The sequence below is a fragment of the Mesoplodon bidens genome (genome assembly GCF_964165515.1).
Source record: "Mesoplodon bidens genome assembly, chromosome: 6".
Taxonomy (NCBI): domain Eukaryota; kingdom Metazoa; phylum Chordata; class Mammalia; order Artiodactyla; family Ziphiidae; genus Mesoplodon; species Mesoplodon bidens.
In genome coordinates this window covers 111,739,588-111,859,129 of record NC_138162.1, presented here as the reverse complement: position 1 = coordinate 111,859,129, position 119,542 = coordinate 111,739,588, and the positions used below count along the sequence as shown (strand labels likewise).

General features: G+C 48.8%; 2 protein-coding genes across 3 annotated transcripts; one reads left to right on the top strand and one right to left on the bottom strand.

The window, feature by feature from the left end:
• Window positions 1-24,670: 24,670 nt before the first annotated feature.
• On the top strand, window positions 24,671-58,424 carry FAM167A (family with sequence similarity 167 member A). The gene is made up of 4 exons (XM_081237729.1): window positions 24,671-25,280; window positions 31,386-31,485; window positions 41,681-42,461; window positions 58,127-58,424. The coding sequence occupies exons 3-4, from the start codon at window positions 42,102-42,104 to the stop codon at window positions 58,388-58,390; spliced, it is 624 nt and encodes a 207-aa protein (XP_081093855.1). The 5' UTR covers window positions 24,671-25,280; window positions 31,386-31,485; window positions 41,681-42,101; the 3' UTR covers window positions 58,391-58,424.
• A 35,224-nt stretch (window positions 58,425-93,648) lies between these two features.
• LOC308619433 (L-threonine 3-dehydrogenase, mitochondrial) lies at window positions 93,649-113,738 on the bottom strand. Of its 2 annotated transcripts, XM_081238191.1 has the most exons (10): window positions 113,659-113,719; window positions 105,482-105,632; window positions 103,939-104,136; window positions 102,309-102,351; window positions 101,372-101,442; window positions 99,447-99,596; window positions 99,186-99,358; window positions 97,622-97,712; window positions 94,959-95,228; window positions 93,649-94,153 (listed from the first exon to the last, which is right to left on the bottom strand). In XM_081238191.1, the coding sequence occupies exons 3-10, from the start codon at window positions 104,120-104,122 to the stop codon at window positions 94,014-94,016; spliced, it is 1,122 nt and encodes a 373-aa protein (XP_081094317.1). In that variant the 5' UTR covers window positions 104,123-104,136; window positions 105,482-105,632; window positions 113,659-113,719; the 3' UTR covers window positions 93,649-94,013. The 2 variants fall into 2 exon arrangements, with proteins under 2 accessions (XP_081094317.1, XP_081094316.1); XM_081238190.1 differs by lacking the exon at window positions 105,482-105,632 and having other exon boundaries at window positions 113,659-113,738.
• Window positions 113,739-119,542: the final 5,804 nt, after the last annotated feature.

Sequence of the window (119,542 nt, the reverse complement as noted above, 5' to 3'; positions counted from 1 at the left end):
CTATTTCACTCAGCTATGAAAACTCAGAGGAGAATGATGCAGGTGATGGGGAAGGACCCTCACACCTAGAGTGGTGAGGTGCTGTCCTGTGCCACACCGGCGGAGGGACCGATGGGACCGAGAAGACTGCTGAGATGACCTCTGGAGACCTGCTGGTCCAGCCAGACATGGGGAGCCACTGGTCACCTGCTTTCTGATGCACAGACAAAAAGGAGCCAATGGGTGGCTTCCTCTCCTGCCTTTATGTCTGGGAACCTCAGTGAGGGTGCGGCAGGGATCGAATTTAGACAGGTCTGCTTCTACTCCTGTCCTGGGACTACAGTCCAGAATTTCAGTTTCCTTATGGAGTTTCTCTCCTTGGATTTTAGGACTAAGACAATAATTCTCTGTGAGTTCCTGGTAGGAAAGAGCTTTTTGACAGATGTTCATGGCATCAGCAGCAGCGACATGGAGTTCGTGGGCTCTAAGGCTCCTTGGAAACAGACTGCTTCATTTCTCCCAAAAGGTTTTTTGTGAGAATAAATGGATTAATGTATTAAAAGTCTCTATTACAGTACTTAGCACGTAGTGAACTCCAAATAACTGGTAGCTGATGTGAATATGCCTAATCTAAGTCCCAAATCTGATCTTTTAAAAAAACTGCTTTGTCTTCTTCCATCCTTGAGAGCAAAGGGTCCAGAACAGGTCCCAGAACCAGTTGTGCTCAGTGAATCATAGGTGTTATTATTTTTGTATTCACTTCCTGACACCTGAGAGTTGGACCTAAACATTTAAACACAAGTTCAAGGACTCCCAAGCTTATGATTTAAAAGTTACTATTTGAGATGAGATGATTCAGTCTTGTTATTTCAATTCAGTTGACACAACAAACTTTGGTGACTGTTCGCTCTAAGCACACACCAGAGGCTGGGGATACAGATATAATAGACACAGCTCTCCTCTGAGGGACTCAGTCTAAGGAGCCTGGGAAGGGGTCTGGTAGACAGACAAGTATCATGGGATGTGGTAAGTGCAGCCATAGACGCCTCAACAAGGCACAGTATTAGAACAGAGGCAGGAACAATAACTCCATCAGGGATTATTGGGGGATGTTACCAAGGAGATGGCTTTGAACATGGTTTATCACTAAGGATCCTGCAGATTCTCAGAGGCAGACACCTGGGTTGAGTCTTTTACTAACCAAGGGTCCAGTGATGCTGCTTGAATTACATCTAATTCTTTTTTTAATCTGTGGGGTTTGAATCTGTGGATTTTGAAGAACTTTTATATACTTGGACCCAAAGATACAGAGAATACAGCAGGGAGCAGGAAATCTACCTTTCTAAAGAGAAAATCCATTTTCTCAAACTCCGACTGATCTATTCAAGGTTAGGGTGAGAGGGGATGTGAGACGTTTGCAGGGAAGGGAGTTCAGGTAAGCTGGTTTTTACATGATCTGGGGAAAAAAAACCTTCACCTTCCTGTCCACGCCTAACAGACAGGGGTCGGAAAAAAACCCGAAAATGTATTCCAGCAGCCACTCAGAAAAGAACAAGGAAATGACCTTGCTCTTGAGTTTCAGTTGTCTAAGCAGAAGTGAAAGTTACTTTCTGCCACTTTCACCCTGACAGAGTCATAGAATCCATGAAAAAGGCAGGGGGAGGTAGGGGGCAAGGCAAGGCAGAAGACAGACAGCAGCAAGATGTGTTAGGTGAGGCTAGGGGTGTCCTTAGCAGAAACTTTTGTTAGAGAACCCTGGAGAGCGCTCCCAGGGCTGCGCTGAGATTACACCCCAGCTGTGAAACCCCCAGCTCGGTGTTCAGCCTCGCTGGCTCCCCCATTTATTTTTGCACATTTAAAGTGACTTATGCAAAATTCGGAGCTATCCTTCTACGTGTTTGCACCAGCCTTCTGACATCAGTACATTTCTGAAAAAATCAAAAGCTGTGGGCAAGAGAATATTTGAAAGGAAGAAACATTGAAATAATCCAGTCCAAGATTTACTTAGGAATGGTGGTATGAGAAGCTGGTCAATTTCCCCCTGAAAAAAACAAGTATAAGAACCAGATAAAGTTGTTAAAACCAACCAGTTAAAGGCACTGGAACGTGACCAAAGGCAGAACAACCAATTGAGAAGTGTTTAATCTTGAAAAACTGCCCTTGCGTCAGAACGGCCATGAGTCTGTGGTCTTCCTGTTTGGAGCTTCTATCCCTCGCTCCCATGCCTTAGCTTGGGGGATGAGAACCACAGCTCTACTCGTGGGAATGATGGACTTGTTGGAGGGCTGTTCGTGAAAACAAACAGCCAGGTGGAGGTGACAGAGCTGATCTGGAATGGGGAGGTGAAACCTGCCGTTTATGGGTTAAAAGGTCATGGAATCAGTTCAAGACCAAAGTGAAAAACTGCAGCTTTTCTGGCTTGAGAATATAACTTCTGTTCAGAGTGGCCTGCAGATCAGCCAGGAATGTAATGGGGGTAAATCCTGGAAGTAAGTTAAGAGAGCCGCCAAAGGGCTGAAATAATAAACTCCCCACATGTCCCTCAGTGACTCCTAAAATACACACGAGTCACAGAGACCAGAAAGAGTCCAGCAAGAAATGAAAACCAAAGGAAACCTAAGGACTTACTGTAGATTTGAATTTGCTCCTCCAGCCATACACAGCTTGGGCAGCAGAAGGTAGAAGGCTCACATGTTCAAGGTTGCTGAGCACAACCTCTCTCCAAATTAAATAGTGCACAAATAGGGAATACCCTTAGGGAGCCAGACTAAAAAACAAAGTAAATTACTAAAAGTAAGAACTACACGGTGATATCGATGGCTGTACACCATGGAGGAGACCACCTTTGCAATTCAAGTGCAGAAAAGTTAATAAAGCAAAACACACCTTTGAGGCAAATGAAACAGAATTCAGATATAAAACAGAATTCAGGGCTTCCCTGGTGGCGCAGTGATTGAGAGTCTGCCTGCCGATGCAGGGGACACGGGTTCGTGCCCCGGTCCGGGAGGATCCCACATGCCACGGAGCGGCTGAGCCCGTGAGCCATGGCTGCTGAGTCTGTGCATCCGGAGCCTGTGCTCCGCAACAGGAGAGGCCACAGCAGTGAGAGGCCCGCGTACCGCAAAAAAAAAAAAAAGAATTCACTGCAATGTCTAATTTTCAGCTAGAAATTACTAGACACACAAAGAAACAAGAAACTCTGACCAGAAAAAAAATCAACATTATGATGCCACATGGACCCAGATGCTGGAGTTAGCAGACAAAAACTTCAAAGCAGCTCCTATAGTTATATTGGAGAAATTAAAAGAAAATATACTCAAAGAATTAAAGGAATTTCTATTAAGAATGTGTCAACAATAAGGGAATCTCAACAGAAAAGTGGAAGTGGTAAAGAAGAATCAAGTGGAATTTCTAGAGTTGAAAACTACAAAAACTGAGGTTGAAAATTTAGTAGATAGGCTCAACAGCAGATTTGAGATGGCAGAAGAAAGATGCTGTGAATCTGCAGATAAAGCAATAAAAGTTATTGAATCAAAAAAAAAAAAAAAAGAGAGAGAGCTTCCCTGGTGGCGCAGTGGTTGAGAGTCTGCCTGCTGATGCAGGAGACACAGGTTCGTGCCCCGGTCTGGGAAGATCCCACATGCCGCGGAGCGGCTGGGCCCGTGAGCCATGGCTGCTGAGCCTGCGCGTCCGGAGCCTGTGCTCTGCAATGGGAGAGGCGAGACCCGCATACCGCAAAAAAAAAAAAAAAAAAAAAAAAAAAGAGAGAGCAAAAAGAGTTAAGAAAAATGAACAGAGACTTAGAGACCTGACAAGCGATGTAAAATGTTCAAATATAAATGAAATAGGAGTCCCAAAAAAGAGGAAAGAAGAAAAGACACAGAAAAACTATTTGAAGAAAAAATAGTTGAAAATTCCTCAGTGTTAATGAAGGACATTAACTTAAAGGGCCAATGCTATGGTCTGAAGAGCATTTTGGGTGTTCCCCCAAAATGCATGTGTTGAAACCTGATGCCCTGTGTGCCCAACCGAATTAGGAAGTGGAACATTTGGGAAATGATTAGTCCATGAGAGTGGAACCTCATGTAAATTGGATAGAAAAAAATTCCCCCGCTTTTATTTATCTGGAAAAGGATAAGAATTGCGCCCTTATAAAAGAAGCCGGAGCAAGCTCTCTCTTCTCTTCCACCACATGAGGCTCGAGCAAAAGGATGGCCATCAATGAAGCGGGCTCTCACCAGACACCAAATCTGCCGGCACTGTGATCCTGGGCTTGCCAGCCTTCAGAACAGTGGGAACTAAATTTCTGTTGCGTAGAAGCCATCCAGTTTATGATATTTTGTTATAGCAGCCCAAACACACTAGCACAATCAGAAAACGGAATGAACCCAGCATAACACAGACACAAAGAGAACCATACCGAGACATCACAGTTATATACTGACAAGCAAAGAAAAGACATTATCTTGCAAGCAGCAAAAGAAAAAAATGATCCATCATATTTATGGCAACAACACAATTAATGGTTGATTGCTCATCAGAAACAAAGGTGGCTGGAAGGCAGTGAAATGCCTTTTTTTTTTAACATCTTTATTGGAGTATAATTGCTTTATAATGGTGTGTTAATTTCTGCTTTATAACAAAGTGAATCAGCTATACATATACATATATCTCCATATCTCCTCCCTCTTGTGTCTCCCTCCCACCCTCCCTATCACATACCTCTAGGTGGTCACAAAGCACCGAGCTGATCTTCCTGTGCTATGCGGCTGCTTCCCACTAGCTATCTATTTTACATTTGGTAGTGTATATATGTCCATGCAATTCTCTCACTTTGTCACAGCTTACCCTTCCCCCTCCCCATGTCCTCAAGTCCATTCTCTACATCTGTGTCTTTATTCCTGTCCTGCCCCTAGGTTCTTCAGAACCTTTTTTTCTTTTTTTTTTTTTTAGATTCCATATATATGTGTTAGCATACGGTATTTGTTTTTCTCTTTCTGACTTACTTCACTCTGTATGACAGACTCTAGGTCCATCTACCTCACTACAAATAACTCAATTTCGTTTCTTTTTATGCCTGAGTAATATTCCATTGTATATATGTGCCACATCTTCTTTATCCATTCATCTGTCAGTGGACACTTAAGTTGCTTCCACGTCCTGGCTATTGTAAATAGAGCTGCAATGAACATTGTGGTACATGACTCTTTCTGAATTATGGTTTTCTCAGGGTATATGCCCAGTAGTGGGATTGCTCGGTCATATGGCAGTTCTATTTTTAGTTTTTAAGGAACGTCCATACTTTTCTCCACAGTGGCTGTATCAATTTACATTCCCGCCAACAGTGCAAGAGTGTTCCCTTTTCTCCACACCCTCTCCGACATTTATTGTTTGTAGAGTTTTTGATGATGGCCATTCTGACCGGTGTGAGGTGATACCTCATTGTAGTTTTGATTTGTATTTCTCTGATGATTAGTGATTTTGAGCATCCTTTCATGTGCTTTTTGGCAATCTGTATATCTTCTTTGGAGAAATGTCTATTTAGGTCTTCTGCCCATTTTTGGATTGGGTTGTTTGTTTTTTTGATATTGAGCTGCATGAGCTGCTTGTATATTTTGGAGATTAATCCTCTGTCAGTTGCTTCGTTTGCAAATATTTTCTCCCATCCTGAGGGTTGTCTTTTTGTCTTGTTTATGGTTTCCTTTGCTGTGCAAAAGCTTTTAAGTTTCATTAGGTCCCATTTGTTTATTTTTGTTTTTATTTCCATGAAATGACATATTTAAAGTGCTAAAAGAACTGTCACCTAAGAATTTTCTATCCAATAAAACTATCTTTTAAAAAATGGAGGTGAAAGAAACACTTTTCCTGATAAATAAAACAGAGAATTTGTTTCTATCTGACTAATACTACGGAAAAAACTAAAGGAAGTCGTTATAACTGAAAGAAAATGATACCAGATGGTAACCAGTTGACAAAAGGAAATGAAAAGCACTGGCAATGGTAAGCATGTAAGTGAATTTAAGAATAAATAATAATAAACAAAGAATATATAATGATATATTATCCTTTCTTAACTTAAAAAAACATATGATTGCTCAAAGCAGAAATTATAATATCACACTGTGGGTTTGTAGCACATATAAATATATGTGCCAATAATAGCACAGAAGAGGGGGGAGTGAGAAATGGAGCTACATTGTGCAGAGTTTCTTTTTTTAAAAAATTTTTATTTATTTATTTATTTTTTGGCTGCGCTGGGTCTTTGTTGCTGCGCGCGGGCTTTCTCTAGTTGAGGCGAACGGGAACTACTCTTCGTTGCGGTGCGTGGGCTTCTCATTGCAGTGGCTTCTCTTGTTGCAGAGCATGGGTTCTAGGTGCGCGGGTTTCAGTGGTTGTGGCACGTGCGCTCAGTAGTTGTGGCTCACAGGCTCTAGAGCACAGGCTCCGTAGTTGTGGCGCATGGGCTTAGTTGTTCCGCAGCATGTGGGATCTTCCCAGACCAGGGATCGAACTCATGTCCCCTGCATTGGCAAGTGGGTTCTTAACCACTGCACCACCAGGGAAGTCCCGGAGTTCCTTTTTGTCACCAAAAAATCAGTATTAATTTAAAGTAGATTGTGATAAATTGAAGAGGCCTACTGTAATCACTAGAGCAAACATTAAGGAAAGAAATTGAAGAAAGTTAAAAAAGTAAAGAGGAGAAGTGATTTCAGCAAGTTAGTACACTAGGAAGTCCCAATGCTTGTCCTTCACACACACACACGCACACACACACACACACACACACTAATAAAGTACTACAAACAGATGAAATAGCATAGCACTGGCAGAGCTCTGAATGAAAGAAAGAACTTGCAGCAACTCAGTGGAGCACAAAACCCAAGGATGACTGCGTAGTAAAGCATAGGAGGCATCTTCCTGGGATCACCCCATCCTCCAGTCTGGCACAGCTCAGTGGCAAGAGGGATGCCCTCAGCAGGACCTTCCCACGTGGGGGAAGGGAGATCAGGAGGACTACAGCAGCCCTTGTCACCACTGAGACACCAAAAGCTTTCACCACTGAGGACTTCCACAGGGTTTGCTGACACTGACCTCAGCAAACAGAGATGCTTGGAATCCATACTACTGTGTCTCCCTGGAGAAGAAGCCACTGCTGTGCTCCCTGCCTTGAAAGGAGCTGCCATTGCATCCCCCACCCAGGGCCAGAGCTGCCATGTCCCCACCCCATCCTCCCCTCTCCAAAACAGTTGTACCCATGGCCAAGACCCTAGCTCAGAAGCCACTCTGTATACACTTGACATTGGCACCACCAGCACCACAGCAAGTTCACTGTGCCCTGAACCTCATAGCCATAGTCACTCCATGTGTGCCTGCATCTTGGACACCAGTATCATTGTCACAGCGAGCATGCCTGCACCCTGGGTCTGGAGGCCACAGCCGCTCTGTACATGCCAGACCTGGTCCTATGACCACGGCACACACAACTGCACCTTAGACTCCAGTGCCACCATGGTAGTGAACATGCCTTCATGCCAAACCCAGCACCGAGAGGGATCTTCTTGACCACAACATCCTCCTGTGGGGAATAAAGAGAACCAGAGCATCCCAGCAGCCTTCTCCAAAGAGGACCCCGGCCAACTCTCACCACCACCAAAAACACCCACTGAGTGTTCAGCATGATGGATAAAATAAAGTATACCACTGCATCATAGAATTTCAGAACAATGAAGTAAAGAGAATACCCATCCACAGGCCTCCAGAGAGAAAAACAGGGGACAGAGGACCAGTGACCAAAATACAATAGCTCTGGACTCCTCGAAGTAATCATGGAAGCCCGGAAACAATGGAACACTGTCTCCAAAATTCTAAGGATAATTATCTCCAACTTAGAGTTCTGTCTTTTTGTGTGTGTGTGGTACGCGGGCCTCTCACTGTTGTGGCCTCTCCCGTTGCGGAGCACAGGCTCCAGACACACAGGCTCAGTGGCCATGGCTCACGGGCCCAGCTGCTCCGCGACACGTGGGATCTTCCCAGACCAGGGCACGAACCCGTGTCCCCTGCATCGGCAGGCGGACTCTCAACCACCGCACCACCAGGGAAGCCCTAGAGTTCTGTCTTAAGCCAAACTATTAATTAGGAGTGAGAGTAGAATAAAGACATTTTGGGGCATGCAAGGTCTCAAAACATTGGTTCCACTTTGTCTTTCTCAGGAACGGACTCGGTGATGTGCACCATTAAAACGAAAAAGGAAATCAAGGAAGAAAAAGACTTGAGATCCCAGAAAGAGAACAGCCAAGATGAGAGAGGTGAAAGAGATTCCCAAGAAAATAATGAAGAGAAATCTCAAGAAAATAACTGTGATGCAGGCTTAGGAACAACCCATGCATTTTGGAGTAGGTCAGAGGGCTCTAGGGGATTTCTTCAAGAAGGTGATATTATCATATTGTCCAATATGTTCGAATGTATTAAGAAGAGACTTACACCACTAGGGACAACTAGCTTGGAGGGTTGAATTAATGATAAACATATAGATAATTAAGCAAATGAAAAATTAAGTCAATTATATCCAGGGAAAGTTTATTATTGTGTTTGAAAAAAAAAGTATAGTATACTATATGGCTCAGCTGTGAGTAGAATTTAGGTAATCATAATACAGACAGTCAATACTTATAAAAATTCCTTGGCTCTACTGCAGAGATGGTGAGATAAGAAGGGTGTGCTGGAGAGATTGAAAAGAGCTAAATTTGCTTCATAATAAGAACTCAAAAGGTCATGTCTGAAACTGAAAAAAATCAAGATGTAGCAATCTAAACATGCTACTGATATTTGGTGAAATGGGGGTAAATGTCAATGTAAAGCATCTGTTGAAATTTCTGAAAGTATGGAGTCTGGAGAGCAGGAGAGAGCAGGCAGCTGGCCGAGGCAAAGGGGCCCTTTTTTCATGGCAAACCTCTCTGAGTCTTCAAACTACATACATGTATGACCCTGGGGGACACTAAAACTAGATTTTATTATTTTTTTTTTTTGCGGTATGCGGGCCTCTCACTGTTGCGGCCTCTCCCGTTGCGGAGCACAGGCTCCGGACACGCAGGCTCAGCGGCCATGGCTCACGGGCCCAGCCGCTCCGCGGCATGTGGGATCTTCCCAGACCGGGGCACGCACCCGTGTCCCCTGCATCGGCAGGCGAACTCTCAACCACTGTGCCACCAGGGAAGCCCTAAAACTAAATTTTAAAAAAAAGGAGAAAGAGAGAGAGAGAACAGGATGACACAGGTTATGGGGCGGGGGATAGGGGGCGGGGCAGATCTTCTGTACTCACAGGTGGACTGTGGCCCAGAAGCAAAGGGAGATTCTGGCACAGCAGCCCTGAAAAAATCTTGAGGCAGCAAAGAAATGTGATTTTTAGTAGTCACCCAGAAGTTCACCAAACTGCAGTCTTATCCCTAATCCTTGGGAACTCCAATAGGAAAAGGACTTGTTTTTTTGTTTTATTTATTTATTTATTTATTTATTTATTTATTTTAACATCTTTATTGGAGTATAACTGCTTTACAGTGGTGTGTTAGTTTCTGATTTATAACAAAGTGAATCAGGAAAAGGACTTGTTTTTTCAGAAATAGCTCCATTCAAAACTGGAGAGGGTACAGGGCCCATGATTAAGGTTTTGGAATTCATAACCCCTGGGCCCTAGAGGAGGTGCCTGCAGAGAAAAGGCCTGGAAGGCACACAGCAATGGCTTCCAAACTTTCTTTACTGTGACCTGCAATTTACATTACAACCCAGTGCACATGTGTAAATAACTAACCCAAAGTTTCACCCCAAATCACCTAGTCTTACCTTTCATTTATTCTACTGTGTTCTATTCCTATCCCTTCCCCTTTCTTCTGTGTGCTTTGTTTTATTTCATTTTTTAAATGCTGGTTTTGACCTACTAAATTACGACCACTCAGACATCAAGCTTACAAAGCCCAAAACACTGGTGGGAAACATCTCGAAGGGACGTCTGTGAGTCTGGGAAGCATGGTCCCAGAAGGAAGAGCACAGGAGCAGCTAAGAGTTACAATCCCAGTGTTATAAACTTGTCGGCTGTGAGATTCTAGCTGCATCACCTAACCTCCCGGGCCTCAACTTCCTTGTCTCTAAAACTAAGATAACAAAACCCAGCTCTTCAGGTTCTGGAGATGACAGGTCTGCAGAGTGTCTGGCCCTCAAAAGGCCCTGAAAGATGTTCTTTTCTTATAAGTCAAAGGCATGGGGCTTCCCTGGTGGCACAGTAGTTGAGAGTCCGCCTGCCGATGCAGGGGACACAGGTTTGTGCCCCGGTCCAGGAAGATCCCACATGCCACGGAGCGGCTGGGCCCGTGAGCCATGGCCGCTGAGCCTGCGCGTCCGGAGCCTGTGCTCCGGAACAGGAGAGGCCACAACAGTGAGAGGCCCGCGTACCGCAAAAAAAAAAATAAATAAATAAAGGCATGATGCCCCAGTAACACAGATCCTTATGAGTGAGTCCTCACATGTCCTTGAAATAGCTTAGTGGTCGAGACTTTGGCAACTGGAGCAAGACAGTCTGGTCAAACCCTGCAACAGACATTTAAAGCACAGACAACTTGGGCAAGTTGCCCGACCTAGCTGGGGACGACAAGAATACCTGTCTCTTAGGGTTTTGTGAGGATTCAATGAGCTGATATGGACAAAGTATTTTGAATGGTTCCTGACCCGTGGACATCGTGTAGATGTTTACCAGTATCACTGTGATCGTGTTGTCTGGACACATGAAACAAGTGACAGTGAGGCAGGCTCCACGGCTCCCAGGAGGGCATGAGCCTGGACGTGTGGCATCTCCCCGTGGGCACAGCTGCACCGTGGTTTGCAGTCAGAGACTATCCTGACAGTGTTAAACCTTTGCACTTCATTTTCTTAGGATGGCCTGTTGTATCCACTGCCTCCCAGATAAAAATTGGATGTCACAGGAAGGCTCTCCAGGCACTTGTGAGCATGTGCTCTCCCAGCCAGGAACCTCACTGCAAGTTGGTGTTTAAAGCTTCCGTTCCTGGATAAGGCCCTCCCCAAAGCCCCTGGCCTTACCCTGGGGGTGAGGAGAGCGTGGCTATGTCGGAATAACTTAGCGCTGGATCCACCACTGACAAACAGTGGCCTTGGTCAAGTGACTTCAGTCCTCTGATTTTTAATTTTCTCCTTTTCAAAATGGGGTAGTGGGCTTCCCTGGTGGCGCAGTGGTTGAGAGTCCGCCTGCCAATGCAGGGGACACGGGTTTGTGCCCCAGTCCGGGAAGATCCCACAGGCCGCGGAGGGGCTGGGCCCGTGAGCCATGGCCGCTGAGCCTGTGCGTCCGGAGGTTTGTGCTCCGCAACGGGAGAGGCCGCAACAGTGAGAGGCCCGCGTACCGCAAAAAAAAAAAAAAAGTAGCAATCTCTAGTCTGAAGTAGAGCTGTTATTAAGAATAAATGTGAACATTTGCACAAAGCCCGGCACACAGTCAGAAAGCCCATTTCCTCTCCTTATTCTGAGTAAGGAACAGACTCAAAAACAAAGAGCCTCTATTACCATGACCTTCTCCTGCCTGTCTAAACATTGGGGCATCCCTGGGTGCTAGCTTTGCTGTTTACAAAGTATGTTTATGATCGTGATCGTACTTTGAGTTCTCAGCAGACAGCCCAGTGCGAGAGAACTCCTCACCTACTTCTTACCAATACGGACACTGACTGCCCAATCCACTCGGCTTAGCAGGGCAGCCCCAGGACTCTGGCCCCTGTCCTGCACTGACTTACTCTATGCCTCTGGACAAATGGCTGCAGGACCCTGAGCTTCATCTACAAATTCCAGGGAACGGACTTGGTGATTTCTGAAGTCCTCCTAAAGTCTGTGTATTCTGTACATCTCAGAGTTCTGTGGATGGAATTAGTTTTTGGCTGAACTGTGTCCCTCAAGAATTCGTATGTTGAAACCCTAACATCCGGGACCTCAGAATGTGACTGTATTTATAGATAGGGCCTTTACAGAGGTGATTAAATTAGGATAAGGTCATTAGGGTCGGCCCCAATCTAATCTGACTGGCATCCTCATAAGAAGTGGAAATGTAGACACACAAAAAGAGACACAGGCCGTGCACATGCACAGAGGAAAGGCCACGAGGACACAAGGAGAAGGAGGCTGTCTGCAAGCCAAGGAGAGAAGCCTCAGAAGGAACCAACCCTACTAACCTCTTAATCTTGGACTTCCAGCCTCCAGAACTAAGAGAAAATAAACGTCTGTTGTTGAAGCCACTAGTCTGTTTGACTTTGCTATGGCAGCTGAGCAGACCAATGTCACTCCTGTGACATTCAACTATGGACGGCCCCAGGCTAAGTGCTGTTGAGGTTAAGTTGACCACCACCGTCTGGGTCACTAGACTAAACAGTTTGGGGCAATCTGTGGAAGATTGTGGAAGTTGTTGTTTTTAGCTTTGCTTTGGGGTTTGTTTCGCTGGTTTCTATGTGCCTCGCCAGATTTCCCTTCCCTCTTCTTCTGGTAAGAGGGGTGCTGCCTGGTCACAGGGAAGGGCGATGGCTCCTGGCCATAACTGCCACCTTTCTGACAACAAAGATTGGCCTGTGGAGAGGTCTGGGGCCCCAGCACGGCCAGCAAGAGCACCCCTGGGGTGGCCATGCAGATGATGGTAATGACAGCTGACTTTGATTGCACGTTGCTGTGCTCACCTACTGTGTTTAGCCCTGTACAGCTATTATCTCCTTGAGTTCTCAAACAATTCTATGAGGTGGTTTATTTTCTATTCCTTGAGAGGCTAAGTGACTTGCCTAAGTCACAAGGTGGTAAAAAGGCTGAGCCGGGATGGATACGCAGAGCGTCTGGCTCTGGCGCCCGTGCTCTCTGCTGAGGACACTAAGCTGGGACCACTGGTGGGTGTTTTCTCCCTGCACAGAGGAGGCCTGTTTGGAGTCAGAGAGGCTAGGTCATTCAGGGTGATCGTGCCCAAAGAACAAGGCAGCGGACGCACCATATTTGAAAACCGAACGGGAGTCAATGGGATAATATTGGCCTCTTCTCTTCTCCACGGGCTTCCTCTGCCAGCACTGAGAGGGGACTGGCCCCTGGGTCCCCTCGAAGCCCCTCAGCGTGAGCTGTTCTCTGTGGGACCCCTGGGCAGGTTGTAGCTCACTTGCCCCCCGGCAAGGGTAAAGGTCCCAACTCAGCCAACAGCCCCAGGCCCCTCCTTCACTGGCCTTCCTGCCCCTCAGTTGCAAAGGGAGATACTGTTATCCACCAGACAGAGTGCCCATGGGCTTTAACAACGAGCCCATGGTCTCCTATCGGGGCAGGAACAGGTGTCCATTAGGGACCCCCATCGTTTCAGCGTAGCTGAGACAATGGCGCTCCCTCCTTGAATTGCTAAGATGTTTCTTTATCCCAGAGTTCTCTGACCCTGCCTGTATCACCAGAACCCAAACCTACACTTTTCACACCTGGGCCAAGGTTGAGAGCCACCATGCAGTGTCTCTGGGGCACCCTTTCCCAGGAGCCAGCATCCTCTGTGTCTTCTAAAGCTCCCTCAGGAAAAAGGAGCTTTCCCCTGCCCTGGGAAGCTCCCCACACTGAGATCTGAGGCCTCAGAGGGTTCTGAACTGCTCCAAAGCCATGCCCTCAATCAAAACACCCAACACCTCCATCTATGAGGCCTTTGGGCTGGGGCGGTGTTCGCTTGCCTCTCCACAGCCACCTCCGCCTACGAAAGAGGGACCAGAGAATAAGACATCCAGAGTCACTGATACCTCAGTGGACAGTAGTCTGCGGCTGCTTCCCTACTGGTCAGCTAACGGGGAGCCAGGCTGTGGATCCAGGAGGTAACGGATGTGGATTTTGTGCTGAGAAGTGGGAACGGCCCCTGAACCACCTGCAGAGGAAGTTTGGGGTCAGCACTGGGGTGCTCACAGCACTTGGGAGGGGATGGGGGTGCGTTTGAAAGGGGGTGGGTGGGCGGGAGGTGAGTAAAGAGCCCTGGAAACCTGCGTCCACACCTCAGGAGACCTTCACCGTGTGTGAGCCCCTCCTATCTGCTCTGCAGCTGCGCACCATGCTCTGAAACGGGGTGCCTGACTATCCTCACCTCATCCCCACTGGGGGTCAACTCAGGGTCTCTGGCCTCACATGTCCAAGACCAGTATCTCAATTTTCCCTCCCAGACCCACACGTCCCCCAAATCAATGACCACCATTGACTCTGTAGCTCCATGCAAAATGCCCAGCAGTCATCCTCTCCATCTCTTTTCCCCAGTCACAGTGGATCGATCCTATGTGCTCCATTTCCACGAGATGTGGCACCTGCCTGCTCACGACCACCCCAGCACTCTCACCCCGCACAAGGCATCACCGGCCTGGACAGAGGTGTTCTCTGGACACTCCCCCAACCCCGGTTCTCTCCCTGAGTCACCCTGGTTTATTTTCTGGAGGGTACTTATCCGTAAGTAAAGTTACCGTGTTGATCGGTTTATCTGATGGTTATTGCCTGTCTCCTTCGCCGACTAGAATACAGGTCAGCCCCACAAGAAACGGCCTTACCGTTCTCGTCTGTCACTCCATCCCCAGGGTCTCCAGCAGTCCTTAGCACACCGAAGGTGCTCGGTCATAGTTGGTGAATAACTGAAGAATCCTCATCTGGGTCCTACCGTCCCCATTTTCCAGGGTTCAGAGAAGGAAAGGGATCTGCTCGGCTTGCCAGCTGGCGAGCAGGAACACCAGGACTGGATCCCGGGGCTCCTGACCCACAGGCCAGTCCGCTTTCCGCTCCAATGTGCTGCCTCCTGGAAAACTCTTCCCAGACCTCCAACCCACAAGCCCACTAATGACCGGCTTGAGCTGAGAGCAGCTGTTCTGGGAGCTTCAAACCCTGAAGGCTGAGCTGCCGCAAATCAGACTTGCTCCATAGTTTAAAGAGAGATCAGCAACGTCTGCAGCTTGGCAACTCTGGGCCCTCCCTGGACCCCTGAAGGGCCACCCCGGCCTGCTGTGGCCACCCCTGATGGGACACGGCTGAGTCTGTGGAAGGGCTTTTGGGGCTGAGTGCCCAGGACGGTCCTGGGCCCCATGCAGGACAGTAGCAGAAGCTGAGACCAAGCCTGGTGACTCAGTGGAACCCAGAGCAGGAGTTCGAAGGGCCAGAGCGAGCAGGGAGAAGGCACAGGCTGCCTGGGTCTCTGGGGCCTCAGCTCTCCTCTCAGGCTCCCAAGAGCAGGATCGCTACTGATCTGCCCTCAGTACCCTCCACTTAACTCATTTCTTTCCCCAGACTCTGGTCCTGCCTTGGCCCTGCCCCACATTCCAGCTTAAAACAGTCTCCCAAACAGGACACACGGGAGTTTCTAGCCTACTTGGGGGCCTACAGCCAGAGCGGCCTAAGTTCTCGCTCCCCTGCTTCAGCATTGGGAGAGACCACCTCCACACACGGGACTGAATTCCAGGCCCCGAAAGGTACGGGGTAGGGGACCTCTTGCATGGCTTTGCCCCTACTCAGCTCACACACATTCCAGGTACCCAGGTGCAAACACCTCAGCCCCCTGGGCCTTGAGGGAAGCTGGGGCAAGTTGTGGAATTTTCCCAAGTCATAAATGGAAAACATTTTAATGTCCCGAGCTCAGCAGCCAGGTTCCCATGCAGGCTGCGGGGCACTTAGGGAAGTGCCCACTCTCTCCTCGGCCTCTCCATCTGCAGAAACGACAGAACAAAGTTGACCCTTCGCTGATTTCCTGCAAAAGGAGATGGTATAATCTACTACCCTCTTTTAGCTCCTGAGAAAAGAGGATTGATCACACAGGCCCTTTAATGACAGGGGAGAGAGAGCCCCTGCTGTCTTTCTGTAAGTCCGTGTCAGGGAGGCTAGTGGTGGCCAGACCACGTCCCAGGTGAACTAAGGAAGCCACGTCGACTCGTGCCTAGGACGGGAGAGGAAAGATGACCCAGCTCTCAAACTACCCACCCCATCACCAGCGGCCCATCCGGGACACTCTGGCATCCCTGACTTAGTTTGTTTCCTTCCATTTCTTCTTTGGCAGAGGAAGCTAGACACAAGGGTTTATAAGAATGTGTGCTTATTCATTCATTCATTTCTTCACTTATGCAAGCATCGTTGATTAGTCACCCTCTGTGTCCCAGTCCTGTGCTGGCATTGGGAACATTTCCAGGGATGGAAATGAAGAAGACACTACCCCTGACCTCGCAGGCTTGGAATCTATTAGGAGAGACAGACAACAGGTTGGTGACCTCAGGGTGAAGTGTCAAGAGGAGCATTTTGTCTCGGGTGACAGGGAAGTGCAGATGAGCGGTACTGATTCAAGTTAAAGGGGTGGTTATTGGGGAGAGGAAAGAGGGTAATAGAATCCACAATACACGTCGGGAAAGATTAGAAAATTGATGTATTCTAGGGCCTGCAAATAGGTACATCAGACTAGATTTATTAACATTTTCCCTACTCCCTTCCAACACTTAAGTAGATCATACAAGTGTAATTATCTAGCCCAGAGCCTAGTGTTTTGCAGGTACTAGATATGTTTGCATGGGCATGTTGGTATGTGAGTGGGTTTTAGAAAGCTAATGGTTCTTCTGAAGGCAAGATGTCTTTTGTAAAGACATAATGCAGAATAAGATGTTTGGGGTTTTTAAAAATATTTATTTATTTATTTATTTTGGCTGCACTGGGTCTTAGTTACAGTATGTAGGACCTTTAGTTGTGGCATGCGATATTTTGTTTTGCTTTTAGTTGTAGCATGTGGACTTCTTAGTTGCAGCATCAGGGATCCAGTTCCCCGACCAGGGATCGAACCCAGGGCCCCTGCATTGGATCACAGCTGTATTTTAAACTTGTCTTCTGCCTGATTTCTTTTGGGTCCCATCTGATTTCTCTTAGACTCTGAGTCCCATAAGACTGCATTGTTTTCATAGCTGGACTTCAGGGTAAGAGGGGCCAGTTGGGCGGGCTTGGATGGGGGGATGATTTTACAGTTCCTCTGAGATGCTGTTCTCTCCCAACTGCCAATGCATTATTTTTTCTCCTTGGAAAACTTCAAAGATAATCCACCCCCTTCAGTGTACGAGCCCTGACTTGCAAGGATGCAGAAATGCCCACAGGGGAAGCTGGCTTGGTAAAATGAGGTCAGGTCCAAGGAGAACAGAGTGGGTCCTAGAGAGAGAGAGCATAGTGAGTCTGCCTCACTTGGGGTGTGCCATGGCGGGAGGCACTCGCTGCAGAATTCCCAGCCCTGGGCTGACCTGACCCTTCCTGTGACAGCTAAACCACCTGGCCTGCATGAACCAAGGCCTTCCTGAGGGGCAGGGGGAAGAGTCAGGCTGTTAGTTCGTCCTGGCTGTGTCCTGGTCACTCACATAGCTCACGACTCTGGGATGCCAGGCCACTGAGGAAGAATGTATCCCACCGTCTCAGTCCATTCAAGCTGTTCTAAGAAAATAGCACAGATTGGGTGGCTTATAAACAATAGAACTTCATTTCTCACAGTTCTGGTGGCTGGAAGTCCAAGATCAAAGCACAAGCAGATTTGGTGTCTGGTGAGGGCCTGCATCCTGGTTCATAGCTGGTGTCTTCTTGCTCTGTCCTCGTGGGCAGAAGGAGTGAGGGAGCCCTGTAGGTTCTCTTTATAAGGGCACTAATCCCATTCATGAGGGCTCCACCCTCATGACCTAGTCACCTCCTAAAGGCCCCAGCTCCTAACACCATCACAGTGGGGATTAGGATTTCAACATATGAGTTTTGGGGTGGTACATTCAGACCACAGAACCATTCTGAATATTTTCCTTCTCTTCTCTTTTCCTCCTTTCTTCTCCTCTCCCTCCTCCTCCTCCACTTTCTCCTCTTTCTTTTCCTCTCTCTCTCTCTCTCTCTCCCCACTCCCCCTTCTCATAAGCCTATGGCATCATCACAACAACCATTTTCAAGGAGGGCTGATTCTGTTTGCTAAATATTTTGATCCTATCATGAAGCATTAACCTGAAAGTGACTCACAGGGGGTTCTGCAGAAGTAATTTCTCTGTGTGTTCACCATCTGTCACCCGTCCCTTGGTTTTCCACATCCTTGAGGGCATTAGTAGGCCCATCTCAGGGTGCCTCTCCCTGCCTGCTGCCAGTTCTGTCCTTGGACCAGAGACAGTCCTAGTCATGAGATGGTAGTCAGGGTAGTGGCAGGCGACCACGCTAGGCGCTGGCTGCATCCCCGCCAGGACGTGCCCTGAGTCTGTGCCCGAGGACTGTGGCTGAACCACGGGGTATGTTGTTCTGCTCCGTGCTCTGTCCTATTTTCCTAGTGTCAGGTTCCAGACAGAGCTACTTCACGTTCAAGGAAGACAAACAAGGCAGCTAAGACGTTCGGGAATCCTGCCAGCTTGATTGGTTCATATTTGCTCATGCTGTGGTTTAGGCTAGAATGAGCAACACACATGACCCTTCTCAGATGGGGCACAATCAGAGGATCAGTTGGCTCACAGACATGGTAAAAAAAAACATCATTTATTGGGTTCCTACTCTGTGCCAAACTTCTGTCAGGCATTTTATAGGCATTGCTTCTAATCCTCACAATGACCCATCGTGGGAGGCATTGTTACCCTTGATGTGTAGGTGAGGAAACTGAGGCTCAAAAGGGTTAGATATTTGCCCAAAGCCGCCCAACAGCGAGTGGTAGAGCCAGGATCAGACCCAAGGTCCCCAAAGCCCAAACTGGGCACTCGGTATACTTCATCCCCTCCTGGCTGGTCAGGATGGGGTGGGAGAGAAAGTGGGATACACTCCCATTTGCTTCAACTTCTATGGGGGCAGTCAGTTTGAGTTGATCTGGAGAGAGCAGTTAAGTATAAGGGAGATTAGGGAGGTCTGTCCTTGCGGTACAATTCTTGGAAAGGGGGTGAACGTGAAGACCCACAGACTGGTTTCCCCCAGAATTCCTACCCAGTGATGGATAACAAGCATGCCGTTATCTTTTTTGACTTGGCCCTGTTTCTGCCTCTGAAGCCCATGCTTATGGTCTAGGTTTTCTTAGTGATAGAAAGATCAACTTTATCCCTGTATGTGACAACTTCTCCTGACCCCCATCCTTGGCCTCTGTATCATTAGAGATTGGCTGGTGGAAATGAAAAGAATGAAGTCATCAGCCACTAGGAGCACTGCTGAGTTCGTGAAGCAACTGGGAATCAGCGGCTGTGCTTCCATCAGGGGCAGACTTCTGTGGCAGGCCCTAGACTTCCTCATCCTGCCTTCTGGTCAGGAGCACCTCACCCCACCCCACCCGCCAGATTAAAGCAAGGCAGAGAACAAGCAGGCGCTACCCAAGATATGGGGGTACAGCCTTGTCTGTGAGTGTCTCACCTGCTGGCTCTCACCCCAGCCTCATTGCAAACCCACAGGACTCTTTCTCTCTGTCTAGCTGGCCTTGACCTCTTGCTGACCCAGACTTGAAGTATCTGCCAGGCCCTCCCACTTGGCAGCTTCTGGTCCTGCCTTCTGCCCAGCATGATACATTCTATTCGGTGGGTGGGGAGGATCATGGAATCCTGGGTCAGAAGGTGCCAGAGCTTGAACCTCTCGTTCCAGGGATTTGACAAAGGTCTAATTAGTAACAGAGCCAGGACTGGAGCCTGGATCTCCCAGTTCCTATCCAAGGCTCTTTCCATCATTCAAAGGAGGTGAGATTATGCTTAGAAGAATCTAGAAGGCTCTCCTCTGACCATCAGGGCTGCTTCACCACCATCATTAGTGGCATCATTTCTGCTTTCCTTCCAAAGTTGGGAGGGCCAGGGAGGCCTCATTCCAGCTGTCACTCAGATGTACTGGTGCTGGGCCTGGAAATACTCTGCAGCATCTTCTAGATGGTGAGTCTTACAAATGTCCATAAGAGAAAAGTGCAAACTCTGCAGGACAAGCCATGGTGGAGAGGAGAGTGACCGGGTGACAAGAGTTCACACTTGCGTGCAGTGTCCTAGACTTCTTAAACAAACCAACAAACCGGGCCTGTAATCAGGCCCACCCTCAATGTTTGAGAGGTCCAAAGCTAACACATAAATGGAGGCCCACGCGCCATGTGTCCAAATATTTGAGAGTTGTAAACCAAGCTAACAAACTCTTAGACAATGTTTGTTCTTTCCTCTTGCCTGGACAAACATATCTTTATAACAACCTCAAAGGCAGGTTTCAATTCCAAATCCTTGGACCCCTGGAACGCCAGGGGCAGGGAGGTGAGCTCTCAGCCCCACCCGTGGCCTTTCCTCTTTCCTTTCTGACCTGAGGGCCCTTGCGCTTATGCAGGAGAAGCCCCATCCTGAGAGTCTAACCTTCAACCACACTCCAGAGACCAGGAAAGAGGCCTGCACAGGCCCAGATGCTGGCCATTTGGGCAGGAAATTCCTGGATCCTGGATGCCTAGAGCACAGAATAAGAAAGGAATGGATTTGGAGTGGGCACGTTCTCTGGCCTCATGGCCCCCTTACCTGGAGGAGACCCAGAGCAGGGCTCTCTAATGTGTGGGGTCCAAGGCAGGCCCTCTTGCCCATGTATAAAGCTAGTACTACTAAAATGATTTCCACTGCACAGATGAAGTAACTATAACTAAAACTTGAGTGACGCCATACAGGCACATGCCAGTCACAGAAGAGCTAGGACTTCAACCTGAGCCTGCCGGCCTACAGATCCCCTGCTGTGCCTCTTCCCCCAACTCCCCGCGGTCCAGCATCCCCTGGGAAACGCAGTGAGCCACTCCCTGCCGGACTCTCAACACCTCTTGCCCTTAGTAAGATGGAAACACTCTCTTTATGGGTCTCCTTTCCTCCTGTCTTGTCCCGTCATCCATCCAGGTTTTCTAAGACACAAAAGCCGTGACACTCATCCTTCTTAACCCCCTGCCCTCAGGGTCATGTTCAAAGACCTCACCTTGGCCAGTCATGCCCTCCTGCACTCTTCCTCTCAGCCATGCTCAAGCCCCTTCCGGCCTGAACACTCTTGCAAATGCTGTTTCTCTCCTGCCATGCTCCTTGTCAGGCCTCCCGCTGCCTCTCCTAGCCAGCTCCCTCACCCTCCTCAGCTGGGCTTAGACGGCATCTGACACCTGTCCAACTCCAGGTCTAAGGTGGATGCTCTTTGTTAATTACTTCCTACACCAATAAACGGCAGGCATCGCACCGGCTGGTACAGAGCGAGCTGCCCATAAATGCTCATTGACCCCGCCCTGGGCTCCCTGCAGGATGGCAAGCGGGTCCCCCACCTCCCTTCAGTGCTTCTGCGTGAGTCAACCTCTTCTGAGAGACAAGGGCAACAAAGAGACATTATCCTTGCCAACGTCAATGTCTCCAAATGACAGACACTTCCTGGATCCTCTTAAAATGCTGGGCCCACGATGGAAAAGTCCCTCCCAAAGGCAGATGGTAGAAACTAGAAGACCCTGGCCGGGGACTGCGAGTTCTAATTGCTCCCTGGAGCAGGGGAGGGTGTCATCACCCTCCGTGTCTCCCGGAAATAGAACCAAACAGAAATTTCTTCTTTCCTTCCTTCTCTCATTCAATGAACGGGGACCAAATTTTCATCACCAGGAAGGATACACAGGAGGCTTAGACAAAGGAGTTGGTCCGTGAGTAGCTTAAGAAGGCTGGTGGGAACAGGCAAGACGAATTTAGAGAGTGCTTTGTGCTGTGGGAGCTGAAGGGAGCAGAGACCCATCCCAGGGGTGCGTCCTTTGCATTCCCTGGGGGAAAGGCGAGTCCTTACAAGGGTCTGTCAGCACCCCTGCCCTGTCACCTCCCTGGCATCATCTCCCACAACTCTCGTCACCCACTCTCACCCCCGCACTGCACTCCCGCACGAGGCACTCCTGCACAGGCACGTGTGCCCACAAGCTGCCTTTGCATTGGCTGTTCCCTCTGCCTGGAACACCCTTCCTCCCCTCACCTCCTGACCAACTCCCTCATCTCCTTCAAATCTCTGCTCACAAGTCACCTCACTCACGAGGTCATCCCTGGCCATCGCACACGGAACAAGCGCATTGTGGTTTCTGAGGCTGCCTTGCCCGTGGCTTGCAGGGACAACGGGGTCAGTGCAGTGCAGAACAAAGTGCCCTAGATTCGGGGTCAGACCAGCTGGGTGACTCTGAGTAAGCCCCCTAACCTCTCCAGGTTCGGTGTCCTCACAGGTAAGGTAGGGAGAATAGTTCTTGAGTGCCCTATATTTCACAGGACTTCTGTAGGATCCGAAGATGCCTCACTCATCTTGCCTCTTGAAAACTAAATTGGATCCATAGGACTGACCCAAAGGGCAACTTTAGAATCAGCGTGCTGTCACCAGGTCCAGACTTACTCTCCCAGGCTCGGCGCAATGTTCCCTGATCCAAAGGGCCACTGGAGGGGAAGCGCTCCCAGGTGGCCCGGCTGCTCTGGGCTCCAGCCCAGCCTCACAGCACCTCATATAAAAGACAGCTCCATTCAGAGCAGGAGACATCAGGTATGTACCCCAAACATGGGGCCATCTTCTCTTTGTCATAGTGTTGCTTGACATTGCTAATTACAAAAACTATTCGCTGCAGAAAACGTAAAAAATTAATGCAAGTCTGTAGAAGAAATGTAAAATCCTCTGTTATCGCACCATCCAGAGAAAAACAACAGCTAATATTTGCATATACCCTCCCAATCTTTTTTCTACACATATAAAAGAATTAGATATTATTAGAATTAAAGCTTTCATTATGTCTTGTTTACTTTGACATTGGATGTTCCAGTCTTATTTATTTAGCACGAGATCATTAGCATTTTCCTATGTCATCAAATTTTTTTTGAGAATGTTATTTGGATGGCTACATGCTATCCTGTGCTAGAGCGCGAACTATAACTCAGTTGACCCCGTCATATGGTTAGGCAGTAGACTCGAGACTGTTCCAGCAGAGGTCGGACTCTTCTTCCTCGTCTTGCTCGTCTCTGCCTTGCTGACTCTCCTGGTCCTCATCCAGGCCTGTAGGTACCAGGCAGAATGGGAAGCAGGGGGAAGAGACCCTGCCTGCCCTGGACAGGCTGCCTGTCTGTGTGAAGACAGAAGACAATGTACTCAGAAGAAGCAGGAGCTCCATGCCGAATGAGGGCCTGGGAGGATGAAGATGGGAGAGAGCGTCTCCAGGTGGGGTGGGACGGCTCCACTAAGGAGACACTGGAGCATTTGCCACATGCTGGGGCTGGAATACACTGGTGAGCAGTGGGGCAAACACTGAGTATTCAGCCAGGGTCGTGTGGCCAAGGACACCCAGCCCAGGAAGATGCCGAGTTCCCGAGCGGGACCACGTCTTCTGCCTGCAGACATGATGCCTGCCCCTCAAAGCCTACAGCCTCGGAGGGAGACAGACACTAATCAAATAGCCTCACAAATAAAGATAAAATGACAACTGGCCCAGGAAGGAGAGGGTCACCTAGGTTCCCTCAGGAGGCAGAAGTGCGGCCCGCCCTGTGCCGGAGCAGCAGGTCTGGAGAACAGAGCGTCAAGCTAGGCCAGGCCCAAGAGGTAGGCAGAGCCAGACCACACGGGCCTGGTGGCCATGCTGGGTTTTGATCCTGGAAGGGATGGGAGCTGTTGGGGGTCTGTAAGCAGAGAGAAGCCAGGATTGGCTTTCCATTCTGCAGCGTTTGCTCTGGCTATGGAGGAAAAGCTGGCTCAGAGGAAGAGGTGGGGGGCCAAGAGTGGGTGCAGGGCCGTGAGCAAGGGGCTGGTGCTGGAGCTGGGGCGAGCTGACGTGAGCCAGGGCAGTGGCCCAGGGGATGGGAAGAAGTGGAAGAATTGGATCCATATTTAGGAGCTAGAGTCAAGAGGTTGGGTCAGTGCTGTGACTCTTCAGAAATCCCCTTTTGAAGTACACTTGCTGCTTTAGCACCACCAGCCTGTTCGCATGAAGAGGTGCTCCCATTAGTGGGATGTCTCCTTAGACAAAGTCCTTAGAGGATGTCCTAGAGAAGAGGGAAGGAAGGAAGTGGGACAGGGCCCAGATGGGGAGTTGCAGTGAAGGATACGGGCACCAGGGGGCAGCACAAGGGTCTCAGGCACAGTGGGGGCCGAGTCCCACAGAAAACAAGGCGAGCCACCTTGGGTCAAGTCACTTTGCAGTGTGTACACCTACCCTGGAAATAACGACGCCTGCCCTGCACCCCCAGTGCTGTTGTGAGCATGGCAGATGAGATAACTTTGAAGGACCCTGCAAACCCCAAGAGTCTGGGAAAGGAACTTAGCCATGTCTGGGCTGCCGCAAGAGTAAGGCAAACTTCCAGTAGTCAGCCCTGGGGGACAGAGGTCCCAGGAGGAAGCAGAACACCCCCTCACCCCCTCCCTCCCCTACCCCCAGCTGAACTGGAGTCCCCTGTCTGCCGTCAGAACTGATCCTAAAGGCCAAGCTGTGGTTAGTGGGGGAAACACATGGTCTGGGGCAGGCCCCCCTGGGCTACTCCCATCTGGTCTGAGAGACAGATCTGGAAGAACGTCTGTTTCTCCTTCTCCTCTCTGAGCCTCAGTTTCCTCATCTGTAAGCTGGGGATGCTCACATCTGCCCCACCGAGTGGCTGTCACGGTGTTGTGACACGTGCTAGGCACTCAGTATGGGCCTTGCTGCTGGCAGCTGGAACTCAAGCCGCTGGTGGGTGGAGTGTAGGCTCTCAGCCTGCCGATACCGCTGGAAGGGGGTTCTCCTGCCCCTCCACGCAGGCAAACTGCTGACAGTGGCGAAGCCACGTGGCCACGCTTGGAGGAAAACTGCCTTAGTTTCGGTTTTCTGTGTTTTCGTCTTGTTTTGTTTTTTGTTTTTTTAAAGTCTATTTGGGTTTGGTTTCGTCTAGGGTTGGGCCATCGCGTGTGCTTTGCTTCTACTTGTGGCAGGGCGGCTGCTCGGTTCGGTCCTGGCCGGGAACGAGCCTCTGGAAGGCTTTAGGACCCGGCGCGCGTCTTCTGGCCTGGCGCCTCCCCGTCCCCGGAGCCGCAGGCGGAGAGACTTGAATGAGCGGCTGGAGGGGATCTCGACTGAAAGGCTCGCGGTGGAATAGCTCCGCCGTCGCCAGGCAACCGCCCTGACGCAACGCAAAAAAAAAAAAAAAAAAAAAAAAAATCCCTTAAAAAAAGAATAGTGCTGAGAATTCCCAGGAGCAAGAGAGAAAGGGAGGCAGAAGCCGGCTCAGCCTCGAAGCGCGGGCCTCGGGCTGCGGACGAGCGGGGAGCCCGCGTCGAAAGGAGGAGGCGGGGACCTCGGTGACACCCCTGGAATGGGCCTCGGAGCGCCCGGGAAGGTGGGTTTGCGGCAGGGCGGGGACGATCCCAGGTCTGGGGGCCGGACTGGGGGTGATGTGTCTGTGGCCGGTGGCACTGACCCGGGAGTGCACTTGCCAGCCGGAGCGCCGCAGGTCCTCAGAGCCGGCAGTGGCGGGGAGCAGCCCAGTCCGGGGCTGGGGGAGCACGGACCCCAATGCGCCCTGGAGCGGACACCGCCCCCCCGCCCACCAGCCCGCAGGAGATGAGGTCCTTCCTCACCCGCTCCCGGGGGCTCGCTCCCCTCACGGGGAGCGGGACAGCTCGGCTGGACTCCATCTCCCATATCCTGGCTGGCCCCTTCCAGGGATAAGATCTGGGTGGAGTTGTGAGGCTTGAGGTCTGAAAGGGAGGAGCCCCACTCAGTCTCTCCGGATCTACTCCCAGACCGCTGGTCACCGCCAAGCCCACCTGGTCCCCTCTGCCTACTTCAGGCTCAGCGATGTGGTTATTCCTGCCCCAAGGATGCAATCCCTAACTCAGGAGAAGTGACCCAGGGCACTTGGGCCCGAGGGTGCTCTGAAAGGCTGAGGCCAGTGCGATCAGAGGGAACTGTACAGCCACAAGGGCCCCGGGGAATGAGAGGGTCAGCCCTGCGGCTGGGCACCCAGGTCACTGGGAGAAGGCGGGAAGGTCTGTGGCCCGAGGCCAGGGGGCAGGTGTCTCTGTGCACCAAGTCGGGTTGACTGTTCTGCTTTTTAAAAAATCCCTTATTACTCGTATCTGTTTTTCATTCCCTGTCCCTCCGGAGAAGATCTGGAAGGTGGGCTGCTTCCAGGTCGGTGGATCACGGCCGCTGTCTTAAACCCACAGGCGCGTTCTCCCAGATTAAGTTTCCACCAGCTCCCAGCGGTTCCTGGTGAATCCCAGGTGGAATGAGCCCAGATCCCACCAACAGGGCAATCCCCAAAGTGCCCGAGGGGGGCGTGGTTCTAAAGCAGCTTCCTTTCCGATGCCCCAGAGACAGTCCTGCCGCCCACCAGGCGGGATGGAGCGTGGAGAGCTGGGCAAAGTCCAGGGAGAGCAGAGGTGGCCTGACCGCGTCTGCAGGGTGGGAGCTCCTGCTAGCGGATTTTTAAGGGTCCTGGCAAAGAGGCACAAGCTGTACTCAGAATGCATAAGGATGGCGGCTCTTCCCTGAGTGCACTTGCCAGCCAGGCACTGCTTGAGAACCCTTCACACCCGCTGGTCATTTGACCCTCACAATCACCCTTCGAGGGAACATTATACCCCCATTTTGCCAGTGGGTCTCCGAGAGATTCAGTAACTTGGTGCGGCTCATGGGGCTGGTGAAAAGAGAAGAGAGATTCAGCCAACGTGCTGACTCCTAAGACAGTTCTCTCAAAGGAAGGCTGCTTTTGGACGTCTGAGCAGAGAGGCCAGGGAGGGGGAAGAAACCAGTCAGACCCAGACCAAAAGAGAGCCGTGGGGCGGGGCTTGTCCTGTGACCTGGGAACATCCCTGGCTCCTCGAGGGCCCTGTGGAGCCAGGAAAGCAGCCAGGCTCTGCATTCGACCTGGCTGGCTTCAACCTGCTCCCCTGAAGCTGAGAGAGAGAGGGGTCCTCCCTCACCCCCCTTTTCCTCCTTGCCCCCTTGAAGACCCCCAACTTCTCATGCACTCGCTCCTGTCTTGTCCTCCCAATGACATGCATGGATTTCCACTAAATTAACAGTCCCGCCTCCGCGTCTACCCGCTTGGTCTCCTTCCAGTATGGACTCTGGCGGGGAAGTAAATTAAGACAGTGCCTAACTATTGCTGAGAGACATCCACCGAGCCCCAGGCCAACGAGGAAGAAACTGCTTGTCAGGCTGCTCACTCACACACGCAGGCGGGTTCCTTTAGGTAAATTCTGCCCATGGACGACTCCCTCAGCCCTACAGGAGCCTCTGGAATTCCCAGCACCCTCTGGGAGCTGCACTCTCCCCAGCAATCACTCTTTGCCTGCCTGGGGCATAGAGCTATTTGCAAAGGTGGAAGATGAATGATCATCGGAGCAGCTTGCTCCCTGGTTTGTAGACTAGGCGGGACAGAGTTCTCACTCACGAATGGAAGACCCTCTAGGATTAACCAGGATGGCTCTTTTTTTTTTTTTAAATTTTATTTATTTATTTATTTATTTATTTATTTATTTATTTATGGCTGTGTTGGGTCTTCGTTTCTGTGCGAGGGCTTTCTCTAGTTGCGGCAAGCGGGGGCCACTCTTCATCGCGGTGCGCGGGCCTCTCACTATCGCGGCCTCTCTTGTTGCGGAGCACAGGCTCCAGATGCGCAGGCTCAGTAGTTATGGCTCACGGGCCTAGTTGCTCCGCGGCATGTGGGATCCTCCCAGACCAGGGCTCGAACCTGTGCCCCCTGCATTAGCAGGCAGATTCTCAACCACTGCGCCACCAGGGAAGCCCCCAGGATGTCTCTTAATATGCGCACGTACCCTGGGATTTGGACTGGGGCGAGGAGAAAGGAAGGAAAGGCAAATTCTGAAGAAGACCCTGAAGAGGCGAGCATGGGCTAAATGGAGGGCAGTGGGCATGCGGACTTGGAAGGATCTGGAGGTGGGCAAGGGGTTTAGAAGGAGCTTTGCCATCAGCCTGTAGAGTTTGAGCCGCCACAGGGGGTCAAGTCGCCTACAAGAGTTAGGAAGACTGCAAATGTCAGCTTCTGCGTGGCCAGGACAGCTGCCCTGGTGCACGAAAGCCCGGTGCTTCCACACTCTGCCCCCAGCCCCTCCACACTTGTCTCCGGAGAGGTGTGGGAGCGGAAGGAGAGAAGAGGACAGGGAACTGGAGAGGAGAAGTTACAAGTGTGCGCTGCCCTCTCCCGTCTCCTCTCCTCCTGAATGCTACCCGACGGTCCCCGCCGCCGGCCCCCCCAGCTATGCTCGCCCATGAAAATCTCCTTAAGGGAGGGAACGCAGAGCACAGCAGCTGGCCTCCCTGTGGGCACAACCATCCAGGAAGGTAGGGGGGCAGTGAGCTCCCCAGCATCAGGGGCCGCTTCACGCCTGGCCCCTGCCCAGCAGCCTTTGCGGAGCCCTGGGGAGGGGTGGGCTTCAGCTTCTCCCGGGGCACAGACTGAGCTCCTGCTTCTTCAAGGCCATCTCTCCAGTATGGCCAGAAATTCCCCTCAGGTATCCTGATCCAGATGTGGGAGCTGGTCATGGGTTCCCAGAGACTTTGTCATAGGGCTCGTCCCTTGGGACCTGGAAGGCCCAGCCCAGAGCTGATTTCCAGGTACATAATGGGCCCAGATGGTGACCTCCACGGAGACCACAGCTCAGGGCCCACTGAAGCTGAGCTGTGTTTCCTCATTCCAGGAAGCCAGCAGGGCCTGAGTGTGAGCCAGGCACTCCAGCCCCAGAAGGCCAGCTGCGGTGGTCCAGGGTGATGAGTATGCAGGAAGGTTCTAGATCAGGATCCATGAGCGGGAGGCCACTTCGGGCCCTGGTCGCCCCTGTCCATCATCAAGTTAAAGTGACGCTACCTCCCTCGTCCTGTGAGCATTTCCATGTGCCTCACCCTGGGGACACCGCCTTACTGTACACTGTCCTACTAGTTTGGTCCAAATTCTCAGGTTCTGTTGTGTTGTTGTTTGTTTACGTGTCTGATGGCAGACACTGACAACTTTGGGGAAAGTGAGAGCAAACCTCCCTATCAGGCCGGATGGAAATAAGCCTCAGACTGAATTCTGCCACACACCTAGACATTTTTGAACACTGTTTATTTGCCAGCGGGTCCAGCAGAGTTCAGACGGCCTGTTCTGCGGGCTCAGTGAAGTCACAGCCATCTATCTCTCTAGGAGCCCCAACCATACCTCCCCACGAGGTCTCATCAGATACTTTCACTTTGCTCCTTCAAGAGTCAAGAGTGTCTCAAAATTCGTGTGGCCCGCATGTCTTGAATACCTCCGTTTTCACCTGGGAGAATGCGCTTCTAATGTTTACTCTGTGAGTTCTCAAATCTCTGGTGCTGAGCGGTAAGAAAGACAGCCAAGTGCTTCCCAGAGCCCCCTCTGCAGAGCAGACCCTACACCAGGCTGCCAATGCCAGCCGGGGTTGGGGTGTCCCTCGTTGAATGTGGCTGGTTGCAGCTGGCCCAGTGATACCACACAGAACATCTCATATCTGTGAAGGGTTTTAAGATCAATCATTGACATCCCACCGAGGAAGCAAGACAATGGCCCTGTCCTCAAGGAGGTGCAGTGTCTGATCAGAGCTGCCGACGAGAAAAGACCACGTGCAGCCCAGAGTCCTGGGCAGACAACAGAGTGATGCCCTGTGAGTTCTGGAATGCACAGAGACGTGTGGGCTAACTTTAGTGATTCTGCAGCCAAGGAGAGGTCCAGCCAAGCGCTGTCGTGGGCGGGAGGTGACCGTCCTGTTAGAGGCATGACTAAGAATTCACATACACTCTATCTCATCGGATCCTTCCAAGGCTTTGCAGTTGATTCCACTATGATCCCAAGGTCATAGAATTAGTAAGTGTCCGGGCTGGGCTATCATCCCACGTCCACCAACACACAGCCCTGCCCCATCCCTATAACCTGCTCCATCTCTTTGTCCGGCTCCCGATTCCTGCCCTCTGTGAAGTGTGAACTCAGGCAGCTCAGCAGCCCAGCTACGTTCAGCTCAACTGACCTGAGAAAGGAGCAGGGGCACACACCCTACTTTCTGTTCTCCCTGGGCCCCAGAGGGGGCGCAGGGCTGCACTTTGGATGAGCTGCAGACAGAGCTGGAATGGCCTCTCACTCCCACATCCTTACGATGGGCCCTGCCCAAACACAGGGCACCTCTGAGGGCCCTCCAACCCCCTGAGAGGTCAGCACGCCCAAACAGACTATGCAGGTGAGGTGCCCTACATAAGCGAGTGAAACGTCTTAGGAAGTCCTTGCCAAACCATTGGGCTCTGGAACTTTCGACGCAGAATAAAACGGAAAGCCAATCGTCCCAACACTCTCCCATTTGAGCCAGAGCTGGTTGCTTCTGCACATTTGAAGCTGGAGACCATTATTCTGTGGACTCGGACAGTCCTAACTCTGCCTTGGATGGGGGCCAAGACAAATGCCAATTAGGAGACACTTTGGTGGGGCGGACGTACCCCACGGCGGAGGATGTATAGCCCCAGCATCTTAGCTGTGAAATGGTGCCTGAGTTTCGCTCAGCTGTAAAATGTTCCCTGTTCTTAGAGCCAGAGCACCCGCCCGAACTGCCTTCTACTTTGATCTCTGCAAATTGCTTTAAAGGCCACTCTGTGTCTGCTTTCTCCCCCCTAATCCCCATTGCCATGGCCTTTGGCCAGAAGAGTCCTGCGGTCACATGCAGCAGTTGGCCGGGCGGCGACAGGCTGCCTCACCCCTCCTGAGCATCTCTGCCTCGTCAGGTTCTCACGGAGGAGAATCTCCGCTTCGGACTCTGCATTTCCCATGGCTAATCCTCCCCACCACCCCCGTGGGACCCTCTGATTCTCAGGCACCTTTCTCCTGGCCTGTCGGGGTGGAGCAGCCCTTTCCCAGGGCCTCGTGGCCTTGGAAGGGACACGGCGGCGACGCCGGGTGACCCAGCAGGCCCCCCGCTCCTTTCAGCGAAGCAGTAAATTAGATCTGTGGCTCCTGGGAGCCAGGGCCTCTTCCCGACCCACAGGGACGCACAACTCTTTCTTGGCGGTTTTCTCAGCCACCTCTCTCACTGGGCAAAAGCGATAGGGAAGCTCTCCCCATCCCCAGCCTCGCGGCGGGAGGCCTGTGCGCTGTCTTCTGCGGCAGGGGGCAGGGCCCATCAATTATTCAGCGTGGACCGAGCACTTTGTGCAGAGGCCTTAACAAGTATTTTTATAGACTCTTGTCTCACGAGGTCCCAGAGAGACAGCAAGGTTTCTAGACAATGGAAGCTGCACGTGGAGTCTGAAGACGCGGGTCTAAGCCCAGCCAGCTCCCCGAACAGAGCTGTGTGACCCCAGGCAAGTCTTGAAACGTCTCTGGTTTGTGACTTCTCTGGGGTCTAACTCTCAGGAAGGCCGCTCCAGCCCGGGCCATCGAAAGTGGGGAAAACGTTTGTAAACTTCCTAATGTTTGTGATTGCTCCTGTGATTCCAGGTGTGGACACAGGAGCTCTGAGCGATACGCTGAGCCGTGGCCATTAGCGCAGGACGTTGCAAACTGAACTTCACTGGGAGCAACGCCTGAGAGAACGCCGGTGAGTGGGTCCCTGTGCCCCCTGCGCCCTGTGGCTGCGATTTCACGATGAGGCGACAACGCTACTGGGTGCCGTGGTCCAGGCTCTGTGCTTATTGGTGAGGAAGGAAGTGTCAAGGCCGTTCCACCCAAACCATGCATTTGGCAGGGGAGAAGCAGAGCCCTGAGGGGAAGTGAGTGGCCGCGGTCACTCGGGCTGGGGGTGGGCATGGGGTCCCTGGAGCGGACGCCCCGGTCAGGGACTCCTGTTTCCCACCTGGGTTGGGCCTGTCCAAAAACAGTGGCCCCATTCCCCTTCCCTAGCAGCAGTGCTGGGACTCCTGGAGCAGGCAGTGAGGGAGTGAGGACCGCAGCCCACCGGGCCTCTCACCCCCGGTACAGAGGACTGTAGAATGGGGTGGTGTTTGAACTAGGCTCAGGGACTCATCAGATTCAAACCTGAGGCTACGGGGAAAGGCCAAAACGTCAAGTTGAGAACAGTCTCCCAAACCCACCCCGGCCCCCCACTCAGACTCGCTAGAAACATTCTGACCTTGAAGCTGCCAGAGGTCTTCTACTGGGCAGGAAACCATCTGGAGGTGTGAATTTGTTCACTAGCTCACAGCGCCGCTGTCCTCAGCATTTACTGAACATCTGCTGTTGGCAGAGCCCTGTGCTCAGGACACAAAAGAGAAAGGAATGCCCTTCCCATCGAGGCGCTAGACAGTGGGCAGGGAGCCGGACACTCCCACGGTTCAAGGTCATACAGGCCAGGGTGCCGTGCGCGTGACAGAGGCCAATGCTGGAAGCAGTCGGAGAATGGCCTGGAAGGTGGGGTATCCTGGAGGGTTTTGGCCAGCCCTTAGACGAGCTTCAAAGCAGAGCTGTAGACCCAGTGAGAAGGGAGTTCCCTGAAGGGCCTGTGATGGACAAAGGGATAAAACCGACTGCCCAGAAAGTCCTCCTGCTTTCATTCATCCAACCACTCATTCACTCATCCAACAAGTTTATTGAGCACCTACTATGTGCCAGGCACTGGTCTGAGTGCTAGGATCACAGCAGTGAACAAGAGAAAGTCACTGCCCTCAGGGGACTTACATTCAACGTGTAACATCCTAGTTCTGTGAGTGAGGAGAGCTATGAAGAAAAAGGATGCAGGGACATCTCAGTGGGCTGGTCAGAGCTGGTCTCTGTGGAGGTGACGGGTGAACGGGTGCGTGAGATCAGGGGGAAGTCAGTTGATGGAGCAAGACATGAGGGCAGGAGCACAGCCTCAGGCTCTTAGAGGAAATGGCTGGAGTCTCACAATGGTTTGTGGCAGGAGGAGTGATCCAGCAGCAAACGGGTGGCTTCCAGGAAGTGGAAAGCAGAGGGATCTCCTGGTGGCAGCTCGCAGCCCCTGTGGGTATGCCCTCCCCTGAGGGGTACATCACCGGTGCATGGGAGGAAGCCAGGTACCACTCCACTTCCCTCACTAGCATCCCAGAGCACACACGCAACAATAAAGCCCCCCCACACCCCACACACACCCCGTCCCAGCTCAGTTTGCCCCCGCCATGCATGCACAGTTTGTACCCAGGGTCCTGTTTCTGCACCATGTCTTCCCCCCCACCTCTGGCACTCCCAACACCAGCTCTGACCAAGACCTGGAATAAAGATGAGCTGGGAAAGATGATCTGTGAAGGGCCAGACCAGCGGGTGTCCCCTCCTGCTTCGGTCACCATGGCAACCTCAGAGGAGGCGAGAAAACACGTTCTCTGGCAGCTCCTGGAAGCGCCCTGGTGACCGTGGGCCGCAGGGCTGTGTCCCCCAGCCTCTCAACCCTGGTCCTTAGGGCTTCCTGAGTCTACAGAACACAGACGGGATTTCACAGCCTCCATTGGCCACCGGAGGTCAGTCCTGAGGCCCAGCCCTGGAGCTCAGTTTAAGATAAACATCGGGGTTTTATGATTAAACCTAAAAAAGCCTGCCTCGTCCCAGCTGCACTTCCTTGTCCCAGACCTACCGACCTGTCACCCACCTGGAACGAAAAGGGACTCGCTGCTTTAGAAAAGGAAAGAAAAAGTTCAGGCGTGTGCCATGGCCTGAGCCACGCTGGAAGCTTATAAAACGCAGTGCAGACGCTGGAGCCCTTTCCCCCCACTCTGTCCTCAGCCCGGCGGTGGCTGCAGGGTGGACGCTGCAACCCCTCATTTCAAAAGAGGGGGCTGGCTGGGGCTTCCCTAGTGGCACAGTGGTTGGGAGTCCACCTGCCGATGCAGGGGACGCGGGTTCGTGCCCCGGTCCGGAAAGATCCCACATGCCGCAGAGCGGCTGGGCCCGTGAGCCATGGCCGCTGAGCCTGTGCGTCCGAAGCCTGTGCTCCACAACGGGAGAGGCCACAACAGTGAGAGGCCCGCGTACCGCACAAAAAAAGGGGCCGGCTGAGACCCAGATAGGCGAGGCGAGGTGACTCCCCAAGTCTCAGAGCTCCCGCTGGAGACGGGCTCTGGTCCCAGAGGACAGACCCGCAGCCCGGGAAGCAGGGGTCCCCTTTGTCCTCAGCCCTGGCAGCCCCTGACCCGCTCTCAGGTCACGGCCTGTGGGTAGAAGGTGGGGATGTGTGGCCCTGCCGAGAGCTGGCAGGCAGGCCTGGCCCGGCTAAAGCCAGAGTGGGTGCCGTCCCTCCCTTCGTGCAGCCCCTGCTCCCAAGACGCTGGGCGGCCCCTGAGCCCTGGGCCCGAGTCCCTGCAATGAGCATTTTAGGCCTGGTGACACATGGAACACACCCACAGGGCGGCTCTCTTTGGGGGACTGATGGGTCGGGCTCATCCGTCAGGGGCCTGAGGCCCACAGAGGTAGAAGGTGGACGAGCAGACGCAGCAGCAAGCACGGCAGTGGACACAGAGCCAGCGGCCCTGCCCTCACACCCCCCGCCCCGGGGAGCGGGCCCCGCTGCTGGCTCTGTGTCCTGCGGGGACATTTCTGCAGTGAAGAATCGGCTGCGCTGTGGCTGAGGCCCTCACAGGATCTGAATTTCCTCAGCAAGGCAGGTCTGGCAGGGATGGGTGTCTTAAGGGTCCGTTCCTGCCTTTATCAACCCCGCCCACAACCCCTGTGTGTTACCCGCTGCTCTGCTGCTGGGGGCCAGGGCCGGCCTGCATGCGTGTGCAAGGGAGTCTGCGCTGCGTGTATCACCAAGCCTAAACCAGAGCGTGTCAGCCTATGCACGAGGACCCACGGGTGGCACTTCTGCTGGAAGCAGCAGCATGCGTGTCCGTTTATCCCCGTGGAAAACTGTTATTGCATCCTCATCAAGCGCTGCCTGCAGTAGATCGTAAATTAAGAAACATATCAGGGACTTCCCCGGTGGTCCAGTGGTAAAGAATCCGCCTTCCAATGCAGGGGACGCGGGTTCTATCCCTTGTCGGGGAACTAAGATCCCACCTGCCGTGGGGCAACTAAGCCCACGCGCCACAACTACTGAGCCCACGCGCCACAACTAGACAGAGAAAACCCCCATGCCACAACTAAAGAGAAGCCCACGTGCCGCAACGAAGATCACGCGTGCTGCAATTAAGACCCAATTCAGCCAAAAATAAATAAATAAATGAATATATATATTTTTAAATGACAAGAAACATACCAACTATGAATGCAGATGGACTCTTAGTAAAAGCTTCTTTGAGTCCACAATGGTCATCTGCTCTCTGGTTCTCCGCTGGAGGTGGCACCCTCTAAGGGACACGTGGAAATGGGGGGAGGGAGCCTCTTTTGGTGTTCAGGTTGTTTTATGACACTGCTTAGCTGTCAGTCCTATGCTTTGCCTCCCCAAATGAACTGTATGTTCCCCCTCATTTCAGTCAGCGCTCTTGGTTGTAAGCAGCAGAAAGCAGTGTTATCGTAAGGTGTACACAGAGTCGGCAGGAGGTAGAGACCCAAGAGAGAAAACAGGCAGAATCGGGGCGGCTCAGAAAACCGAGAGGCGAGAGGGCCCGTAGTGATGTGTCGGAGACCCGCTCATCGGGGCACTAGGCTTTTATCCACACAAACACCCCCACCCGGAGGACTTCTGACACCAGACATGTGAGTTTCCCACCCCAAACAACCCTCCAGTTCTCTCCAGACACCAACTGGGTGTTCTACGAGTTAACTCAATTTTGACGCTATCCACCTAAAGGTAGCGTCAGATCCCACAAGTTAAGGGCTCAGTCCCACAAGACTGTCCCCCACTTCACACACCAATTGCAAGTCCCAGGTTGTCAGCTGAACTTCTGACCAATGGCTGTAAACCAGGAATTGCCCACAACCCCTTCCTCAGATTCAGTCATCTGCTTAAATAGCTCACAAAACTCAGGGAAGCATTTAGTACTTGTATTTACCATCCAAGTGAAGAGGTCCATACCCCCTCCAGGCGTGCCATCCCCCCAGCACCTCGGCGTGCTCACCAACCTGGGAGCTCTCAGAACCACTTCAGTTGGCGTTTTATAGAGGCCTCATTGCATAGGCATAATCGGTTAAATCACTTGTCATTGGTGATTAGGTCAACCTCCAGCCCCTCTCTCCTCCCCAGAGGTCAAGGGTGGGGCTGAGAGTTCCAACCCTCTCATCACAGGTTGGTTCCCCTGGCAACCAGCCCCCATCCTGAGTGGTTTCCAATGGTCACCTCATTAACATAAACTCAGGTGTAGTAGAAGGGGGCTTCTTTTTTTTTTTTTTTTTGCAGTACGCGGGCCTCTCACTGTTGTGGCCTCTCCCGTTGCGGAGCACAGGCTCCGGACGGGCAGGCTCAGCGGCCATGACTCACGGGCCCAGCTGCTCCGCGGCATGTAGGATCTTCCCAGACCGGGGCACGAACCCGTGTCCCCTGAATCCGCAGGCGAACTCTCAACCACTGCGCCACCAGGGAAGCCCGGGGGCTTCTTATTAATAACAGATGACCCTCTTTCCACCTGAGTGTTCTAGAGCTGTTTCAAGAAGTGGGAACAAAACTGAGATACTCTAACAAAAAATACTCTTCTTGCTTTCATCATGTAGAAAATTACAAGAGTTTTAGGAGCTTTGTGTCAGGAACCAGGGATGGAGACCAAATACATATTTCTTATTATATTACAATATTACCCTCCCACAGTCCTTCAGTAAGGATGGTTTGGCTGAGATGATGCCACATCCCCTGCACTTGACATCTTCCTCCAAGGTTCAACGTCCCTCCATCCTGGCCTCACAGGCCCCAGACTCAGAATCCTGGGCCTGAGCAACCGATTGGCTAAGCTCAAGTCTCATGCTCAACAAATATCCACTGTGTCATTTTATGTTCTTTGTCCAACACACGCTTATGTTGGTTCCAAGTGTCAGGAACCTGGTTCAAAGTAGGAGGCTATATAAAGGCTCTATAATCAAGGTCAGGTGGAACTGCTTCCTACAGGGCCCAGTTGAGGGCCTCAAGCTATCTCATCTGCTTGGCTTCATTTGCTAGGCAGACTCTCTCCCTGTGGTGAGCCGCGAGGCCACGGCCGGCTTCTGGGTGGTTCTGACACAGCCACTCAGGGGGGCTCTGATGGGCCAGTTTGAGTCATGTGGCCACCCTGAGGCGCGAGCTGTGACTTCCTCACAGGAAACAGAAATGCTCTTTCCGGGGGAGGGAGGGGACACTGGGCAGAAGTCCCCTCACCTCACGATGCTGGGCCTGACAGCCTGTGTCCAGGCGCCCGAGGTCAGGGCAGGTCTTGTGAGGACAGGTGGGGAAGCCCAGATCCCCTCTGCTTCTCTGAGCCCATCCAGATGCCGGGGGAGAGGCATCCGTGCTCTTTGCTTGTTCATTCACAAACATTTAAAGAGAGCAGCTTGGCCCCAAGGGCTGGGGGTTCCAGGGTGCAGAGCCTGGTCCTCGCCCTCTTGAAGCTCAGAGTCCGACAGAGGAGACCATGCAGAAAGTTCCTGGTAGAAAGGCTGTGGCCTGAGAGGGCCACTGAGCCCAGTGTTATGAGCCAGCCTGGAGCCGGGCTGCAGGGTTTCGAATCCCACCTTCGCACTTAGTTCTGTGACCCCGGGCAAGCTACTCAACCTCTCTGTGCGCCAGTCTCCTCATCTAGGTCATGGAGACAAGCATAATATTGCCTCGTGGGGGTATTGTGAGGATTAAATGTGTTCAGTGCACATTAGCTCTTAGAACAATGCCTGGAGTGACCCGCTCTGAGTAAGCGTCAGCTAATATTGTTGGGATGACATAATTGTTTGGCTGATGTGGTCTCGTTGTATCCCGGGGGCACACACAGCTTGGGCAAGTCAAGGAAAACTTGAAGGGGAAAATCCCTGAGAACTGAGGCAGAGGAGGGAGGAAGGGCATTCTAGGCTGAGGGAACAGCTTGTGCAAAGTCACGGGGGCCGTGGCAGGGCCTGGTGCTCAGTGTTGGAAGGGTTGCGTATCGTGGAGGAGAAATGAGACCCCGGTAGAGGAAGGAGCCGGCCCGAGCCTGGGGTCCAGACAGGGAGAGAGGGGCTTCGAGTTTCTTAGGAAAACGTAGGGCAAGAGGGAGGGAGGGAGTGAGTGTCCCTTGAGAGAGGGACAGAGAGACAGAGAGAGTGAGAGAGAGAATGGGTCAGCGCATCCTTCCCTGCCCTCAGAGCCCATCTAGGAAGTGGGTTTGGAAGTTGTCCACGTGGACAGATTAGGTCATGATGAGATGGGGTGTTGGCCGAATGACTGGGCTGCGCCCACCTGGCTCCCCCAGCAGCTGGGGGAATTAGCTCACGGCTGGCACGGCAATATTCGTGGCAGCAACCGTGCGCCCAGAGCGAGCCAGGAGCATGTTTGAACAGCAGTCCTTGTGTGCTGCGTGGGTCCTGAGCACTGGCACGTTGCTGCTGCAGGAAGGCTGACATGCCGCCGGGGGTTGTCTTCTGCTTCAGGAATTTCATGTTCCCCTGCAGCCCAGTGGCCTGCCTGGCGGGGCATGCCTGGGCCTGATCGGATTACCATCTGGCCCTGTTTTTCCGGATGCCTCAGGCCCCAGGTCTGGCAGCATCCTGTGGCTTCCCTCCTCGGGCTCTCTGCCTTTGCCACGTCCCCAGTGAGTGTCACTTTGTCTAGGGCTTACTGTAGACCAGGCACTGTTAAAGACTCGATATTTGTCACCTTATGTAATATTCAAAATGACCTGTGAGGTTGATGTTATTACCCTGGGGCTGCGGCTTCGTGAGCCAGGGACCTGGGCAGCCCACAGGGCCCTTGAAAATCTTTTTTTTTTAAATTAATTTTATTTATTTATTTATTTATGGCTGCGTTGTGTCTTCGTTGCTGCGCGCAGGCTTTCTCTAGTTGCGGCGAGCGGGGGCTGCTCTTTGTTGTGGTGTGTGGGCTTCTCATTGCAGTGGCTTCTCTTGTTGCGGAGCACGGGCTCTAGGCGCGTGAGCTTCAGTAGTTGTGGCTCGTGGGCTCAGTAGTTGTGGCACACTGCTCAGTAGTTGTGGCGCACGGGCTTAGTTGCTCCGCGGCATGTGGGATCTTCCCGGACCAGGGCTCGAACCCGTGTCCCCTGCACTGGCAGGCGGATTCGTAACCACTGCGCCACCAGGGAAGCCCGAAAATCTTTTTAGTTAGTACTTTTTAACGAGGCGCCCTGATTGCATTTTGCACCAACCCCAGCAAATTACATAGCTGGTCCTGATTCTTCCCACTTGTCAGGAGAAGACACAGAAGCACAGCGTGATCATGAAGCCACATGCCCAAGATCACAGAACTGGGACCCTGGGGGACTGACCCCAAGGCCTATGCCCTTTGGAGTAGAAAGAGGCTGACCCGAGTCCCTCAACCTTCCCAGCCTCGATTTTGCCGTTCTCGAAATGCGGTGACCCCTCCTGTTTCTCGGGGCAGCTCTGAGGCTGGAGAGAGAGGACGTGCACACTCGCTAAAGCTCAGCCGATCAAGGGTCAGCACCACTGAATCTCAGCGCACTGACGTTCCCGCCAGTGTTTCCAAGCCATCCTGACGCCTTCTGTGCAGGTCTTCTCTGAACTGATTTAGAAACCACTAATTAAAATAATCTCCTCCACCCCCCGCCCCCTGCCCAGGAGGCAGCTACAAGAAGGCAGTCGTAGCTGTCTCCTCCACACCGCCCTCTACCCCGCGGCGCCGAAGGAAGACCCTTCCTAACAGGTCCTCCCTCTGCAGGCAGGGTGCAGGTGGCAGAAAGGGGGAAGGAGACAGACGTCCCAGCAGCTTCTTCTGCTCACAAATCTCAGGGCTCATCTGCAACTAGATCCTCTCCAAAAAGCTTCGCTGGAAATAACCAGCACTCCTGGTCAGTGGAGAACGCCCTGTAGGTTAACACCACCCCGGCACACTCCAAACAGACTCTGGCACCTCAGCAAAGAGGCAGACGGTGCCTGGGAGGGGCCCCAGACTGCGGCTAATAGGTCTTTAGATTTGGAGAGATTCTTAAGAAGCCTGTGTGACGGTGAGGCTGCACAGAAGACCCCTATGAGAATACTCCAGATTTGCAGGGCATGCTAAGCCTGCAGAGGGTATGTACAAACCTTAGTTGTGCCACTCCCCCAAACCTAGGAGGTTGGTATTATCACCCCCATTTTACAGGTGAGGAAACTGAGGCTCAGCAAGCCTGGCAGCACCTACGGCCGGACCATCTGATCCCAAGTCTAGTGTTTCTGTCTGAAGACCAGCGGTTCTCAACCCTGGTCATCTCAGGTCACTTGGGGAGCTTTAAAATATGCTGATCCCTAAGTCCGGCCACAGACTTACTGAATCAGGACCCTTGAGATGGCCATGGGACGTGTGTTTATGGAGGTTTCCTCAGGGGATTCTCATGTGTGTGGCTGGAGGCAAGAGCTAGGTTTCTCTGCCGTTGGTTGGGGTGGAAGATTTCTTCTCATTCCCAGGGCCGGGCTCAGAGCATCCCTCTGGTCAGATGCCACTGCAGGAAGGGGTTGCGAGAACCATCCAGAAAGACAGCAAGCTCAGCTCTTCTTGAGTAGCTCCAAGCCTCAGTGAGAGAGGAGCCCACAGTCTCCCTGGTGGCCCAGCCTCCCCACCATCGCCCCATGCCTGGTCCCCATCACCCCAGACAAGCAATCACAACTCTTAGTTTCAGCTTTTCTCCTCAGGCACACACAAGTCAATAAAAATCTCTTCCTTCCCCGCCTTTTCCACACCAAGGGTGGCATCCTCTCCAGGCTGCGAATACATATTTTGTTTCACGTACGCTTTATCTTGGACATTGTTCCCGACCGATTCAGTCTTTTTCACGGTGGCATGCCCTCAGCACAGATCTTTAAAGCTCACCCTGAAAGCCAAGGGCTCCTCTTCCTGGCCCAAGTCAAATGTCTCCTATTCTGATGGCCCATCTCCACCTGCCAGACACTGTGGGATATGGAGGCTGAGAGCCCGGGGCCTAATTCTGGCTCAGAGCTACTCCTCTGCCTTGTGACTCCAAATTATGGGGCAAGGGCCTGGCTCACACCTCCTCCCTGGGGGTGGGAAGGCCAAAGCGCATCAGAAGACTGCAGCCCCGGCCGGGGAGGCGCTGCTGTGTGGGCCTTTTAGGTGAATGTGAGAACCATCTTTCTAGAAGGTGAGTCACAGCCTCGCTCCGTTTAACAATCCACCCGAGTGCAGGTCGGCTCTCCCTCAGCTGCTGCAGGTTTACTTGCTTCCTCCTCTGACTAGGTGAGAGATACGGTGCTGTACTTGGGGAAGGAAGCTGAGAGTGCGCAGGAGGACTTGCCCCGACGGGCTGGAGCCTAGGACGGAGTTGTGGTGGATGGGGCGGGGTGGGGTCAGGGGGTGCCTGGACCCAAGGCTCACCTGCGTCTGCACGGGGACCCCCCTCCGCCCCTCCAGACAGCCTGCGCTCAGAGAGGCCTGAGACCGGCTCTGTCCTTGCTAATCAGTGGGAGCTCTTGGGTGAGTCATTTAACCTCTGGAGACTCAGTCTCCTCGTGTGTAAAATGGGGACAAAAAAGAAGTAATTACAGACTTGCAGTGAGGAGTAAATGAGATAATAGGGGTGGACACATTTCATACGTGGTGAGACACTGTACAGAGTCAACACTTTTTGATTAACTTTTTTGCATGGACTCAGGGCATTGAAGTAGCCTCTCTTCCAGTCCTGAACTAGCAGTCGGCAGCCCCGTGTCTGAGCCTCTCTGAGCCTCAGTGTCGCCTTCTGAGACCGCATCAAGGGGAGGGATAAGCGCTGACACCGTTCCAATCCTTCCTGCAGGCCTCACACCAGCCAGCGGCTTCTCGCCCCCTGCGCTTCCCTGTGAGGAGGGGGCTCTGTCCCGCATCCCCTCCAGTCTTCGATCTGCCTTCACCTCCAGCACGGATACGTCTTCTCGTCTTCTCGGCAAAGCTGCCTCCAGAGACTCCTGCTAACGCTTGTCTGTTCCTGCCTCCTGCAAAGCATGGCGCCCACAGCATCTTAAACCCAGATTGTCGGCAGCTGCTCCGGTGGACACTGTGCAGCTTCCCCGTCCTCCCTCTGGACTCCGGGAGCTGCGCCCGTCCTAGCGATGCCCTCGGGACCCTCGGCCCCAGCTGGGTGAGACCCTTCCAGAGCAGGACCCGACCTTGCCGCCCACCAAGACTCCCACGGTGCCCTCCACCACCTCCCATGTCTGGCTGCCCAGGCAGGTTCTAGAATGTCTGTGCCCCAGATCCGAGGAGAAGACGCAGCCAGTGGGGTAGAAGGAGCAGCCCCGCCTCCCGATGACCACCTGCGGAGCCTGAAGGCCCTCACAGAGAAACTGAGGCTGGAGACCCGCAGGCCCTCCTACCTGGAATGGCAGGCCAGGCTGGAGGAGCAGACGTGGCCCTTCCCGAGGCCGGTGGCCGGGCAGCGGGCCTGTGTGGAAGAGGGGCCCTCACGCCCCCCAGGAGCGCCCAGGCGGCATCCTCCACCCCATGGCATGGCCAGCCAGGACGATGGGGCCCCGTCCACCGGCAGGCTGGAGGGCTTCGAGAGCATCGACGAAGCTATAGCCTGGCTCAGGAAGGAGCTGGTAAGTGAGTGGCTGTCCCTCCAGGAAGCCCCAGAAAAGACGCCATTCTCTCTCTGTCTCTGTCTCTCTGTCTCCACCCCTCCGTCTCTCTGTCTCTGTCTCTCCCCCATCTCTCCCCCTCCCAACTGCACATTTTCCTGTTTAGTCAAGGGTGGGCCTCATTACTGTGTGGGTATATGTGGTCCATGTGCCCATCAGCCCCCAACCACAGGTCCTTGTGGAGAGCCTGAGCGTGTGTTTTTTATTTTTATTTTTTTGGCCACGCCTTGCAGCATGTGGGATCTTAGTACCCCGACCAGGGATGGAAGCCTCACTCCCTGCATTGGAAGTGTGGAGCCTTAACCACTGGACCGCCAGGGAAGTCCCCCTGAGCCTATGATTTGAAGGTGTCCCCAGCGCCACTCCTGGCATCAGAGTCCCATACACTCCCTCCTGGATGGTGACTGTCCCTCTTCCTCTCTGAATCCCTGTCACCCTGCCACCTGCCCAAGCTGCTGGCCGCTCCTGTGGCCCTTCATTCAGCAGCCATCCCCCTCCCCACGGCGCTGCTCTGGGCAGCGGGCTGCATGGGGCAAGCACAGGGCAGCGTGGGCGCTGCTGTAAGCAGCTCGGGCTCAGCCCAGCAGCACTCTGCCCACACTGACGGGTGTACAGGGGGCTGCCCAGGGGCAGCATGGCTGATCAGGCCTGGCGGGGGTGAAGGCTTTGGGCTGAGGCTCGGAGGCTGAGTAGGAAACTGCCCAGAAGTCAGAGCTGGGAGGGCACCCAGGTGGAATAAGTGTGAGCACAGGGCGTGTGTTGCGAGCCGGGGCCAGCAGCTCGACCTTTTTTCTGCCCACGGGCACGGCAGGCTCCCATCAGGGGCGTCGCTCAGCACATGAGAAGGTGGTTGGCGTGCAGAGCTGTGCAGCCGTCGCCCAGGGGAGAATCACTGGTCCTGGGCTTGGTGGTGTCTCAGCAGAGCCAGGTGCGATGCTAACCGTGTGCTTCCAACTCCTGCCCCACCCAGCCCATCACCTGCGGCCCAGGTCACAGCTGCCCAGTCGGGCCGCTCTGGGCACAGGTGAGCCAGCAACCAAGGGCCAACCGCCTTCCAGAGCCTCCAGTAACTCCTGGTCCCACAGGGTAGGCAGAGGCCTGCCTGGTTTGCTGGGCAGAATCCTGAAAAATAAATCCCCTTTGGGGCCTGGAATTCCTTGTGAGTTAAGGTAAAGAACTGCGGCCAGGAGGGCTCAGGGACTCAAGTATCTGATTAATCAGACATCTTTTTTGGTTTTAATCTTTGATGTTGAGACTGTTTCTCAAAACACGTCTCCACTATGTCTGTCCCGGTAACTGGAGTGTTAGTTGCTTGCAGAGAAGACGCGGCCGCTGGGGATTCGTGCTGCGTCTCCAGGCTCCCCATCGCCACTGGGTGCTCTCAGGGCACGTAAGAGGGGAGGACGGATGGACACGAAGCTGCTCTTTAAATCCTTGAGGCTGCACTGCTTTGATTTGTTTTCATAAAGAGGAACAAAAAAAATAGTCCCATCAATCAAGGATTCAGTTTGTTGGCTTTGGGTTCATTTGAGGTTTGATTGCTTCTGGGAGTGGAGGCTTTGACTTTCTAAGTAAGTTAGCATCCCGCATGGGTCCCTGTTGGGGGTGGAAATCAGAGAAGGTGTTTCCTGGGTGTGAACCAGTCGGGCATTCTCTCAAGTTGTCCCCCACATCCGCCAGATGAGAGCTGCCTCTCCACCCTGGCTGTATGTTACACTTACCTGGGAAGCCTTGAAACCCTCAAATCCCAGACCACACCCCAGACCAGTCAAACCAACATCGGGGGGTGGGCCCCGGGCGTCAGTAGTTTTTCAAGCTATTCTCAAAGTACAGCCTGGGTTGAGAACCACTGCCATAGACCTACAGGCCATACTCATTTTTCTTGCCAAGCCCATTGTAAGCCAAGCAGCGTGAAGTGCCCCGGCCGGAGTGCACTGGCTGAGGGGAGGAAGGTGGACCAGACCAAGGGCACCCAGGGGTGACGTATGGAGTCACACTCCGCAGGCAGGGAGAGGAGCGTTAATCGTCAGGACTAACGTGGCTGCCTAAGGCTGTTGTAAATAAGTACAGGGAACGTCGGCGTTATTAATAATGCTTTATATTTGTGTATTTTCCCCCTGTCCGCGCCACTTCTCTGTGCTTCCAAAGGTGGGCAAGAAGCATAATAATAATAATCTTAAGATTTGTTACCAATTGAGTGATTACTGTGTGCCAGGTGTTTCGTTCGCATGCATGACTTACCTCTTCTGAGTGTCACATCACCTTCCTGTTGCCCCATTTTACAGAAGAGGAAACTGAGGCTCAGAGGGGGATGGAGCCATAAGTGAGAGGGTAGAAATTTGACCCATGGCCTGTCTGGTTGCCTCGCCCAGGCTCTTCTTAACCACTGTACTACATAGTGTCTTCCAAAGGCAGTTGATTTTGTTCCGTGACCTCACAAAGATGTTGGCAGTCAGTAGGTGGGGCAAAGGGAGAAACAAAATTAAGAGTCCAGCCCTCACGCTGTGGTCTCTTGTTCCTACAGCAGACCAGTGCGATTGCTGTTATGTCTCCATTATACAGATGAGTAAACTGAGGCTCGTAGAGTCAGACAACCTGCCTAGCATTATATGACTAGTAAGTGGTGAACTCAGCCTTCACCAGTGAGAGTAGAGCTCTGGGGAGAAAGGCAGGGGGTGAGAGGTGTCCCTCCCACAGGGCCCCATCGGGCAGGCCTCCTCCAGCTGCAGGTAGAGAAACTCTCAGAGCAAAGGCTCTCCAACTCTAATGGGAAGATTCTGATCTTGTTAAAATGAAGATTCTGATCCTACAGGTCTGGGATGGGGTCCATGATTCCAAATTTCCAACAAGCGCCAAGGTAGTGCTTGCTATACTGCTGGTCCAGGGACCACACTTTGAGAATCAAGGACTAAAAGGCAGGCAAGACTGGGGTCAGAGAACCAAGAAGGGACCTCAGAGGGAACCCCCAAGGGTCCCCAAGCCTGTGCCCTAAACCCCGTCCCTGCTGTAGCTGTCCTTTGGGCTTGGACTCAGCCAGTGGGCTCCGGGGATGAAGCCACATCATCCCACACCGAATGGTCCAAGAGCTGAATGAGTTCAGAAGACTTTAAGTCTGAGGTCAGAGCAGCCCAAATGCAGACCAGCAGGCAGGCCAACTGAAACGTGCAGTTCTGCCTGCTTCTGAGATTAACGAGTAACAAAGGCAACTTATAAAATCCTTTGACTGACTTGAAAACAGAGGTGAACATTTGATCAACACGCCCACGCTCCTGTTTTAACTCTCAGTCAAAACATTAAACTTCACATCATTGTTTTCCCTAATTCGTCATCTGTTACCTCATTGAAGGTGTCCTTAAAAATTAACCTCTTTTTTAAAAACAGTGATTTCAAAAGTGCTTTCAAATAACCTTTGTTTTATTTTAAGCCCAGAGTCAAGTTTTCTCTATACTCGGGCAGGCTCTCTCTACCGATTTAGCAGACCCATGTGCAAATTTGTCTTTTCTCTTGATGTGGCCAAGGAAACATGAAAAATCTGTAATTCAGTCAGCTGTGTAGCTATTGGCCCCACATGATGCCAAACTCAGTTGGCTGGGAGTTCGGGCTCAGTCGTGGGTTTGTGCCCTGAACGGGTCTCTGACCATCAAGAGCTTATACCGGAGCAGTTGATGAAACCACTGAGGTTCTTTTTTTTTTTTTTCTTTTTTTGCGGCACGCAGGCCTCTCACTGCTGTGGCCTCTCCCGTTACGGAGCACAGGCTCCGGACGCGCAGGCTCAGCGGCCATGGCTCACGGGCCCAGCCGCTCCGCGGCATGTGGGATCCTCCCGGACCGGGGCACGAACCCGTGTCCCCCGCATCGGCAGGAGGACTCTCAACCACTGCGCCACCAGGGAAGCCCCCAGCAAGGTTCTTGTTGTCAACGCTGACCCTCCTAGAGGCAGGCGATGTCGGGTCTGGAAGGACGGGCGGTCCACCCCTGTCTCCTAGGAGGTTAGCTCAAAGGCAGAGAGTGACTGCCTGAATCTTGGCTTATTTCCAAGGCCAGAGAGTGTCCTAGCAGCTCCCTCAGGGTCCACCCTTCCTCTCAGCTTTCACTGCAGGGAAAGCGCTGTCTGTCGCTCCTGACACCCCCAGGGACCTGCAAGTAGAGGATTTTCCTTCAGAGTAACATGTTGGGGGTACAAGGAGGGTGGGAATCCTGAAGCCCTGTTGGCACTGCTCCTCCAGCCAGGAAGGCTTGACCCTCAGCTCCCTGTGTATTCAGGAAAGGTGTCACCATCCAGCCATGGCAGGCAGGGCTGCCGCCTCTGTGCCTGGCAGCTTCGGGCCACCTGACTCCCCAGGCTGAGACCCAGCATCGTTTACTGGGGAGACCGACTCAGAGCCTAGTGAAGTGGCCTCTGCAGCTCTGCTTGGTCCAGGCTGCTCCCGCTGCCACAGGCCACAGCCTCCAGCTTTCCACCTTCAGGGTGGCCTCACTAGGTGCAGGTGGCCTGGAGTGGGGCTGGGGCAACGCTTCAGGAAGGGGTGAGCTAGAAAGGACGTGGCCCTGAAGCTGTGGGTCTCAGCCCTCTAGCTGAGCCTGAAATTCAGAACATGTCACAAACCTCTGGTTGCGTTTGGCCCCAGAGCTTGCAGCCCAAGAGAAAAAGGGACACTCCCTTCTGCCTCTCTCTTTAGTGCTGCTCAAACGCTCCCCTTGCCAACATGAAGGATAAAGAAAAGGGAGAAATCGTCTACTTGGCCTGTGCGGTGCCAAAACTAAAACCAGAACAAAACATTCCAGCTTCCTAAGGCGTTGTCTTTGTGGCCAGAATCCCTGGGCGTCAACAGATATTTTTCTTTTAGCCTCATGCAGGTGTTTGATCCCCACAGACAGAGCACCCCCCCCCCCCCCCGCCAAAAAGGTGTTTATGGTTGTTAGAAAAAGGGAAAGGAAACCTGACAAGTGTTAATTATTCTAAGGCCTGCCATGGCAGGAGGCCCGTAGCCCTGGACCCAGCTGGCCTCTCCGGGTTAACCCTCTCTTGCCTGTGCTGCCCGCTTGACAAGCACGTGACTGGTGTGTCCAGGCACAGCCCTCTGAGGCCAGTGTTATCCACTGCTACTGAGTGTTAGTGGCCAAATGACAGTTCAAGCTCACTGAGCATCTTCTGATGGGGATGGAGGTGAGAGGCGTGAATCCCGCCCATCTGGGGGAGCATTTTATGGTCCTCAAGGCACGTTTATGTACAGTATCTGAGTGAGACGGCTTGGAGGTATTTGCTATTCCTGTTTTACAGATGAGAAGACTGAGGCTCAGAAAGATGATGAGCCTGAGAGTCAGAGAGGTTAAATGACTTGCCCAAGGTCATATGTAAGGGTGTGGCTAAGCCAAGACACAGACCTGCATCTCCTGGCTCTGGACCCAGATCTCTTTCCTTTGTACTGGGTACAGGTGCTCACATCAGATGTTCAAGTCAGTGGGCCCACGAGTTGTCAAAAAGCCTGCATTTGAAACTCTGCTGATTTCAGAATGGGGGGACTTCCCTGGTAGTCCAGTGGTTAAGACTCCAACCCTCCAATGAAGGGGGCGCAAGTTCAGTCCCTGGTCGGGGAATCTAAGATCGTGGCACGGCCGAAAAAAAAAAAAAATCAGGCCTTGATTTTAGAATGGGACACATGTAAGGGGTCACAGAGAGTTATTAGCAATGCCTCATAACAACCCTATGGCAGGGATTGGGGCAGCCATGCCCGGTCCATAATGAGGATAATAACTTGCTCAGAGCTACCGAGGGGGCTGCTGGCTGAGCTGGGGTTTGACGCACAAGAGTTTCTAGCCCAGGTGTCACTTTGCCCGAGGCTATGTCTCCTCCGTGTAGCTGGGGCTTTCCACCCAGGAAGGCTATCTCGTTAATCTGGCCAGATACCGCCCTTTAGCGGTTACTAAAGAATTGCTAAACAAAGGGGCCCACAAAGGAAATACTCCAAAACATCAATGATCTTTATTTCTGGGAGCTGATATTATCCTTTGGACTTTTCTGTACTTTCTGAAATTTCTAAAATAGAAATATATACGATTAGGGAGACAAAAAGATTATAAAAGTAAAAGACAAAAGACGGGAAAGAACTAAGCTCCTCTTCTAGCCAGTGTAATTGGCACACATGCCTCCCCTCATAGCTTCCAGATTAAATAAGGCATCGGATCTCCTAGAAAAAGATAAAAAATGAGATCTGCCGTCGCCAGACATCCCCCGCTTGGCATTAGGTAGGAACTGTTAACCAGTGGGATGAAGGTGGCTCCAAACCAGGACATCCTGCCTGCTTTCCACCTCTTGGCCATCTTGCAATGCAGAGAAGAGGATGGGAGAGGGAAGGAAAAGAGACCTGATGGCCGCACTTAACCAGAAGAACAGCACGAGGTGGTCCTGGGGCTGTAAGAGGCGGGCGGGCGTCCTTCGATCCAATTTGTTTGTTCAGTACGAGCAGTGTTGACCGAATGCCTGGGCTTAGGTGCTGGTGCCGGTGGGGACAGGGCCCTTGTCTTTATGGGGCCCGCCCTTTGTGGATGAGACAAACATGTAAACAGTGACACCGTGGGACAAGAGCTATGCTAGAGGAGCAGTAAATATAGTCCCCAAATGCTTTGGGGTGTGAGGCCCATGTTGAGCAATCACCGAGTGCCAGGCACGGTGGACTTTGAAATTAACCAAAGGGAAGTACACATCCCTAACTTCCTCAGCAACCAAATGCACGTCTCCAAGGCTTGACATTAGCCTTCTCCTTATTCCCATTCCCATTGTCCTGTAATAATTAAAACCCAGCTCCTCGGAGGGGCACCCTCCCAGCTGTGGTATCTACCCTCCAGGCTGGTGTGTCGTGACTGCTGGATCAGGCACCCAGTGCATTGGGTAAAACCATGGATCCCTCCCAGCCCTCTGTGGAAATTTAGATGCCATAAGGCTGGGACTTCGCATGTGCCTGCAGGTGATTCTAATGTGACGGGGCCAGTAACCGGTCGCAGGTGGAGTCAGCAAAGCATGCAGTGTGTAACTAGATTAGACGTCCCGTCAAGTTCTACCTCATCCTGGCTGTGTGAGTTTAGGAAATCCCGTTAGCCTGGCCCTGGGTTTTGTCATTGTAAAGCGGAGATCATACATCCTACGTGGCAGGGGGTTGTGACGGGACAGTGAGGAGGGCACAGAGGGCAGAGGGCACCTGCTGGGCTCCCGAGGTGGGCGGGCACTATGCACGCACAGCCATGTGCCTCTTCTATGGTGGCGCTAATACTACCCCCATTTTATGGGTGAGGAAACTGAGGTAAAGTGACTCGCCCATGATCAACCAGCAGAGCAGGGATTGGAGCCCAGATCTGCCGGCCTCAGAACCCCTGCTGCCCAGCCAGGGGCTCCCGAGGTCAGAAGAGGTGAAGGCGCATCTTGGTTCACGAGGTTTTGGGCCGTCAAAACCTCAAACGTAGTTCATGAGTTGAGCAGTCAACACGCTGTCTCAACTCCTGGAACTCTGGGCTGTCGTTCTCCAGTGCTTTCTGATCCTGCACTCTTTCAGGCACTCTCCTGCCTCTGAGAGGACGCTCATTATCCTGACACAGAGGGTGGCACACAGGGCCTCGGGACTGTTCACGTCCGAGGTGCCCCTGGGCTGGACTATCCGTTTCTGAGGGGTGTGTTATTTTACAGGCTCTGGACCCACCCTTGCCCCGGGGCTCCTCCAGGGGCTGAAAAGCCAAAACTGGCACTGCCCCGAGGTGTTGGCCACATCCCCAGGCTCAGGCATGAGCCAGACTCAGCCAGCGAGCTGACAAAAGCCAGGGAAAGGCCACCGAGGCTGCCTCCAGGTGGCTAAGCCCTCGGCAGCAGGGAGATGGTTTCCAGAGCTGCACCGAGGGTCTGGCACTCGGGGGGCACCACTCCTGGCCGCTGGCAGGGCCAGGCCAGGCCCCGAGGTGCCCAGTTGCCGGGGAGGGGCCCGGGTGGCAGGCAGCCCTGGCTTCTCTACCGCCCACGTGGCTCCCCCCAGGGCGGGCGCCCCCCCCACCCCGCCCCCCGGCACAGGGGCTGAGGAGGAGAGCCTCCTCCTGCCGGAGCAAGTGCTTCTCGCAGTGCTGGTTACAACTATGGACGGAGCCATCGGTGCTCGAGCAGGAAGGAACCCAAGGGGCGGTGAGCCTTCATTTTCCAGCCAGAGGGGGAGATGGGGGGAGAGGTCCTGCGAGTGTCCACTAGCAGCTGCTGCTCGTGGGCTCCCCCTGCCCTCTCTGGCCTCTCCCACAGTCCGGCCGGTGGCCCCACGTCGGTGCTGGACACACTGCAGGGCGCTCAGCAGTCCCCGAGGTTTCCTGAGCACCCAGGGTGTGCTCGGACTCACCCCCTAGCTCCGGCACGTGAGGGGGAGCCAGGTCACGGACGCCCCACGGGCACAGCAGGCACCCTCCTGAGGTGGGCTCTGGGTCCAGCCCAGCACTGAGGCTGCCGTGAGGCCCCTCCCGGGGTGAAGCCCAAACCATCATCCCCCCTAAGGAGGCAGGTTCCAGGGTAACGGAGTGTGAAACGACTTGGGAGACCTAATGGCCTTGCTCACACTTGCAGAGAACAGATTTGCTTCACTTCCTTTTGAAGGCACAGGTGGGAAGCTATAGATAGACACCGCAGGTGCAGGGGCGCCTTAATCACTCATAGGAGACCTAGTTCCACAGGGCTCGCTTCCTGACTCTTGGGCAGCCAGGGCTCCTGGCTGGTTCCTGGGCTCACTCGGTGTCAGACGTGAAACTCCCAGCCCATCCGTTTCCAAGCCGGGGAGCCAAGAACCCAAGAAAAGTCTAGAAGCCCCAACACAGGTGCTCCAGGGGTCTTCTGGGGGCTCCCTAAGGATGCCAGGCACCTCAGCCCTGTTCCATCACATTTGACCATGGCCCTGGCTAGAGCTGATCTCCACGCAATCCCTTAATGAAGCGCTACTCCTGCCTGTGCTGGCGGGTGCTCCCTGCAGGTGGAAGTTCAGAAGGCAACCCAAGGAGCTCATGGCGGAGCAGGAAGTGCTGGGGGGTCTCGTCTCTGTCTACTCTCTTGCCTAGAGACACCCTAGCAGGAGAGGCGGGGGGCAAGCCCTCCCTGCAGTCTTGCTTGTGGCTCAGGGGGAATAGCTGTGCTCTGGGCCCCACTCCAGCAGCCTGGCACAGGGGGGCGCCATCCCGGGGCTAGCTGTTGCCCAGCAAGGCCCCCACTTGCTGTCCAGGGCAGTGGCAGGGAAGTTGGGGAAGTCCCCGGCCCACCCTGTGGGCCTGAACCCATCGTGTCCAAGCTGAGGACAACCCTGCCTGGGAGATGCCTCCACGGCAAATGCTGAGGTGCTTCGGCATTACTGGCTCTGTGACTCTGGACAGACCACTTGGTGACGAGATACCAGTACTGCCCTACCAGCCCAGCTGGCTGTACTTGGTATTGATAACAATGTGAAGGGTGACACAGGTGTCAGGTGTGAGCAATCACCCCCAAAGTGTGTGGGAAACATGGGTTGGTGACTAGTTCAGCTCCAGGCAGTTGGGGAACAAAAGAGAATCACACTGTCCTCCAGAAATCCTAAACCTAGTAGGAGAGATAAGAATGTCGTATGGGAAATAAGAAAAAATAACTGACGGCTTAGCTCTGACTATGAAGAATGGATAAAGCGGAACTAATATTTGTGGAACCCCATGTACTGGACCAAGTGTCTTATATATGTTTTATTTATTTAATTCGCAGAACAGGCAATATTATTGCACCCATTTCACAGATGAGGAAATTGAGGCTCAGGCAGCTTGAGCAACTTGCCCAGAGGGGCACCTCCAGTGAGTGGTGGTGAAGGACTTTGGACCCACAAGCTGATGCTCTGTTCATTCTACTCGAGGCCTCTCCCCAAGCCTGGAGGGCAGCCTGGGTGGGAAAGTCAAGGATGGTGTCCTAGGATTGTCCCACCTGTGTAAAATCAAGACCTGGCTCTAGGAGGATTGAATTCATTCATTCATTCATTCGACCAATGCCTTTTTTTTTTTTAACTTAAAAAATATATTACTTTATTCCAACTTGTGTTTCCACCTCAGCCAATGCCTTTTGAGCGCCAGGCCTGATCTCTCCTGCGTGTTTTACTCTCTGGTGAGGAGACAGGCAATGCTGTGTGTAGGTGTTGCCGTAAGAGGTATCTGTGGTTGGGGTGTCACCCAGCCTGCAGGGATGGGGGGCAAGGGCCGAGCTGGGCACGTGGATGATGGCGTGGGAAGGCGTGGTTCTGAGGGAGGGGACACAGACCCAGCGTGGCTGCCACAAGGCGCCAGGGGCTCAGAATGGGAGTTCAAGGCTGGAGAGAGCAAGGGAGCCAGGCGGGCTGGTTGTACCTTTGAAAGGTTTGAAGAAGCGGAGAAACCTGGCCGCTGGCCTCTTGACTGCAGGACTGAGTGCAGAGAGTGGGAGGGGGGCAGGGAGGCGTGAAAGGATGCTGAGGTGCAGGCTGACAGGTGAACGTGGGTGTGCTCATCTGGGCCTGTCTTTCCCGTCTCTCCCCTCTCACAGAATTCCTTTCTTGGGTGTACGGCTTCTAGGGCTCCCTCATGTCCAGGATGCAACCCTTATGAGGTGGGGGGAGATGACGAGCATCCTCTTTCCACAAAGGGGTCACATTTCCCGCCCCAGGCCACTCATCTCCTTATAGGCTGGACTGGGACTGTCTTCATCCATTCAGGCCGCTGCAGCAAACCATCTCCGACTGGGTGGCTGATAAACCACAGACATTCAATTATCACAGTTCTGGAGGCTAGAAGTCTGAGATCAGGGTCCCGGCATGGTCAGGGGAGGGTCGTCTTCCGAGTTAAAGACTTCTCGCCGTGTCCTCACATGATGGAAAGGGATGAGGGGACGTTCTGGGGTCTCTTTTATAAGAATAGTAATCCTGTCACGAGGGCTCTACCCGCATGACCGCCATCACCTCCCAAAGGCCCACCCCCTAATACCAACACATTGGGCTTTAGGGTCTCAACATATGAATTTGAGGGGGACACAGAGATTCAGACCAAAGCAGACTAGAACCCAGAGCCTCTGGGCACAGACCTGGGGGCCTTCAGAATGCACCACCTTGTCCTTCCCAAAGGTCAGCCTCACCTGTGCAGGTGGCAGTTTGGCCTAGGACCTTCCAAGTTTGAAAACCGAAGACTTTATCATATAGTATGTAGAGCTTGACTCTTGCCACTGGGGACGGACAGTCCCTGCTGGGGCCTGAAGCACCCCCTGCTCTCTGTCCTGGCTCTGGGGCTCTGCTCTGACTTTCCCTCCTGGCAGACAATGGCTCCAGGGGCATCAGGAGAACCCAGATTCAGCCTGTACCTGCCCCAGCACCAAGATTGGGACTGCAGAGCAAGCGGAGGCTGAAAAACATGTTCCAGCCTCTGCCTGAGTCAACAGCATCCCCTGGAAATCAATTCACAAACCCAGTATGGTTTCTAGGGGGTATTTGAAAAAAAAAATTAATTTTTCCCAGCATCTGTGGTTGTCACCCAGCAGCTCACCTCAGTGACAACCCTCACGTTCTTTCCTCACAGCGTGTCTCTGGCTCTTTCTCAGAGGCCAAACCCAAGATCAAATAATGAATCATGTTTTATCCAAGCTTCTATTTTCTACACAATGGTGATTAAAACAATAACTGGATGTTTAGTTGAGCTAAGTCACGAGACAGGTTATGAAAACGCTTCCCATGGTTCAAGATTAAGTCTCATAGAGAAGGGAGCATGTTCCGAGAAAATGGCCTGGATTTTATACCCAGTCTCTCTTCAGCGTCAATCAGAGACTAATTGTGGCTGTTGGGCTGGGATAGCTTAGATTCCAGCCTCAGAAATCGGGACTGAACAAAATGCCCTTGATCACCTTGGGATTTTTGTTTTCCTGTCTGCCTGGGTACTGTCCATTCCAAGAGCTGTAAGAAGCAAATAGATCATAAGTAATACACCATATGAACTGAATAATATTGGCCAAAGAAAAGTAAGAATTTCACCATTTACCTCCTTTCTCTCCAGGCCTAGGTGCAGAATGTTGAAATTGGGCAGGGCCTCCCAGTTTTGAGCCTTTATTAAAAAGACTTAGATGCTGGCCCTAAAACCTGGCCCTGGTGACTCAACTATCAACATGAGTTTAATTCTCTCCCTGGCACAGGCTCAGCTGTGGGATATGCCGATTTCAATTCCCCCTCCCAGGGTGGCCCGTTGCCTCTGCAGGGTAAAGTTACTTGTCGGATTCTCAGAGGCGCTGCCTGTAACTCCAGCAATCCTCTAATTGTGGTATAGTATTTGGTGAAAGGGTGTGTTCCCACGGGGTGAGAAAGCACACACACCATGGGGGTGGCAGCTGACCTGTAGCCCTGTTGCAATAGCTGTGCTGTGGTCAGTGCTTGGCTGTAGCCAACACATGTTTGATTCTCTGAGTCAGATAAGAATGGCTCTTAGGAGAGGCTGGCTGTTTCTAAGGTGGAAGGTGAAACCCCAAGGGAGGGAAGAAGTAACTAAAGGCGGTAATCAAGCTGCTCTGCAAGAGGAAGAGGGAGATTTCTTGGGTTTTGCTTGAAGGGATGAGGGGGTGTGAGGGGCGGTGAGGCTCTGAGAGTGGGGAGGGGCTAGAAAGGGGGCATCAGGGAGGGTGGCGGTCGGGAAACTCAGGACAGAAGAATCTAAGTGTGTAAGTGGTTTGCTGTGATGTCTCTTTATCCGAGTCCCATGGATCACTAGGGATTTCCTGGAGAATTAAAAGAGGGGCTGACTCCTGCCTCTGGACTGGCTGGAATAAAAACATTTACTGGCTGCAGTAAAATGGTGCAGAGAACAGTATGGCGGTTCCTCAAAAAATTCAACATAGTATTAGCATAGGATCCAGCAATTCCACTTCTGGGTATACTTCCAAAAGAAATGAAAGCAGGGACTTGAACACATACTGCGCACCTGTGTTCATAGCAGCCTCATTCACGAGAGCCAAGAGGTGGAAGCAGCCCAGACATCCATCCATGGATGAAAGGATAAGCCAAATGCGATGTATACACCCAGTGGAATATAATTCAGGCTTAGAAAGGAAATTCTAACATGTGCTACAACGTGGATGAACCTTGAGGCCATTATGCTGAGTGAAGTATGGTAGCCACAAAACGCTAAATACTGTACTGATTCCACGTACACAGGTAACTCGATAGTCGAATTCACAGAAAGTAGAATAGTGATTGCCAGGGGCTGGGGGGAGGGAAAATGGGGAGTTACTATATCATGGAGACAGAGTTCCAATTTTGCAAGATGAAAAGAGTTCTGAAGATGGTTGGTGGTGATAGCTGCATAGCAATGTAAACGTACCTAATGCCACCGAACTGTACACTTCAAAATGGTTAAGATGGTTAACATTTTATGTTCTGTGTATTTTAACACAATTGAAAAACTCCTGGGGGAAAAGAAAGCCTCTTAGCCCTGCACATTTTGCTCAGGTTTCTTCGGGGGCTGAGAAAACTCATTTCTATATGGATTTGGCTTGATTACAGTGGAGTTACCTCTTAAGCGGGGACTCAGTTTTGGGTTTAAGGTATGGAGTCCCCTTGGAAAATTCCTGTGTGGCCCACAGAGTAGGTGGGAAGGGGGCCAACACTGCTGCTTTTCCTTGTAGCCCTGGAACAAACACTGTGTCTTTGAGCATCAGGTGCAATGTGGATTTACATTCATGAGTCATAACGAAATACGTCTTGCAAGCCAGTCCTAGGGTGGGCTGCTCACGCTGTGATGGGCCCTCAGGACCAAGCTTACTGAGGAAACAGAATGATCAGCCTCTTCTGGTGTTGGGCTCCAATAAGTGAGGGACATGCATCACCTTCCCCACTGGAAGCCGTTTCCTTCCCCTTATGCAGAGGCGAACACCTCCAAGCTCAATGGGTGTGTGAGGTGTCTCCACCGAGGTGGCCTTTGTCCAGCCCAAGGAACCTGGACAGATGCCTTACTATCAACCCCTGCCCCCCCCCCCACCTTTCAGCTGACTCTGATGGGTTTTCAACACTAAATTGTTCTCTGACCTTGGACCAGACCTATTGGCCATAGAAAAATGGCCCCTTCCCCCCACCAGGCCTCCCTGCTGACCACATCTCACAGGTACTTCCAGACACCTGCTCAAAACTGAAATTCTCCAACTTAAAAGGATCTTTTCAGATTAAAGACGCAATTCCTGAGGCCAATTCCTTGGTCCAGATCTGAGCCATAGGGTTCCTAGCTTTCAAAGAGATCTGTCTTCAAATTACAGGATACCCCAAAGAGAAGTGCTTCAAGCCAAACTCACAGAAGACCATATTAAATAAAGCAGTGGTGTGAGCTGGCACTGACTTTCAGACAAAGTGGACCCCCATCTCCTTCAGAAGGGCTTAGGCAGCACCTAGCCCAGTTCTAGCATGGCTGGAGGCTCCAAATAAGTGAATGAATGAACAGCTGCCCTCTGGTGAGCCCGCCAGCATTGATTTGGCACTATTCTAGATCCATACAATTTCTTTTTTTTTTTTTTCTTGTGGTACACGGGCCTCTCACTGTCGTGGCCTCTCCCGTTGCGGAGCACAGGCTCCGGACGCGCAGGCTCAGCGGCCATGGCTCACGGGCCCAGCCGCTCCGCGGCACGTGGGATCTTCCCGGACCGGGGCACGAACCCGTGTCCCCTGCATCGGCAGGCAGACTCTCAACCACTGCACCACCAGGGAAGCCCCATACAATTTCTGATTGGCAATACATTTGGGTTACGATGCCCAAGGATTGAGAAGTAAACTAATGAACAGGACGCTATGAATTTTAACCCCGTTTTGCCATTAAATACTTTGCTGATCCCCAGGCAAGACTTTCTCTCTTGGTTTTTTTCTCACCTATAAACTCTGTATAAAAGAGATCTGTAGAAGTACATCAAAACATGGAAGAGAGAAAACAGAGCAATGAAATGCTTATTGGTGAAGTTGCTCATTTTTCTACCCCGAAATGCACCTGGTTCCAAGGCCGAATTCTTAAATGTTTAAAATGCATTTAAGACAGACATTCTTAAATGGTTAACAAATACTGTGACGGTATGCCCACCACCCAACACAAGATACAAAACAGCCTCAACAGAGTTGAAGCCCCTGAATACCTTCCCCAATTTCAGCCCCTGCTTCCTGCCTAAAGGCAACCGTGCTCCTGAATCTGGGCAAACGTGATAACCGCTGCGCTACAGAAATGACGCCTGGATCTGGTATTTATCATTCCCATGCAATTCTTTATACCCTTACTCCATTTATATATATCTGTAAACAATGAGACAGCTGGAAATACCTTTAAGCCAGGGCTGACACGCATGTCTTCCAGAAGGATTTTGACACAGTATCTAGCTTAGCACAGAGGGTTGTTTGGCAAGCACATCCTTATTTGTCCCCTCACTCTCTGTGTCTTTTCACCTCCCTGAGCTGGGAACGGGCTGCTCTCTCTAGGTGGACCCCAAATGGCGATGCAAGCCCTTCATTGGGTCTCCTGTTAACGGGCCTGGGCGGGTCCCGGACTATGGAGCTGAAGCACCGACCCCCCACCCCTCTCCCCGGCCCAGCTCGGCGCTGACGCCTCCCCCACGTCTTCCCTTGCAGACGGAGATGCGGCTTCAGGACCAGCAGCTGGCCCGGCAGCTCATGCGCCTGCGCAGTGACATCCACAAGCTGAAGATCGAGCAGACCTGCGACCTCCACCGGCGCATGCTCAACGACGCCACCTACGAGCTGGAGGAGCGCGACGAGCTGTCCGACCTCTTCTGCGACGCCCCGCTCGCCTCCTCCTTCAGTCTCTCCGCGCCACTCAAGCTCATTGGGGTCACCAAGATGAACATCAACTCCCGCAGGTTTTCTCTGTGCTGAGAAGCCCTAGACGGGGTGGTGGAGCCGGAACGAGGGTTTGGGAGGTGGACGGTGGGGGGCGGCGGTGGGTGGGTGGGGCGTGGGAAGGCAGCTGAGGCCCAGCTACCCGACCGGGTCTCCCCGGAGGCAGGGCGTCCCCAGGACCTGTGACACGTGCTCTCAGGGCCCAGCTGTGGAGCTCGGTGTCCCCATGCCTGGCCCTGGTTTAATACCCAAAGAGTCCTGCAGAAGGGCTGCTGCATCCGCTGTTCAGTGAGACCTGGGTCCCCAGGGCACACGTCTCATCCTCCCCTTAGTGACCCACATTCCTGTTTCCGGAATCACTGGTGCTATGACCTGGGAACCCAAAGGGGGACCAAAGCTGTGATTCTTGCAGAAGGCTTCCCCAGGGGCACCGACCCCCAGGGGGAGGTGATTAGATATCAGCCGCGCCCACGTTACTGTTGCTGTCCTCTAAGTACTGGCTCAGATTCACCCTAAGTGGGTGACTCAGCAGGCTCGACAGGGACCCACCAGCAAAGGAAGACCAAAAGGAATAACACGTGGAGCTTGGGGAAGCAGGCCCCAGGGCCGCAGCCAGTGCCCTGGATGAGGGCTTCGACCTCGGCCCTCCAAGTGTGGGGACACTGTTTCCAGTGTGTGTGGTCCCACCAGTGTAGCTGGCGTGGGAGCAGGCACACCCGCCCCCTGCTGCCTGCTCTGGCCACGAACACCAGTCCCAACCTCCAAAGAGCCCCTTTGCTGCCACGCCACAACCCTGGGGAGCGCCTAGGAGTGGATTTCCCCGGGGAGGGGGGGGCGCAGCAGAGGCCTCCTGGTGGATTCCGACCGTGTCACCTCCGTCACCTTCGTGCCCTCCCCAGAAGCTCGCCCTGAGCCTCCACTGAGATTCTGTGCCAGACTTAAACAACTAATTTTAATTGAATCAGACTGTTACTATCCTGTGGCTAACTTGTCAATAACTGTTTGATATTTGTACAAATGGCGAAGCCAGTGGGTAGGTCAAGTACAGAGGTTCAGGGTTTGATTTTAAAAGATTCTCCCTCAAGGCAAGTGGGAGGATCGGCAAGGTAAGGACTGAGACCTCAGCAAGTTACCCCAGTAGAACGCCCCGTGGGGGTGGTGGGGGGGTGGGCTGACCTTTGACCCATCTAGCCGAGCCCCCTGCTACATAGGGGAGTGAGACCAGGGGAGGGGAGTGGTCTCCCTCAGGCTCCACGGCTCTTTAGCGGCTGTAGAATATTGATGTGTTAATAATAGTCATTATTAATTACGCTACACAGATCACGTATCCATGAACTTGAACTCCAAAGATGGTACTAATGCTTTGCCAAACCCACAAACTGCCAGCTGCCACTCTCCACTCACTCAGCCCCGTCACCCCCCAAGTTACGATTCCTACTGCCGTCACGGTTCCATTGTCGATGTGAGGCATCCTGTTGCTCTGTCTTTCATGCTTCGTCCTCCTGTAGAATTTCAGTGGGGCCCAGGCGCGCGCGCGCGCGCGCGCACACGCGCACACACGCGCACACACGCGCACACACGCACACACACACACGCACACGCGCACACACACACACACACACACACACACACACACACACACACACACACACACACACACACACACACACACACCATGACCCACACTGGGAAGTGGTTGCTTCTCTCTTGTGGGCCAGGAGTGGGAGTTTGTGGATGATTGCTCCCTAGTTAGAAAAGAATTTGGTGTTTCCTTGTGACTTCCAAGAGCCGGAGGGTTTATGCTTCCTTCAAAGACGGTATCACCACGTAGCCAAGGTCTGTTTTTGCTTTGGCTCTGAACAGTGGCAGAAGTCTGAGGCGCAGAGCATTTGTCCATGAAGAAGCCCTCAGTGGAAGGCTAGGCCTCCTCGGCCGGCTTCTCCCCAGGCAGGAAGGAGGGAGGTTTTCTCTACCTAGTGATGCGTCTCCTCAGGGGTTCTGTAATGAGCACTGCCAAGTCCTACAGAGGCGTGCCTGCCAGGCGTCCTCCAGAAGAGCCCTTGAGGTCTTGGGGTGGCCGGCCAGCCTGCACACACGCTCACTCTTCAGAGACGTACACATACACACCCTTGAACCCACACAGGCAGGCCCATTCCACAACTGAAAAAAAGGCCAAACTGATTAGTTTTCTTTCTAGGAACCAGTCATGACAGTAACTAAAAAAGCTGGGTCCAGCCACAGCTGAGGGATTTACCTGAATTTCGTCAACCCAGTTGAGATGGAGTCAACTGGGCAATTTAGTTGCTCCGTTGACCCGATGATTCTTTGAGATCGAGAACACTTGATGGAATAGGTTTTGCAACAGGCGCACTTTTTGGAATAGGTTAGATGTCTCAGCGATTGTGCTTAGTTCATGCCAAGGGAATTTTATTTGGGGATAAGGGGTGTGGGAGGAGGAGTCAGGAAGAGAAGTGCGGGGGAAAGACAGGAGTGTTTTCTTACTCACTGTCCAGTGTCTGTTAGCATCCTTATCTCCACGGCGAACACAGACAACTGACCCAGTCAGTTCAGCTTTGTGAAGTCCCCGCCTCCTGTGGGTCAAGAGGTGCCTGAATCAGTCGCAGCCTAACCTGCGTGCCCAGCTCCCCAGCGCAGCCTTCCGGCTTTACCACGCGTATACGATACTGTTGCAGTTTTACTCATGATCTACCCGTCTCCCTGCCATCCCTCAAGGACCCCTGGGTGTAAAACTCAAAGTCTCCATGACACTGCCTAGCAGGGTGATGTCTGACGCCTTCGCAGGCTCAGCAGTGGTCACAGGCCTGGGGATCCCCGGCAAGCTGGAGATGACCTGACCCAGCCTCAGGCCTCCTCCCTGTAGCAATACCAAGTGCTATTACGTGATCGATGGACAATTTATAATTTTATTTTTTATGATTGTTTGTTTCTATATTGCTGTTAGAAAAGGTGAAATTAAAATATTTCAAAAGAATATATTTATAAAGAGGAGAAATGTGCTTCCTTTTACCTTGTTCCTGTTACAGCACACACAGGGTCAAGCACTAAATTGAAAGAGAAAGAAGCGGGAGGAGGGAGGGAGGGACAATCACCTGAATCACTCTCCTTCCTTTATGGCACCTTCCCCCAAGGAGGGCTGCTTGGTGGTGTTGCCATCAGGAGCTTCCCGGTGCGGGCTATGTGAGCTCAAGATGTGAAACTGAGAGATGCAGGCATTCATTATTCCTGAATTTGACCAAGGCCGGAGCCAAAGCAAATCCACTCACTCTTCCATTAGCCACTTCCAAAGGTGACTCTGATTGGATTCAGAATATATGGGTCAAACTCAGAGCACGACTGGATAGCGGACCCACAGGACACATATTTCAAATCACACTTCTGGCATCCAAGTACGGGGCTTAGCATTACTGTCCTGTGCGGAGAACTCGTGTCAAACTTTTTCAACATCTTAGGTGGCAGTGCTCAAAATGAAGCCTGCATGAGGATCACCTGGGGCACCTGCTGCAAATGCACATTCCCAGGAAATTCCTGGGCTCCACTCAGAGGTTCTGATGTGCAGCTCTGGCACGGGGCCTAGGAATCTGTTTTTAACAAACACTCCAGGAGACTGACACGGGTGGTCTACAGACACTTGGAGAAACCTTTAAAGGGACAAAGCAGGCAGGGAAGGCATGTCTTGAATGGCTCCTGTCTCTCATTCCCGGGAGAAGTCCATGTCTGCAGGTCAGAGCAGGTATTAGGAATCCCATTCTGTAGAAGGAACAGCTGGAGAGAAGCACTCTAGCCGTTCCTTGAGATCATATCACCTGCTTACACCAAGCGGATGAGTGACTGGGATCTATTTCCTGCAAAGAGCTCCCAGTATGAATTGGCTGCATGGAGCACAGGTCACGAGCTGAGGGATGGATGGGCACCTGGAGATCTGCCATTAGCGTCGGCCATGTAGTTCAAAGGGCACTCGAGAAGCCACTGGGCCTTTCCACCCCTGCAGATGGGACTGCACACTTTTTCAGCCCAAAGGGAAATGACTCTAATTTGGCCTCCAAACAAGTTAAATACTTTTAAGTGCCACAGAGAAGGTAAACGGTGACAGCAATGTCCTCCCTTGTGGGGGAGAGGGCTGCTTGTACCACGTGGCCAGGGAAGGCTTCTCTGAGAAGGTGCTATTTCAGCTGAAACTGCAGCCACGCAAAGATCAGGAAAAAGAGTGTTCTGGAGAGAAAAACAAGGACCCAGATTCTGAGGCGGGAGGGAGTGTGGTGGGCAGTGCGGCTCGAGTGGGGTCAGCCTCGTGGGTCAGAGTAAGGAGTCTGGGTTTTACTGGGATTGTGCCAGAAGTGTTTTGAGGTCTTTGAACAGGGGAGTGATGTATGATCTAAGTGTTAGCAAGATCTATGTAGAAAGTATGGGGGAAGGGGGGTAGACGTGGAATCCACTGGAGGTCAATGACAGTGGACGCGAGTGACTTGGATGCCCATGGCAGCTATGGACGGGGTGACACACGGTCTGATTTGGGATTTACTTTGGGACCTAGTGTGGGATGTATTTTGGATACTTTGGAGGTAAAGCCAACAGGGTCCACTGGTAGCTTGGATGTGGAGTGTGCAGGAAATAGAGACTAAGGATAGCCCTCTGGCCAGCAGCTGGATTGGGAGGTGGGGGGTTTACTGAGATGAGAAAGTTTGAGAGGAGCATGGGTCGGGGAGACAGGCAGCATTAACAGTTCTGTCTCAGCCGTGTTATATTTAAATGTCTATCAAACATTCAAGCAGGAAGTGAGTAGGTGGTTGGCTATAAGGACCCGGACTTCAGGAAAAGGCCAATGTCAGAGGCATAAATTTAAGAGTGTGGATTTGGGTGTTTGGATGATATTAAAAAGCACCATACCTGGATAAACTCCTCTAGGAAGAAAGCATAGACATAGATGAGGGGGCTAAGTACAGCATCGTGGGGACTCCAGCACCTGGGGGTCTGAGAGAGAAATAAGAACAGTCACAAGAGACTTAGAAAGACCAGCTGGTAAAGTACAAGGAAAACTGGATGAAGGGGGCATCAGGGAGCCTTAAAGAAGAAAATGTTTCAAGGAGACAGTCGTCAATATCAAATGCTGCTGAGAAATCGAGGAAGAGGTGGACAGAGAGCTAAACAGTGTTTTCAAGCAAGATGGAGATCATCTGTCTTTTATTCCAACGGTAATAGCCCTTTCAGTCCAGGGGTAGGGACAGGAGTCCAGTTGTGTGGATTGAGGAGAAAATGGAAATTGAAGAAATTGACTCTCTCGAGGCAGTTTGCTGTAACGAACGAGAGCAGAGAAATAGGAGCTGGACAAAGTCATAAAGTCAGGGAAACAATTTTTGCCTTCCTCGAAACAGTGTATAACAAAATAAATACATAATAGAGTGCATTGTATATTAACAATGTATCAAATCATAATACAAATGTATAATAAAGGTGCCAGCATCTAAGATATGCAAATGGCAATAAGCTGTTAGGAAGGGAGAAACTGATGGTGCATGAGAGAGAAGAAAGTAATTGTAGCAGCAAAGTTCTTGAGGTGGAGAGAGGGGGCTGGGAGGGGAGTAAAGACACCCCTTCCACTGTGGCGGGAGGGAAAGCTGAAGACGAGTGGGTCAGGGGATCTCTGGTGGGAAGAGGAGGAGGGTCCCACTGGATCCTTCCTATTTTCTCTGTGAAATAGGAGAGTGACTTGGAGGTGGTGGAATGTTGGAGGTTTGGGAAGAGAGAAGTGTTGAAATAATGATCTCAGCGAATGGGCATGTTCGTTTATTAGGAAGGGTAGTCAAGTCACCCAGGAGTGCTGGCTGCCCATTTGAGGCTTGTGGTCGTTCAGTGTGATGCAAATCCAGTGAATGTGGTTGCGTGTTTTGTTTTGTTTTGTTTTCCCTCCAGCAATGGTTAGATGCCACCGTGCATACACAGAGCAGGCAGACGGTGGGGAGGGGGTGTGTCAGGCAGGTACACAGAGGACAAGGAAGAGAAAGTTAAAGTGTTTTGCAAAGGAGCAACCGTAGTGTTGAACCAAGGAATCCAAACCCAGTGAGGAGGGGAGAGGGGACAGGGGGACACGGGGGCGGGGGTGACAGCGGTGCTAGAGCGGTGGGCTCCATGGTTGGCGGTCTCGGTGCCACCTGGGACTCGCTGAGTGACAGGGCTGGTGGAGAAAAGCTGAACAGAAGGTGATGATCAGAGTACGGGGACAGCAGAAGTGACATTTTGGGGACGGTGCAGCTTCTTCCTTCAGAGACACAGCCTGGTGCTACAATAGCTGCCTGGTGGCCCCAGTAAGTGTGCACCTCATGCACTGGTGACATCAGTCAAGACTGAGACCACCCCGGCCCCTGCAGATCTCACCCGTCTTATTTAGGAAGGGGTTTTTACGCTCTGTAGACAGCATTCTCTTTGGCTTCTTGGCAACAGCAGAGCGTCTCCCCCTTTCCGAATGCTCTCTGTCAGAGCCCCGAGTCTGCAGTTGAGAAGAAGAGACTGGAGGAGGACAGTAGTGTGGCCCTGCCAGGACACACAGGCCAAGTACAACCGCGGGCCTATCTGATGGGGACCACTCAGGCACACTGAAGCTTTCAGATAAGGCTATTTTTAAATACCCTGTTCCCAGGCTCAAAGCAAACAGCGGTGGAGACAGCTAGGCAGTCTCCGAGGGAAACTGACTCAGGAAGAGAGACCGCAAACGTTGGGGGGCTCTGGACAGCAGTCACCCACACTCACTGCGGGGAGATAAGTCCACCGGGGGCATTTCCTGACTGGCAGGGACAGGTGCCGGGAGTGGGTGGAAATTCCCTGGGAGATAGTCCGGTAAGGCGTGGTTCAGCTCTGCAGGACTGGAGTGTATTTATTTCCTAAACCATAATTCTGTCAAACAGGGAATCCCTCAGTCCAATGGCTTCTTCCTCCTGCTCCCTCCTCCACGTGGGGACAACTGGAGCCTGAGAAAGGACCACTTGTCGGAGGACATCCAGGGTCCCAAGGGACTCTGCCTCCTTCCAGTAAACTCCCCTCCCCAGGGGGGGCCGGCCTGGGCACCACCCACTGCCCCGAGAGCCTCCCCGGGATCCGACACCCCTTCGGGGCAGCACAGGGCTGGGGGACAGCACAAGGGCTCTCTGCACTGTCCCATTGCACCAGGCGGGGTGGGCGGGAAGTGGAATTGTTCCAGCATCCCAAGCAGGGGAGGACCTGACCCAGGGCATCCAGGCTTACGAACCACTGGAAGAGTCAGGGAACGTGATTCTCGGAGCTGTGCTGGATTCCAGCAAGCTCGGCGGGCGTCGTTTGGGGCTTCTGGCAGCACCTGAGCGGGTATTCAATTCCCAAGAGGTCTTCTGTCTGACTGTCCGCCTTCCGCCACCACTGGGTTTTTACTCACACAAACACTCCCGCCCGGAACACTTCTGACACCAGATGTGTGAGTTTCCCACCCCAAACGATCCTGCAGTTCTCTGCAGACACCAGCTGGGTGTTCTACGATTTAACTCAGTTTGACACAATCCACACACAAAATGTCGTCTCCTGTATCCCCCAGCCCCGCCCACAGTGGCCTCTGAGCTCCGCTCCCTGTACCCCTCTCTAGGAAAGACAAGACCGAATGAGCCATCATAAAGACGCAGCACGGTGCCCAGGAGGTAAAAAGCAATGCTCTGAAAGCAAGTTTCTGTTAAAAGTTTCCAGCCACTTCTATTTCTAGCAGAGGAGACAGTGAGTCTCCCTGAGAAAAACCGTAGGAGTGGTTCCTTTCAGGGAAGTGGGTGAGAGGGGGTCAGCCACCATTCCCCTGGGGGAAGGGAGCCAGAGGGATGGACAAGCTGCATCCGTGCCAGAAGCCTTCCCAGGAAAACGACCTTGACTCCTTTACAGATTCAAAAGCACCTTTAAGGCCCAATGCCTTACTTCTTCAGGGGATCACAGACTTTTGGGTGAGACGCGCATCCTAGGGGCTGGGACACAGGGAGGAGGTGATGACACCCACTTTAAGGGACAAAGCAGAGGGTAAAGAGCAGCCTCTGGGAGTGAGGAGTCTCAGGGAAGAAGGGAGAGGAGAGCGACTCACCCTGATGAAATGGGGCTGGAATTAAATCATATAAAATAACAAAGGAACATGGCTTTTTATGGACCCCAAGCTGCAGGTGGGACACACCGTATGCTGTCAGAGTCGGGTGCCTTTATCACTCAGGGTACGATTTTTTTTTTTTTTTTTTTTTCCTGTTGCAAACAAAGAAGCAGGTCCAGGAGCTGGAGTGGCTGACCACAGTCACCGTCCGGTTGGTGCAGAGCTGGGACTGCACCGCGGTCTCCTAACTCCTCATCCTGGCTCTTCCAAGCGCCCTCTCTTCCCTGGAGCCCTCCCACCTCCGAGTTCTCCCTTCCAACTACACAGAGAAGGAGGTCTGAGAAAACAGATCTGAGAAGTTCTTCCCCCTGTAAACAAAAGGTTTTTTTCAGACTTTATAATGCGGGCCTATTGAGTTAAGGAAATCCTAAAGTGCCCCCTGCTGGAAAAACAGAGGAATCTACTCACATGTGGATTGTCTTCCAGATACTGTAGCAGCGCCAAGAACTTACACGTTGATATTTGCTTGTTTTCTTGGCATTTGTGATTGTCATCACTTTCCATGTTTGCTGGAAAATTCAAAGCTCAAATGCTATTTCCACCACTCAAAAACTGAGATCTCTAGCGGGAGTACCCTGTCACAATTTAATTCAATTCTACAAATACTTTTTAATATTTACTATGTGCCAAGCACTGTGCCAATTCTAGAAAAGCAAGGTGACTAGAAGCTGAAGCTTTATACAGCACTTTGGTTTCATTCATGTCATCTCAACTGAAATTCATGTTTTATGTCAGTTGTGGCACACAATCCTTTATAAAGAAAATAAAATGGCCATTAACTTGAAAAGAGTGTGATATGTTTTAAAATCTATTGCTTAATGTGGTGTGTTTTCATTCTCATTTTTTTTTTTTTTTTTTTTTTTTTTTTTTTTTTTTGCGGTAGGCGGGCCTCTCACTGTTGTGGCCTCTCCCCTTGCAGAGCACAGGCTCCGGACGCACAGGCTCAGCGGCCATGGCTCACGGGCCCAGCCGCTCTGCGGCATGTGGGATCTTCCCAAACCGGGGCACGAACCCGTGTCCCCTGCATCGGCAGGCGGACTCTCAACCACTGCGCCACCAGGGAAGCCCTTCATTCTCATTTTTAAAAGCTACAGTTTCTAATTAATGAAGCCATTTTCCTCATTACAACTGAAAACTGAGAATCCCTTACATCTTTCTATCACCAGCTTGCTCCTATCAAAACGCCTGGACTGGTCCAGATTTCCCCCTTGTTGGCCTTGCTCCATTTCAAAGCTCTAGCAGTCTTTCTCAGCTTGCAGCTAAAATCTGGCTTTCTCTTCAAGAGGGAAATACTTTCTAAGATAGTAACTCAAGCAATTCAGTTTGCCTTTTCAACCCCACCCCTGCTGATCATCTCTCTCTGTCTTTCCTCCCATGAGTCAGAAACAAGATGACTGCATTCGCGAAATGTTCTCTGTTCCTTATAGTATAACTGTCCACATGACTAATGGTCCTCAGTTGATGTGTCTCAGTTCATTTTATTTTTACAGTCTTGCTTGCTTATTTTTTTTCTGCCTCTCTGGGTTGCTCTCCTCTCTAAATGGCCACCTTCCTCTCTAACAACCAGTTCATCTTCACCTTAATTATTCCTGGCAGCATACCCACATATAAATTTATAACCACAGCACGTGGTTATAAAGTGCAGGACAGTCACTTCCCATGGCCTGAGTCACTGGCGCCCTCTGCTGGTGCTCCTTCCAATCGGCTGTGAATAAGGCAAGTCACCTGCAAATCAAGACTTGGCCCTTCCAGGCATGGCTGACCTCAAAGTGTTCTTGGTGTGAAGACATCACACCTGGATCTCAGTAAAAAACAACAACAACAACAACAAAAAACGCTTATAGAACATTAGAGATAGCAGATGACAAGAGAAGACCTGAGCACACTGAGTCCAAGAGAGGAGCCGGAAGGTACGGGAGGTAAACCAAGTGAGACTGTGCAAGTCTTTCCCTTCTCTAGACTTGTCTATTTGAAAAAATCCCTGAATAATTAGAAATTAAGCAACATACTATTAAATAACCCACAAGTCAAAAAAGAAATCATAATGGAAATTAGAAAATATTTTAAGCCAATTGAAATGGATACATAATAATCAAAGTTTATGACATTCTGGCTAATGCAATAATTAGAGGGAAATTTGCTTTAAATACTTATATTAGAAGGAAAGAAAAATATAAAATAAATATTCTAATCACTTACCTTAATAACGTAGAAGAAAGAGCAAATTAAGCTGGAAGTAAGCAGAGGGAAGGAAAGAAAAAATACCAGCCCCCAAATCAATTAAATAGAAACAGAAAAACAATGAAGAAAATCAATGATACTGAAAGTAAATTAACTGAAGGGAAATTGAATTCTTAATTAAAAGCCTTCCCATAAAGAAAACTCCAGACCCAGCTTGTCTCACCAGTGAATTCTATCAAATATTTAGAGGGAAAAAGAATATGAATTCTCTGCAAACTCTCAGAAAATAAAGGAAGACACACTTTCCCATTCCTTTCATAAAATCTCATTACTCTGATACCAAAACCATACAAAGACATTATAAAAAAGAAAGAAAATATTATCTCTCATTGAAAAAAAATGCTAGCAAATTCAATTTAGCAATATACAGAAAGCAAGATTTATCCCAGCTATTCGAGGTTGGTTAAGATTCAAAAATCAATTAATGTAGTTCACCATAACAGGATAATTGAAGAAAAAAAAGATAATCTCCACAGATGTAGAAAAAACATTTGAAAAGTTTCCATTCTTATTGATGTTACAAACTATTAGCAAACTAAGAATAGAACACTTCAAACTGATAAAGAAATATTTGAAAAATCTAGAGCTAACATCACACTTAATGGCAAAAACTGAATGCTTTCATCCCCAGTTTGGGGACAAAGCAAGGATGCTGACTCTCATGGCCTCTTTTCCTCAGTGAACTGGGTATTCTGGCCTATGCAATGAGGCAAAAAACATAAATAAAAGGCAGAAAGATTGGAAAGTGAAAAGTGAAACTGTCTTTACTGCAAACTGCATGATCACATATATGGAAAACCCCAAGGAACCTACAAAAAAAGCTATTAGAACTAATAAGTGAGATAAATAATATCTCAGGTTACAAAGTCAATATTAAAAAATCAATTGTATTTCCATATACTAGCAATTAGAAGTTGAAAGTTTTTAAAATTAGCTTCCAAAACCATGAATAATTAAGTATACATTTAAAAAATTTGGGGTAAGACCTATTCCCTGAGAAATATAAATATAAAACATTATTGAGAGAATCCAAAGAGACCCCAAATAAATGGAGACATATACCATTTTAATGGGTTGGAAGACTCAGTCTCCCTACCCAATTCATAGATATAACACAACTCCAGTCAAATTCCCAGCAGGCTTTCCTGTAGAAATCAACAAGCTGATTCTAAAATTTGCATGGAAATACAAAGGACGTGGAAGAGCCAGAATAAACTTGGAAAGAAATACGAAGTTAGAGGACCTCACTTTCTGACTTCAAGACATTATGCGGGGATAGGAATCCAGACAGTACAGTACTGGCATAAGGATAGACTTAGAGATCAATGGACAGAACAGAGGGGACAGAAATAGACCCACACACGTATGGTTAATTGATTTTCAACAACTTGCCAAGAAAATTCAGTGGGGGAAAATATAGCCTTTTCAATAAACTGTTCAACTGGATGCTCATATTATTCATAAAGAGAAAAAGTGAACCCTAGCTTCACTCCACAACATACACAAAAATTAACCCGAAATGAATCACAGACCTAATATAAAAACTAAAATCATAAAACTTCTAAAAGAAAACATAGGTGGAAATCTTTATGATCTTGGGGTAAGCAAAGATTTTTTAGATAAAAAACACAAAAAGCCCAAACCAAAACAAATTGGACTTCATCAAAACGTAAAATGTCTGCTCTTTGAGAGATATTGCTAATGGAACAGTAAACCCGGGACTGGGAGAAAAAATTCTCAATATATAGGACTGATAAAGAACTTTGTATTCAGAAAATAAAAAGGCTTCTTACAACTCAATAATAAAAAGACAACCTGGGCTTCCCTGGTGGCGCATTGGTTGAGAGTCTGCCTGCCGATGCAGGAGACACGGGTTCGTGCCCCGGTCCGGGAAGATCCCACATGCCGCGGAGCAACTAGGCCCGTGAGCCACAATGACTGAGCCTGTGCGTCTGGAGCCTGTGCTCCACAACAAGAGAGGCCGTGACAGTGAGAGGCCCGCGCACCGCAATGAAGAGTGGCCCCCGCTTGCCACAACTAGAGAAAGCCCTCACACGGAAATGAAGACCCAACACAGCCATAAATAAATAAATAAATAAATAAATAAATAATCACATTACAGAAGAGTATTTTAAAAAAAAGACAACCTACTTTTTTTAATGGGCAAAAAATTTGAACACACCCTTCACAGAAAAAAAAATACAAATGGCCAATAAGCACATGAAAAGGTGCTCAACATCATCAGTAATCAGGGAAGTGAAAACTAAAACCACAGTGGTAACCACTTCACACCCGTGAGAATGACTAAAATGAAAACGACTAGTGACACCAAGTATTGATATGTGGAGCAAACTCATATATTGCTGATGGAATTGTAAATGGTACAGTCACTTTGGAAAACATTTTGGGAATTTCTTATATGGTTGAACATATAAGTACCATAGGACCTAGCAATTCTAAGGTATTTATCCAAGAGAAATGGAAATAGATGTACACACACAGACTCATATATGAATGTTTACAGCAGCTTTATTCATAATAGTCAAAAACTGGGGAAAAACCTAAAATGTCCTTTAGTAGGTGAATGGATAAAAAAATTGTGGTATATTTATAGAATAGCATAAATATTCTTACTCAGCATAAAAAGGAATGAACTACTGATACATTCAATAACATAGATGGATCTTGAAAATACTGAGCAAAATAAGTGAAATACAAAAGAATAGGTGTACAATTCCATTTACAAAAAGCTAGACAAAAGTCTTATTTAATTCATGGTGACAGAAAGCAGATCAGTTGTTACCTGGGGCAGGAGTGGGGATTGACTGGGGGTGAGGCCTAGGGAACTTTTGGGGGTAATAAGGAATATTCTGTGTCTTGAATGTGGTTGTATGAATATGTAAATTTGTCAAAGCTCATCAGAATGGGTTTTGGATGCATAGTAAATTATACCTGAGTAAATTACACCTCAATAAAGCTGATTAAAAAAACACCTAAGTAGGACTTCCCTGGTGGCACAGGGCTTAAGACTCTGAGCTCCCAATGCAGGGGGCCTGGGTTTGATCCCTGGTCGGGGAACTAGATCCCACAAGCATGCCGCAACTAAGACCTGGCGCAAATAAATTAAAAACAAACAAACAAACAAAAAAACACCTAAGCAATCTGGGAAAAAATAAGGCTTAGAAAACACTAACATAACAGATGAAAAGGAAAACCACCACTTTATGGAATCCTAGAGATGGGGACCAGAAGACACAAGAGGTAAAGCAAGTGAGATTCTGTGAAACACCTTTCCCTCTCCTGGCCTCCCATGGTACAGTGGACAGGATCCTGTGTGCTGTCCCCTGTAAGTTCAGTTGGTTATTTCTCTGAATCAATTGCCGGCCGTGCCTACACACAGTTATAATCATATTACAGAGAGCCTTTCATATCCGCACTGGATTTTATGGTCTGTGGCCAGACCTCTTCACAATCCTCACAGCCACTCTTGACTTAGATACTATTGTGGTCTCCATTACTACAGAAAAGGAGACTGAGGCTCAGAAAAACTAGTGATTTTTTTTTTAAGATTACACGGAAAATGATAGACCTGTGATTCAAGTCCAAGTGCCAAGGAACTCTGTTTTCCAATTTTCCAAGCTCTCTCACCTCCCTGCCCTCTTGTCCCCCAGGAAAAGTAACTCAGTTATTATGTAATTAATTGAAATCACCATGAGCAATAACGTATCAATAACAACAGTACCAGAGCTAAGAAGTCGAACTAGGATGTAACATTCATTTTCTTGCTCAGACCAGTCCACATGTGTTTCTCAAAAGATGGAATGACTATAATGGCTGATTGTTGCGTTTAATGATGCTTTGCTTATTAGTATCTCAATTCAACAAATACTCTGTGGGGAAGGCATTGTTAGGAGCAGGGCATTCAGAAAGGATTAAGGCATAGTCCTGGCCTTCCCAGAACTTAAAAGCCAGTGTTACCCCCTGTTCAGCTCAGGACTGTTTTCTTCCGTGTGTGGTCCTAACACTAACAGTTACCTCCTACCGAAATCCCATCAGCTCCCACGTGACTCCCAGAATGGGCGCCGGATGGGGGCACCATGTCCGGATTGTCCGTTTTCCAAGAAGTATTACGGCATTTTTCAAAGTCATATGGAGGGACCTGACAAGGGCGCTGGGGCCACAGTAGGAGAGAGCCATTTAAATCAGACCTAGCTTTGCGGAATCCATAACACAGCACTGTTCTGAATAGGGCTGTAAGCCTCCAGCCTAACAGCCCCAAGCTACTTGAGAACTGGTAAAGTTACTTTAGAGTTTTCAGATGCTTTTTAACGTAACTGTCAAATATGATAAGTCAAGCAAACATAGGGTTTTTTTTGTCTTTCCTTGCATATTTTAAAATGGCTCTTTTACATATTATAGCAAATACCTCAAATTATAAACATTTCTCTGGGAAAGAGGTGGTATAGGGTGGGGCACTTTTGTGATAAGCACCATTCCCTTTATTTATGTCCTGCCTTTTGAGGGCAATGGAAGGAAAGCAGAGATTGTTATTCCTGTTTTCCATGATGAGAAACTCCATTGTGAAGCACCCCTTGGTTTTGTGCATCTCAATCCTTTTTAAAGTTTTGACATGCATGCTTCCTTCTCTGATGCCCCGTCACACACATTCATTTGAAAAATTAAAGTGAACTACACCTAACATTTTTCATATCGTAACATGTAAAATTAATAACTTTCACTGCATTTTCTGTAATGTGGAACACATAGGAGCAGAAAGGGTGAGACAAACCTGATTTTTGGCTTCCTCAGACACCTGTTGGCCCCCTACGGGATGCATCCTTGTTCATGGCACACAGAATAACCCTAGCCTGCGTCTCACGGTCAAGTGCAGCAAACATCAACCCGTAAAATACTTTCTCCAGTGTGTCAACCTGGTCAGGACTGGGGCGTCCCATGGTGGTAGGGATTTGTATAAGTTTTATTTTATTTTATTTTGGCCACACTGCGCAGGATGTGGGATCTTAGTTCCCCAACCAGGGATCAAACCACTTCTTACTACCCCTGAAGTGGAAGCACGGAGTCTTACCCTTCTCTGGACCACCAGGGAAGTCCCTGTATAACTTTTAAGGCCAAAATTGTTCAATTTTTAAAAACTTTTATTGAAGTAGAGTTGATTTACAATGTTCTGTTAATTTCTGCTGTACAGTAAAGTGATTTAGTTATACACATATATATTCTTTCTCATATTCTTTAAAAAAAAAATCCCTCTGTACGTGAACATTGTCCTCAATGACGTAAGATCCATGAAAGGCAGGGTCTTTATCTTTTCAGCTCCCTGCTTTATTCCTAGCAGTTAAGACAGTGCCTGGCACACAGGTGTCCTATAAATATTTGTTGAAGGAATGACGAGTAAGCTTTCCCTGTCCACATGTGACTGTCCAATGAGCCCCTGTATCAGTTCTTTCACGCATCCCTGCTCACGTTTACGGGCTGAAGCCCTCTCCCAACTTATCAACTGAAACTCAGCTGCAGCCTCTCCTCCATGAAATGAGCTCCCCGTGCATCTGTGATCTGAAAATAGTGAACAGCAGGAAGGATCATGTAAATCAAATGCAAATCAAATCAGCAAAAATATAGTCTATTTCATATTGAAATAAACTAAATTACAGAGCTACTACCATGACTTATCAAGGGATATAAATGATTGAGAAAATAAATCAATAAACCATTTTAGCAGTTTCCAAATAACGTATTGATCTTTTAAAGTTTTTGCCATGTTTTTTTTTGTTTGTTTTTGATTTTTGGCTGGCTAGCTATTACCTGCTTGATGAAACCGTAATTGCCTGAACCATAATTTGACCTAGAGAATCACATCAGGCTCTCAACAACGTTGCACATTCGGTTGATATTTGGTAGGTGACTTTTGTCTTAAGTAAATGTCTCTTAGCATCAATGCCTTAGTTTTTGGTGCTGAATCTTCTACTGAACTAAGGAATTTCACTAAAGAATTTCTTAGCCCTTATAGTCCTGTTTGATATTTCTATTTATTTAATATTTCTGTTACCAACTAAGTCATAAAAATGTTCATTGAAATGTCCTATTAAAGAATTGGTTTAATTTTATCAACTTATGTTCACCTGCAGCCCACGAAGCTTTGTGAACACCAATCAGCCATATGGAAGGAACTTAAAATCCGTTATGGTTTTTACTTTTCTCATCAAACATGCATCTATAGATAATTTATTTAAAAATTAATAATTTGTCTCTTGTACTTGGTATTTTATTTTAAATTCTTTATTTTTTCTCTTATATTTATATATGATATGTATCTTCATTATTTCCTCATTCTCAATATCTTCAGCTTCTTTCTTATTTTCTGTATTTAGGTTTATAAGTGTAATGACTATCATTCATCAAAATAATCTATCAGCTTTAATAACTGAAATATTTCTTTCTTGTAAAACAAAACAAAGTTTTGAGGTCTGTTAGAATATTATTTACTTAAGCCAAGTCTCTAATTAAAAAAATTTTTTCTGGGACTTCCCTGGCGGTCCAGTGGTTAAGACTGCACACTCCCAATGCAAGGGGCACAGGTTCGATCCCTTGTCAGGGAACTAGATCCCGCATGCCACAACTAAAGATTCTGCATGCCTGAGCTAAAAGATCCCACAAGCTGCAACTACAGATTCCTTATGCCGCAACTAAAAAAGATCCCGCCTGCCACAATGAAGATGCCACAGCAGCAACTAAGACCCAGTTCAGCCAAATAAATAAATTAATATTAAAAAAATAAGAAGACTCCACCTATCCAATGCAGGGGGCATGGTTTGATCCCTGGTTGGGGAAGTAAGATCTCGCATGCCACGCGGTGCAGCCAAAAAAAAATTTTTTTTTTCCAAACATTTATCTACTCCCATTTCAGTTTCCTGCTCTATAGGAATTGGGTAATTTTCACATTTAGATCTAAAGTCCTCAACTATTTAAGCCCCAAACTCCTTTCTCTCTGTAGATAGTCTAATCACCAAGCAATACTCAGAATCACAGAGCCAGGCCATCTGTACCCATGGCCCTTGCTATGGGCACTGTGATAATGGACCAGTGCTAGGTGCCCAGCACCTGGATGTGCCAGCCCTGGGCCTGGTTGCCCTCAGATCCGTTCCTCATCCTTACCCTGCTCTGCTGTATGTTGAAGGGGGAGCCTGCAGCCTGCAAGCTCCCTTCTCAGTGAGGTCTCCAATGGGAGGCACTGGTGGGGACGGAAAGGCAGGAGGAGAAGAGAAGACAGGGTATTCCTCTCATCCCTCTCATCCCTCTCTCCCTCCACCAGCATCTCCAACAGCATCTCCATCTTGTCTGCCGTTCCAGCACTGCCATACAGGCCCTCTGTGGCCCAGGTTCTCCCAGGGGACCCCAGCCCCTGGCTCTGGTACTCACCATGGCCTCCTTCTCTCTCTCAGCCCAGGGATGGAGGGCCTTCTCACCGCTCCTGGACTTTCATTGTCCCTGGATGATTCCTGAGCCTTTCCATCCCCTGGGGGAACCAATTTCCTGCATTAAATCTCCTTTGCTGGGCTTCCCTGGTGGCGCAGTGGTTGAGGGTCCACCTGCCGATGCAGGGGACACGGGTTCGTGCCCCGATCCGGGAAGATCCCATATGATTCGGAGCGTCTGGGCCCGTGAGCCATGGCCGCTGAGCCTGCGCGTCCGGAGCCTGTGCTCCGCAACTGGAGAGGCCACAACAGTGAGAGGCCCACGTACCGCAAAAAAAAAAAAATCTCCCTTGCTATCTAGATATGTTTTCCTGGTTACCCTCTGGCTGATGTGCTGCAGTTTCAACGCCTGGTAACATCCCATGGGGAGGCGCTGCCCCTTCCCCCAGTGGCCTTGGGTTCTCCTTTCAACACCTCCCAACGCTTGGGTCTGCCCATTGCCAGCTCTTCCCAGCTCTGCTTTCAGCAACATCCTGCTTGTGGCTTGAAATCTCGTATGGAGGGAGCATTTAGTCATGGAAATCTGCAAACCCTACAAATCCAGCTCGCCCTGCCCATCCCCACTCCACCAAGGGCCAGCTGTTGAACATTCACCAGCACGCCACTGGTGGAGATCTGGGTGAGACCCGCAATGGACACTTGTCCATTAACTGCTGGCAGAGCAGGGGGCTTCTCCGCAGAGGTGGGTTTCCAGCTCACCCCACCTCACCTAAGAGGAGAACTGGCTCCTGCATGAAGACAGCTGTACGTCCCCAGAGAGCCTGGCTAACTGCTCTCTCTGGAGCAGGGCTGGCACTAGGGTGATGGGGGGAGGAACTCACCTCGGGTACAAAATTTTAGGGGGCATCGGGGAAACTCAGTAATCAAGACAACTAGTATTTTCAATGCAATATTTTTAAAGATCAAAATTAATGCCTCCCACCAAGCCCCATGATGAACAAAATATCAAAATTTTAAGGAAAGAGGGTTGGACAAGGCTGAGATCACGGTGAGATGAGGAACGTAAGTCATGCAAGATTCATCTTGGTTAGATTTTGATAGTTTGTTCACATGGATTTTTTTATATTAATTTTGATATTTTAAAAGGTTCATGACTGCGTTTGGCAATGATTTCTTGGCTATGACACCAAAAACACAAACAAAAGAAAAATAGATAAATTAGAAGTCATCAAAACTGAAAATTTTGTGTGTCCAAGGACACTATCAACAAATTAAAAAGGCAAGCAGAATGGGAGAAAATATTGCAAATTACATATTTGATAAGGGATTAATATCCAGAATATTTAAAGAGCTCCTAAAACTCTACAACAAAAAACCCAAAACCCAATTTAAAAATGAGCAAGTGAGCAAATGAGCAACTATACTCCAATAAAAACTAATCAAAAATAATAAAAAATAAAAATGAGCAAAGGACTTGAATGGATTTTTCTGCAAGAAGATATACAGATGGCCAATAAGCACATGAAAAGACGCTCAACATCACTAATCATTAGAAAAATGAAAATGAAAACTGCAGTGAGCTACCACCTCACACCCATGAGGATGACTATTACTAAAAAAAAAAAGAAATAACAAGTGTTGGAGAGGATGTGGAGAAATTGGGACTCATGCATTGCTAGTGAGAACGTAACATAGTGCAGCTTCTGTAGAAAACAGTATGGTGGTTCCTCAAAAATTTTAAAATAGAACTACCATATGATCCAGCAATTGCACTTCTGTGTATATAACTAAAAGAATTTAAAGCAGGAACTCAAAAAGATATTTGTATACTCAGCATTATTTATAAGGGCTAAAATGAGAAGTAAGCCAGGTGTCCATTGATGGATGAACAGATAAACAAAATGTGGTCTATCCATACAATGAATATTATTCAGCCTTAAAAAAGGAAAGACATTTTAGCACAGGCTACAACATGGATGAACCTTGAAGAAAGTATACTAGGTGAAATAAGCCAGACACAGAAGGACAAATACTGTGTGATTCCACTTTTACGAGGTACCTAGAAGAGTCAAATTCATAGATACAGAAAGTAGAATGGGGGTTGCCAGGGGCTGGGAGGAGGGAAGAATGGGGGATTATAGTTCAGAGGAGAGAGTTTCAGTTTTGCAAGATGAAAAAACCTGGAAATGGATGGTGGGGACAGTTGCACAACAATGTGAATGTACCTAATGCCAATGAACTGTACGTTTAAAAATGGTTAAGATGGCAAATTTCATGTTATGTGTATTCTACCAAAAATTTTTTTTAATTAGGGGAAAAAAGCAAGGTGCAAACCAGTATGCAATCAGTTACTTTTATGGTAAAAAGTGGGGGGTGGGTTAGACTCTAGTACTTTATTTGCTTGGATATGCATTTTTAAAGCTCTGGAAAGATGTATAAGAAACTAAAAATAAACTTTACCTTGGAGTGGTGGGGTGTGAACTAGGCAGAGGGCAAGGGTCGGTGTGACATCTGTCATGTATCTTTTCTAAGAATTTCTAATTTTATACAGACAGGTCTCAGAAATTCTCAGCTGCTTATGGGAAAGCAGAAATCAGATTCGAGTGTTGCCTAATGGCTACGTGGCTGCCTCTGAATGATACGTCTTTCTGGCAGGGTTACCTTGACCTGCCATTGATCGGTGCCTTGTTATCTGTCTTATCTCAACTGAAACTCAGCATGAACCCTCAGACCAACCAGCAGAGCATTTTCCTCTGGAAACAGTCCAGCTCCCTTGAGAGCAGTGGACCCTGAGGGCACTGGGACCCTTCCCTCTGGGGGCAGGTCCATCTTTCTGCTGGGCTTTCTGTCACGTCCATGGATATTCTTTCATTGGTGATCCTGTACTGGCCAGACCTGCCTGCCAAGTTCTCTCTCTAGCAGTAAGACTCAAGTGCGCCCCCTGCTAGCTTTACTGAGGGGTGACCACTCTGGGCACAGTCGGGGGACCTGAGGACAGACACCTGCGGGGTGGGCTCTCCGTTTGCCCTTCACCTCTCCTCTATCCTCCCCTGCTCAGGGAGCCCTGTCCCCGAATCTATTCCGCCCACCGCTGCCCACCTGCCCTGGGCCTGCTCCTCCAGTCCTGCCCACCCACCGCCCCGCCCCCATGCAGGAGCCCTGCCCCTTGGCCCCATCCTGCAGTCAGACCCACATAGGTTTGAATTCTGGCTCTGCTGCTTACGAGCTGTGTGACCCTGGGGAAGGTTGTTAACCTACCTGAGCCTCAGTATCTTCTTGGGTAAAATAGGGACATGAAGAAAGACATAGGGACACGTGCGGTCTCCTGCTGGGAGGCCATGGTCCACACCGGCTTCTGGTGCCGGCGTGGTTCTCCCTCTTGAGCTGGTTGGTGGCCACACAGGACTTGGCTTTATAATTATTTATTAAACTGTATATTTTTATTTTATGCACTTTCGTATATATATATATATGTTCTATCATACAGTTTCCAGGAAAAAAAAAGCTTTTTAAAAAAGTAAACCTATAGAAAAAATATCAGGGGCTAAATAAAGGCTAATTTAGTTACCCCCTAGTCCCCACTGCCAATACCATTTCAGTTCTCTTCTTTCTCAAAAATCCCTTCGGTTCTCAATTATTACAAACCCCTTTCCCTTCCCAGCCAAGCTCCTAAAATGACTGCTCTGAACTTGTCCCTCCACTTCTCTCTCCCCGTGTCCTTTCCATGAGCCACTGTGGGTGTCGGGCTGTGCCCTGACAGATCTGATCACCCACCACGTTTCTGAGGGGCTGGACCGTTGCTAGCTGCCAGGGCCATGGGCAGCGTCTCCTTCCCCACTGCAGGGAGCCTCACCTCCCAACACTAGTCAGCCTCGTCCTGGCGCACAAGGGCATGCCCCAGGTACAATCCCAGGTGTGAGGTTCTGTAAATGGCCCAAAGCAGTGTCACCTGCCCTTGCACTGGAATTATCTGGGAGTAATCCACCCACTTGAGGAAAGACACCCCTTCCTCAGCCCCACCCCTGAAGAATCTGCCAGGAAGAAAGCTCCAGAAAGAGAATCCTTATCCACCAAGCATCTACTACACGCCAGGCACTTCTCATACACCAGCCTATGTAATTCGTCTCCCAGTCCTATGAAGCTGGTGCTGTGATGGTCCTCGGTTTGCAGGTGAGGAAACTGAGGCACAGAGGAGGTGAGTAACTTGCAGTGGGTCACGTGGGCGGGACGGTGGAGATAGGATTTGAAACCACGACTGTGGGGCTCCCCTGGCCATGCCGTTCCTGAGACCACTCTTTTCCATACATTGCTAACTTAGTTTCTGGTAGTTTCTCCAAAACGTTCATGTGCACGCAAATTACCTGGGCTCTTGTTAATTCTGACTCGTAGGTCTGGGGTGGGGCCTGAGACCCTGCATTTCTATCAAGCTCCCAGGGATGGTGCTGTGGTCCATGGACCTCACTTTGAGTAGCAAGACAGGAGAGCAGGCAGAAGTGAGCATAAATGTGACCCAGGGAGTCACTGGGGTCTCCCTTAAGGGTGAGTCAGCTAAGGTGGATGGACTGAACGTTTGGGTCTCCCCAAAATTCATATGTTGAATCCTAACCTGAGATGTGATGCGATGAGGAGGTGGGGCCTCTGGGAGGTGATTAGGTTGAGAGGATGGAGCCCTCACGAGGCGGATTAGTGCCCTTATAAAAGAGACCCCAGAGGGATCCCTCGTCTCCACCCTGTGAGGACACAGCGAGACGATGGCCGTCTCTGAACCAGGAGGCAGGGCCTCACCAGACACCAAATCTGCCAGCACCTTGATCTTGAACTTCCAGCCTCGAGAACTGTGAGAAATAGACATCTATTGTTTAAGACACCCAGCCTATCACATTCTGTTATAGCAGCCTCAACAGACTAACACAGGACAGGGAAACGGATGATCCGCCCTCAGTAGTAGGTCCTCAGCCTGGAGGTCCCCTCACCATACTGCCCAATCAGACACCAAGCCCAGACCTCTGCCTACTTATCACAAGGACTTGGGACCTTATCATTATATTTGTGATGGTGACCTGTGATCAGTGATCTTTGATGATATTACTGCTATGACTCATTGAAGGCTCAGGTGATGGTTAGCATTTTTTAGCAATAAAGTTTCTTTTAATCAAGGTATGTAAATTGTTTTTTAGATATGATGCTACTGCACACTAAACAGACTACAATATAGTATACACATAACTTTTATATGTACTGGGAAACCAAAAAATTCGTGTGACTCGCTTTACTGCGATAATCGCTCTATTGTGGTGGTCTGGACCAGAAACTGCAACATCTCTGAGGTCACCTGTATCAGTGTCTCCCCACCTTTTCACCTGTGGCCATACAGAGAAGGTGATAGAACTCGTGCCCCGTGCTGGAGCACGGGAGACGGTGCTGCCACTGGGGCAAAGCCCTCGCCCTAGGGTCCCCACGGGCCAAGGGCATCAGGGTCTCTGCACACTTGTGTTGTATCCACAGCACCCAGAGAGGAGCCCTGGGTGGAGATTCTTAGCCTCCCCTTCAGGACGCTCATTTCCCACACATTCTACTGATGCTCTGCTCATGTGTTTTGATCACAGTCACATGTGCAGATTAGTTCAGGGTTCAGGTTGTTCTCTGACCAGAGGTGGGTACCCGCTGACCCCTGCTCCCTGGGACTCGGCCTGTTCGATCTGATCCCAAGTCGCTGGGTCGCATCCACGGCACCTGCCCCCATCCCGTCAGAGCCGGTGCTACCCTTTCTGACCTAGTTATTTGGTCTCATTTCCCAACATCAACCAGCGTGGCCTCCTTCCCTCCCTCTTGTGACATGAGTTGCACAGAGAATGAGAAGTTGGGGCCTTTCATGTCTCTAAGTTCCTTAGGTATGGTTTTTGCCACACGTCACTCCTGCAAACTGGCCCAGCCAGCCTGACGCGCTTTCCAGAATGCACAGTCCACGCTTCACGGCAGATGCCTTTCGAGTCTTGACCATGTGCAGAACTTGCTTCTTTCTTCCGGGGCTGCAAGGCAGGAACACTGGTGTGGCATCCTTGCAAACCTCCATAGTATGACATGGAGCTGGCACAGAGCTGGAGGCCTCGGCAGCTTTGACGGCGCATAGAATTCCTGAGCCTGCACACGCTCAGCTGATCGCCGTCTCTGCTCCACCGGTGCAGCCTGCCCCGTCACAAGCCAGGGACACTTGCCAAGTGCAGGTTCAGAGCTTCCTGCCCAGGGATATGGTGCTGTACCCCTACACACGGCTCTGGTTTCTGGAAGCACAGGCCCTGCCAGGGTTCCCGCCAGTGAGAATGAAATGTCCAGGGGGCCGAGATTTGAAGAACAGTGGATCTTACTTGACAACAGACCCCGGGGGACCCTAGACAGGGAAGAGTCGCTGCCCTTGGATCCACTGACCCAAATAAGTGCTGCGGGGGCTCGGGAGGAGGGGGGATGAGGAGAGACGTCAGAGGGGCCTGTCGAGATGAGGCCAAACACGCCTGCTGCCCTCAGCGACAAGGTGGCACCCAACCCCCTCTCCAGGAGCACCGCCAGCTTCACGTGCCCCGGCCGTGTTGACTCTGGCACGAGGGGAGGATGCCGTCAGCTCACAAGGTCTGAGCTTCAAGGCAAGGGCAGAGTGTCTGATAAGCAAAGTAGAGCCTGAGAACCGTGCCAGGCACGGGCACATGACCTACCGTGCTGTTCTCTGGCCGACCACACCTGGGGCTATGGAGGATTGCCCGGCTCAGGCCTGGTACCGCCGGTGGGGCCGGGTAGGCGGGGCGAAGACGGCCAGCCCAGCCACCAAATGTGCCCCCAAACGTGAGCTGTCTGCGTTTTCCTCCAAATGTACACGTGAGGATCCCCTCACACCATGGTTCTTTACTCTTTTGGGGTAGAGGGGGACCCTTTGAGAATCTGATAAAAGCCAGCACCTTTTGCCCTGAAAAATGTAGCATCTAATGTAAGGCTGAGGGTTTGGTTTTCCATCCCTCTGAAACCTGGTTGATAGATAGATGGGAGGATGGGAAAGCTGCTTGGAGCGTGGGGAGAGAAGCTGCCTCTGAGGCCCCAGAGGAAGAGAGGGGAACAGGGAGAAGTGTTAGCTACGATTAAACCCTGAGGTGAAAGGAAAGACGGGAAGCATCGTCTCTCAGAGACGGCTGATGGAGTAAAGGATGCCAGATCCCAAATGGGTAGAGTCAGAGGTTAGCAGAGCATCTTCAGTGGTCCCGACCTGATCACCTGGCCAGGGAGAAATCCAGCAGGAGCCCAAGAATGTAATTCATGGGAGGCTTTGGGAGTAAACTGCAAGTCTCTCCTCACCCTCACAATATAGCACATCATGATGAATTCAGGGTGCTGGACAGCCGTCAAACGTGGTCATTGTGGCAGACTCACAGTCCCTGCCTGTTGGTGGTCACTCCTCTGGGGAACCCCTCCCCTTGGGTGTAAGCAAGACCTTGCCTGTAACCAATAGAATATGGCAAAGATGATGGAATGTCCCTTCCTTGGCTGGGTTATGTTATGTAAGGCTCTGTCCTGCTAGCAGATTCACTCTAGAAACTCTCCTTGCTGGCCGGGTGAATTAAGTGACCATGATGGGAAAGCCCACGTGGCAAGAAACTTCCAGAAGCTTCTAGGAGCTAGGACTGACTTCTAGGAGCTGAGGGCAACTGCCAGCCAATAGCCACAAAACACCAGGGCCCTCAGTGATATAACCACCAGAAAATGAATCCTGCCAGCCACCTGAGTAAGCTTAGAAGCAGTTCTTCCCCAGGAAAGCGTCCAGATGAGAACCCAGCCCTGGACCACACCTTGATTCGGCCACATCCTAAACAGAATCCTGCTTAGGATCTCCTAGGATCATACCTGATCCACAGAAACTATGAGATGCTTAATGTGTGTTGTTTTAAGCCACCCTGTTTTTTACACAGCAATAGATAACTAACGCAGCCATGGAGAGAGAAAGTAGCTCAACAGCTTTCTCAACCTGTGCTGTGGTCAGGAGTGGCCGTATTGGTAGACAAAAGCACAGAGGTTCCAGGACAGGGATAAATGGTTTCTCCATTTCATCTCAGGAATCACTGTGTTTGTTGTAAGCTTAGCTTTTATAAAGTCCTGCACATTGTGCTGGAAGAGGTATTCCTTTTATTCTGTGAATTCATTCTATAGCTAAACCTTACCCCTGGAAACTGTTACTGCGAGCCATCACCTAGACTTCAGAAGACTCATATTTGCTTACTTATTTTTTTTATTGGAGTATAGTTGCCTTATACTGCTGTGTCAGTTTCTGCTGTACAGCAGAGTGAATCAGCCATACGTATACATCTATCCCCTCTTTTTTGGATTTCCTTCCCATTAGGTCACCACAGAGCACCGAGTAGAGTTCCCTGTGCTATACAACAGGTTCTCATTAGTTATCTATTTTATACGTAGTAGTGTATATATGTCAATCCCAATCTCCCAATTCATCCCACACACCCCCTCACTAAAGTGAGTATTAAAATATAAAATAGAGGACATTATTTATTAGTGCAAAGGAATCTTCTCAGGGAGTTGTAAATTGTCTTTAAACAGAAGTGTTGAAAACAGTTTCCATACAATTATACAAACTACCGGATGACCAAAATTCAATATGAACAGGGACAGTTTTTTAATCTTTGACTAAAACAGAAAGATTCTAAAAAATCATTTCTCCCCTTCAAATAGAATCCCATCTGTTTCAAGACTGAATAAATATGTCAGCACAGCAGTTCATTTCCAGAGTTTAGTAAACATTGCAAACTTAGTATCAGAGCATATGGGAGATATTTAGCAAAAATTTCCCCCCCCCCAAAACTCAATGACTTAAGGAGAAAACGAGAAATGTTCAAACTGTTGCCGTATATATATTCTACCTATTTCACTGACTGGAAATCCACACTTCAGCTTTATATATTCTTCAGCAAGACAACCAAATAATTTTGCTTTAATATGAATGTGCTGAATAATTTTAAGGAAAGTATTTTTTAATTTAGGTATTTTGAAAATGGTTTATTTACAGGAGAAAAAGGAACAGGAATATTGATTCATCTTCCATTAGAACCTTAATGTCTCACCAGTGAAGTGAGGAAACAGACTGTACGTCCAGCTCTAATGAGCAAAACTGCACAAGAGAAGGAAAATGTGGGGTGGGTGGGAAGGGGCCCCGTGGGAAAGGGCAGTTCCTGAGCACAGTGGTGGCTTTGTGGCAGTTGGTTTTTTGTTTCTTTTTTATAATTTTTATTGGAGTCTAGTTGATTTACAATGTTGTGTTAGTTTCTGCTGTAGAGCAAAGTGAATCAGTTATACATATACATCTATCCACTCTTTTTTAGATTCTTTTCCCTATAGACCATTACAGAGTATTGAGTAGAGTTCCCTGTGCTGTACAGTAAGTAGGTCCTTATTACTTATCTATTTTATATATAGTAGTGTGTATATGTCAAACCCAGTCTCTCAATTTATCCCTCCCCCCGTTTACCCCCCAGCTGGTTTTCTTATACTTCATAATTTACATGTTTACAGATATTCTTTCAAACGTACCCAATGTTACTTTTTCGGAAAACACTTAACTATGGGCATGTGTCTAGTCCCTCAATTAAAACCACAGCTTTGGAAGGCGGGGAAGCAGCAGCCCTGCAGGGCCAGGTTCACATCATTTCTCACGGGTGAGGAAGTGGAGACCCAAGACAGGAAGTGACTTGGTCAAGATCCACAACCGGGGGGCAAAGCGACAGACAGAATTCATTTCTCCTCCAGGTGCAAAGCTTCTTCCCCAAATCAAACCTCCCTCTAAAACCAGATTTTCTGGGACTTCCCTGGCGGTCCAGGGGTTAAGACTGTGCCCTTCCGATACAGGGGGCGTGGGTTCGATCCTTGCTTGGGGAACTAAGATCCCACATGCTGCGTGGGCAAAAAATAAAAATTAAATAAAATCAGATTTTCACAGTTTTATACTTGTTTGGAAGACGTGTAGATTTCCAGCGTGCCAGGCAGGCTCATGTTCAAATACAAAATTGTCATCAAGGAAAGAATGGGGATGACATTTAAAGCGTCATTGGGTATTTGCTAGGCGGTTGGTCTCCTTTGGGTCGTTGGATCGTGATTCCTGGCAGATCTAGTGCTGTCTGCAGGCTCCAGTGCAGGGGGCGGGAGGGTCCTAGACACCTCCCACCATAGACAAGTGAGTGTCTATGAACAGCAACTGCCCTTGTAGAGTGATGCTGGGAACACAGGCCTCCCTCCTTCCATCTTCCACTTGCATTTAAGTGTTTATTCATTATCAATTCAACATGATACTTGATGACTTTGTGAAGAAATTGGTATAGTTGATCTGCATATCCTGATAATGCTGGATGATTCTTTTCAGATAATGAATGTTTCAAAATGAAAAAAATTCAAGAGGATTATCTTGTCATATTAATTTGGAATAGAATATAAATCATGAACATCAACAATTAAAACCTAGTAATATGAAGTAAGGACCCAGAAAATGATGGTCGGTCCACTTCTAAAGCAGCTGCTCTGTCTTAGTAATCAGCCTCCCAATTGTAAACCCAACTGAAGAAACATGAGACATTTATTCTATGTAGCTTTTTTCATAAAAACATTTGGGTAAATACAATAGCACTATGTTCTGAGTTCGTGGTATGATTCAATACATTTTTATTATGGTAGGAAAAAAAGTGATATTAAGGAACTTAGTTATTTGTATATAAATAAATTACAAATTTATTTTGTAATTCCCAAAAAGTGACTTTGGTTCTTTCAGACAATAAAAGTTTACCATACTTGCAGTGATGTTCTTTGCAGCACTGCTTGTAATAGTAAAAGACTGAAAAGAGTGTAAATGTCCATCATCAGAGAATCAGTTAAGTATATGTTTGTACATCCATACAATGAAAAGTAATGCAGCTTTTAAAATAAATGAGGAAAACTCAAATGAACCCACAGTTTAGTCTCATAGGTTGTTAAAGAGAAAGGCATGACATACACACATGCTATATATATTTTTATTTTATATATATTTTATATATTTTATTTTATTTTTATATATATTTATTTTATATACACGCATATATATATATAAATCTGAATATGCAACTATGTAACCAGCCATGATCACCTCTAGAGAGGTCCCACTGGGAGACATTATTTTCACTATGTTTACCCATTCACGCTGCTTGAATATTGTGAAATGATCACCACAGTAAGTCTAGCTAACCTCTGAAGATTTTTAAAAACTAACTAAAAACTAAAAAAAAAAAAAAAAAAAAAGATAGATACCTAGAACGGAACCTCAACCTCTATGGTTATCAGCTAATACTGAAAAAAACTGTGCAGTATATATGTTTTTTCTTTTTTGGAAAATTTCTGGTTTCATGTTGATACATAACCTGCTATAAAATAATTAGTGGATGACCAATTGTGAGTATATCATTCTAAAAACAATGAAAGCTCCTTGTCTTTTTATTCCAGTCTCTTCCTTTTTTTTTTTTTTTCTTTTTGCGGTATGCGGGCCTCTCACTGTTGTGGCCTCTCCCGTTGCGGAGCACAGGCTCCGGATGCGCAGGCCCAACGGCCATGGCTCACGGGCCCAGCCGCTCCGCGGCATATGGGATCCTCCCAGACCGGGGCACGAACCCGTATCCCCTGCATCGGCAGGCGGACTCTCAGCCACTGCGCCACCAGGGAGGCCCTAGTCTCTTCCTTTTTAAATATGGAAGGTGCTGGTGTCATCAAGGCCAGGCCTCCCACTGGCTGTCTCCCATTCTAGCTACACCCTTGGTGGCCATTCCCAGCCCTTTGCAGTAGCCTCACCCTCCAAAATACTCAAATAGTTGCAACTTCATTAATGGGAAATTGAAATTTACCTAACATTTTACGGAACAAAAGGGATGGGTCATCTCAGGGACCATAACCCTAATGTGACTTAACGCCCTGTTGGGCTGCCCCCCGCAGGCCTACAAGGCCTGCACTTGCCCAGCTTCAAGATCAAAGAAAGAGCCCAGAGTCAGTAAGAGAGACATGAGTGGTTTAATGGATGGGGGAACTTACACGTCTGAAGCAAGGTCCTGGAGCGACACCCCACTGTGTGCACTGGATGGGCGGGCAGGATATGGCGGCAGTCTTTGCTCATGGGGCAGGGCAGGGGTGGAGGGTGGGAGATTGCCAGTTATAGGGGGATTGATGCCAGGTGGGCTCATTAGTTACCAGGGAAACTAGCAGAGGGGGATGCCCCTCACAGCCCCTTAGATAAGAACAATCACTAGCTGGGGTCTGGAGCAAGGACATAGGAAGGTCAGTCATGTGCGTAGGGTGTAGGTGAAGCAGGCACTGGTCGGGCAGGTGACGTACAGAGAGCAGCATGACCACATTAGACACATTAGACAACCTGCTCTTTCCCTGAAGTTCTCTCCCGGCGGTTCACATCTCCTCTCCTCCTCCACAGGTATACACATCCTATCACCCTCAGTAACTCATCTAGCGCCCACCGGATCTGATAACCCACCAGCGATGCAAAAGGCAGGTGGTGAGCCCAACAGTGGCCCAGCTGCAGGGCTCCCCCTGGCCCCACCGCATACAAATGCAGCCCCATCTTGATATGTACACTCAGACTCACATGTTCTTCACACTCAAACATCTTTGAAATCAGGCCCCATTGCACAACCGCTATCGACCAGGAGGGGCAATTGGAATAGTGTCAGTATCACCTACCTGAGCACCATCAAAAACAGCATCAAACCTGCAGGGTGGGCATCAGCTTTTCAACCCCTAGGAACCAGAGTTGTAGTTTTAGGGTGAGTCCGGTACATTTAGCCACATTCCTGAAGCAGGTGTTAAAAGTAGACTAACTTGATATCCTTGTAAAGCTGGTTTACAGCACCAATGATTTTGTTTTTATAAATTCTTTTAGGAAATGCTCTCATCCACACACTTATTGGCACAGAGAATAACACTAAGCAACTAAGCCCGTGTGTCACAACTACCGAGCCTGAGCTCTAGAGCCCACGAACCACAACTACTGAGGCTGCATGCCACAACTACTGAAGCCCACACACCTAGAGCCCGTGCTCCACAACAAGAGAAGCCACCGTAATGAGAAGCCCACGCACTGCAACGAAGAGTAGCTCCCGCTTGTCACAACTAGAGAAAGCCCGCGCGCAGCGACAGAGACCCAACGCAGCCAAATATAAACTAATTAATTTAAAAAAAACAGATTTGCTAACGCTCCCTGAGATCATAAAGCTACAGTTTCAAGTGTTGGGTGGCACCATTTAAAAAGCACGGAAAGCAACACCGTAGGCGATGCGTAGCAATCACAGGATGGATTTTGAGTGCCCTGGTGTTATCCACAGGGGTCCTTGTGGTCTGGGATAAAATTTCCATTAACAGCATCACACAATGGATGAAAAGAATGCTGCATCTCAAACAAATTGGAAGAAAAGATCGTTTGCTCTTGATTTGTTGGGTGACTACAAAAGTCAATGTTCAACAGTGAATTTGAACTGTGTGTAACATTCATGAAACATGAAGGTAATGGGGGAAAAGCTCATTTCTTGGTTTATAGATGAACAAATTTGAAACACATAGCTAATGTTAAAAGTAGGTATTTTACCATCTCATCTGCAACCCTAAAAGTTAAATGTTTAAGTTGGGCAGAAAGAAAGCTTTTGGGAGGATCTTCCTTCACACTGGAAGAAGAGGCATTGTCTGTTCAATTTAGTCTCAGTATAGTCAAGCATACATGATATTAAAACCATAAAAATTGACGAGATCATTCTATTTTCAAAAAAGCAAGTACCCTAATTTATCTTAATAAAATGTGATTAAAAAACAGAATTACTATCTTCACGGGTGGCTTATGGAACCAATGCACTGAAGTTAGAGGCAGTTACCATTAGATTAGTCTGAGATTTAGTACCTTTCTTACATTAATTCAAATCTATTTCAATTAGAATCTTAAGGTTATCCAGCAAAAAATAAAGTTTATATTCCCAAATTTTTTTAAAAATCAAACTTTTAAATACATGTAAACTATATCTTACTAAGTAAATATGTACCAAGGGCTGCTGATAGTAGAGCAGAATTTCATCATCAATTAATTCAACACTCTCAATAGGAATTTGACTATGTAAAATTAAGAGGCAAGGAAAGTGTTTATACCTTTTGACTTAGTAGGCATACTTCTGGGTTTCTAAATAAAGCAATTAAATAGTGGAATGATTGCATAATTATGATATTCCACTCAATGAATTATTACACAGCTATTTTTAAATGGTAAATATCAACACTACATTTAAATTACTTGTAACACGTATGAGAAGACTGGATGGGAATATTAAAAAAACAGCTAGTATGTCAGGCAGCAAAAATTGCAAGTGACTCTTCCAAAACTTTCAGCAGTGTTGTCTTAGCACTACTTTTATAGTAAAAAAAAATTTTTTTTTTGACTATCTAATACCGTAATGTTGTATAAGCATACGGGGAAAAACATAGGCACACACTATACTCTTAACATCTGTTATTGATTGGGTTTAGAGGAGAAGACAACTTTTTTCATTATGTATCTTTTAATTTTTAAGTTCTTAATAGAAACATTTTTAAATAAAAAAGATTTTAAATGCCTCTTGAAAACACTCATGCCCTTACCATAAAATACAATAACAAATTGGCAATCTGGCCTATATGAGTTAAAAAAAAATAGTATTAGCACCCATCCCCTTCTACAGTAAGTATCCTAAATGGTGCAATAGTATTCATTGCCCAGAGACTGCTTCTCGATTTTAAACAGTACACCTTGACAGCAGCCATGGGCTGTGCTCTTTGTGGAGTGTCACAAAAGCGCATGATGGCAATGCCACATAGAAAACACACCAGCAGATCTAGTAACCACACTGGTAGCCTGTAGAAATCTTCAGGATGAAAAACATCAGAGCAAGGTCAACCATTGTATTCTTCTTTATTTAAAAATCAAAAAACTATTTTTGTGATGCAAGCCACACTTGCCCCTTCTAAGTAGCTTTTCAGATCACTTTCAAATTAACCACAAAAAACCCTTTCTCCCAACATAAAGGAAAGCTTTTATAGTAAAGTATTGAGTCATCTCCTGGGATCCCAAGATATGCACCTGATATTGAGTATCTAGATAGAAAGGGCAACTCTAATTTTAGTCTTAAAGTGCAAAGCTGTCAGTGACTAAGAATCACCTATGTAATTTGAAGGATTCATTTGTTCTTTTATGCTTCTTTGAGGTTCTTACGGAGGTGCATTTATAGATTTAGAAGGATTAAAGGAAGCCATTCTAGAACAAATCCCTCCAGCGGGCCCCAATTACAAGGTCATGCAAGGAACCTGGTGGAAATTCTGGAAGACTAGGGTGTAAGGGACAAAGGGTCATTCAGTTCAGTTGTTTCTTCCCTTCACATGGAAGGAAGGAATGAATTTCTGTTCCTTTAAGAGAACTGAGAATAAATTAAGAGAACTTAAGAACTGTTTTTCAAACTGAACAATTAGAAATATTGTTTCTAATGAGCTTCAAAACCAAATTATCTACTCAAGTATTCATAACAGCATTTATTCCTAAAAACTAAAAAAAAGTGCAAATAACCTAAACATCCCTCAGCTGATGAACTGACAAACAATGTCATACATTCACACAACAGAACACTGTTTAGCAATGAAATAAAGCATTGACACATGCTACAACATGGATGAACCTTGAAAACATTATGCTAAATTAAAGAAGCCACTCACAAAAGACCACATATTGTAGGATTCCACTTATGTGAAATATCCAGAACAGGCAAATCCATAGACACAGAAAGTAAATTAGTAGTGGCTTAGGCTGGGGAAGGTGTTTTTTTGTGAGATGCTGAAATGGCCTACGATTAGACTGTAGTGACGGTTGCGCGATTCTGAATATACTGCAAAATCACCAAACTGCAATCTTTAAATGAGTGAATTTTATGGTATGTGAAACATATCTCAATAAAGTTGTAAAAAAAAAAAGACCTTAACACTAGCTGTTTGGTTTTAGCAAATAAAACGTACAAATGTAAGCTTAATTATACTAAGTAGGGAAGGAAACTGTATCAACATAACTATTAAATAATTACCTAGAAGTTCAAATCCAATTACACCTCAAAAGAAAAAAATTCACCCTTCTACCGAGCAGTTACAAGTTCCAAATACATAACACTGTCATTAAGCAGATAGTAGAAATGCCTTTTAATCCTTGACAGCTGTGTCCGTGAGAGCCATGATTGATTGACTGGAGTTTCACTTTCCAGTGATTTCAGGGGCAGCACATCCTGAGGTAGCTGGAGAAAGTAAGTCTATATATTTAGACAGTAACTGCTTCAGAGGGTTAGCGTAGCTCTTCTGAAGGCTCATCTAAGAGTGCATAGAAAGGCTGTAGTAATGAAGCTCTCTTTAGAAAATCGCGTTTGGAATTGGTCTAAATTAGGGGGCCGAAGCTGGAAGACAATAACCAGTGGTCCTTGGAGATTCCCATCTCTATCACTTGAGTCCACCTGACGGTGTAGAGCCCAGAAATCTATATATTGAGACAAGCTCCTCCGGAGGCTGACAGGGCAGGTAAGGGATCACAGTCCTGGTCACCACCCCTCAGCTCACCAGCAGGAAGGCAATCGAAGTCAGAGGTGCTCCCCTTTACTAGTTAGAGCATCTCTTTTTATTCTTTTCTTTTTAAAAAAATTTATTTATTTTTGGCCACGCTGTGCAGCATATGGTTTCTTAGTTCCCTGACCAGGGATTGAACCCACGCCCTCTGCATTGGGAGTGTGGAGTCCTAACCACTGGACCGCCAGGGAAGTCCCCTAGATCATCTCTTGATATTCTTAGTTTCCTACCAGTATATCTTCTTACAGACAAATAAATTAGAACTGATCATTTTTGACACATTAAAAATCTCTTGAACAGGGACTTCCCTGGTGGCGCAGTGGTTAAGAATCCGCCTGTCAGTGCAGGGGACATGGGTTTGAGCCCTGGTCCGGAAGATCCCACACGCTGCGGAGCAACTAAGCCCGTGTGCCACAACTACTGAGCCTGCGCTCTAGAGCCCGCGAACCACAACTACTGAGCCCGTGCACCTAGAGCCTGTACTCCGCAACAAGAGAAGCCACCGCAAGGAGAAGCCTGTGCACCACAACGAAGAGTAGCCCCCGCTCGCCGCAACTAGAGAAAGCCCGCGCGCAGCGAAGAAGACCCAACACAGCCAAAAATCAATCATCAGTCAACAATCAATCAATCTCTTGAACGTTGTGAACATGGGATTAATACGTGAGGCATTTTTTATGTTCTGATGAGATAGTAAAGAATTCTTTTAAATTGGGAGATTATCTTTGATAGTCTTTAAAATGTAATCTTCGGTCTCAGTCAAGAGAATAATGGATTCTTAGGAGCGATATTTAAGTTTAATTTAATACAAACATCACATACTTCTCCCTTCTCGGAAATGGTTGCTTCATCTTAACTAAGAAGATGGAAAACTATTATGACTTAAGTCTTCATTCTGTGATTCGTGTGTCTGGACAAGGTTAGGCAGACAGCAAAACTCCAGAGGTCCTGCCACCAAACCTAGAGCATTGAGAAAATGCTAAAACCAAGTCAGTTCTCCATCTGGCAGTTCCACACGAGCTTCGAAAACTCCATCCAGTTGGTCCTTCAACTCTGCATCATCTGGATTCCTCGGGGTCTGGAACCTCGGGGTTGTTCTGACTTTCCCTGGACAGCCGCCCAGGACTCACGAGCTCTCCCTGCGGCCCTTTCAGTTAGCCTGGGCCACTCTGCGCTCGGAACCGTGGAAGTTCAGCATCGTCGTCACCAGCTCCGGGAGGTCGAAATCGTGCTTCCACCCCCAGTCCTTCCGGGCGTTGCTATCGTCAAAGTTCATTGGCCAACTATCGGCTAGGACAAGATATGGAAGAGGAGCTTAAGTTATTCAGGCTCTAGATTTGCAAAAAGGTCTAGAACATTTTATTTTATTTATTTGTTATTTTTTGCGGGGTACGCGGGCCTCTCACTGCTGTGGCCTCTCCCGTTGCGGAGCACAGGCTCCAGACGTGCAGGCTCAGCGGCCATGGCTCACGGGCCCAGCCGCTCCGCAGCACGTGGGATCTTCCCGGACCGGGGCACGAACCCGAGTCCCCTGCATCGGCAGGCGGACTCCCAACCACTGCGCCACCAGGGAAGCCCTCTAGAACATTTTAAATAAAGGATTATCATCCACGAAAGAAACGTCCTATTTGAAATCCCCCCTTGAGCTGAGCAGAGCAGAGCAGCTATGACGGGCACTCACACAGCCACCTTCTTAGATTAGAAGTCTGTCACCTCGGGGGAAAGTCTCATGCAGACTTGTCAGGTGGGGTTGCTATGCTCAGATGACACTCACACAGGGGCACAGTCACAACCTTTGAGAACCCAGGGCTGCTCTCATACTATACCTGCTTGTTTTACGTTTAAACTGGCAAATGGTGAAGTGCCGACAAGCTGTTTATTTGGATGGTTCTAGCCCACCCACTTTAGACATCATTTCCCCAAACCGCAGCATCTGCTGGCTCCGGTGCAACAGCAGCTCCTTCTCCAGAAGGTGTCGGGCCCCTTGGGAAGGTGCTGAGCTCTCCTTATCCTCCTCCGTTTATGTTCTCAAGGACTTGTGGGGCGGACTGAAGCTTAATTTTGGCTTTGAGGGGTTCTGCAATGGGGTACCAACCTATGGCCTGTCGGACAGGATCCACGTTGTAGGTGATCTGGAATTCTGGAACGTGCTTGAGAACCTCCTGGGCCAGCTCCGCAGGGGTGAAGCTCATGGCATTGACATTGTAAGTCCTCATGGAGAGGGACTCTGCCGGGGCCTCCATGACCTCCAGGGTGGCCCGGAGGCAGTCATCAATGTACATCATCGGCAGCCTCGTGCTGGGCTTCAGGTTGCACTCAAACCTGCCATTCTTGACAGCGTCATGGAAAATCTGGACTGCGTAGTCTGAAAGAGAACCTGGTCTGTGGGTCTTCTCATAACAAAATGGTGACTGAGCCTCTTGCATTAAGGCAGTGGTTCTCAGATGTCTTAGTCTCAGGACCTCTTTATGTGCTTACAAATCACTGAGGGTCCCCAAAGAGGTTTTATTAAGGTGAGCTGTAGCAACATCTACTATATCAGATATCAACTGAGAATTAAAAAAAAATATTTCTGCATTTTAAAATGACCATAATAAACCCACACGTTCACATGTATAATATTTTATGTGAAAAAGAACACATTTTCCAAACAAGAGAAAATTTAGTGAGAAGAACAGCGTGTTTTACATTTTCAAAAACCTCTCTACTGTCTTAATGGGCGACAGCGGGAATCTCTGCTTCTGTGTTCAGTCCACTGTGCTACACACATCATGTAGCCTCTGAAAAACTCCACGGTGTACTTGTAAAGCAGAGTGAAAAGGGCAAATAACATCTTAGTACTGATAGGAAAATTGTTTTGACTTCCTGGACCCCTTGAAAGGGTCTCAAGGATTCCCAGGGGTTCCTAGTGCATACTTGGCGATGCACCACATTAAGGCAACATTTTTTAAAGTAACCAAAACCAAAGGCTCTTTTAAAATCCCTCAAATTTTAATTGAAGATATTCAAAGCAATGGGAAGATTTCCCATGCTCTTGGACTGGAAGAATTAGTATTGTTAAAATGGACACACTACCCAAAGCACTCTACGGATTTGATGCGATCCCTATCAAATTACCCACGACACTTTTCACAGAACTAGAAGAAATAATCCTAAAAGTTATATGAAGCCACTAGAGACTCAGAATTGCCAAAGCGATCCCGAGGAAAAAGAACGAAGCTGGAGGCACAACCCTCTCGGACTTCAGACAATACTACAAATCTACAGTAAAAAACCCCTTGGATTTTGTCAAGTATCTTTTACATTGTATCTCAGAAGCCCTCATATGGGAGGGATGTCTAATGTGGGAGTTACTGAATATGACGCATGCTCAAGTCCAAAGTGAATAATGACAACAGTGTGGAAAGAGTAGGGAGGGTCCTCAAAAAACTAAAAATAGAACCACCATATGACCTGGGTCCATATTCGAAGAAAACGAAAACACCAATTCGAAAAGATACACGCAGCCCAACATCCCTTGCAGCACCATTTACAGTAGCCAGGACATGGAAGCAACCTAAGTGTCCATCGACAGATGAATGGATAAAGAAGATGTGGCACATATATATATATGTATACACACACACACACACAATGAAATACTACTCACTCATAAAAAGGAATGAAATTTTGCCATATGCAACAACATGGATGAACTTGGAAGGTATTTTGCTTAGTGAAACAAGTCAGAGAAAAACAAATATATGATATCACTTATATGTGGGATCTAAAACATAAACAAACTAGTGAATATAACAGAAAAGAAACAGACTCCCAGACACAAAGAACAGACTAGTGGTTACCAGTAGGGAGAGGGAAGTGGGGAGGGGTAAGATAGAGGTAGGGGATTAAGAGGTACAAACTACTATGCAGAAACCAAATAAGCTACAAGGATACATTGTACAGACAAGGGAATATAGCCAATATTTTATAACTATAAATGGAATACAACCTTTAAAAACTGTGAATCACTATGTTGTACACCTGAAATTTATATAATATTGTAAATTATTCCTTGGTAAAAGAAAAAAGAAAAAAATGAAGTTAACCAGGCCTGGTCCTCCACTCACCAACGAATAATAATACAGGCTCCTAAACAGGCAAGTAACCAACTGCACTAGAGATGAGCAGTAACACACTCTCATTTTGGGGCAAGCTTTTCTGAAATAAAAACTAAGACAATTTGGATAAACAGCAATAAGCACAATAACAAGAGCAGCGGGAGCAATGCTATGTTCTTTCTAAATATGCAGAGTCCATTTTAATAGAACTCTCTGTATGAAGAAACAAAGGTATATTCAAAGAAAGAGGCTTTTCTTTTCTGGCCGCACCACGCGGCTTGTGGGACCTTAGTTCACCGACCAGGGATTGAACCCAGGCCCACAGCAGCGAAAGTGCCGAGCCCTAACCACTGGACCGCCGGGGAATTCCCAAGAGGTGATTTCTCATTTGATGTCTTCCTACATTGTGGGTAACAAACGCGAATGTCAGTTTGACTCCAGCACTGTGGGTGGCCAATCCCACTGGACTTACAGCATCGGCATGAGTTTAAGTTTAATTCAGTAGGGGGGTTCAATGAGCTTCTCAGATGCACTTCCCAGAAAGGATGCAAAAACTCCGGTCAGCATACGACTAAAAAGACGACAGATCCATCTCCACTTTGCCCGGCCATTAGAAAGCTTATCTTACTTAAAAAAAGAAATCAAAAATAACACTTACCCGTCGTTCCTCCTCCAGGTTGGGAGTCAGCAGAAATGATGCCAGGATATCTCAGGCATCGGAAGTCTAACCCATACCGGTAATAATAATACTACAAAAAAGAGAAAACTTCCTTTAAAAAGAATCTTTTAAATCAGGTAGAGCAATGCAAAGAAATAACAGCCTTTTCCTGAAACTTCATCCCATACAGTCGTATTAAAATCCTCCTAGAACTTCCCTGGTGGTCCAGTGGCTAAGACTGTGCTCCCAATGCACGGGGCACAGGTTCAATCCCTGGTCAGGGAACTAGATCCCACACGCTGCAACTAAAAAAAAAAAAAAAAAAAAAAAAAAAATGATCCTGCATGTTGCGATGAAGATCCCGTGCAGCCAAATAAATATTTTTTAAGTGAAAAATAAAAAATAAAAAAATAAATCCTCCTCAAGGAAATGAAGGCTCTAGAATTGCTAAGAGTCACTCATTTCTTTTTAACAAATAACCCTGAAGTTTTTATCTTCAAAGAATCATCATTCTGGTGATAACATCACTAGATAACACTGTAAATAACAGATCAGCCGAGAGTAAGGATTTCTAGCCTTTCTTTGGAAGGGAGACCATGCACATAGTCCTGAGCAAATCTCCACAAGCCTGTCCTGTGGTGCAGTGCTGGGAAGAGTACAGGGAAAGATGGTGACTGTGATATAGCAGATGAAGGATCAGAAACCAGCTAAAATGTGCTATAGAGTTAGAAAGACAAAGCATATTAAAAAATAAAACCAAGAGTCTGTCATACAGAATGAAGTAAGTCAGAAAGAGAAAGACAAATACCGTATGCTAAAACATATATATGGAATTTAAGAAAAAAAAATGTCATGAAGAACCTAGCAGTAAAACAGGAATAAAGACACAGACCTATTTGAGAATGGACTTGAGGATATGGGGAGGGGGAAGGGTAAGCTGTGACAAAGCGAGAGAGAGGCATGGACATATATACACTACCAAACGTAAGGTAGATAGATAGTGGGAAGCAGCCGCAGAGCACAGGGAGATCAGCTCGGTGCTTTGTGACCGCCTGGAGGGCTGGGATAGGGAGGGTGGGAGGGAGGGAGACGCAAGAGGGAAGGGATATGGGAACATATGTATATGTATAACTGATTCACTTTGTTATAAAGCAGAAACTAACACACCATTGTGAAGCAATTATACTCCAATAAAGTTGTAAAAATAAATAAATAAATAAATAAACAAATAAAACCAAAAAGATGTCTGAGTTTATTTTAAAATTACCTCTGATAACTACCAATATCGGGGACCTGAAAGAACAGTGCAGTACAAATAAGATGGGCAGCAAACGAAAGACGGGGTGCCATTCGAGGGGCGTGTACGAAGTGTTGCGTTAGCACAGGACTGAGGATTCCTCTGGAGCTGTCGGTACTGACCACTTGGCAAACACACTCAGTCCCCGAGCATTTCTGGAGGCAGAGATTAAGGGAGGGAGAGAGTCCCCTCCAAGGCTGAACCAGCAGGTGTTTGAGGCAGAAATAGAAAAGGAAACACGGAGTCATCTTGCCAAGTGATGCTTACCTCGCCCATGAGCTCCGCGTGGACCTTGGACACCCCGTAGATAGTCCTGGGTCTCTGGATACAGAGATCAGGGGTTGGGTTCCGCGGAGAAGTAGGTCCAAACGCCCCGATGGTGCTTGGCACAAACAGTCGCAGACCGTGCTCCTCGGCAACGTCCAGGACATTGTGCAGCCCTGAAACGAGCCGACGTCGTCAACTGGGAAACCTCTTCCCAAAAAACTGGGAAATCTGGGTCATCTGGGGCAAGATCCAGAGACTCACCAGTGATGTTCACAGCTCTGGCCAGGGACACGTTTGCTTCTCCCACTGCACTGAGCAGGGCGCTGTAATGAAACAGCCACGTGACACGGTTGTTCACCACGATCTCCCGCAGATTCTTATAGTCCAGGATGTCGGAATAAATAAACGGGCCTGCAAGGAGCAGTGGAACCAGGAAGTAAAAGAGGTCTGGGCTTGAAAAGTCCAACTGGTCTTTTCCCCTCCCCCACGGACTTTGAATTCCATTGGTACCGACTTGGTAGCAACAACTTGGACGCTCACCAGCATTTTCCTTATGGAGGATAACAAATCCCAGCCACCCCACGGCTGACAGCAGCTAATGCTTACACAGGACATACACCTGCCGGGTGCTGTTCTAAGGGCTTTCTGTATATTTAACTCTCACAGCCTTCGAGGCGGATATTTTGTTGATGAGGAAACTGAGGCATAGAGAGGTTAAGTAGCTTGCCAGTATCAAACAGAATAAAATTAAGAACCGGAGTAACGACCAGGCAACTGGCTTGAGTGGCCAAACCTATAGGCACACAGAGATTGCACACTGCTTAAAAGTTGCATAGGGCTTCCCTGGTGGCGCAGTGGTTGAGAATCCGCCTCCCGATGCAGGGGACACGGGTTCGAGACCTGGCCTGGGAAGATCCCACAGGCCGCGGATCAACTAGGCCCGTGAGCCACAACTACTGAGCCTGCGTGTCTGGAGCTTGTGCTCCGCAACAAGAGAGGCCGCGACAGTGAGAGGCCTGCGCACCGCGATGAAGAGTGGCCCCCGCTCGCCACAACTAGAGAAAGTCCTCGCACAGAAACGAAGAGCCAACACAGCCAAAAATAAATAAATAAATAGCATTCCCTTTAAAAAAAAAAAAAAATGTTGCACAGTTTAGGACTTCCCTGGTGGTCCAGCGGTTAAGACTCTGCGCTTCCAGTGCAGGGGGCACGGGTTCGATCCCTGGTTGGGGAAGATCCGCATGCCGCGCGGTGCAGCCAAAAAAAAAAAAAAGTTGCATATTTTAAAGGAATAGAGAGATGGGTTTACAAAAACAAAACCCCCACCACGGTATAAAAGAAGTATAAATGAAGAGTTCGCCACACCTGGTTAGGCTAGAGATAGAGCCGATTTTGTGCCAATTTCCCCCACTTTCAGCAAACTACCACTCTTCCCCACGGTAAACAGCAAAAGGCTGACACAGAACCAGGAAGGACTAGAACTATAAGAACACCTTTGAGCTGTAGACAACCTGACCAGAGGAGTCTGGGGTCTGTGTGTGTGCACAGTAGTTTAAGAACAAGTCCACGTTGAAATACGAGGATTAATTTCTCCAAAATTTAGAGTTCCTTTTCCTCATTTCAGAACTTGATCTTTGTTTGCTTTCTCTCTGAGCAAAGTTCACTAAAAACTCTGAAAGATAGGAATCAGTTTTATTCCACAGATACTGCTCCCAATAATATCCAAAGATACTATTCCACAACTTCATGTCAAAGTCTGAAGGACTCTCCTGTCCTTGGGTCCCTTGAACAAGCAGTAGCTGTACCGTAGGCGTTTTTTTTTTTTTTTTTTGCGGTACGCGGGGCTCTCACTGTTGTGGCCTCTCCCCGTTGCGGAGCACAGGCTCCGGACGCGCAGGCTCAACGGACATGGCTCACGGGCCCAGCCGCTCCGCGGCATGTGGGATCTTCCCAGACTGGGGCACGAACCCGTGCCCCCCACACCGGCAGGCGGACTCTCAACCACTGCACCACCAGGGAAGCCCCCATAGCCGTTTTATAGAACTTATGAGGACAAAACCATGAAACATTTTTAAGTGGCACAGCTGTGCCTCAAATACTCCTCTTTCTTTAATTCACAAGCCTGGTTATGAGCGGTGGCACTGATGCTGGGAGCTGCCTCTCTACCTGCTCTGTGAGCCTCTTACCACTAAGGAAGACGTGCTCAGGGGGCTTCCGAATGTCAGACAGAATCACGTTGTCCTTCCCAAATCGTTTCCTAAAGGGAAAATCAAACACGCGAGTTGGTACACTGAGGGCATAACAGGTGCTATGAAAACAGGCTTTCCAACAGGAATTGTCATGTCCCATCAGCCTCCAAATCCCTCCTCCTCACACCTTTCTTCCCTCTTCATCCTCAACTCACGGCCCTGCAGTTGCAGCCACACTTAGGGCGGCACCTCCTGCTTCTACCTCAGCCCATTATCATCCCGGTATCCATCACCAGTTTCTTCCCAGTGCCCCTGAGTTTTTCCATTTCCCTCCCCGTTCTTCTCTCCTCTTACCCTTTTTTTTTTGTATTTTTTTTTTGCAGTACGCGGGCCTCTCACTGTTGTGGCCTCTCCCGTTGCGGAGCACAGGCTCCGGATGCGCAGGCTCAGCGGCCATGGCTCACGGGCCCAGCCGCTCCACGGCACGTGGGATCTTCCCGGACCGGGGCACGAACCCGTGTCCCCTGCATCGGCAGGCAGACTCTCAACCGCTGCGCCACCGGGGAAGCCTTCCCCTCTTATCCTTTTATCCCACTCTCCAAATCCCACACTGTTCCTTTTCAGTTTCTACACATACAGTACTTCCCTCTGCCCCCAAACACCTGAAAACCAAGTGATTTACTGGGAGGCAGGTCTTACTTTGCCTAACCTAGGAAAGGCAGAGGGCGAGGGACCAGCTTGGGGGATGCTGAGTCGAGGACCTGAAACAATGTCTGTGATTTGAAGAGGCACAATGAAATGCATCCCAAACGGTCATTTACATACGATATCTTAAAGTAAGCAAGAGGGGAGAGAAAAGATTCAACGGTTCAATGGGGCCAAAGACAAGCCCTGAAAAACTCAGAATTTAAATTTAAACTTTGCGAGCTCTTACCTCAAAAGGCTAGCAAGCCCCACTCCAAGCTGGCCAAGACCCCCTGGATAAGGAAGAAAAAAGTGAATCTTTAATCTAAATCTAACCAATTCAATTATTCCCAGTATGTAATAATAGAATAAAACTCTACTGGCACTCTTAGCTAACTAAGTAAAGCCCCAGGTTGGCCTGATAGAACTGAATTACCTCCTCGGAGCTAGGACAGAGATCGGGTCCAGGTAAGATTAGTTCCAGAGACAAAAGTGCTCTCCAGCACAGAGTGGCTGAGGGGAAGCCAGGGTACAGGTAAGAGCACAATCACAGAAGAGCAGGACCACCTCCTGGTCAGGAATTCACTACTGGCTTTGCCTTTGTTATTTGATGGCCTGTGAAAATTATCTGCTACGGGTACCAGAACACTCAAAGCTAGATATAATAGTTTGATATCAACCTCTGCTGGGATTATCCAAAGCACCCTGCTTCCATTAGACCTGGAGAGGAATAGGAGGGGAGAAAGAAAGAAGGGACAAGCCAAGAAGTCACCTGAAAAAAGGGGCAGATATCTGGATGGGCAAGGAGCGGCTAAGAACATTAAAGATGAGTATTACAGCATCTTAATTTGGACGCTTACAAATGCCATTGATAGAAACGGGAGAGCTGGGGGTCTGGGAGCACCTTTAGGGGAATACAACCCTAAATTCCATCTGGGAGAAAGTAAGAGGCAGGAAGATACGGACACTGGGATTTCCTGTAAGCGTGTGTTAACATGGGACTGAAACCAGCCCACTGACGGTAACGCTGGGCCCTGGAAGATGCTCTGTTGGTGCAGGGAGGAGGGGATCAAACAACACACAGACAAGAAGCTGGGAGAGTCGGGGGGAAGCGCAGAGGGAACCGGCCTCACTTGAAACACAGTTACAGCAGGAGAGGAGGAGGAGGAGGAGGTGCCGGTGAAAGAAACACACACACACTGAGGAATGTAAGAAGGATAAGGGCGTGAAGCCAAGGGATGAAACTCTGGCAAACAGGGGACAATAAAACATGTCAGTCAAATCAGAGTGGGGCCTGAGTCAGCTGGAAGGACTTGTGGACAGACAGTCAAGTTTTCAGTGAGCAGATACAGAACCAGGACCAGGTGTTGGGTGGCTGCGAGGGGAGAGGGGTCAGCAAGCCAGTCCGTGGACAATGAGCTGCAAGTGTCAAGAGGTGATGGTGAGGCGTCCCTCGGGCCCTGGGCAGGCCCTGGCTATCTCTTCCATACAAATGTGCAGGAACTGCCTGGCCTGAGAAGCTTGGCCAAGGAAAGATGCGCCTGATTCCAGAGGCCACGTTCTATCCACACGCCTTGGCTCCCAGGCCATTCCTCGCAGGAAAGGGGAACTGAGTCCCACAGCAGCATTTTGGTCCTCTTCAGGTTCCCAGGTCCTCCCTTCAGACAATAAAAGATTTGGGCAAGGAAACCAAGCCCTGGCAACAGCGGCAAAATAAGGACAGGGGCCTTGTGCTATTTCGGAGGGAGCCAGGAGTGGAAAAGGGAGTTTCTGATGAATCAGTGTTACCTGGCGGCATGTTAGACATTCCAAAAACAAATACACCACCACACAAAGAAAATAACAAAGCCACAAATGTGGAAAAAAGAAAAAAACCCAACCTGTAATTAAAACGCGCGGTTGGTCTGCTTCAGAGAACGAGGTAGAGTGGAAGTTGGCATCCGCTGGAATCTGCTGAGGGGAGGTGCCCAGAAACCGGCTGGGCAGGACAGGAGCCTGGCAGCCACAGGCCGGTCTCTGCAGCACCCGGCTGGCAACCCGCCGCAGCATCCAAACGACCGGCATGATCTCTGAAGACACTGTAACACCAAAGGAACAGAGTTGAGAAAAGATACATGTGCCCCAATGTTCACTGCAGCACTATTTATACTAGCCAAGACACGGAGCCTAAGAGTCCATCAACAGATGAATATGGATACAGAAGATGTGGTGTGTGTGTACACACACACACACACACACACACACACACACACCGGAATATTACTCAACCATCAAAAAGAATGAAATAATGCCATTTGCAGCAACATGGATGGACCTAGAGAGTATCATACTAAGCGAAGTAAGCTAGACAAAGACAAATACCACATATCATTTATATGTGGAATCTAAAATACGATACTAATCAACATATCTACCAAACAAAACAGACTCACAGGTATAGAGAACAGACTTGTATCAATAGTTGCCAAGGGGGGAGGCTGGGTAGGGGAGGGAAGGAATGGGAGTTTGGGATTAGCAGAGGCAAACTATTATATATAGGATGGACAAAGAACAAGGTCCTACTGTATAGCACGGGGAACTATATTCAATATCCTGTGACAAATCATAATGGAAAAGAATATGAAAAAGAATATATATATATATATCTGTATAACTGAGTCACTTTGCTGTATAGCAGAAATTAACACAACACTGTAAATCAACTATATGTCAATAAAATTAAAAAACAAAAAACAAAAGAAGCAGAGTTCAGTATGTAACTGCTTACCCTCCCGACCCCTCAAAACACAAACCCTAGGCTTCCCTGGTGGCGCAGTGGTTGAGAATCTGCCTGCTAATGAAGGGGAAACGGGTTCGAGCCCTGGTCTGGGAGGATCCCACATGCCGTGGAGCAACTAGGCCCGTGAGCCCCAACTACTGAGCCTGCACGTCTGGAGCCTGTGCTCCACAACAAGAGAGGCCGCGATAGTGAGAGGCCCGCGCACCGTGATGAAGAGTCGCCCCCGCTTGCCACAACTAGAGAAAGCCCTCACACAGAAATGAAGACCCAACACAGCAAAAATAAATAAATTAATTAATAAACTCCTATCCCCAACATCTTAAAAAAAAAAAAAAAGAACAAGGGAAAGAAGGCACGAATGGGGTTCTTTAAAAAAAAAACACAAAACACAAAAAACCACAAACCCTTTAACCACAACTAACACTAAGATCGCCAGCTCACGAGCAAAGCCATGTTCTGGATTCATGAATCGAACTAAAGAGACTGCTGATGGCGCAGACAGGGAGCCAGTCAAGAGCCGGCCCTGTGAGCCCAGCCCTGTGAGCCCAGCCCTGTGAGCCCAGCCCTGCAAAAAGGGGATAAACGTCACTGGTGCAAAGTGCAGGCAAACAAAGACTGGCCGAGATTTAGAACTGGAGCCACACCGTGCTGACATCAACTGGGATCTAAAGTCACAGTAGAGGTTACTGGGTACAGAGCCGTCCACGCCAGGAACACCATGGATCCCCGCAAAGGCCTCAGATCTTCACAACTGTAGTCATCTGTCCACGTACCATCGAGGTGCGAACAGGTCCCCTGTTAAATAACACAGAGCCCTGTGACTCTCGTGCTAACTCAGATGTTACCTTTAGGATGAACCAGACTAGAAAAGCAGATAGTTAAGGTAAAAAGGCCCCCGGCAATACTGAGTAAGCTGTGACTAACTTCTGTTTCACTGCCAACTCAAGGATCATTTAGAAGAGCCATTTTCTCCTCTGTTCCCAGATCATGTATATATTATTGCAGTCCAGCCCCCCTTCCTCATCAGCTTTACCCAGGCAAACATGTAACAAGAGCAGATCAGAGCTGCTCAGTTCTAACAGCGACCTTCCTGCCCCCAAAGCTCAGGCCTTTGCACTCTGCACACTGCCCGTGGCCACCACGTCCGTCAGCTGTCAGATTTCCAACAGCACTGGCGGATGAGCCTTCAGAGCGACCCCAGTGCCCAACCCCCTCACAAAGAAGTGGCCAGATCTCAACCATCTTATATTTTGCATTATAAAACAAGAAAAAGTAAGCCACACTTGGAGACATTTCCCATTTAGGATCTGAACTTAGCCTGGCATCACACTCAGCCCAGTGCCTTGAGTAGGTAACAGTAATTCTAAGTTAAAACTGCCAGAGGTATCAGAAGCTTTCCTGCAATCCCTAAAATCCAGATTATAGAAAACAAAAGGGCAATACAATCTGCTGAAACCCTATGCTTGGACACCCTTTTGTGAGCCACAGAGGTCTTGTTCTTTAGGACACCGAAATAAGGTGAGCAGAGCCCCGATGGCTTCTGTAGGGTCAGGGGCTTGGCCCATCAGATCCCCAGCCTGAGATGGAGCCCTGCCAAGGTCCTGAGGCCCTGCATCCCAGCTAACTTTCCCAAACAAGCAGAAGACAACCTTCTGATGGTGCATCTCCGGATTGGAAGGGAGGTCACTATAGGAGAGACCCAAGCTTTTCTTCCATCATCCCTTCAAACCATCTTTGCAGCCACTGCTGACACCCGAGACCAGGTAAGAACTTTGATTCTTAAAGTCAGTTATTTCAGCAAGTTCAAGAGGATGGCGAGGAAGCCAAGAAGCAGCCAGATTTACCAGAACATCTGAAACTCAAAGACAATTCTCAGTTCCCAAAAGCAAAGTAGTGATGGCCACAGGTGAAGAAGTTTGGGTTTTTTTTTTTTTTTTTTTCTTTCTTTTAAAGGTTGAAGACACTGGAGTCTGGGAAAAGGTAAACTCTGAAGACGTGAAACAGGGATGTGAAATACATATGACTCAGTTCATCTTCTCTTTCCCCAGAAGGAGAAAGCATGAAGGAGGTACAAATTCTTAATTGAATGTAAAGTATTTTAGTTTAACAATGTGGACAATTCATGCTTGAGTTGGTTCTTATTCCACAACTATTACTAGTTAACATCTGATGCTCATGACAGGCCAGAGGCCTGTGAATGTCTTTCTGAATTACAGCATTTAACCATGGCAAGCACCACCCCTCTCAGGGAACCCAGTTCCTAACCGTCGAGCAGCTCTACTGTCCCTATAATGGGATTGCTTTGATGAACAATGCATGTACATTAAAGACAAAACCAAAAACCCTCCAACCGTCTCCCGCATGAAGCTTTTTCAAGTCAAGATTATTATCTTGGCACTGTCAAACTCAATTTTATACTTTTAAGGCAGCAGCTCTCAAATTTTCTGGTCTCTGGACTCTTTTACACTCTTAAAAATTGGGGACTACAGAGAACTTTTGTTTAAGTGGGGTCTATCTAACAATGTTTGCTGTAGTAGACAGCAAAACTGAGAAACATTTAACCTATGAATGAGTTCATTTAAAACCAATAAACATGTTAAAATAAACATATTTGATGAAAAGAACTGTATTTTCCAAAACAAAACATTTACTGAGTGGCACTGTTTTACATTTACTTGTCTCTTTGATGTTTTCCTTCATAGAAAGCAGTTGCATTCTCACATCTGCTTCTAACTCAATCTGTCTGCTGCTTTGATTGAAGTAAATGAAGAAAATCCAGACTCAAAGCAAAGCAGTGGGGAAAGGAAGCTGTATTTTGAAAGCCTTTTCAGATAATTCTGGGTACTCATCTTGGATATCCAAAACTCAACACATGGTAGTTTCTTAAAGGTTAGTTGCAATGTAGAATCTGAAGCCATTATCAGTGAACTTTTGTACCTGCTACATTAAGACCCACTGGTATATTTAATGCTTTGAACACATCTTTTTTTTTTTTAAGATGTTTTTGATATGGACCATTTTTAAAGTCTTTATTGAATTTGTTATAATATTGCTTCTGTTTTATGTTTTGGTGTTTTGGCTGTAAGGCATGCAGGAATCTTAGCTCCCGGACCAGGGATTGAACCTGCACCCCCTGCACTGGAAGGCAAAGTCATAGCCACTGGTCTGCTGGGGAAGTCCCTTGAACACATCTTTTACTCCTGCATGGTTTTGTAATTTCATACATTGTTTTTGGGAAAATATTGGTTCAGTGAGTTATGCAGAGCTTCCAACTGTTAACACACTTCACTGTACAATACCCAAAAGTCATACTGATTGATATCACTGATCTCATCAGAAAATTCCCAAGTATTGGGAAGCTGTCAAATTCACGGTAGTGGATACAACTTAACTTGCAACAAATACCTTGGCAGGCTCGCTTGGTTCATTTTTTTAGAAAATGTATGCCGATTATCCAGGTATGAATAACTATCGTTTGTCAGTCATTCTTTCAAGCAAAAATGGTTCTCTATGAAAAACAGGGACCAGTTCATCTCACAATTCAATCACACAAAATGCTTTCTCTCAAGACAACCGTCATATTTCAATATGGAACAAGTACATCCACTTACCACATGACACGTTAAAAAGATGTCTCTAGGGTCAAGATTTAATAAAATCAGTCATTTTTACTCCTTCATAAAGGGTATTCTTAAGTAAAGCTTTCCATTTTTAAATTTTATTTTTCACTGAAAGTACATGGCAGTGAAGAATACCATGACTTCTAGTACCAAGTGGTGCCACTGCCTTGATTCCTTCAAAGGCACCAGTACGTTTAGCAGGTGTGACTTGTGCACCGTCAGTGCAAATTCAACACAGTTGTTCCGGAATAAACCATGAAATTCAAAAAAGTTATTCCACGCTGAATACTTTGGCACTATTTGTGTTTGCTGTCAAACGTTCACCAAAAAGATATTCTTTGATAATTGGTTTGGCACTGATACCAGATAAATACAAACAAAATGGCAAGTGCAGCCATGACTACAAATTCTTCCATTTGTAAGGTAAAAATACACTTCTCTGTCAAGATACCAAACTAGTCTTCATGTTTGCAGCTAAATCTTTAATTTGACAAGTTACTGTATTATTAGAAAGTGGCAGTGCTATTATTTCTTTCAATGCTTTTTCATCCAATCAAGGCTTTATTGTGTGTTTCTCCAGCCACTGCAATTTTTTTTTTTTTTTTTTTTTTTTTTTTTTTTTGCGGTACGTGGGCCTCTCACTGTTGTGGCCTCTCCCGTCGCGGAGCACAGGCTCCGGACACGCAGGCTCAGCAGCCATGGCTCAGCGGCCATGGCTCACGGGCCCAGCCGCTCCGCGGCATGTGGGATCTTCCCGGACCGGGGCACGAACCCATGTCCCCTGCATCGGCAGGCGGACTCTCAACCACTGCGCCACCAGGGAAGCCCCTGGCCACTGCAATTTGATAACCTATCTTAATAGCTTTTTCTTTTCTAGTTTGGAAAGCTGTAACAAATAATTTTTGGCTTTTAAAGAGCTCACCATATCTACATTTAATTCATTCATTTTATTTTTCTTTAGATGATGAATGGTTGGTCTAAGAATAATGCTATTGGGACCAAAATACTATTCAAAAAAGTTCTATGGCATCAGACACATAAGATAAATTTCTGACATCCGTAAAACTTGACGAAAGCCTTCATATTTTCATGTATTATTTAGTTCTGCACATTTATTTGGAGTAAATTCCTCTTCATGAGTCAGAGAACTCCGTTATGTCGTCGTTTCATTTTTTTTTTCAGCATTTATACACATGGTACAGTTTTGAGTAGAAAAAAAGCGAGTCCTCTAATATCCCCCTTTTTAAACCATTGATCTATCCTTAAATATAAAAAATATATAAATTAATTTCCTCTTATGTTAGAATAAAATATTAAGTTCAAAAGAATTTTTATACCATTTAAAATTTCAGAAAAGTTTTAAAATCAAGACCATAAACTTTTTGTTCTTTTTCCATATACCCACAAGACTCAATTTAGGGATTTCAAAGTAATGACTTACTAAAAGAAAACAGTCCCCAGAGATGGTAGCAGCTATAACTGCAGGTAGCTAGTAAGAATGCAAAGAAGTACTAAGGACAAACAGAGGTCATCTCCGAAAATGCACATATTTATACTCTAAGCCTACTCTCCTTAGAAGATTCTAGAAACACAAGAGTACACAAGCACACATCTCATTAGCCATCAGAGGAAAAGCTCATCACAAGCCATTTGGCCTCTAGAAAACCCCACCATACACCTGAGAGAGAAAGAATGAAAAAGGCAGACAGTCTCTTAGTATTTTTTAAAAACTAGCCTTGGGGGCTTCCCTGGTGGCACAGTGGTTGAGAGTCCGCCTGCCGATGCAGGGGACACGGGTTCGTGCCCCGGTCCGGGAAGATCCCACATGCCGCGGAGCGGCTGGGCCCGTGAGCCATGGCCGCTGAGCCTATGTGTCCGTACCGCAAAAAAAAAAAAAAATAGCCTGGACCTCATAGACCCTACAGAGGTCTCAAAGAACCCCAGGGCTCCCCAGATCACACTTGAGAAAAGCTGTTCTAAAGTAAAACTTGCTTTGCCAAGCTAGTTATTAAACTTATACAGGGGAACCGTCAAAGATGACTGAAGATCAGATGAGAGTCCACAGACCTTCTCCCCTAAGCACCTTGCTTACTTTAACTCCAAGGGATGAAAAAGAAACGGGCCAACAGACATTCCTCCTTAAATAATGGAGCGTCTCCCCAGCCCAAGCCTCTGTTACATGACTCTTCCTGTCTCCCGGCATTTACCCTTTCTGCACTCACCAGAGCAGAACTCTAAGAAAGCAGTGGCGTCAGGAAGACAGTGGGGTGATAGAGATACAGACTCAGAGCCCAGCTGGCCTTGATTGCTTGGATGTGGGGCAACTTGTGAAGGAATGGAGGAGAATAACACAGGCTTCCAAGTTGTGCTGCTGTAAGCACGGGCTTTCTGGAGGAGCAGGTCAGGTAAGAAGACAAACGAGCTTGGCTTTGGACATGTTGGTTTTAGGTGCCAGGTACCAGTATGGCTGCCTTTCCCATGGAGCTGTGAGTCCCACCGAGCAGTTCCTTGCAGTGCCTGATGCACGTCAGAACTCAAACACCATGTCAAACAGGTAGGCAGGAAGAAGAAACCAAGAAATAACAGGGGTTTGTCTACACCACAATAAACAGAATGTCCCCTGTTGTCAGAAAACATTACTTCTGTTTCTTGGGGAAAAAAACCTTAATTCAATTGTGATTTCTCTGAAGACAGATAATTCTATTTCAGAAATATTAAAAGAAACTCCAATTTGAAATATTGAAAACCAACGAAATAGGCCTTTTCCCTGAGAATGCGCCATCAATTTCCCTTAATATTCTTGCTGTCTTGTGTTTTCCCCAAATTTCTAGCTCTAATCATCCTCAGCCACGGAGACAGTAAATAAAGATGTATTAAGTAATGTCTCCAGCACATTTAGCATGAAGCTAAAAGCATCCAGCCTCCAACAGATGAATGGATAAAGAAAATGTGGTATATACATACAATGGCGTATTATTTGGACTTGAAATAGGAGATCCCGTCACATGCAACAACATGGATGAACCTGGAGGACATTATGCTGAGTGAAATGAACTGGTCACAAAAGGCCAAATGAGGGCTTCCCTGGTGGCACCGTGGTTAAGAATCCACCTGCCAGTGCGGGGGACGCGGGTTCGACCCCTGGTCCGGGAAGATCCCACATGCCACGGAGCAACTAAGCCCGTGCGCCACAACTACCGAGCCCACGTACCTAGAGCCCGTGCTCTGCAACAAGAGAAGCCACAGCAATGGGAAGCCCGCGCGCACCGCAACGAAGAGTAGCCCCCACTCGCCGAAAGCCGCACGCAGCAACAAAGACCCAATGCCGCCAAAAATAAATAAATTTATATAAAAAAAGGCCAAATACAGTATGATTCCATTCATATGAGTTATACCAGTTATCTAAAGTAATCAAAAAATCATAGAAACAGGAAGTAGAAAGGTAGTTGCCAAGGGGTGGGAGAAAGGGGGAGGGGATACGAGTATTCAATTAACAGGCATAGCTTCAGTTTTGCAGGATAAAAAAGTTCTAGAGATCCACTGTGAATATACCTGACAGTACTGAACTGTACTCTTAAAAATGGTTAAGATGGTAAATTTTGTTATGTAATTGAAGCCACAACTTAAATTAAAAAAAAAAATCCAGCCCCAAGAAATGGTCAGTGCATACATATACTACTGAGGAGTTAGAAAATTCGCCCAGTGGAGATCAACGCCACCCCAGAGACGCATCAAACCCCCGTCCCATCCAAACTCCCCAGCCCTTGTCTCACCGATCCCCCTAAATGGTTCTTTTCCCTCTGCTTATAAACCTGCTGAAACCTATTATTCTCCTCCAGCCTTTACCTTTCCTTCCCATCTCAAGGATCTCCAGAGAGTTCCCTGCCCCTCCAAGTGGGGCCTCTTGCTTTGCACCTTTCACCAAAGGTCAGCCACTGCCCAGTTGACAACTTCCTGGTCCCGGGGACTAATGACGCTTCTAAGGACTAATAACGCTTCTAAGACACATTTGCAAGGCAGTCTCCGCTTCACATCCTCCAGCTCATTAAATCATAAAAGCAAACGTGTCCTCTTCATAGTAATGACCCAAGGAAAAATCAGGCACCTCAACTACTGAGCGCTGACGAAGCACCTGCTTTCCTGAACTCTTACTTAAGCCTCAGAGTAACTCTAAAGCTGGGATCTTGTCTCCATTTTGCAGAAGGAATTTTGACCCGCCCAAGGTCAGGCAGATACTAATTACCAAAAGGAGGGGCTGCAAACCAGGTCCGTTGAGTCTCAAACCCTCCTTCCATCACCCCCACTCTTCTCCCTCAAAAGAAGAGATAACATCAGGTACCCAAGAGAGAGGACAAAGAGGAAACACCCTCGTGGTGGCGCAGGGGGCACCTTCCCCGCCGCCCCTCCTCCCCTACAGCTCGGCTACTCCTCCTCGACGCTCCCCAGGACGAGAGCACCCACGAGCCGAGGGCGTTCAAGGCCAGGCACGGCCCTCCCTCGCCGCGCGAGCCTGCGTACACTACCTCGCCAAACCTCAAGTTTCCCCGTCCTTAGAAAGGGGGAAATGATCGGACCACCACATAATAAAAGCAATTTACAAAAGCACTTAACAAACTGTTCAGTGTAAAGACTCCATCAACCAGCTGGTAAAGTCTAGACTCAATGTGGGGTTGATCCGAAAGCCAGAAAGCGTCGGGGGAAAAAATACCGGAGCTCTCAGCGTGAGCTACAGAGGGTTTTACAGGGAGATCTGGCTTCGCGGAGCGGGCACCCCCATACTCCCTCCTACGCGCGCCGTCCCGGGAAAGGGAACCCAAGAAGACGCGAGGACTTGGGCCGTACGCGGGTCTCCGGCCTCCGCCTCCCAGCATGGCTGGATAAACCGGTTTTATGAGAACAGCCGCTCCCGCCCCTATTCCCTGGCAGGGTGTGCCCTTCCGTAAAGTAGGAAGGGCCGGGAGCCGCGCCTGGCGACCCCAGCAGTGCCCCGGCCCTCCCCCGGCCTCCCAGCTCCGCGGCGACTGCTGGGGACCCCCGCTCGCGCCCGGGAGCGCTGGGTCTCCAGTCCCGCGCCGCGTTACACCGATCGGGCCAGCGGGGGCCAGGTGGCCAAGGGGACCTGCACCGTCAGTCTCGGTTCTGAAGAGGCTCAGCTCCCGGGGTCAGTCGCCGGGGAAGCATCCGGCCGCCTCCGCACTGACCTTCCGACGCAGCCGCCCAGAGATGCTGCGCTGCTGCGGCGCCGGAGCTGGAGCTGCAGATGCACTGGGCCCGAAGTCCGGGAGCGCGGAACAGAAACCAGAACTTGCCGCGCGCGGCGCCTTTATAGTCTCTGCGAGCAAACCCGCCCCCCGGTGCACCAATCCCCTTCTCCGGTCCGGGCCGCCCTGGCAAGGGCGTCGGATCACCACGTGGGAGGGCGCCGGTTGCCATGGTACTCCCCGAGGGTCCCAGTAGCGTTCCTGGCGGTGCACGCCCCTCACGCGGGCTCCGCCTCCGACCCATTTTAGGGAGAGCTCGCGGAAAGAGAGAGACGCGTTCGAGTCCGGCGTGCGGCGTCCTCGGCAGCGGCAGAGCCAGTCTGCAGGTCTTCGCGTGGGACTGTCCAGGTGGGGACAGCTCAAGGGCCTCCCAACACAAGGGGCCCGGCCCCCCGGAGCCCCAGAGCACTGGTGCGTGCTGGCGTTTAGCGGCTCAGCAGTGGACTTGAGGAGGAATGCGGGACGCCAAAGGGAAAGCTGGAGGGATTGGCAGGGGAAATAGCTCCGGACCGGGGTCAGGAGATACGGTACAAAGAGACCTTGAGACGGTCATTTCATCTTGGTTTCCCACATGGGAAATATCGCTGTGAAATTAGATGACCTCCAAGGCCACCGGACCAGCAGAGTCAGCATCACCTAGGAGCTTGTTGGAAATGCAGATCTGAGGCTGCACCCCAGACCTGCTGAGTCGGAATCTCTGCGTTGGGGCCCTGTGAGCTGTGTTTATTATTATTATTATTATTATTTATTATTATTTTTTTATTTTTTGCTTTATAACAAATTTAATCAGTTATACATATATATATATGTTCCCATATCCCCTCCCTTTTGCGTCTCCCTCCCACCCTCCCTATCCCACCCCTCCAGGCTGTGAGCTGTGTTTGAACAAGCCCTCCAGGTGATGATGATCTGTGCTAAAGTTGAGAAGCGCTCACCTAGGGGAGTGGTTTCTCAGACTTGGCTGCAGATTAGAATCACCGGGGAGTTCTGGAACCTCCCAAATAAATCAGAAGCTCGTCGGCTGGGGAAGGAGGAGTGGCAGGAAGCCCAGGCATAAGTTTTTTTTTTAAGCTTCTCGAGTGCTCCCCATGTGCTATCAAGGTGAGGACCAAGTGATCCCCATGAGCTGTCATGGTGAGAACCACGGATATACCCTAGGGGCTTGGTCCTCTAACTGTGGTCCCTGGAGAAAACAACCCCCTCCCAAACCTACTAAATCACAGTCTGCATTTCAAGGGGCTCTCCAAGTGGTTTGTGTGCATGTTAGGGTTTAGAAAAACAGCTCTAAGGCCTCCTCCAACATAAAGAATCCATGATTTTATGAAATATATCTTTCTGTTTTACAGACTCTTAGAAGGTCCCATCTCTTCAACTTCTTCCCATATGACATGATCTTCATTATGGGTCTCTCTCTAGTGCACTTGAATTTTCAAATTTTAATTAGACTTTTAGCCTCTCAGGAGACCTAGGATATTATCAAGGCCACTGTGCCCACTTGACAGAGGAAGAGGTGGAGTCCCACCTAGACAGGTGAAGCGATTTCCCCAGAGGCCAGGGGGACCAGAATGCTGCCCCAGGCACCGGGTCACTGCCCTTTCTAATACACCACATCATATCATTAGGAGTTATTTTTTGTTTTCCTCAAACATTGTGGTGAGGTCAGAGATGACACTGAACTTGCTTTGAGTGGGTTGCAGACACGGATGTTTCAGGGTGGAGCAGCCCACTGAGGATGCTGCTTGTTTGGGGTGGTGGGGGGGAAGGGGAGGAAACGTGGCTTCAACCTTTGCTCCTGAGGACAGGGCAAGAAAAAGGCGTGATTACCAAGGGACTGAAAGGTGACGTGGTTTCTGGTGTGGATGAAAAATGTCACCTGCCATATCAGTAAACAAAGGATGTTGCCAACATCAAGCCAGCAGCCACTGCTTCTGCCCCGACTGTGCACCCTGAAGGCATATGGGTTGGAGAAAAAGCCCAGGATACTGGGCGTAGATAGTTAAGGTGCGTTTCAAAGGAATGATTTCAGTGAACCCAGACCCTTGCATCTTCCCATACCTAGAAAAGTGCTAAATTCATTAATGTGAGATGTCTGGTTTTCTTTAACATAATCTTTTGATGTTCCCACTACGTGGTTTTTGTTGCAAAACCCCCTGTATATCCTGGTTCCTCCCTGACCTCTTTGGAGCAATCCCTCAGAGCAGTCTGAGAAGCTATCTTCTGGGTTTAAATCCTCAGAAAATCTGCTGAATAAAACATAATTCTCAACTTTTAGGTTGTGCTTTTTTTTTTTTTTTTCAGTTGATGGTTTTGGTGATGAAGGGCCCAGAGCAGACTTGTCTTCTTCACTTGAACTCTACGAGGATCTGGAGCTTGATACCAGCAGAGGCCTCTTTGGTCCATGCACCTCGTCAGAGACTCCAGACAAATTTGGGTGAGTCTTTCCTGGTTCTTGGACCTCCCATTATTGGCTGATGATCCTAGGTTTTATTCAGTGGTGTTTAAACTCTCTGGAGGAGTAGGTTATCCTTGAAACTTAGTTTCAAGAAGAGGTACTTGCATTATCCTCAGTGAAAGATACTGGGAAGATTTTGCTCAGTTTAGACACTGAGTGGTTTATCCTCAGTTGAAAGACTGGGAAGACTTTGCTCATTTGAGAGACACTGAGTAAGGTTGGCCTGGGTAATTAAGTAGAAGACTGGCCTATCATTTTTCCCTGAATTGGCTACTTTAATAGAGTTTGTTGAAGTAAAAGTGATCTCAACAAACCAACCTTGGAATGGGAAACAAAGCTTCCAAAACAAAAGAAAAAGGAACAATAGATTGCCAGCTTCCAACTAATATCCCAGCCAGGTTTATGTATGTACAAAGCTTACAAGTACCAGGACTTCCCTGGTGGTCCAGTGGTTAAGACTTCACCTTCCAATACAAGGGGTGCAGTTTTGATCTCTGGTCGGGGAGCTAAGATCCCACATGCCTCGCAGCCAAAAAACCAAAACATAAGAAAAAAACCCAAAAGTAATATTGTAACAAATTAAATAAAGACTTTAAAAATGGTCCACTTCAAAAAAAACTTTAAAAAAATTAAATAAAAAATAAAGCTTACCAGTACTTATTGGGTTGGCCAAAATGTTCATTCAGTTTTTTTCCGTAAGGTGGCTCTAGTAGCGCTTAATTGTCTTTAACGTCATTTGAAACAATTTTGTTAGATTGTATTGTGACAGCTGTCATATCAGCGTGCATTTAAAAACTTATCAAAATTGGTGAATTTTTGTGTAGCCATTTTAATATTGAAGATGGAAGAAAAACCATTTTTGGCATATTATGCTTTATTATTTCAAGAAAGGTAAAAAAACACAACTGAAATGCAAAAAAAAGATTTGTGCAGTGTACAGAGAAGGTGCTGTGAGTAATCGAACATGTCAAAAGTGGTTTGCAAAGTTTCATGCTGGAGATTTCTCGCTGGACGATGCTCCAGGACGGTCAGACCAGTTAAAGTTGATAGCGATCAAATTGAGACATTAATTGAGAACAATCAACGTTATACCATGCGGGAGGTAGCCGACATACTCAAAATATCCAAATCAAGCGTTGAAAATCATTTGCACTAGCTTGGTCATGTTAATCGCTTTGATGTTTGGGTTCCACATAAGTTAAGTGAAAAAACCCTTGACTGTATTTCCGCATGCGATTCTCTACTTAAACATAATGGAAACGTTCCGTTTTTAAAACAAATTGTGACGGGCGATGACAAGTGGATACTGTACAATAATGTGGAATGGAAGAGATCGTGGGGCAAGTGAAATGAACCACCACCAACCACACCAAAGGCTGGTCTTCATCCAGAGAAGGTGATGTTGTGTGTATGGTAGGATTGGAAGGGAGTCCTCTATTATAAGCTCCTTCCAGAAAATCAAACGATTAATTCCAGCAAGTACTGCTCCCAGTTAGACCAACTGAAAGCAGCACTCAACAAAGAGTGTCCGGAATTAGTCAACAGAAAACGCATACTCTTCCATCAGGATAACGCAAGGCCACATGTTTCTTTGATGACCAGGCAAAAACTGTACTGGCAGCCAAAAGCACACCACATGTATACCTTTTGGATGGCGGAGATTGAGTGCTCAAACCATATACACACACGCAAAATGTTAACAGCTTGGCTGGGAAGTTCTGATTCATCCACCGTATTCACCAGACAGACATTGCACCTTCGGATTTCCATTTATTTCGGTCTTTACAAAATTCTCTTAATGGAAAAAATTTCAATTCCCTGGAAGACTGTAAAAGGCACTGGGAACAGTTCTTTGCTCAAAAAGATAGAAGGTTTTGGGAAGATGGAATTGTGAAGTTGCCTGAAAAATGGCAGAAGGTAGTGGAACAAAACGGTGAAAAAGTTCTTGGTGAAAGTGGAAAATGAAATGTGTCTTATTTTTACTTAAAAACCAAAGGAACTTTTTAGCTAACCCAATACTTAATTGGGAATTAAAGAAAATCTCACCCTGAAAATGACTAAGATGGGGCTCTTTTATTGCGTACGCAGTTAACCTTTTGCGTGTGTGTATATGTTTTGAGAACTCGGTCTCTGCCATCCAAAAGGTATACATGTGGTGTGTACTTTTGACTGCCAGTAGATTAGACTGGGATTCTGAGCAGTCTTTTGTCTAACTGTGCCAACTCTCAGGGCCTTTTTACCAAATAAACTTTCTGGATCTTGTTTAGGTGGCATCCTTCACACTCTCTTGTGGGGAAGCCTCTTGTGTCTTATTGGTTTCAGTCACTGTTAAGATATATCTCATTAATGGCAGATGATGGATCCTTTAAATTGGAAAAACTCTAAATTGGTAAATTTGTAGAGACCTCTCATTATAAACAGCTGTTTTATTGGTGCCTATTTAAAAAAGGTGGAAAAAATATATATCTAATGGTTAACCTAAGTACTCCTTTAGTTTAAAACAAACAAGAAAAACCATTTTGGGAATCCTACTTATGGTCTCTTCTTTCCCTCAGTGGGTTTTCCAGATGCTAATGAAAACATTAGAATAATTAATGTTAATTAGATTGATAAACAGACTAAGAAAAAAACCTGAAGGAAGTCTAGACACTTTTTCCCAACCAGGTGGAAATTTTAAAGGGGCTCGTCCCAAATGGATAAAGAAATCTTTAGGTGGTTTTTTTAAGATGAGAGAAATAAAATGGACATTAATGGGATTAAATCAAAGGTTTGATACAACACTACCTAAGGTTGGATGGGCCAGAGGAGCCCCCTATTGGCCCTCAACATTAAATGGCCCCAAACAAGTCCTCTCTATTTACCCCAGTTTAAAAAACATATATGGGGCCTCCCTGGTGGCGCAGTGGTTGAGAGTCCGCCTGCCGATGCAGGGGATACGGGTTCGTGCCCCGGTCTGGGAGGATCCCATATGCCGCGGAGCGGCTGGGCCCGTGAGCCATGGCCGCTGGGCCTGCGCATCCGGAGCCTGTGCTCCGCAACGGGAGAGGCCACAACAGTGAGAGGCCCGCATACCGCAAAAAGAAAAAAAAAAAAAAAAAAAAAACATATATGGCTGGAAGAAAATTATATTGAGATACCTGACCAACAATTACTTGGGACCACGGTTAGGCCAATTAATCAAGTTAAAAGATTGACAAAAGGGTCTGAGTCTATGGGCTTAACCCCTCACTGGGGACCCCAGAACCTTTTATACAAAATAGATAAAATAAGTAAGGAAAGCTCTAGGACTCGTTGTAAAACCAAGGCTTGTTGATTGAGTCCTAATATAAATGAAAATATATAGAATTGAGATTAAAGTTTGTAAAAATTGGT

Excerpts from the sequence above, each read along its gene's own strand:
- LOC308619433 (XM_081238190.1), bottom strand. The coding sequence starts at position 104,122 with ATGCCGGTCGTTTGGATGCTGCGGCGGGTTGCCAGCCGGGTGCTGCAG. Across the intron at positions 97,713-99,185 it reads ACGCGGAGCTCATGGGCGAG|TATTATTATTACCGGTATGG; the intron begins GTAAGCATCACT and ends TCTTTTTTGTAG. Across the intron at positions 94,154-94,958 it reads TCCTGTCCGACAGGCCATAG|CCGATAGTTGGCCAATGAAC; the intron begins GTTGGTACCCCA and ends ATCTTGTCCTAG.
- FAM167A (XM_081237729.1), top strand. The coding sequence starts at position 42,102 with ATGTCTGTGCCCCAGATCCGAGGAGAAGACGCAGCCAGTGGGGTAGAA. Across the intron at positions 42,462-58,126 it reads CCTGGCTCAGGAAGGAGCTG|ACGGAGATGCGGCTTCAGGA; the intron begins GTAAGTGAGTGG and ends CTTCCCTTGCAG.